The sequence below is a fragment of the Salmo salar genome, chromosome ssa12 (assembly GCF_905237065.1).
Source record: "Salmo salar chromosome ssa12, Ssal_v3.1, whole genome shotgun sequence".
Classification (NCBI taxonomy): domain Eukaryota; kingdom Metazoa; phylum Chordata; class Actinopteri; order Salmoniformes; family Salmonidae; genus Salmo; species Salmo salar.
The window spans coordinates 54,732,276-54,874,476 of record NC_059453.1 but is presented as its reverse complement, the minus strand read 5'-3'; the positions used below and the strand labels follow the sequence as shown (position 1 = coordinate 54,874,476).

The following is a 142,201-nucleotide window of genomic DNA, read 5'->3' as shown; positions in this document are numbered from 1 at the left end:
ACTCAATTGACCCCGTTTTGTCAGTCTTAATAGGAAAGTATTTATGACAATATTAATTGCACGTACAGACAATTACACTGTGGCAGAGCAATGAGCCAAACGGGGGGTTGACACCTCCAATGTTGACTCTGACGAGGAACCAGCGAAGAGGGCGGTGACTTAACCTATCAGATTCCTAGTAGAGCCACCTGGTGAGGATTTCTTAACTACTCTTCTTCCATAGTGTGCATTACATGCATCAGGAAGTAGATTAAAATAATGACTACTTTTTTTGCATTGTGCTCTGTAAGATGACGATGCAAGTGAAGCACTCCAGAAAAAGACAAATGAACCCAGACAAGCCCAGCTTCCAGTGGCACAGCTTCCACCAGCCCCTGGTGGTAAGATCCTGCATTAGGCTACTAGGTCATTAAATGTATAATCAGCAAGTTGACAGCAAGTTTGACACACAATCAAGTATGTGGGTGAAGAAAAGCGTACAGTTAATGCAAGTACAAGTCTTAAATTGTAGAGACGGCATGAAATCCTAACCTAATGACAGTTGATATGAGAAGAAATGACCTCACCCTTCTAATCTTGACATACTTGATTATTAGTCACATTACCAAAGTGTAACAGTTCTATTTTTTTCTTCTATTAGCAACTTCAAGAGCCAGTGTCTTTGAAAAGACCCTACAAGGCACGTAATGTTTTAAAAGTTTCAAGTCTGATTAAACGAGCCTACTTTCTCAAAGTTCTGTTCCAACCAGCTGTATGGGATGTACTGTGAATGTGGTAATGGTTTGACATCTGTGATATTCTCTGAAGTTGCAGATGCCGAGGACTTGAGGCCACCTCAAGCCAGAGTGACAGCAAGTGTCTGGTTGTAATTTGTTAGGGTAAACAATTGAATTGTATGAAGTGTTATAGCTTTACAGACATTTCAAAGACACTCAATAGAATACAATTACCATCAATTTTTTTCATAGTAGGTTATTTAAAGTATTATTACTACTTTGTGCATAATGTTAGAACTTTTCAAATACTTGTGGTGCTGTGAAATGGGTGAAACTTGTAGTGAAATCAGCATATTCTTCTGGAGTAAAACACAAGTGTGATGCCATGTTTGTAAATATCTGTATGTATTTGCCATTAAACTAAAAGCATTATTTAAAACCAAAAAAATGCTAAGAATATATTTTTGTTGGGATTCATTAACCTTCCCACTGAGTTCCTTACTGACATTTCTTCACTTTTGGTGCTGTGCCATTTTCAAAAGCATGCAAAGTATGTCTTCATTTTTTTCTTCTGTTTTCTCAGTTAGTCCAAGTGGCAGCCAGGAAGAAGGCCAAGACAGAGCATCCGATCAGGTTTCTTTAGCCATCAAGATATTGATCTCGAAATCATAAATGTGGACAGTTTAAATAACAGCATGAATTTTTACTTATATTTTAGACCAAGAGCTGCAATCCCTGCTTGATGAGCCTGTGGCTTCTGAGATGCCCACTGGATACATTGAAGGTATATTATGCTAGCTTTTATGTTACAAAATGTTGCTTCTCTTGTATTATCAACATCAATTCCAATATGTATGGCTGTCGGCAGCTATATGGTTATCAATACTACTAATATACAGTATCTCAGAAAAGTGAGTACACCCCTCACATTTTTGTAAATATTTGAGTATATTTTTTCATGTGACAACACTGAAGAAATGACACTTTGCTACAATGTAAAGTAGTGAGTGTACAGCTTGTATAACAGTGTAAATTTACTGTCCCCTCAAAATAACTCAACACACAGCCATTAATGTCTAAACCGCTGGCAACAAAAGTGAGTACACCACTAAGTGAAAATGTCCAAAATGGGCCTAATTAGCCATTTTCCCTCCCCGGTGTCATGTGACTCGTTAGTGTTACAAGGTCTCAGGTGTGAATGGGGAGCAGGTGTGTTAAATTTGGTGTCATCGCTCTCACACTCCCTCATACTGACTGGTCACTGGAAGTTCAACATGGCACCTCATGGCAACGAACTCTCTGAGGATCTGAAAAAAAGAATTGTTGCTCTACATAAAGATGGCCTGGGCTATAAGAAGATTGCCAAGACACTAACTAGCAAGGCTATATACAGAGTCAATGTGTGGAGGCACCGGTTAGTTGAGGTAATTGAGGTAATCTGTAGCTTGAGTTAAAGTGACTATGCATAGATAATTAACAGACAGTAGCAGCAGCGTAAAAGAGGGGTCTGGGTAGCCCTTTGATTAGCTGTTCAGGAGTCTTATGGCTTGGGGGTAGAAGCTGTTGAGAAGCCTTTTTGACCTAGACTTGGTGCTCTGGCACCACTTGCCATGTGGTAGCAAAGAGAACAGTCTATGACTAGGGTGGCTGGAGTCTTTGACAATTTTTAGGGCCTTCCTCTGACACCGCCTGTTATAGAGGTCCTGGATGGCAGGAAGCTTGGCCACAGTGATGTACTGGGCCGTATGCACTTCCCTCTGTAGTGCCTTGCGGTAGGAGGCGGAGCAGTTGCCATACCAGGCAGTGATGCAACCAGTCAGGATGCTCTCGATGGTGCAGCTGTAGAACATTTTGTGGACCAAAAATGTTCAGTCTCCTGAGGCAGAATAGGCTTTGTCATGCCCTCTTCACGACTGGCTTGGTGTGTTTGGACTATGATAGTTTGTTGGTGATGTGGACACCAAGGAACTTGAAACTCTCAACCTGCTCCACTACAGCCCAGTCGATGATAATGGGGGCGTGCTCGGTCCTCCTTTCCTGTAGTCCACAATAATCTCCTTTGTCTTGAGCACTTGCTAGATAAATACTGTATATTGGTAAAGCATTTACTATTATGAGCATTGTGCTGCACTTTCTACCCCATTCGTTACGTATGATGTTCGTGTGACTGTCTGGCTCAGTTAGCAAGCTAACATTATCAAACTGACCCTAACAAAAAAATCCTTCTTCAATCACAAAACTCCTTAGCTAGATGTAAAATATTGTTTTAGTTAGAACAATTCTGATGAAAATGGGGTAGATTTCACTGGGAAAAGTGCCCACTTTTTCCCCTTTTCTTGTCACTTCTGTCGTCTCACTCAAGTGGAGGTTTGTGATCTCTGATTGTCTCAATGTCAAGTTCTCGGCCACTGATGGGCATTGCGATTCTACAAGTAGAAACGACAGGTTCGTCGATACACAGCGGAGATGTATTTTGTTCTAGTAAGAGAAGGAACGGCCTCCTACTCAGCTAAGTACCTTTCAGCAGTCAGATTTCTCGGTGTGTATGTACCATTACTTGCATAATCCCAGTTCCATGAGAATATGAGTGAGATGTCTCATTATGGGATACGCCTGGCCTTGTCCACAGTTTGAAGTAACCAATCAAACAGCATATGTTGGAGAGTGACAGGTTGAGTGGTGAATAAGGTGAGCCCCTCTCCTTCATGAAGGGAGCCACTCGCCTGCTAACTGGTCATTCTCAAGCATGCCTCTCTTCCTTGCACTCTTGACAGCAGGGAAAAGCTTTGAGACATCTCACTCATATTCTCATAGAACCGGGTTTAGGCAAGGAACCCTAAATTATATTTCAAATACTCGTTTTGATGTCTCACTATGGGATATGGCCAACTCTAGCAACGCAGACATGCTCTCCAAAGCCAGGGTCAGTTCCAACAGCATGACCCCTCAGAGGCGACGTCTAGGTGGTAAAAAACCCTCATATAAGTATGAGGGGCGGCCCAACATGCCACCATGCAAATCTCTTGTAAAGACGCCCTCGCACAGTGCTCAAGAGGTAGTCAAACCACTGTTATAATGAATCCTCAAGCCCTCCGGTCGATGTAACCCCCCCTTGCTATTGTAAACCAATATAATAGCCTCCATTATCAGAAGGGATAGCCTTTAATGAGGAGCCCCCCTTTGCAGGGGTGGTTGGCACCCCAGATAGGAAGCTTGTGTCACTCTGCGCCATGCTCTTGTTCTATCCAAATAGATGCACAACTTGCATACTGAACATAAACGGTGGAGACGCCCTTCTTCCATAGAGAACGGCAGCATTTGGAAAACAATAAGGGTCTTTCTATAAACTAGGGTACCAGTGAGCATTTATTGTAGTGGACAACTTTTTGGAACTGTTACAAAGTCATCAATAATAATTCGCCTTTTTTTCATGTGAATACATAATCATGTAAAGGGGAAACATTCAAAATAATGAATGTGTAGAATCAAATGTAGCTTTTGACCCCTGACTTGTGCTGTGTAGCTCCACTCTAAGCTCGTACTGGGTGTCTGTTTCTTTGCGCTCCCCATCTTCTTAAACATCAGCACCAAGTTCGTGTAGCCAGAAGGCTTATGTTTCATTTACGGTGACTTTGTAAAATATTTAGACTTTGACTTTTTTCACAGTCTGTTACGTCACAGCCTTATTCTAAAATGGATTAAATAAATAAAACACCCTCAGCAATCTACACACAATAACCTATAATGACAAAGCGAAAACAGGTTTTTAGAAGTTTTATCAAATGTATTAAACCTAAAAAACGAAAAAAACGTATTTACATAAGTATTTCGACCCTTTGCGAGGAGACAAAAAATTGAGCTCAGGTTAATCCTGTTTCCGTTTATCATCCTTTTGATGTTTCTACATCTTGATCGGAGTCTACCTGTGTTAAATTCAATTGATTAGACATGATTTGGAAAGGCAAACACCTGTCTATATGAGGTCCCACAGTTGACTGTGAATGTCAGAGCAAAAACCAAGTCATGAGGTTGAAGGAATTGTGCGTAGAGCTCCGAGACAGGATTGTGTTGAGGCACGGATCTGGGGAAGGGTACCAAAGAACACAGCGGCCTCCATCATTTTTAAATGTTAGAAGTTTGGAACCACCACGACTCTTCCTAGAGCTGGCTGCCCGGCCAAACTGAGCAATCGGGGGAGAAGGGCCTTGGTCAGGGAATTGACCTATGTGGCGATGGGAGAACTTTCCAGAAGGACAACCATCTCTGCAGCACTCCACCAGACGGAAGCTTGGAGTTTGCCAAAAGCCACCTAAAGGACTCTCAGATTATGAGAAACAAGATTCTCTGGTCTGATGAAATCAAGATTGAACTCTTTGGCCTGAATGCCAAGCATCACGTCTGGAGGAAAGCTGGCACCATCCCTACGGTGAAGCATGGTGATGGCAGCATGGGTCTGAATACTTGTGTAAATGTGATATTTCAGTATTTTTATATTTTATACATTTGCAAAAATTACAAAAAACCTGTTTAAGCTTAATCATTATGGGGTAGTGTATGTAGATTGATGAAAAAACAACAATTTAATACATTTTACAATAAGGCTCTAACGTAACAAAATGTGGAAAAAGCCAAATATATACACTCCTTTCTTGAAACATCAACTTAACAATCTTTATATATATTATAGACATGTTTGCGCAGTGGGAAACCTATAGGCTTTCATTGTGTGACAGGTTCGTGATTCTGAAAGGACAGCAACCGTAATACCAGCACACTCATGTAGAAGTGTAAGGAGTTTGTAAAACACAAAGGGCAAGTGCTGTAATGGAGGGTATACGCAGGTATAAACCATATACCCATAAACTCTGACATAAAAAGCCAGTAGGTCCCAATCATCAGAATACAAAAACACAACCATTAAGTATTTCCCAATCAAAATGTACAACTATTACTTCCCATTGGAAAAAAAATATTCAGGTTTAGTACGCAAAGTAACCAGTGACCTAAAGTTTAAAGTGGAAATGACAGTGTTTCTAACTACTTTGCAGATATGAAACAAACAAACAAATATCAGTAAAAACATATAAATTCCCAGTTTATGCTACTAAACCAACATCATAAGAGTTTTTAAAAACAGGTTATATTTGACTCAACGTTCCATGATGTACACAAAGTCATTGTTGGCAGAATAGATTAATATTACTATAATTCCCCAATACATTTCTTGGTAGTCAAAAACATATTGCTATCAGGTTGTACATCACTGCTGACCTTGCTTGCTGCCTCCATCCATTCTGGATGCACTGTTTCAGTTTCAATGACTCAATATTCTGGACAAAAACGGACAAACGTAACTAAGGCTGGGAATGTCAATACAATCAGTCATAACGTGGCTAATAGGCTAGCGTAACTATTTATGTAGCAATCTAAAAACACAGAGCCTAAAGTTAGCTAGATAGAGAGCTGCTAGGAGGATGCCATTGGAGGAGTGGGTGAGTGACTGAATTTTTCCCCTCATATTGTTTTTCGGTGGCTATACACAGATAGATATGCAGGTGTAATTTAGTTAGCTAGTTAGCATATCTCTTGCGTTGGCAAATTCACTATGGCTATCTACTCAGATTTCAGAGCACCTCATCTGAGTGTACAAGAGTGCCGAGGAACTGAACACTTAACAATCACTGAATATGACCGTTATCATTAAACGTAGGCAAAAAAGTCATAGTTAGTCAAGAATGCTCTTGAAGACATTCAAACAGCCTAACTAGCTCTGCTATGGTGAGTAAAACAGTCAGATTGAGGTGTTCTCTCATTTATGTCTGGAAGTACAGTAGCTAGCTAGCAAGCTAGCCAACTTTAGCGAGTTAGCTTTGGTGCTTGGTTGGGACAAGCTGCAGAAGGACGAGGTGGCTACAATTCCCCATTGTTCATCAGTACAATTTTAATGTCCGACGAGCTGAATACGTTTGAGAGGGTTTATCTAATTATACTTTGTTATATTTGATCAATAGGACTCTGAAGTTCCCAAATGTAAGATAACTCCCGGTCTGTTTACATATTTGCAGAAATCCATTCAGGTGTATTTTGTGGCTTTTGGCAAATGCATTCTAATTTGAGTAGCGCTGTTGCAACTGCCTGTAAACACACCGTCCAGTTCAAAGTGAATGATGGCGGGCCCGTGTGGCAAATGGCTTGTTTGAATAAAGGCCTACCGTAGCTCTGATTGGCTATAGCGCACCGGTCTGTGTAGACTCCGACCACAGATGTATTTTGCAGACGACAAAACAGTGGTAGGCCTGATCACCGACAACGATGAGACAGCCTATAGGGAGGAGGTCAGAGACCTGGCTGGGTGGTGCCAAAATAACAACCTATCCCTCAACGTAATCAAGACAAAGGAGATGATTGTGGACTACAGGAAAAGGCGGACCGAACACGCCCCCATTATCATTGACAGGGCGATAGTGGAGCAGGTTGAGAGCTTCAAGTTCCTTGGTGTCCACATCACCAACAAACTAGAATGGTCAAAACACACCAAGACAGTTGTGAAGAGGCCACGACAAAACCTATTCCCTCAGGAGACTGAAAAGATTTGGCATGGGTCCTCAGATACTCAAAAGGTTCTACAGCTGAAACATCGAGAGCATCTTGACTGGTTGCATCACTGCCTGGTACAGCAACTGCTCAGGCTCCGACTGCAAGGCACTACAGAGGGTAGTGCGTACGGCCCAGTACATCACTGGGGCTAAGCTGCCTGCCATCCAGGACCTCTACACCAGCCGATATCAGAAGAAGGCCCTAAAAATGGTCAAAGACCCCAGCCACCCCAGTCATAGACTGTTCTCTCTGCTACTGCATGGCAAGCGTTACCAGAGCGCCAAGTCTAGAACCAATAGGCTTCTCAACATCTTTTACCCCCAAGTCATAAGACTCCTGAACAGGTAATTAAATGGCTACCCGGACTATTTGCATTGTGTTCCGCCAACCCCCAATAACCCCTCTTTTACACTGCTTCTACTCTCTGTGTATCATCTTTGCATAGTCACTTTAACTATACCTACATGAACATATTACCTCAATTAGCCCGACTAACCGGTGCCCTGCATATTGACTCTGTACCGGTACTACCTGTATATAGCCTCGCTACTCTTATTTTCACTGTCATTTTATTTTTTTATTTTTTTATTTAATTATCTATTGTTTACGTAATACCTATTTTTTACTTAAAATTGTCACTCTTGGTTAGGGCTTGTAAGTAAGCATTTCACTGTAAGGTATACAGTCGTGGCTAAAAGTTTTGAGAATGACACAAATCTTAATTTCCACAAAGTTTGCTGCTTCAGTGTCTTTAGATATTTTTGTCAGATGTTACTATGCAATACTGAAGTATAATTACAAGCATTTCATAAGTGTCAAAGGCTTTTATTGACAATTACATGAAGTTCATGCAAAGAGTCAATATTTGCAGTGTTGACCTTCCTTTTTCAAGACCTCTGCAATCCACCCTGGCATGCTGTCAATTTACTTCTGGGCCACATCCTGACTGATGGCAGCCCATTCTTGCATAATCAATGCTTGGAGTTTGTCAGAAATTGTGGGGTTTTGTTTGTCCACCCGCTTCTTGAGGATTGATCACAAGTTCTCAATGGGATTAAGGTCTGGGGAGTTTCCTCGCCATGGACCCAAAATATTGTTGTTTTGTTCCCCGAGCCACTTAGTTATCACTTTTGCCTTATGGCAAGGTGCTCCATCATGCTGGAAAATGAATTGTTCGTCACCAAACTGCTCCTGGATGGTTGGGAGAAGTTGCTCTCGGAGGATGTGTTGGTACCATTCTTTATTCATGGCTGTGTTCTTAGGCAAAATTGTGAGTGAGCCCACTCCCTCATACTGTTGGCATGACACAGGACTGATGGTAGCGCTCACCTTGTCTTCTCCGGACAAGCTTTTTTCCGGATGCCCCAAACAATCGGAAAGGGGATTCATCAGAGAAAATGACTTTACCCCAGTCCTCAGCAGTCCAATCCCTGTACCTTTTGCAGAATATCAGTCTGTCCCTGATGTTTTTCCTGGAGAGAAGTGGCTTCTTTGCTACCCTTCTTGACACCAGGCCATCCTCCAAAAGTCTTCGCCTCACTGTGCGTGCAGATGCACTCACACCTGCCTGCTGCCATTCCTGAGCAAGCTCTGTACTGGTGGTGCCCCGATCCCGCAGCTGATTCAACTTTAGGAGATGGTCCTGGCTCTTGCTGGACTTTCTTGGGTGCCCTGAAGCCTTCTTCACAACAATTGAACCGCTCTCCTTGAAGTTCTTGATGATCAGATAAATGGTTGATTTAGGTGCAATCTTACTGGCAGCAATATCCTTGCCTGTGAAGCCCTTTTTGTGCAAAACAATGATGACGGCACGTGTTTCCTTGCAGGTAACCATGATTGACAGAGGAAGAACAGTGATTCCAAGCACCACTCTCCTTTTGAAGCTTCCAGTCCATTCGAACTCAATCAACATGACAGAGTGATCTCTAGCCTTGTCCTCGTCAACACTCACACCTGTGTTAACGAGAGAATCACTGACATGATGTCAGCTGGTCCTTTTGTGGCAGGGCTAAAATACAGTGGAAATGTTTTTTGGGGATTCAGTTCATTTGCATGGCAAAGAGGGACTTTGCAATTAATTGCTATTCATCTGATCACTCTTCATAACATTCTGGAGTATATGCAAATTGCCATCATACAAACTGAGGCAACAGATTTTGTGAAAATTAATATTTGTGTCATTCTCAAAACTTTTGGCCACGACTGTACATACACGTGCTGTATTCGGCGCACTTGACAAATTAACATTTGATTTGATTTACTTGGTTTTATTTCCTGCACTGTCTATTAATTTTACAAACTCACTGATGCTTTCTCACTGTATATTGCTATAGCATTTTCACAGATGCCTTAGTATAGTGTAACAGTCAATAGATTGGACACACCTACTCATTCAAGGGTTTATCTTTATTTTTACTATATTCACCATTTTAGAATAATAGTGAAGACATCAAAACTATACATATGGAATCATGTAGTAAACCAAAAAAAGTGTTAAACAAATCAAAATATATTTTAGATTTTAGATTCCTCAAAGTAGCCACCCTTTGCCTTGATGACAGCTTTGCACACTCTTGGGATTTTCCCAACCAGCTTCACTTGGAATGCTTTTCCAACAGTCTTGAAGGAGTTCCCACATATAATGAGCACTTGTTGGCTGCTTTTCCTTCAATCTGCAGTCCAACTCATCCCAAACCATCTCAATTGGGTTGAGGTCGGGTGATTGTGGAGGCCAGGTCATCTGATGCAGCACTCCATCACTCTCCGTCTTGGTCAAATAGCCCTTACACAGCCTGAAGGTGTGTTGGGTCATTGTCCTGTTGAAAAAACAAATGATAATCCCACTAAGCGCAAACCAGATTGGATGGAGTATCGCTGCAGAATGCTGTGGTAGCCATGCTGGTTCTAAATAAATCAGACAGTGTCACCAGCAAAGCACCCCCACAACTTCACACCTCATTCTCCATGCTTTACGGTGGGAACCACACATGCGGAGATCATCCGTTTGCCTACACTGCGTCTCACAAAGATTCGGCGGTTGGATCCAAAAATCTCAAATTTGGACTCATCAGACCAAGTCTCTTCTTCTTATTAGTGTCCTTTTTTAGTGGTTTCGTTGCAGCAATTCAACCATGAAGGCCAGATTCACACTGTCTCTTCTGAACAGTTGATGTTGATATGTGTCTGTTACTTGAACTCTGAAGCATTTATTTGGGCTGCAATTTCTGAGGCTGGTAACTCTAATGAACTTATCCTCCGCAGCAGAGGTAACTCTCGGTCTTCCTTTCCTGTGACGCTCCTCATGAGAGCAAATTTCGTCATAGCGCTTGATGGTTTTTGCAACTGTACTTGAAGAAACTTTCAAAGTTCTTGACATTTTCCAGATTGACTGACCTTCATACCTTATGGACTGTCATTTGTCTTTGCTTATTTGAGCTGTTCTTACAATTATATGGACTTGGTATTTTACTAAATAGTGCTATCCTCTGTGTACCACCCCTACCTTGTCACAACACAACTGATTGGCTCAAATGCATTAAGAAGGAAAGAAATTCCACAAATTACCTTTTAACAAGGCACACCTGTTAATTGAAATGCATTCCAGGTAACTACCTTATGAAGCTGGTTGAGAGAATGCCAAGAGCGTGCAAAGTTGTCATCAAGGCAAAGGGTGGCTACTTTGAAGAATCTCAAATATAGAATACATTTTGATATGTTTATGTTTTTGTTACTGCATGATTCCATATGTGTTATTTCATAGTTTTGATGTCTTCACTATTATTCTACAATGTAGAAAATAGTACATTTAAAGAAAAATCCGTGAATGAGTAGGTGTGTCCTAACTTTTGGCTGGTACTGTACGTAATTCTCAAACATTTTAAGAATTTGTGAAAACATGAAAATTGCCATATCTAAGTGGTCGCTTTTCATAATAAAAAAAGTGTCACATTCTTCCTGTGTGTAATTTTGCTAAAATGCTGTTAGTTCCACTTTAAATGCATCAATGTATTACACACAAGTTTTATTCAAGGAGATGGCTAGCAATAGAAGGTGCTCTGCAATAAAAAACACAGTTCCACTCACAAGATGATCATTTGAAACTTAACCTTTTGTTGAAAGTTATTCCTGAAAAGGGAGAAGCTAAAAAAAAATTTCACTAACAGGGATGTAAACAAATTTGTGCACAACATTTTAGAGAAATAAGCTTTTTGTGTATGGAAAAATGTTGGGGTATTTTATTTCAGCTCATGAAACATGGGACCAACACTTTACATGTTGCATTTATATTTTTGTTCTGTATATTTGTTACCTTTTGTCTTTTATGACTGGTTTGTGGCGTTGTACTGAAGGCAAACTTAATGGCCCCACTTTCCATTCAACCAAAACCACAACATTTTGGGGCAGCAGGGTAGCCTAATGGTTAGAGCATTGGACTAGTAACCGAAAGGTTGCAAGTTTGAATCCCCGAGCTGACAAGGGACAAATCTGTTGTTCTGCCCCTGAACAAGGCAGTTAACCCAATGTTTCTAGGCTGTCATTGAAAATAAGAATTTGTTCTTAACTGACTTGTCTAGTTAAATAAAGGTTAAAAAAATGAGTCACACTCTGTTTTTATAAGTCCAGTTCCTCTGGGTTTTAGCTGGTTTGGGTTGGTAAGGCAGGGGTGTTCGGGGGTGTTGGAGAATGTTACAGGCTGATCTCTCTGCGGTGGAGAGGAGGACTGTTGTGTAGGTCATCCCCTGTCAGATTTGGAGAGCTTTTCTGGCTCTTAATGTCATATATCTAAATTGAATGATGCTGGGAAAGTGATGGCCCTTAACCCTGCTTTCCTTCTCTTCTCCTCAGTCGCTTAGACGTGGGAGGTATCAGATGGGCTGGCTGGGTACTTTACAGTTCAACCACAGCCTTTTCATTGTCAAAAAGCAACTTCTGCACACTGGTCTTGTGTTTGTGCCAAATGTTGCTGTGTGATAACCAGTTCTTGTTTACAACAAGTGAGGTTATCAGCTACACCTATCATGTCAGCAGCAATAATGAACACCTATTAAAATAGCCTGATTAGACAGTAAAATACAACTACATAGTAAACTAATAATGTAATTTAGGCTTTCAGACAAGAATATGCATATAATTGCTACTGACTTCTAATCTCCTGGAATTGCCTTTATTTCCAGAGAAACTGACTGATCAAATTGAGTCCAAAAAAACTGTCTATCTCTCGTTAAGTTTGTTTGGAGTCTGACCATGTATTTACGTACAGTATTTAACATAATTACCCAGTTCAAAAGCTTGCTCAAAGTAGTTGTATAACCCACCCCCACCCAAGAAACATACCAGTTTAGTTTATACACAGTGAGTGTACAAAACATTAAGAACACACTTTCCATGACAGACTTACCAGGTGAAAGCTATGATCCCTTATTGATGCCACTTGTTAAATCCACTTAATCAGTGTAGATAAAGGGGAGGTGAAAGGTTAAAGAAGGATTTTAAAGCCGTGAGATGATTCAGACACAGATAGTGTATGTGTGCCATTCAGAGGGTGAATGGGCAAGACAAAATGTTTAAGTTCCTTTGAACGGGGTATGGTAGTAGGTGCCAGGCGCACAGGTTTGTGTCAAGAACTGCAATGCTGCTGGGTTTTTCACGCTCAACTGTTTCCCGTGTGTATCAAGAATAGTCCACCACCCAAAGGACATCCAGCCAACTTGACACAACTGTGGGAACCATTGGAGTCATTATGGGCCAGCATCCCTGTGGAATGCTTTTGACACCTTTGTAGAGTCCATGCCCTGACAAATTAAGGCTGTTGTGAGGGATAAATTGAGGGGTGCAAGTCAATATTAGGAAGGTGTTCTTAATGTTTAGTATACTCAGTGTACACTTCCATACATCTTTTCAACCGGTACCGATGAACCCTCAGACAAGTCTTGTGAGGCCTGTCAAAGAACAAAACAACCGACATGTACATGTTTGTGAGATTCTCACCTACAGTGGGGGGGAAAATTATTTGATCCCCTGCTGATTTTGTATGTTTTCCCACTGATAAAGAAAGGATCTGTCTATAATTGTAATGGTAGGTTTATTTGAACAGTGAGAGACAGAACAACAACAACAAAAATGCAAAAAAACACATGTCAAAAATGTTATAAATTGACTTGCATTTTAATGAGGGAAATAAGTGTTTGACCCCCTCTCAATCAGAAAGATTTCTGGCTCCCAGGTGTCTTTTATACAGGTAACGAGCTGAGATTAGGAGCACACTCTTAAAAGGAGTGCTCCTAACCGCAGCTTGTTACCTGTAAAAAAGACACCTGTCCACAGAAGCAATCAATCAATCAGATTCCAAACTCTCCACCATGGCCAAGACCAAAGAGCTCTCCAAGGATGTCAGGGACAAGATTGTAGACCTACACAAGGCTGGAATGGGCTACAAGACCATCGCCAAGCAGCTTGGTGAGAAGGTGACAACAGTTGGTGCGATTATTCACAAATGGAAGAAACACAAAAGAACTGTCAATATCCCTCAGCCTGGGGCTCCATGCAAGATCTCACCTCGTGGGGTTGCAATGATCATGAGAACGGTGAGGAATCAGCCCAGAACTACACGGGAGGATCTTGTCAATGATCTCAAGGCAGCTGGGACCATAGTCACCAAGAAAACAATTGGTACCACACTACGCCGTGAAGGACTGAAATCCTGCAGCGCCCGCAAGGTCCCCCTGCTCAGGAATACATTTGAACATCTGAATGATTCAGAGGACAACTGGTGAAAGTGTTGTGGTCAGATGAGACCAAAATGGAGCTCTATGGCATCAACTCAACTCGCCGTGTTTGGAGGAGGAGGAATGCTGCCTATGACCCCAAGAACACCATCTCCACCGTCAAACATGGAGGTGGAAACATTATGCTTTGGGGGTGTTTTTCTGCTAAGGGGACAGGACAACTTCACCGCATCATTTGACGGGGCCATGTACTGTCAAATCTTGGGTGAGAAACTCCTTCCCTCAGCCAGGGCATTGAAAATGGGTCGTGGATGGGTATTCCAGCATGACAATGACCCAAAACACACGGCCAAGGCAACAAAGGAGTGGCTCAAGAAGAAGCACATTAAGGTCTCCTGACCTTAATCCCATAGAAAATCTGTGGAGGGAGCTGAAGGTTTGAGTTGCCAAACGTCAGCCTCGAAACCTTATTGACTTGGAGAAGATCTGCAAAGAGGAGTGGGACAAAATCCCTCCTGAGATGTGTGCAAACCTGGTGGCCAACTACAAGAAACGTCTGACCTCTGTGATTGCCAACAAGGGTTTGCCACCAAGTTCTAAGTCATGTTTTGCAGAGGGGTCAAATACTTATTTCCCTCATTAAAATGCAAATAATTTTATAAAATTTTTGACATGCGTTTTTCTGGATCTTTTTGTTGTTATTCTGTCTCTCGCTGTTCAAATAAACCTACCATTAAAATTATAGACTGATCATTTCTTTGTAAGTGGGCAAACGTACAAAATCAGCAGGGGATCAAATACCTTTTCCCCCCACTGTATTAGTGTGTAGCCCAAACTGTTCGGACGCTACAGAAGTTGACTTCGGACTAGTCACAAGATGCTCTACTGTCACTCTGCACCAAACACCTCAAACTGACACAAACTGACAAACTGGCATCCCCATGAATTCACCTGGGGAGATCTCACACAGAAAATTACCCTTTCCCAGAACTACTTTCAAATAACACCTGAGAACCATACCTTAGGACAATAATCTGGTAAATGTGATGTGAAGTCAAATACTGTAATATTTAAAACGTATTTTAATATATAACAGAGGAATTGAGTCACAATGACCTTTTGTTTTTTGCATCTGATAGAATATTTGTTTTAAAGTATACATTGTAGAAATACTTCTAAAGTAAGTTGTAGTATTGGCTTGTTCATTTGAAAATACTCAAAAAGTGTTTTCAAATATAAATACCTAGATACACATGCATTTCATTCAGGGCCCGGAATCACAAAACCTTCTTAAGAAGAAATGTAAAGGAAAAATCCACCCATAAACACTCTTTCCTTTAATTTACAGTGTTAAATAACAATAATATGTGAGAACAACAATTTTTGTGTGCAAGTGTTTATGTTTATTATAACGTTGGTAGCAACATGTTGACTACAAAAGTCAACTACAAAATCCACGATGCAATGCTGTCTATGGGCTGGCTATCTAACTAGTTAGCAAGCAAACTTAGCTAAACACAATAAAACCAACCACATTCTGGGTGATTCAGGAACAAGGAACACTCTCCTTCAAGTAGTGAATGGGAGTCCATTGGGCGCTAGCTCAAAAACCCAACATTAGCACGAATTTCGTCAAAAAGAAGTACAACATTACAAATCTTTTCCTAGATGTGAGGATAAAGATTGAATCCTACTACACCGGCTCTGACGCTTGTTGGATGTTGCAGGACTTGAAAACTATTACGGACTACGAAGGGAAACCCAGCAGTGAGCTGCCCAGTGACGCGAGCATACCAGATGAGCTAAATGCCTTTTATGCTCGCTTTGAGGCAAGCAACACTGAAGCATGCATGAGAGCACCAGCTGTTCCGGGACGACTGTGTGATAATACTCTCGGTAGCTGATGTGAGCAAGACCTTTAAACAGGTCAACATTCACAAAGCTGTGGGGCCAGACAGATTACCAGGATGTGTACTCAAAGCATGTGCAGACCAACTGGCAAGTGTCTTCACTGACATTTTCAACCTCTCCCTGACCAAGTCTGTAATACCTACATGTTTTAAGCAGACCACCATAGTCCCGGTGCCCAAGGAAGCAAAGGTAACCTGCCTAAATGATTACTGCCCCATAGCAGTCACGTCGGTAGCCATGAAGTGCTTTGAAAGGCTGGTCATGCCTCACATCAACAGCATTATAGTCCTGTACCCCTTCAAACATGCAACCTCCAGCTGCGTACCCCCTCTAGAACCAGGGTCAGTGCACTCTCAAATGTTGTTTGCCATCATTGTAAGCCTGCCACACACACACTATACGATACATTTCTGAAACATAAGAATAAGTGTGAGTTTTTGTTACAACCCAGCTCGTGGGAGGTGACAACGAGCTCTTATAGGACCAGCGCACAAATAATAATATACAAATAATCAATAATTTTGCTCTTATATAAAATATAAATATAATTTTGCTCTTATATAAAACTTTATTTGTTCATCAAAAATGGTGAATAACTCACCACAAGTTAATGAGAAGGGTATGCTTGAAAGGATGCACATAACTCCGCAATGTTGGGTTGTATTGGAGAGAATTTCAGTCTTAAATCATTTTCCACACACAGTCTGTGCCTGTATTTAGTGTTCATGCTAGTGAGGGCTGAGAATCCACTCTCACATAGATGCGTGATTGCAAAGGGCATCAGTGTCTTAACAGCACTATTTGCCAAGACAAGAAACTCTGAGCGCAGCCCAATCCAGAAATCTGTCAGTGGCTTCTCATTAAATTACATTTTCACAAAACCGCTTGTTGCAATTTCGATGAGGCTCGCTTGTTCAGATATCAGTAAGTGGACTGGAGGCAGGGCATGAAAGGGATAACAAATCCAGTTGTTTGTGTCATCCGTTTTGGGAAAGTACCTGCGTAATTGCGCACCCAACTCACTCAGGTGCTTCGCTATTTCACATTTGACATTGTCCGTAAGCTTCAGTTCATTTGCACACAAAAACTCATACAATGATGGAAAGACCTGTATGTTGTCCTTCTTGCGGATCAGTGTGACGCTAGCGCCACCTCACCAACATCCGGTGAAATTGCAGAGCGCGAAATTCAAAATATAAAATTTGTATTATTAAACGTTCATGAAAATACAAGTGTCTTACATCGTTTAAAACCTTAACTTCTTGTTAATCCATCCGCTTTGTCAGATTTCAAATTGGCTTTACGGCGAAAGCATACCATGCGATTATCTGAGGACAGCGCCCCGCGTACAAAAGCATTACAAACATTTTCCAAACAAGCAGAGGTGTCACGAAAGGTCAGAAATAGCGATAAAATAAATCACTTACCTTTGAAGATCTTCCTCTGCAATTCCAAGTGTCCCAGCTACATAACAAATGGTCGTTTTGTTCGATAAAGTCCTTCTTTATATCCCAAAAAGGTCAGTTTAGTTGGCGCGCATGATTCAGTAATCCACCGGTTTCCCTCGTTCAAAATGCATACAAATGAATCCCAAAAGTTACCAATAAACTTTGTCCAAACAAGTCAAACAACGTTTATAATGAATCCTCAGGTACCCTAATATGTAACTAAATTATAAAATTTAAGACGGAGAATAGTATGTTCATTACCGGAGATAAATAACGAGATAAATGCGTGCCATCATCCATGCACCACAATACTACAGCCAAAATGGGAGCCACCTAGAAAAACTACAAATTCTAGCTAATTTTTCCAAAAATAAGCCTGAAACTCTTTCTAAAGACTGTTGACATCTACTGGAACCCCTAGGAACTGAAATCTGGGAGGTATTCCATTGATTTTCCCATAGACAGCCATTTCAATGAGTGGTGAGCTCCAAAAAAAAAATTATCCGGATGGATTCTCCTCATGTTTTTGCCTGCCATATCAGTTCTGTTATACTCACAGACATTATTTTAACAGTTTTGGAAACTTTCGAGTGTTTGCTATCCAATACTATTATATGCATATCCTAGCTTCTGGGCCTGAGTAACAGGCAGTTTACTTTGGGAACCTCAGTCGTCCAAACTTCCGAATACTACCCCCTATTCCTAAGAAGCAGACAGAGAAGAACTCCAAATTCTTAATCATAGCCTCAATTTTGTCCTGCACATTGAATATAGTTGAATATAGAGAGTCCCTGTAATCCTAGAAGCAGATCATTCAGGTGAGAAAAAAACTTCACCCAGATAGGCCAGTTGTGTGAGAAACTCGTCATCATGAAAGTGGTCAAACAAGTGAAAATTATGGTCAGTAAAGAAAGCTTTAAGCTCGTCTCTCAATTCAAAAAAAATTGTTATACATTGCCCCTTGATAACTAGTGCACTTCTGTATGTTGTAAAAGCATTACATGGTTGCTGCCCATGTCATTGCATAGTGCAGAAAATACACAAGAGTTCAGGGGATTTGCTTTAACACAGTTTTAACCATTTTCACTGTAGTGTCCGAAACGTCTTTCAATCTGTCAGGCATTCGCTTGGAAGCAAGAGTCTCTCGATGGATGCTGCAGTGTACCCAAGTGACATCAGGAGCAATTGCTTGCACTCGTGTTACCACTACACTATGTCTCCCTGTCATGGCTTTTGCGTCATCAGTACAGATACCAACACATCTTGACCACCAAAGTCCATTTGATGTCACAAAGCTGTCTAGTACTTTAAAACTATCCTCTCATGTTGTCCTGGTTTCCAGAAGAGGATGTCTTCCTTAATTGACCCCCCATAAACATAACGGACATATACCAGGAGCTGTGCCAGGCCCGCCACGTCTGTTGACTCATCCAGCTGTAACGCATATAATTCACTGGCTTGTATGCGAAGCAGTAATTGTTTCAAAACATCTCCTGTCATATCACTGATGCGTTGTGAAACAGTGTTGTTTGATGAAGCCATTGTCTGTATAGTTGTTTTGTCCTTTTCCCCCAGCATTGTCCCAGCCATATCCGCGGAAGCAGGAAGACTTAAGTCCTCCAAATAGTATGGGGCTTGCCTGTCCTAGCCACTTGGTAGCTCACCATATAAGTCCGCTTCTAGTCCCTTTTTGTTAACGGTATCTGTTGCTTTTATACATGTCTTACTACCCGAAAGTTGTCTTTATTCTCACTCAAAAAACTCCTATGGCTTATTTTTCAAATTGTCATGTTTCCTTTTCTAAATGTCTGCGCAAGAGTGAAGGTTTCCCGTGAGAGAGTAACAGTTAATGTGATTGGATGTTAATTATTTGACTAGGCTACCTGTATTTGACAATGTGTTGTTATTTCACTGAACACTAGATGGAATCATTTTATTTTTGGCAGTGAAACGAGGCTACTCAGGCGAGAAAAAAACCTCATCCAAATGTAAAGCCCCGTTTGAAAATATAAACGTACTGTTTGAAGATGTGAAGAGAATTATTTAAAAATATATATTTTTTATATTTTTTATTTAAAATGTGAATCACATTTTTATTTGGCGTACCCCCGACTAAGCTAAGAATCCTGGGACTAAGCACCTCCCTCTGAAACTGGATCCTGGACTTCCTGACGGGCCGCCCCCAGGTGGTAAAGGTAGGCAACAACATGTCTGCCATGCTGATCCTCAACACTGGGGCCCCTCAGGGGTGCTTGCTCTGTCCCCCCACTGTTGTGCTGACAACACAACAATGGTAGGCCTGATTACCGAAAACAATGAGACAGCCTATAGGGAGGCGGTCAGAGACCTGGCAGTGTAGTGCCAGGACAACAACCTCTCCCTCAGTGTGAGCAAGACAAAGGAGCTGATCGTGGAAAAGGAAAAGGCAGGCCAAACAGCCCCCCATTAACATCGACAGGGCTGTAGTGGAGCGGGTCGAGAGTTTCAAGTTCCTTGGTGTCCACATCACAAACAAACAATCACGGTCCAAACACACCAAGATAGTCGTGAAGAGGGAATGGTGCACTTCACAAAATAGATGGCATCATGAGGTAGGAAAAGTATGTGGATATATTGAAGCAACATCTCAGGACATGAGTCAGGAAGTTACAGCTTGGTCGCAAATGGGTCTTCCAAATGGACAATGACTCCAAGCATACTTCCAAAGTTATGGAAAAATGGCTTAAGGACAACAAAGTCAAGGTATTGGAGTGGCCATCAAAAAGCCCTGACTTCAATCCTATAGAAAATGTTTTGGGTAGAACTGAAAAAGCGTGTGCGAGCAAGGAGGCCTACAAACCTGACTCAGTTACACCAGCTCTGTCAGGAGGAATGGGCCAAAATTCACCCAACTTATTGTGGGAAGCTTGTGGAAGCCTACCCGAAACGTATGACCCAAGTTAAACAATTTAAAGGCAATGCTACCAAATACTAATTAAGTGTATGTAAACTTCTAACCGACTGGGAATGTGATGAAAGAAATACAAGCTTAAATAAATAATTCTCTCCACTATTATTCTGACATTTCACATTCTTAAAATAAAGTAGTGATCTTAACTGACCTAAAACAGGCACTTTTTACTAGGATTAAATGTCAGGAATTGTGAAAAACTGAGTTTAAATGTATTTGGCTAAGGTGTTTGTAAACTTCTGACTTCAACTGTATATCTGGCAACGGCACCATTTAATACACCCTGGTCTAAAGAGGCAGATAAATAATAAAAATGTGCTAGACCCTCTATTAAATAAAACATTTCTTGAGGAAGGATCAAAGCAAAAATATGATCAATGACTCATTTGAGAGAATACATCCTCCCGAGTTTTGACATCAAAGTCCTCTTCTGGCTGTGCCTGGTTGAGATTATAACAGTTTGGCCCAGCATTGTCTGATTTTGGCCGGGGTAGGCCGTCATTGATAATAAGAATTTGTTCTTTAACTGACTTGCCTAGTTAAATAAAGGTTCTATTTGAAAAAACTTCCAATGTAGTGAGAGCGACTTGATCACATCCTGCCGGATTTCTGCGTGCTTGACCGCCAACAATTCAAATACACGAGAAAACATTCAAAATGAGTTAACCTTTCCTTTAAGAAGCTTCTTAAGTTTTTGCATAATACGTGTTTTGTGAGGTCTGCTCCAAAAGGGTACTTGCTATATTTCCATTATTTTGTATTATTAAAGTAATCGTACACCTTCATGACATTTGCATAGGATACAAGACATCAAAGCAATAACGAACAGATCAGAATCATCACAATAAATGGCAAAACCATTAATCAGTCCAATTGTATTGATGATTCCTTTAATATAATGTTCTTTCTGCATTAAGACACTAAGACCAGGATTCAATCTGATTGCTCATGTAGATATTGCCGCTTTTAAAGACAATGTTCCCGCTTTTGCAGAGATTGCACTCACAGTAAATGCTGCAGATGCCGGATCAATCAGGTATTACCTTTAAATGTCGACTCAAGCTAGCTATAACGCAGATCTAGTGCGGATCAGATCGAAATTCGGCCTAAAACATGAGGGTCTACCTGTATAAAGCAAGGAATAATGGACCAATATAAACAGACCACCCCTCAACTTCAATTTACTGCAATTGTACATAAGAGTCCAAATATTTAACAGGTCCGTGTCAATCTTAACAATCATTTTTTATTATTATTACTATGATTTTATACAGAATTAAAGTAGTACATATATGATCCTGGGGCTTACCATTATATAATACTAATACATACATGACCTTGGGACTTACCATTATCTAATACATACATGATCCTGTGGTTTACCATTATCTAATACATTGTGTTGAATGATCCCATTTCTCAGAAATAAAGCATAATCTGATGGTGAAACACAAGCAATATTGAAATATTTCAGAATTTAGGTAACATACTGAAAATCGAATTGCAGTTTCTATTTAAGTGTCTAAGCCTAATGCTAGTAAAAGTTTCTCAACACAGTCATCAATTATCAGAACTTAAAATGTATTCCCTTACTTCACAAACAGAAGTATACAAACTGACAGAGAAGGTTATTTAAGCAATAAGGCATGAGAACCATTGGATTATTGTGAATAAACCACTGCTAAGGTTGGCTTGCTAATCAAACTCATAGCCAAACGCTATGCCACACCAACGGACAATATGTTTCTTCTCTGCAATGAGGCTGGATCTGAGTACCTCCTTGACGATTTCTAGAACGCAAACGCATTCTAACCGTTCTGATTTGTCCCAGAAACTGATGGGTTGGGCCAGAGCCAGAACACTTGGGTAAAGCAGCGTTTTGATACTCTGATTGGTTAGAGATGATCCAATCAGTGATGATATTGTTTTGTACAACACCCCTCATGTTGACGGCTCTACAAACAACTTCAACTATGGCAATAAATGTTGATTTGATTTCTATTGCAACATTGTTGCACAGATTGGAGAGGCAGACAGCAAGGCTTATACAAACCCCCGCTTGTGAAAATCAAATGAAAGGCTAGAAGTAATAGGAAATGTTTTTTAGTGGAGATAAGTTTATGAATTGCCTGGCTGGGCTGTGGGACAGTGGATGCACAGTGATAATTAAAATGTTTAATAATTCAAATTAATAATCGTGAATAACGCATATCAACCAATCAGCATCCAATATCCAAATTACCCATTTTATAACATACACTTTCATTGGCATCAGCGCTAGGGTTAAACATTTTACAAATGTTCCACCCAGAGAATAAATTAATTTTCTTCCGGACAACCCGGTATTTCCCACCAAAACCGGAAGGGTCATTCAAAAGAATTATAATGCATATAAATAGGCCTGTGTCTGGATTTGATTAGAGCTTTGATCGAAAATTCAAGCCTGATGCTACCTGAGGCTGATGAGCCATACATGAAATACATTTTATGAGCCCTACAATAAAGACATTTAATGAGCCCAAGCCCAAAAGAGCCCAAATGATTGTGGCGTTATCCAATACATGATCTATATATGATCTAGGCTACTGCACATTACACACAACAGAACAGAACAATATAAAAGCCCATAGGTGTAGCTAGCTACATGCTCACTTGGGTAAATACAAGAAACTAGCTCCAGTAGGCTAATGTTTTTGAGTGTGAACTGTATTAATGTACTGCAGTGGTGGAAAAAGTACCCAATTGTCATACTTGAGAAAAAGTAAAGATACCTTAATGGAAAATGACTCAAGTGAAAGTCACCCAGTAAAATTCTACTTGATTAAAAGAGTCTAGGAGTATTTGGTTTTAAAACACTTAAGTATCAAAAATAAATGCACTTAACCCTTGTGTGGTTTTTGGATCTGAGGGACCCATTTTCATGTTGACTAACAGAAAAAATTATACAATTAATACTTTTTTCAACTTGAGACTCATTGGCCTTGACTCATTTTCTGTGAAGAACATGTAATATAACACATTTTCATTGAGTGCACACTGTGCACCTTCCTACACGTTTTTATTACATATGTGGTGTTCGGGTCCACTGGACCCAAGGGTAATAAAAGTGTGGAAAAGTGTGTGTATAGCTGAAAACAAGTCAAAATGAAACAAAAAGGTTTGCTGTGTGTCTTCACTCTGTCTTCCTCCTCCCTGGGCCTTCTGTTTCAACATAGCACCAATAACCTGTCTGTCTCCTGCTTTTCTCACACTCTTTACCCTTTGTAGTGTGTGAAACTACACAATATCTTGCGCGAACCTGCACAATGTTATTTCGATACTTTATTTCGATACATTGTAAAAAATTCAGTATTTTCCCACACTCTACCCCAGCCAGGTGCAAAATGTGTGGCTCCTTACCACAATCAATCAATTTGGCAAAAATAATCTCTGCTCAGAGGGCCTTAGAAAGAGAGAGAAGCTAGTGTGGAAGGAGCATCTTCCACTTTGGAAGATGAAGAATTTTCCCAAATATGAGGATCAGGAGGATAAGATTGACCCTTAGCCAGCCCCAGGACCAGCCCATCAGCAACCAGCTCATCAGCAGCCTGCACGAGGAGAAATATGGATGTCCAAAAATTGTGAAATTGAATAGTCTTCTGGCCCATGGAATGAGCCACCCGGCATGGCTGCCAATGTGATAAGAAGGATACCAGGGCCAACGCTGATGGTGGTTACTCATGTGCAGGACATAAAGTCTAATTTTGAACTGTTCATCCCAGACACCATCCAGAAAATCATTCTGGACTGCACTAATTTGGAGGGAAGGCGTGTTTTTGGAGAGAGATGGAAGGAGATTGACCAAACTCATTTAAATGCATACTTTGGGATTCTTATCCTTGCTGGTGTGTTCAGATCCAATGGGGAATCCACAGATTCCCTGTGGGATGCAGAAACTGGCAGAGAACCTTTCAGTGCAATAATGTCTCTGGAAAACTTCCACATTATTTCCAGGATTATCTGCATCGATAACCGAGACACCAGACCCGCTCGGCGGCAGAGAGACAAGCTAGCTGCAATCAGGTCAGTGTGGGACAAGTCGGTGGAACAGCCTCCCCTGTTTTACAACCCTGGGCTCGGAACTTGCAAGTGTATACGGGGAAGCCAGATGAAGGAGCCCCTGAGAAAAACCAAGGGATGCGGGTTGTCCTCGACAAGACACAGGGACTCGATGGCCACAACATCACATGAAATAACTTTTACTTCACACAACCCGGGGCAGGACCTCCTCAAGAGGAAGCTGATGATGGTAGGAACAGTATAAAAAAAACAAGTCAAAGTTCCCACTTCAGCTGTTGAATACACGGAACAGGCCTATCAATTCCTCTAAGTTTGTGTTCACGACCAGCACGTCCTTAGTGTCCCACGTGCCAAAGAAAGGCAAAAAATGTGGTCCTCATGAGTACGCTGCGTAAGGATGGGAGAATCTCTGGCCAGGAACATTAACAGAAATCATAAGGGATTTCAATGCTACAAAAGGAGGGGAGGACAACTTATACAAGCTGGTGACTGGCTACAGCTGCAAAAGAAGAACCCTACGCTGGCCACTTGTCATATTCTTCAACATCTTGGACATCTCGCCCTACAACGCGTTTGTCATCTGGATGGCGTTGAACCCAGATTTTAACAGAGGGAAGCTCCGGTGGAGACGGCTCTTTCTCGAGAAGCTGGTCAAGGCATTGGTAAGACCACAAATCCAGAGGAGGCAACATATCCCAAGGACCCCAGCTTCTGCAGCCATCGTGAGGAGGATTCAGGAGGAGGATGCTGGTGCCCAATCCGCCCAATCCACAGAACCAACAACTCCAATACCGGAAGTAAGTGTGAGTGATGTTGCATTTGTGTGTGTCTGACTCTCCTACCTTGGCCTGCTGTAACTATATATATGTGAGTGAGTGAGTGAGTGAGTGAGTGAGTGAGTGAGTGAGTGAGTGAGTGAGTGAGTGAGTGAGTGAGTGAGTGAGTGAGTGAGTGAGTGAGTGAGTGAGTGAGTGAGTGAGTAAGATGTTAGTAATATTCCTGAACTAAGTGTTTTCATCACTCTAGATTGCAGCCTGTAGCAACAAGAAGAAGCGTTGCGATGTGTGTGGACCCAAGAAGGACAGGAAGACACAGTACACATGCATCATGTGTAAGAAATACATTTTCAACACACACAGTAAAACTCTGTCTCTCATGTGATGTGTAGACCGTCCATAATTTGTGTTCAATGGGGCTCATTTATAATTTCCATAAAATACTGATTGTAAAATTTGTCCTTTCAATTTGTTCAGTTCAAAGCAATAAACATCAATAGTGATGAAAACCTTGTTTCATTTATATTTGTTCAAGATAAACATGATTTATTCCACCAATATCTTGATTATAATTGATTGTTGTTTACAAAAATCACATTTTATAAAAAAATTCAAAAATATCAGATGTAAATGGTAAAAAAAATTAACCACGTATAATATCTATATTGCTTGTAATTGATATGAGTCAACATCAAAGTATTAGGTATTTTTACGTAAATTGTTATGGCTGTATTGTTTTAAAAACCCAATAATGTTGTGGGTTCATCAGACCTGCGAACATTGGGTGAATAACAAAAACATAAACTCCACACAAGGGTAAAGTGAAGAGATATACTGAAACTGAAGAGCTATAGCTAGGTAATGACTTCCTTTTCCACGTGGAAAAAAAAGGTGGACCGAGATCTGCTACGTCAGCTAGCTAGCTTGGATTTTCTACAAGGAATCTGCCTCCCGAAAAAAGATTCTTCCAGGTGGGTGCTTATTTATGAAACCCTCTTAGGCCTCACTCCGCCCTATCTGAGATACCTACTGCAGCCCTCATCCTCCACATACAACACCCGTTCTCCCAGTCACATTCTGTTAAAGGTCCCTCAAGCACACATATCCCTGCATCGCTCCTCTTTTCAATTCGCTGCAACTAGCGACTGGAACGAGCTGCATAAAACACTCAAACTGGACAGTTTTATCAACATCTCTTCATTCAAAGACTCAATGATGGACACTCTTACTGACAGTTGTGGCTGCTTCACCTGATGTATTGTTATCTCTACCTTCTTGCCATTTCTGCTGTTGTCTTTGCCCAATAATGTTTGTACCATGTTTTGTGCTGCTGCCATGACATGTTGTTGTCAGGTTGTGTTACTACTATGCTGTGTTGTCATGTGTTGCTGCCATTCTATGTTGTTGTCTTAGGTCTCTCTTTATGTAGTGTTGTGGTGTCTCTCTTCTCGTAATGTGTGTTTTGTCCTATATTTTTATTTTATTTTTTATTTTTAATCCCAGCACCCGTCCCCGCAGGAGGCCTTTTGCCTTTTGGTCGGCCATCATTGTAAATAAGACTTTGTTCTTAACTGACTTGCCTAGTTAAATAATATAAAATTAAAATAAAAAGTGTCAAAATAAAAGTAAAAGGATGAATCATTTCAAATTCCTAATATTAAGCAAACCAGATTGCACTGAATGTCTTGTTTTATTTGGGGGGGGGGGGATAGCCAGGGGCACACTCCAACACTGAGTCCGCCAGATTAGAAGCAGTAGGGATGACCAGGGATGTTCTCTTGATAAGTGTATGAATTGGGTCATTTTCTGTCCTGTTAAGCATAAAAAATATAAATGAGTACTTTTGGGTGTCAGGGAAATTGTATGTAGTGAAGTAAAAGTAACATTTGTCAAAAATATAAATAGTAAAGTAAAGTACAGATACTCCAAAAAACGACTTAAGAACTAACTTAAGTACTTTACACCACTGCTGTACTGCATTGTATTATACTGTGTTAAATAGACTGGAATTACGCACATTGTTCAAACCATGATATCAAATCAAATCAAATGTATTTATATAGCCCTTCTTACATCAGCTGATATCTCAAAGTGCTGTACAGAAACCCAGCCTAAAACCCCAAACAGCAAGCAATGCAGGTGTAGATGCACGGTGGCTAGGAAAAACTCCCTAGAAAGGCCAAAACCTAGGAAGAAACCTAGAGAGGAACCAGGCTATGAGGGGTGGCCAGTCCTCTTCTGGCTGTGCCAGGTGGAGATTATAACAGAACATGGCCAAGATTTTCAAAAGTTCATAAATGACCAGCATGGTCAAATAATAATAATCACAGTTGTCGAGGGTGCAACACGTCAGCACCCGATAAAGCAGGGAGAGAACATTTGATTCTGGTGCTGCACATGCAGCCTACAAAGTTACAAGTATAGGCTAGTGGATCTGATTTTAATTTTGAAATATAGGACTAGAATTAGATGCAGAAGGATTTCACTTCTCTTCATGACGATTGAATGGTTATGGATCTAAATAAGTAACTGCTATAGCCTACCGCCATCGCATGTTCGCCCTTTTTTCAAACTACCCATGAGTTATATTGGCTGCTGTTTTTAACATTCAGCAAACAAGAGCTTGCGTCCCTCTTCGAATAGTCTATTGGTATAAGAAATGAAGAAAAAAATATGTGCAGCAAGCTATTCTAGTCTAGCTTTTCCTGCATTTGACTTCAAGAGCTAAAGAGTGGTTTTAAGGATAGAGGCCAGCGGAGCACAGGTGTGTGGGTATTGCGGAAGAGACAGAGGCTATACGTTTATTATGCATAACCCATAATTAATTAGCTAAATATAAGGCTAATACTGCATTGAATTTATTACCTGTCAGAGGTAGGCTAGGAAATCTATTTAAAGGGGTATATATCAATGTAGAACAGGATTATCTATTTTGGATGCAATTTGAATGGAATTGTTAGAGTAAGACTGTGAGAGAGCGCTTGCGTGTGTACTGATTTAAAGCAATGATAGAGTGACAGGTTGTTTTAAAACTCTGCAGGTGCAATTCAAAAAATATATAATCTTTACAATTAAAAAATAAGGTGTCCCCTAAAGCCAGATGGAGATGGGTAAATTAGATGCGGAATCGGTCTTATATATTACTCTAGCATAGACTATGCTGCAGCAAATGTAGGCCTACCTGTCACAAGACAAAAAGTTACCATGAGGAGATGATAGGTCTACATGCATTGGGAACTGCACTCCATACTAAGATGGGTTGTCTGTTCTCACCCTGAGTGTTGATAATTCATCATGCTGAGGCCGTAGAGAAGCCAGATTTAGACATCACATATCATTTAACAAGGGGCGTAACTTTCACTGTGGACGGGGGGACATGTCATCCCCCACATTCTGAAATGGCATTATTGTCCTCCCCAGTTTTATCATTGGAATGTGATACAAAACGAGACAACGGTGTGCTTTAGGACCATGTGGATGTCCCCGAGCGGTCGGGTAGGCTGTTTGGAGTGTTTATCAGACTGGATTAAAAAAAAAAGAATTTCTAAAACCAAAGTTGCGACACTGAATTTAACAGTTCCATTTCACACCACGCTGTTCATATGAATAATTTATTATAATTTACCGGTTTCTCACAGTTATTCATCCTGGGAAAAGGGAGTGGTTTTGGGATGTAAATCTCGGTAACTGGGCTCCCGCCATTCAACCCTAATCAGAGCATCATGGCATGAGAGACGGGTTGAAACCTTATCTTCAACGTTTGTGAACTGGACCTCCACTTAAGATGGCAATCAAACTGGATCCGGTTTTGACGGGGATTCCCCTGAGGGAAAGAGGCTAGCGCGAGGGATGACCGGGTAAAATTAACATATTTGGACCGCAGCCCTGGTATCACTTTGGCTCAAGAGCCCAACTCCTTTCAACAATGTCATGAGACTCGTTCAGTCACATGGGAACACTTCATTGAGTTTAATGTTGACTTGCACTGTTGTGCAAATGACTACTATCCTCACTGGGAGACATGTGCAGGTCAAAACACAGATGTCATTGTAATAAAGAAGGGGGTGCTTCCCCTCTAGAACTCTGTGGAACCATTTCATGTGTCTGAAGGTACAAATCCGCCTTCCTGGCGGGCCGGAGAGCAAATCAAGTGCACTATAGGCCTACCGCTGGCCAATCGGATTGCTCCGATTTCTCTGCAGTAATGTAGCAGGCATTAAAAAAAAGCTACAGCAAAGTTGATACTGTGAGATTTCCAAACTTTTAAAACCATGACTAGAGAGAGACTGTCAATGAATACTGTAAGGAGCTGCTGTTTTTATGAGCCAGTTCATGTTACGGAGGCGGAGGCTCAACACCTTTCTTTGGCGCTCCCTATTTTGATTTCTAGACAAACAAGCCTTTATCTGATCGTCCCTGTTTTCATTTTGCTCCGCTTTTTGGGTTGGTTCCTCTTTACGTTTGCTGTGTATTTTCTTTGGTTTTTGCTTCTTCTTGGGCTAATTTAGTGGGCGCTCATTGTGGGTGTATTTTAGGTCACAGTAGTCAACTTTCTGTGGACACCCTCATGTCCACAGTGTCTTTCCAAACCCCTCCAAAAACCTCACTTGTTTTGTTTGGTTGTTGTCAGTGACTGTAACTTCCCCTTTCTGTTTCAGCGACCATTTTTTATTTTCTTGCTGGGGAATTTAACACTTGCACTACAACCAATACTGGAGCTCTAATGAATGAGTAGGGAAGTGTATCGATAAGCTTGTTTTGTTATTATTAGCGGCTTTGGTCTCTTTTTAATATCAAGGAATATTTCACTTTCTCTGTTCATAGAAAAGGGAGAGCGGAGGGACGTTGAGAGGCGGACCCTCAGTCTGCAGCTCTCCCTCCACTGAGACTGACCATCAGATGCAGGCACCATCAGCCCAGTAAAATAAAAAGATGTATTACCTGGTGTGATCATGTTGCCTACCTCAAATATTGAAATATCATTTTTTTAAATGGTCTGAACAACAATTAATTGGCAAGGCAATTCAAGCAAAGACAATATGCAGTGATAATGTATTGGCCCTATAGCCTACTACACAAACCTTACTGCGACAGTACTGTTTTTAATAGGTTGATGTTGCATAGGCTTACATTTTTTAAGTTATGTTGAAAATAATCCAAGCAGTAGATCTCTGCTTGCATTTTGACAAAGTGATCTTGACTCAAAAGGTTGGTGACCACTGGTGTACAATAATTACTGACAAATTCCCTCAAACCTTTTTCACAATTAAAGGGGAAGTAGGCCGATATTGTCTAACTTTGATAGCGTAAGATTAGGTATCCTATAGTCTAAAACATTTCAAGCAATAATAAACAAGGATGTTTAAACCTCCGCTGTTGAAAATCAAATGATAGGCTAGAAGTAAAGGGAAATAATGTGTAGATGCTTTTTTTTACTGTGATATAAAGTTTATGAATTGCCTGGCTAAGCTGTGGGACAGCGGATGCACAATGATAATTAAAATGGAATTGGCATTTGTTGTGTATTATTGTGAATAACTAACTCTTATCAACCAATCAGCATCCAGTATCCAAATTACCCGTTTTATAACACAATTTCATTGGCATCATGGCATGAGAGACAGGTTGAAATCCTTATCTTCATTTGGTAGGGATAAAACAAGAGAATATCAGAAGTCAAATGAATCTAGTATGCTGCATGGCATGTAGGGAGTACACTCAAAACAAATAACTATGGGTGTTCTGTTTGTATTTAATCTGTTTGTATTTAATCTATTGATCCCCAAAAATACATCCTCTGTCCACTTGAGGTGATGACACCTTGTATTGCTTTGGCTCATGGGCCCAACTCCATTGAACAATGTCATGAGACTCTTTCAGTCACATGGAAAGACTTCCTTTAGTTTAATATTGACTTGCACTGTTGCGCTGATGGCTACTAGGTCAAAACTTGGAGGAATGTTTGGTCCATTCTATTTCATGGAAGATCAAAGCTGTGTGTGTGGTGTGCATGAAACTGTCCAAACAGTCTTTGAGAGGCAAGTTAACGTTGTGTGTAACAGATATATTCACTCAAACCTTTTTGACAGAAAAAAGGGAAGCATGCAGATATTGGAGAGCATAAGATTCTCTGTTAAATATTTCAAGCAATATAAACTTAATTTGTATAAAAATAGGTGCCTTTAGACATTTTTTTATATTTATATACATTAATGGAAAACTTTCACAAGAGGGAAATAGTTGCCAAATTTCCATGTCTTCTCTTGTTTGATGAATTGCGTGGTTGTTGATCTCTTACCGGAAGGTAAAACCAATCCTACAGAGAGAGAGAGAGAGAGAGAGTGAGAGATGTTACTCAGAGTAAAATTAATTGAGTTTAAATAAAAACATTATGGTTAACTGAACGTTGCAACACATTATCTTTTCCATTCAAAAAATGTAAACATGTACAGTACTTTAATTACATTTTACTCAGTAGAAATACAATTACTGAAAAATACTCAAAAGTACAAGTTCTCGGAAAATCTACTAAATTACAGCAACAAGGGTAGTTGTAATTAGTTACTTTACACCTCTGGTTATGGGCTATCATGTGACATTACCTAGATTTTAACCTTTTATTATAAGCAGTGTGTAGAAAAGAGAATTACAACAAAAAGGAAATTAAATGTCTGAGGTTGATGCTGGACCAATTGACGCAAAGAAAAGGGACAGTTGGTTGACAAAGCTTTAAATAAAAGTTAGAATCCAGGTCATGTGACATCATTGTCCTAAACACAGGTCCCTAGTCATAGTATTACACTGTTTCTCTCCGATCTCAATAGGGGTCCAGTCAATCCAAAATATGGGGCCACAATCCCAGATACCCTTCTTGAGTAATTGAGACACATAAATACCATTTGAAATGAAAGACTCAAAACAAAACCAAGGGTTCAAGATTGTATTTCCACATTTTTTTTCACATTTGTGTTTTTTCATCAGAAATAATTGCTTATGTGAAATCCATGTGTGTGTAAAACATAACTGTTCTCATTTTTTTTTATTAATAGATTTTAGATTGTTTAGCTGGAATGGAATGTTCGTATCCTGTGTATTTGACTGTGATAGTGGTAGTCTGCCCTATCTATCTTAAGATCATTGCACTTACTGTAGTCACTCTGGATAACAGCATATGCTAAATGACTAAAATCGAGAGGTTCTATCTGCGTTTGTGTCCAAATTTAGCTATTGACATTGCCTTGTTCTGTTTAATGTTCTCTATTTATATAATACTCTAAATACCCCAATTCATGTTGTTAAGTTCAAAATAAACATTTCTAGCACCATTCAAACCAATATGGGTTCAGAACTTTAAAGCCAATTATCTCAGAATCATCTTTTTGCAGATGGAACCGTATAGTCCCAAAATCTCAAAATGTAAAATGTAAATGTTTTACATACAGATCTCATTTTTCTGTATTGAATATTTGTTTTACACCCTTTTTATTAAGTATCATTTGTGGATTTATCAACATTTTTATATTTTGTTACATTTGACTGTGGCGGATAGCATTTAGCAAAAAACATTATTATTTGTCTCTCTGAAATGAAACCATCAAACAATAAAACCTAATTTACCAATATTTATGAAAATTGATATATAGCGTTTTGGAATGAAACTCTTCAGATCTTCTCTAATGACATCCATAAAACATTTTGCATTTCACTCTCACTGAAGAAGTGTGAAGGAAGGGTAGTGGCTCTTACCAGCTCTCTCACTCCTTGGCTTTACAATATTGTAGCTCAACGTCCTCGATGCTGCTGCATGCTCTGTGGAACATATTACACGGGTTAGGTTTCAGTGCAGACTAGTCAATGGCATTGTGAGGGTGAGGTATCATATTCATTATGTAAATATAGGCTACCTAAGTTGCAACAGACCATTTCTGCAGTTTTACCCTAATCAATTATCTGGAACAATACATTTATTGATCTGGACATAGGGATGGACACCAGGTTCACTAGGATAACACTGAACATACCAATAAATGCTGCTGTCTAACATTTCTATAGTCTATAATGTAGGTTTCCAGATAACTTTAGAGGAAATTATAAGTTGCAAATGATCTTGAGCCAAAACAATGAGTTCATCACCTGACAATTTCTGTAGCTGTAGCACACCAATGCCATAATGTTTGTGTTGAGGTTGTTGTTGCCTAGCAATAGTGCCGCGTTGATTAGTGTAAATAGTCTTCAAAGGACTCCACTGTTCATTACGTTTTCTGTTTTTACCACCATGACATTTAAGGATATAATTAAATAAATGTACCTCTGGTTTTCAATTATGCTGGTACTGTGGAGAAGGGCTTGGAGTCTCTGGAAGAAGAAAAATGTAATTCGATTTTCATTTAGGAATTAGAGAGGGAAGGGTTAGCATGGTTTTCCCCCACTGTTAGAGGTAGATGTAAACTACCACTGAACAAAAATATAAACGCAACATGTAAAGTGTTGGTCCCATGTTTCATGAGCTGAAATAAAAGATCCCAGAAATGTTCCATTCGCACATAAAGCTTATTTCTCTCACATTTTGTGCACAAATTTGTTTATATCCCTGTTATTGAGCATTTCTCCTTTGGCAAGATAGGTGATAGGTGTGGCATATCAGGAATATGATTCTGCACCTTGTGCTGGGGACAAAAAAAGACCACTCTAAATTGTGCAGTTTTGTCAAACAACACAATGCCACAGATGACTCACGTTTTGAGGGAGTGTGCAATTGGCAAGCTGACTGCAGGAATGTCCGCCAGAGCTGTTGCCAGATCATTTAATGTTAATTTTTCTACCATAAGCCGCCTCCAACGCTGTTTTAGAGAATTTGGCAGTACGTACAACCAGCCTCACAATTGCAGACCACGTGTATGGTGAAGTGTGGGCAATTAGTTTGCTGATGTCAACATTGTGAACAGAGAGCCCCATGGTGGCAGCGGGGTTATGGTATGAGCAGGCATAAGGTACGGACAACAAACACAATTGTATGTTATCAATGGCAGGGAATTCTTTGAAGACAGTGCAAAACGTGTCAATTACCACGTCATTTTGAAATACCAAAAGAATACCATCTGACACAGCATTACAGAATGAACTGTTACTGAAATCGATTCAGGCTGTTTTTAGTGTTTCATCAAATTTGCATTAAGCACTAACCCAGCAAAGATGTCCAGATTAACACAATGCGGTCTAAAATATTGGCCTCAAGCAGGCTGCCCACATTCGCCGATGTGCCTTTCCTCATCGACTCCACATTGGCCCCCAAGGCATTGCCCCAGTGTGTCTCAGTGTGGGCAGCCCATATCTTGTGAGGGCAGCCCTCACTTTGCTTGAAATAATCTCATCTTTTCCCAGCAAACAATGCCCACATTGGCACAATGTGGGCCCAATGAGGGTTAAAACATTAGACCCATGTAAACTGCCCATATTGTGCCAATGCACCTTTGCTCATCGGTTTCACATTGGCACCAAGGTAGTTGGCTCCAAGGGCAGCCCTCACTTGCCTGAAAATAAGCCCACCCTTACGAAGCAGGACGTGCAGGTCCTGGGCTGGTGTGGTTACACGTGGTCTGCGGTTGTGAGGTCGGTTGGATGTACTGCCAATGACGTTTGGTTTATGGTATGGGTAGGCATAAACTATGGACCATGAACACAAATGCATTTTATCGATGCCAGTTTGTATGCACAAAGATACAGTGATGAGATCCTGAGGCTCATTGTCTTGCCATTCATCCCCGACAACACCTCATGTTTTTGCATGATAATGCACGGCCCCATGTTGCAAAGGTCTGTACACAATTCCTGGAAGATGAAAATGTCCCAGTCCATGGCCTGCATACTCACCAGACATGTCACCCATTGAGCATGTTTGGGATGCTCTGGATTGACGTGTACGACAGAGTGTTCCAGTTCCCGCCAATATCCAACAATTTCGCACAGCTATTGAAGAGGAGTGGGACAACATTCCACAGGCCACACACAATCAGCTTTATGCGAAGGATATGTGTCGCGCTGCATGATGACAATGGTGGTCACACCAGATACTGACTGGTTTTCTTATCTACGCCCTTACTTTTTTTTTTAATATCTGTGACCAACAAATGCATATCTGTATTCCCATCATGTGAAATCCATATATTAGGGCCTAATGAATTGATTTCAATTGACTGATTTCCTTATATGAACTGTAACTCAGTAAAACCTTTTAAATTGTTGCATGTTGCGTTTATATTTTTGTTCAGTATAGTTATCTCACAGCTTGTTGGCACAGTGGGTGACAGCTTAGGTGGGCACTACCATTGCTTGTTCAGTGGGTGATCCATCTTACCTTCTTCTCACTGAGACAGAATAGGGTTATGATCAGGATTGGTCCGCCACACACTGCTGCAATGATAAAGGCTGTCTGGTAGGAGATGCTTGAATCGGAATGACCAGTTTTCCCATGCCGGAATTCCTTCACTGAGCCTTCACTGGACCTTTCTGAAATAGGAGCATCGTCCACATCTGTCCTCTCTGACACGATATCTGAGGGAGAATGAGGAAGAACATGAGCCATTGTTTGGAGACTGAATCTTTATTCAAAGCTCAAGGGCAATTATTTGATGGTACAAAGTGCAGTGGGGAATCATGAGTGCCTTCTAAACTAAAATGGTGTCATTTATATATCATCTTTACAATGCTTTTAATGATCTTCTGATTTCATCTCTTCAGTTTGTGTTGGAAAGAGAAGGGTTAGTACTGAAGAGAAAAAAATATCCAATCACAATTTTCTTTGGTGGTCTCTGCGTAGAAACAATATAGCTAGCTCAGCCAGACATTGGCTTGACCTTCAGAAGCTGGACAGAAGGCCTTTGCCTTCTAAACCCAGAGGTGCAACATCGCGAGCGAAACCAACCAAAGGCCGGGGTTTGGGCTTTGATAAGTCAATGATAGATGTGAAAAATGATGCTTAGTTGCACATTTTATCAATCTAAAGGCACAACCTAGATTCGAGTCAATGTCTTAAGTAGTTTGAAACATGTTATTACTCCAACCTCATGAAAGCGAAAAACTGACACGTTTTCATTTTCATGCAAAACAACTTCATATCGAAGGAGTGCCTTTGCACATGGCAGTTTGGTGAGAGACGACCTTAGTAGAAGTGTTTCTAGTACGCATGAGCTTTGCTAGCCAACATCACCATAACACTGTCTAGAAGTGTGATTGGAGATACTATTGTAGAAGCAGTTTTAGCTTCATACTGTACTGTCTTTGACTCAACTGTATTAGAGGAGAATCTTGGAGTGACAGTGGAGTGAACCAATCACATTTTGACTTGCAATGGGTGGGACAGTTTAAAAAAAGGGACGTGTCTAGGCCTTCTTAAAGGCTTAGACAGGTCACTACTGAGAGCGCAAGAGAAAATAATCTGTGGCGCAAGCAGCAGTTTTCTCATGCTAATACTAGTAACGTTAGTTAGCTTGTGTTGTAGTAGAGCGACAATGGCGACAGCAGCTGCAGCAGTTGTTATCAACTTCAAGGTGGATGTCACTCATTTGTTAGCAACACCCTTTTCAAGATTAACTTTCACACTCTTTCAAACTTCATTTGCAAATGATCATCATCTGGTGAGTGGCACAGTTTTTTTTTGTTGCAACTCAATTGCTATTAGTTATCTCTTTGAAAGCAATGAAACATTGCTGAACATGAACTTCCGATCACTGGTTAGGGAGTGAACAATACATGGAGAAAATCTGATGTGAAATGAAAATGGAGGGCCCTCCCTGAATGCTTGAAAAAAAACTAGTGACCCTCCCCTATACCCCAAATAATAATGAAAACAAAGTGAATAGCAGAGAACATTTTTACCTTTTACCCTCACTTTTTGGACAGACCAGAGCCTTAGATATGCAGTTTTAGAAACTGTTCTTCGTTCTCTAAGCATTTTATGGCAACACAGGAATGTTGACGTGCACAGGGCTGCGGGCCAGAAGGTTGTGGGTTCGCAGACCACCGTGAACAAGAGTAGAGGTGGAAAGATCTCCTTTATAGTAAAAGCATTGCATGAATCTATCATCGTATTTGCAGGTCTGAGAAAAAAAATGCCTTTTATAAAAATGTCATGCAATTCTAGGTCATTTTACATATTAGCTGACACACAAATTACAAAAATTACAGGCTAAGTATGGACAGATACAGGCCTGTGTCATGACTTCTACCGAAGTCGGTCCCTCTCTCCTTGTTCGGGCAGCGTTCGGCGGTCGACGTCACCGGCCTTCTAGCCATCGCCGATCCACTTCTCATTTTCCATTTGTTTTGTCCTTGTCTTACACACCTGGTTTCAATTCCCCAATTACTTGTTCATTATTTATTAACACTCTGTTCCCCCATGTTTGTTTGTGAGTGATTGTTTATCTGTTCATGAATGCGCACCTTAGGCTGGTTACGCTGGGTTATGTTAAACCCTTATTTGTATTTCGTGTTAGTTTGTGCCGTGTGCTTTTGGGTCGCCGTTTTGCTACCAACTATCTGCTCTCCTGCGCCTGACTTCGTTCAGCCCTTCACGCATACCATTACAGCTTGTGTGTTCATCTTATCATATTTCTCCAATGCCAAATCAGTGTGTCTTGTTTACAACGAAACTGCCCCTGTTTACAAATATTATATCTGAGACGTTATTAGGAATACGAGCATGGTACTTTCAAAAGTTAGGCCTGCTTTCCACCTCAGACAGAGTAGGTTCAAGTTTCAGCACCATAATGTAAGAATCTGGCTTATTGTGAGGTAAATAAATCTGATTGATACATAATGGGCAATAAATGCTGTATTTTGTTTTTCATCAAATCAATTATAGTAGTAGCAAGCTATCAAAGTTGACCTCTAGTCTTCTTTATCTTTGCGCTCTCCGTCTCAAACTGAACAGAACATAGGCTATAGGCTAGTCCGTCTGCAAGATGGTGCATATTTGGATAAATCCTATTTTCTGAAGAAACCTTTGACTTTCCTCCTGAACTGCCACTGTAGCCTTAAACAGCACAGCCATTGGTTAAGCAACACACAAAAACATTGTTGATCAGCAAGAGCAGAGCAGGCCGGGGCTAAGGTTTAGAATATCCATTGCGGTGTGTAATGCAGACTAATTATATTTACACCATTCCAGCAGCTATTTTAGAAATATGAACTTATCCGAGCATGCACTTCATAGCCTATATATAGGCTATGGATCATTTGATTGAGACCACAATTTTGAAATTGATATTGCGCGCCCAGCGGAGAATCAGAAATGAGGGGCGGTATCGGGCACACATCGTTATGTATATCCTATCAAGAAACTAGTTCTAAAACACTGAGAAATATTGAAATTTCATCAATTACAAATTACATGACCTCCCCTGGACTAGATTGAAAAAATACGAACTCCTCCCCTTGACTGAAATTGAAAAAGCATGACCCTCTCCCATTTTCCTCCAGGTAGTCATTCTGTAAATTTCAATCTGTCCCTTAGTGTGATGAACGTGATCAAATATATTTGCAATGGGAAGTAACAGGTCATTTTCATTTTGGAAAATAAATGGTTGTGTTTTTGTATTGTTATGATTTCATTGGGCCTAACATTATTTGATGCCGTGTGTGACTGCTGTCGCCTGTCTATCAGCCCTGTCTATGTGTTTGACCAAAATTGTCTCACCTTCAGCACCATGGAGTGCACAGGTAATAGGGTTGCTGTCCTTTCAGCACCACGAGCCTGTCACCTTTGATTTGATACCGTTGTTGTCGGTCTTGCTGATAGTGTGATAGTGCTTTTAAGCTACCATAGGTTGTGTAAACAGTGTGTTTTTTATTTTGCTGATTGCATTATTTTATGCTGTGTCACGTGTGACTATGCCGGTTATGTCTCTGTGTGTGCGGCAGCCCAAAGCGTGGCCAGGCATGTTTGATTCATTCATAATGGCATCAAAAATCATTACTCCTCCTTGGTCCGACTACAGAAGATATAATGACAGGCGCATTAAGTGATGCTATGTTTTCTGTGATTTCTTTAGATTTTTGCGTTTGATACAACATATTGGAAGATTATTGGTCCCACTGAAGGCGATATTTAAGAGGTATGGTATTTAAGAGTTTTCTAAATAAATTACATGGTGAAATGATAATAGCACAGCATTTGGTAGTATCAGGTAAGTATCAGGTTAACCATTCACCTACAAGTTCCTCGCCCCGTGGAAATCCCCATTGAAATCTGTCTGTTTAAGCTGGATATCAGTTTTTTGCATGGGCTGCATTTCAATCCACCGCATCCGCCCACATTGCCCTTCAGCATCTGCTGTGAAAGTTGGCCCGAGCTAGAGCTGTTCGTCAGACCATGAGAAATCCCAAAAATCAGTCTTCTCACAAAAACGTCTGTAGCCTTCGAACGGTTTGGTCCTACACACTAACCCGTCGGTGGAAAGTTGAAACTCCCATGAACACGATGGTGTTCTCCAGAAGGTTCTCTCATCTGAAGGTCCCCGGTACAAGATTTAAAAAATGAATGGAAGTACAATATACATGGAGACAGTTTAGTTCCTAAAATAAGGGGATAAATACATTTTTATATATATATATAGTTTCCTTGTCTTTTTTTATATCTCTCAAATTTAGGACAGACCCCCCTGCTTAGACAGGGCTTAGACTCTTGAGGGTTAATACCAGTGGAAACAGTGCAGTCAAATAAATTGCTAAGCAAATCTCTATGAAATTGAATGTGTGTAGTTTGAATCTGTAGGAGGACACAGAAAGTAGTTCAAACAGGGTGCTTTGCTTTACCTGTGCTGAAACCTTCCTTATAGGATGTCCTAGGATGGTTTGGCTCAGTCTTCGTGACTTGGTCGGGTGCCTCTGTAGTGGTGTGTAGTTTGTCTGGCTCCTCCACTGTCATCTTCAAACGTGGAGATGCTTCGGTTGTAGTGCTTTCAATCGGAGGGTTCGAGTCATGTAAATATCTCTCTGTGCCTGGGTATTTTTCTCTAGTGTCCTCTAGTTGAGGGGTCTCTGTTGAAACCCCATCCTGAAGTATTCCATAGTTCCTGGCGTCCAGCGACCTCTTGGCCAACACATAGGCAGTGCTCTCATCACTACTGGGGGTGATGCCAATCAACTTGTACAGGAAAGGGACTGGTGTGACCAGCTTGGCCCCAGCAACAGCGAAGGGACTGTGGGGTGAGCCTGCTGCTCCTCTCCCTGCTGGTCGGTCTGTGGAAGTCTCCCTTATCCTCTCAGTCTCGGGGTAGTAAAATGTCTCGTCATGGGAGCCAACGGTCCCCCGGAGAACCAGACTGGGAGGGGAAGACGGGGAAGGGTCGTTCGTGGCAGATGGGGTGTCAGCAACTACGTTGTAGAGTGCAGAATCTGACTCAGTTCCATTGGGTGAAGGTGGTCGAAAGTCCCAGTGTATATCCCCCTCTCTGCCCCCTCCAAGTGAACGTCCATCGGGGACAGTCTGCTGCAGCTCCCTGGGGAAGGGGGGTCTTACGGTACCAGAACTCACCAGGAACACCCGGGGCTCAGCGCCCTTGGTACCCAGGGATGGATGAGTCGGCCTGGGAGGCACAATCGAGGTGAATTGGGAGAGGGTGGGCTGTGGGGGACTGCTCCATACGCTGTGGGACACCGGGGAGACATCAGGGGTCACCGGACCCACTGTTGGACATGCACACTGGCGTTCAGGTTCAGATTCAGCTAGGGCAGAGGAGAGGGACATGTAACATGGGAATGGTGAGGATAAATATGTCTAAGAGAACAGTCTGAAAACAGCTTTGAGTAATCTTGGGTGGCAAAATGTTTTCTTCCGAAACAGCAAAGTAAACATACACAGAATCTCTTAATCATTTCTGCGAGCATTGCTGGCTTTTAAACATGAGACATTGTAGCGGTCTGTGTTTTAGAGATGTTCTGGTGTTAATTTAGGTATTGACTAGATTTTATATGGGATATAATGTTATTTTCCTCATAACATGCAAGCTAACACATCCAAATGAAAGATGATCCTTCATAAAATAAAATATACCACTACGGGGGACAAACAGCAATAACAATCAATAAAGTATGTGGTAGATATGGGAGACTGAAACCACCAGTAAAAATCTACAAAACGACTACCTACCTCATAGAATGGATATTAATAGATATTATAATTATTAGTTTATATTTCCTGCTACCTGCGGTGGGGGTGTGGAGGGCAGTGGTGGATTCTAGGTAATCCTCTGCGTACTCTTCTTCGCAGTTCCAGTCGACGGGCCCGTTGCTCTTGGTCATCAGGGTCATGTACATCTCAATGACCCCCCGGGCTTTCGTCAGAGCTTCTCTGGGCGAGGTGCTGTGCATTCTGACAAACTTCAATGGGGTGTTCTGTGACACGGATGACAGGAGAGCAGGAGAGAGGAGACGGAACCGGTCACATTCATTCCCTACCAACAATTCAAAACATCCTGAAACACTTTCAAGTGTTTTTTAATGGCACTTATTGAATAATACGTGATGCTTAATGAATGTTTCTAATTATGAAAACTCTGATCTCAGTGAAGGGAGTTGCCAGAGGAGCAGGCTATTGTAGATCATTATATACAGTATTCTCACAAAATGAAAGTGTCGTGTTTTGTAAAGATCTCTAAAACAAATTACTTTGCGGAAAGTAAAACTATTTCAAAATATTTGGTTTGATTGCAGGAAATCAACTAAGAATTTTTTCAATCAATCTCTCTGATTGGATCAAGCCATTTGTTTTGTATAGGGGTTAATTTAGTATTTGATCATGGATAAGACATTCACATTTAGCTAGCCAAAACTTCACAGTGAGGATGTTGGACAAGGGGTTCTCTTAATAAAGGAAAAATCAACCCCAAAATTATATTTTGGTATTTTTTTCCTTTGGTCGACTGTTGCATGTGAGCAGCAAAGATGATCCATTATACTGACAAGATAGTCGAGTGACCACTCTAATGGAAATACATTGACGGCAGGCGTGGGGAGGCGAGATTATGTGGGACCATTCTATCCAATGTTAGGGCAGATGAGCGTGTGAAAAACAGGCCCAACTCCTATATAAGGTAGTATTTTTTTAAGTTGCTGAAATGACACTTGCGTCCACTTATATCAGTGCATTCGATGCAACCTAAGCATTACATTTTGTTGTTGACCAAATTCAAAACTCATTGACCTCCATACAAAAATGCCTAAATTCATGGTTTTATTTTCTTGGACAGATTTTAGGTGGAGTAAACGCTCTCGCTTATCCTGTCAGCAGTCAAATTTTCAAGACAAAGGATTTTCAGGAAGCAAAGTGTCACTTGCCACCTCATCATGATGATGCATTTTGCATGATGCACCTCGGCACAATCCAAAACACCTTTGGAAGAGACTGTTCCTGGACTAGAGTAGCAAAGCTCATAAGTAAGTAGCACTCACCTCAATCTCCTCGTTAATTTCAGGTATGCAGTTTTGAGAGTAGAGGTCATATATGACCTTTTTCAGGAGTTTGACATAGCGCCCGTTGTCCGATTTCCTGACATACTTGAAGTGTGTGTTCAGAAGCTCCAGGATTTGTGGAAATGCTGCTTTGATGTAACAGACTTCACTCTGTGTTTCAAAGGAAAAAGAAACCTATCGTCACTGCATTTTTTAACACTGGTTTGTATTGAGCCTTGAAACTCCTTTCCAAAAGCAGACCAAGGTTAGGGCTTTTATTAATTTTTTACATTATATAGATGTGGAAATGGCTGGCAAAATGGCCTTTTTGATGTCACATCCAGGCCTGTACTTAATATATTTGTAGTCTTGGACCGAAAATATGCACCGTATTTGGAAAGTATTCAGACCCCTCCACATTTTGTTACATTACAGCCTTATTCTAAAACTGATTAAATCTTTATTTTCCCTCATCAATCTACACACAATACCCTATAATGACAAATCAAAAACAGATTTTTAGACATTTTTGCAAATGTATTACATTCTTTTAAGTGTTCAGACCCTTTACTCTGCACTTTGTTGAAGCATCTTTGGCAGCGATTACAGCCTTGAGTCTTCTTCGGCATGCCACTAAAAGATTGGCACACCTGCGTTGTCTTGGCTGTGTAGTTAGGGTCGATGTCCTGTTGGAAAGTGAACCTTCACCCCCAGCCTGAGGTCCTGAGCACTCTAGAGCAGGTTTTCATCAAGGATCTCTATGTACTTTGCTTCATTCATCTTTCCAAGCGAGCAGTCATGTGCCTTTTACTAAGGAGTGGCTTCCGTCTGGCCACTCTACCATTCTACCATAAAGGCCTGATTTAGTGGAGTGCTTCAGAGATGGTTGTCCTTCTGGAAGGTTCTCCAATCTCCACAGAGGAAATCTGGATCTCTGTCAGAGTGACCATCGGGTTCTTGGTCACATCCCTGACCAATGCCCTTCTCCCCTGATTGCTCAGTTTGTGTGTGTGGCCAAACAATTTATTTAATCCATTTTAGAATGAGGCAGTAACGTAACAAAATGTGGAAAAAGTTTCCGAATGCACTGTAGTTGTCCATTTTCAAAGTGGATATCCTGTTTTTACCTTATGTATGATGATGGGGTGGCTACGCCTATCTTGTTTATATACTTTATAAGGGCCTAAGGCCATTTGTAATATATTGATGCTGCATTTGGCCCAACATCAAGTTTGATGTTGGCAGTGCCATGCCCAGCCACCCACTGAAGTTAGAAGTGTCCAGGGGCAAGCCTTCTTATATCCATGGTCTGATTGGCCTGAGACTCACATATGCATCTCCACAGACACGTTTGAGTAAAAATCCCCCAGAAAAATCCCCCCAATGGTTTGAAGGGTTTATAGACTACAAAGGGATACATACCCTTACCTAGACTGAATTTGGAAGTCTTCCCAAAAAGGGCAACAAAAAAAAGGCTCAGAAACACCTGGTTTCAACATACTGTATGTGCCTCTTCATCCCTGCAGACAAGATTCTGAAGAAAAAAGTGTGAAGTTCCCCCCTTTGAAATGTCTTGCCACCCTACTCAATGGGTGTTAGGTGTATACACTGCAAGACCTTTGTCACAACTGAAAAACAGGCAAGAGATGAGCATATTGCAATGTTTAAAAAAATATTCTAGTGTGAAAGACAAGTTCCTGTTGGCCCCGCTGGTGTAAAATCAACTCTGTTTGCCCCCAATCCCTCTCAATAGCCAATCAACCCATTGCAAGATGCAATCCTACTGACAGTCAAAATCTTGACACGAGAACTTCAGAGACAACTGATCTTCACATATAGTACCAGTGTTTGGAGACACCTACTCATTCAATAGTTTTTCTTTATTTTTACTATTTTCTACATTGCAGAATAATAGTGAAGACATCAAAACTATGAAATAACACATGGAATCATGTAGGAAGCAAAAACGTGTTAAACAAATGAAAATATATTTTATATTTGAGATTCTTCAAAGTAGCCACCCTTTTCCTTGATGACAGCTTTGCACACCCTTAGCATTCTCTCAACCAGCTTCACCTGGAATGCTTTTCCAACAGTCTTGAAGGAGTTCCCATATATGCTGAGCGCTTGTTGGCTGCTTTTCCTTCACTCTGTGGTCCATCTCATACCAAACCATCTCAATTGGGTTGAGGTCAGGTGATTGTGGAGACCAGGTCATCTGATGTGGTACTCCATCACTCTCCTTATTTGTCATATAGCCCTTACACAGCCTGGAGGTGTGTTTTTTCATTGTCCTGTTGATAAACAAATGATAGTCCCTAAGCACAAACCAGATGGGATGACGTATCGCTGCAGAAGCCATGCTGGTTAAGTGTGCCTTGAATTCGAAATAAATCACAGACAGTGTCACCAGCAAAGCACCCCCACATTTTACATTTACATTTTAGTAATTTAGCAGACGCTCTTATCCAGAGTGATATACCGTAGTGAATGCATACATTTCATATTTTTTTTCCCCCGTACTGGTCCCCCGTGGGAATCAAACCCACAACCCTGGCGTTGCAAACACCATGCTCTACCAACTGAGCCACACGGGATCCATGCTCTACACCTTCTCCTCCATGCTTCACGGTGGGAACCACACATGTTGATATCATCCATTCACCTACTATGCATCTCGCAAAGACAAGGCGGTTGAAACCAAATATCTCAAATTTGGACTCATCAGACCAAAGGACAGATTTCTACCGATCGAATGTCCATTGCCTGTGTTTCTTGGCCCGAGCAAGTCTGTTTTTATTATTGGTGTCCTTTAGAAGTGGTTTCTTTGCTGCATTTCGACCATGAAGGCCTGATTCACGCAGTCTCCTCGAACAGTTGATGTTGAGATGTGTCTGTTACTTGAACTCTGTGAAGCATTTATTTGGGCTCAAATTTCTGAGGCTAGTAACTCTAATGAACTTATCCTCTGCAGCAGAGGTAACTCTGGGTCTTCCTTTCCTGTGGCGGTCCTCATGAGAGCCAGTTTCATCATAGCGCTTGATGTTTTTTGCGACTGCACTTGAAGAAGTTTTCAAAGTTCTTGAAATGTTCCAGATTGACTGACCTTCGTGTCTTAAAGTAATGATGGACTGTCGTTTCTCTTTGCTTATTTGAACTGTTCTTTTACCAAATAGGGGTGGCATACAGAAGATAGCCCTTTCTTGTCACAACACAAGTGATTGGCTAAAACACATTAACCTCTATGGGCTAGGTGGGACGCTTGCGTCCCACCTACTCAACAGCCAGTGTAATCCCGTGGCGCGTTATTCAAAGACCTTAGAAATGCAAAACCTTCAATTTTTCAAACATATGACTATTTTACACCATTTTAAAGATAAGACTCTCGTTAATCTAATCACACTGTCCGATTTCAAAAAGGCTTTACAACGAAAGCAAAACATTAGATTATGTCAGCAGAGTACCCAGCCAGAAATAATCAGACACCCATTTTTCAAGCTAGCATATAATGTCACATAAACCCAAACCACAGCTAAATGCAACACTAACCTTTGATGATCTTCATCAGATGACAACCCTAGGACATTATGTTATACAATACATGCATGTTTTGTTCAATCAAGTTCATATTTATATCAAAAAACAGCTTTTTACATTAGCATGTGACTAGCATGTGACTAGCATTCCCACCGAACACTGCCGGTGAATTTACTAAATTACTCACGATAAACGTTCACAAAAAGCATAACAATTATTTTAAGAATTATAGATACAGAACTCCTCTATGCACTCGATATGTCCGATTTTAAAATAGCTTTTCGGTGAAAGCACATTTTGCAATATTCTCAGTAGATAGCCCGGCATCACAGGGCTAGCTATTTAGACACCCAGTAAGTTTAGCACTCATCAAAGTCAGATTTACTATAAGAAAAATGTTATTACCTTTGCTGTCTTCATCAGAATGCACTCCCAGGACTTCTACTTCAATAACAAATGTTGGTTTGGTTCAAAATAATCCATCGTTATATCCAAACAGCGGCGTTTTGTTCGTGCGTTCAAGACACTATCCGAAAGGGTAAATAAGGGTGACGAGCATGGCGCAAATCGTGACAAAAAAATTATAAATATTCCATTACCGTACTTCGAAGCATGTCAACCGCTGTTTAAAATCAATTTTTATGCCATTTTTCTCATAAAAAAGCGATAATATTCCGACCGGGAATCTGCGTTTAGGTAAACAGACAAAAGAAAAGAAAGCATTCGGTCGACGCGGGCACGCGCCTATGCCCATAGTACTCTGAGTGGCCACTTGCCAAAAGCGAGAAAGTGTTTCAGCCAGAGCCTGCCTCGATATCATTCAGCTTTTTCCCGGGCTCTGAGAGCCTATGGGAGCCATAGGTTTTTGTCACTTTATTAGTAGGAATTAAAAAAAAAAAAATGTATGAAATGTATGCATTCACTACTGTAAGTCGCTCTGGATAAGAGCGTCTGCTAAATGACTAAAATGTAAAAAAATGTTATTGCAAAGATCCTCAGTCTTCAATAAAAAGAGCCCAGATGAAACACTACTTGTCAGACAGGCCACTTCCTGCATGGAATCTTCTCAGGTTTTGGCCTGCCATTTGAGTTCTGTTATACTCACAGACACCATTCAAACAGTTTTAGAAACTTTAGGGTGTTTTCTATCCAAAGCCATTAATTATATGCATATTCTACTTACTGGGCAGGAGTAGTAACCAGATTAAATCGGGTACGTTTTTTATCCGGCTGTGTCAATACTGCCCCCTAGCCCTAACAGGTTTTAAAAAGGAAAGAAATTCAACAAATTAACTTTTAGGCACACCTGTTAATTGAAATGCATGACTACCTCATGAAGCTGGTTGAGAGAATGCCAAGAGTGGCCAAAGTTGTGGGTGGCTACTATGAAGAATCTCACTTTTTTGGTAACTACATGATTCCATATGTGTTTTTCATAGTTGTGATGTCTTCACTATTATTCTACAATTTAGAAAATAGTGAAAATTAAGAAAAACCCTTGAATGAGTAGGTGTGTCCAAACTTTTGACTGGTACTGTATATAGATGCCGCCCAACAATACTTTTGGGAAAAGTTCAATTCATACAACCCTAAAGGCTTGAAGAGTTTCATAGACTACATAAGGATAAATACCCTTACCTAGATTGAATTTTGAAGTCTTCCAACAAGTGCAAAAAAATCCACCTCAGAAACACTGGCTTTTCACATATGTGACATTAATGAGGGTTGCCAAACTACACATTTAAATTTTGGAAAGATTAGACCTTTTTAACCCTTTCAAAAAGCCCCTATGACACCAATTGAACGCACTTCCTGCTCTGCTGGATCCCCTGCAGTTCATGTATCGCACAAAGAGAGGTGTGGACGACATCAAGCTGTTTTTAATGGATACCATCGACAGACATCTGGAGAGCAGGAGGGCCTTTGTTTCTGGACTTTTCATCTGCATTTAACACCATGCAGCCTTCCATCCTAGCCAGAAAACTTGACTCACAGTTCGATCTCGACCATGGCCTTATCTAATGGATTATGGCTTTTTTAACTGACAGGCCACGGAGAGTGTATATTAATGTCAGACACCCTACTCACGTGTACAGGTTCACCACAAGGGTGTGTATTGTCGCCCATCTTTTTTATTTTCTACACCAATGACTGTCAGAGTGCCTATGCCCACCGCCATCTTGTGAAGTTTGCCGATGACACATTCCTTCTCTAACTCCTCTCAGGGTCTGAGCAGGACCACAGCCCAGCCCTTCAGGACTTCATTAACTTGTGTGACATTGCGCTGCTGGAGTTGAATGTGTCCAAGATGAAGGAAATGGTTGTTGACTTCAGGAAAGGACGCCCCCCAGGATGGACCCAGTGATCATCCATGGTGAGGAGGTGGACATTGTGCACCAGTATAAATATCTTGATACCATCTTTGATAATAACCTGAAGTTTGAACAAAACACAGACGCCATCATCAAAAACGCCCATCAGAGACAATACTTCCTCAGAAACTGAACTCATTCAGTGTTCACAAATCTATATTGCAAACCTTCTACAGTTCTTTCATTAAGAGCGTGTTCTGTTTTTCTCTTTATAATGCTGGTTCACATCCCTCTCTGTCAAGAAAAGGACCGCCTCCAAGCCATTGTGAACACCTGCTCTAAGATCACTGTGGTGCCTCTCAGAAGTCTGGCCTCCTTCTTTGAGCGGCAGGCCAGGAGGAAGATGTATGACATCCTGGGGGACAGCACCCATGTCCTCAACCCGCAGTTCCAACTGCTCCCCCTTGGATGCCACCTGCACTGTCTGAAGTGCTCCACCAATAGGCATATGGCCTCATTTGTTCCAGAGGCAATCCACCTGGTTAACAGGACCAACAAGGAAGATCTAGCGACTATTCTAGAGATAGTTTAGCCCTGAAATGGATTAAGGACTGTGGCTACCATAACTTTGTAGTTTCTTAAAATGCACCATTAACTTTTAATTGATGCCTTAGTGTATATATGGATGAATACCCTTACTTAGATAGAATTTTGAAGTCTTCCAAAAAGGGCTGAAAAAGGCTCAAACACCTGGTTTCAACATATGTGCCTCATTTCATCCCTGTAGACAAGTATCTGAAGAAAAAAGTGGGAAATTCCCCCATTTGAAATGGCTTCCCACCTCACTCAACTGCAATACCTTTTTGATAACTGAAAAAGAGGCATGAGTTGAGCATATTCCAATGTTTAAATATATATATTCTGGTGTGAAAGACAAGTCCCTGTTGAACCCCCTGATGTAAAAATCTACTCTCAGTTTGCCCCCATCCCTCTCAGTGGTCGATCATCCCATTGCGAGACGTTGTCCAACTGACAGGCAATCTTTCCCCAATAACTTCAGAGACAACTGAACCTCACATATACTGCCCCTTAGATGCCACCCAACAATACAACAACAACAAAAAAGTTTAACATCTGTGCCGGTTCATGAGGGTCACTGAACCACATACAGTGCATTCGGAAAGTATTCAGACCCCTTCCCCTTTTCCACATGTTGTTACGTTACAACCTTAATCGAAAATTGAATATATATTAATTAGCATTCAAAAATTTGGGGTCACTTAGAAATGTCCTTGTTTTTGAAAGAAAAGCTAATTTTATGTCCATTAAAACAACATCAAATTGATCAGAAATTCAGTGAAGACGCTTAGTGGGACTCTCACAGGACAATGACCCAAAACACACCTCCACGATTTGTAAGGTTTGGGATGAGTTGGACCGCAGAGTGAAGGAAAAGCAGCCAACAAGTGCTCAGCATATGTGGGAACTCCTTCAAGACTGTTGGAAAAGCATTCCTCTGGTTGAGAGAATGCCAAAAGTGTGCAAAGCTATCAAAGCAAAGGGTGGCTACATTGATTTGTTCAATACTTTTTTGATTACTACATGATTCCGTATGTGTTATTTCATAGTTGAGTTTTGATGTCTTCACAATTATTCTGCAATGTAGAAAATAGTAAAAATTAACAAAAACTTGAATGAGTAGGTGTGTAAAATGTTTTGACTGGTACTGTATATATTTTTTGCAACATTTGCAAAGACATTGGCAACTTTGAAATTGGAGTCAACTTTGTTGTGAAGTATTTGGAGGTCACAGAGAGACAGATTGTCACGACTTCCGCCGAAGTTGGTGCCTCTCCTTGTTCCGTCGGCGTTCGGCGGTGGACGTCACCGGCTTTCTAGCCTCCACCGATCTACATTTCCTTTTCCATTTGTTTTGTCTGTATTGTACACACCTGGTTCCCATTTCGTTTTAATTATTTCCCTATTTAACCATAGTTTTGTACGTGTTTATTGTTGTCAGTTGTCTCTTTATGTGATTCTGGATTTTCGTTCTCCTTGTTGGAGGATTATTTTTGAGTAAAGTTACTATTATTACTCATCTCTGTGTCCTGCGCCTGACTCCGCCTTACCCACATCACCTAGACTCTGACACAGATTAACATCTTGATTCAAGGTTTAGCAGAGATCTGTATATAAAGTGACGCGATAGGGAAAAAATGTCAAACGACGCACAAAGCTGTTCTTCAAGTGGTCTGGGGCAGTTGGTAAATAATGAGCGTTTTCAAGAACAACTTCAGCATTTTACTGCAGTGGGCTAAATCAGCCTCACACAGTGTTTCTTGGTAGTCTTAAACAAATCTACTTTGAAACAAAAGTATGCACCTCATACACCTCATGCTTAATAAAATATTATACCTATACCATGTCAGATTAAGGGCTAAATCTTCGGCTGCCATTGAGGGGGCAATAGTGTCAAACGGACGTTAGTTTTCAATTTCTTCATGTAAAAATGGGCGCACTGGCATTTCCAGTCTTAACGCCAGTTTCGGCAAGTTATCTGTTTTATATCAGCTCGTATGCGCTCCGATGGGTAGGTTGTACATATTTGAGGTGTGTCCTTAAAAACATAATCCCGATGTGCTAATATTAGGCAGCGAAAATAGGAATGTTTAAGACCAACCAAAAGCGGGAACGCATTTGGTTATGGCATTGATTTTAACAGCGGAAGCGCAGCCTATCCAGCCATGACGCACACTGCCCATATCCGCATGGAACAAGAGAAGTGTAATGTGCTTTTGAAACATTAAAAACGACAGTTTTTTCCCATTTTTGGGGGGATTAAAAAACCAAGCATAGCCTCCCCTCTTCTCAAGGAAGGCTCCTTTTTTAACCTGTCCAATTCAATCGCGAAGTAGTTAAGACTGTCGATAAAGGGTTTGACTCCTGAAACCGCTTGGAAATAAATCTTAATCACCAAAGCTTTATTGAAATATCTAGTTTGAGATTGGTCAAACAGTGAGCTGATGTTCCTTTTATATCTATGCATTGTAGGCTGGCCCACATTATTTTAGCCACGCAGGTCCCGTTTTTGATGTGTGTAAAACGCTCCATAGTCTGGGTTGTTTAAATATTATATTCCCACAGGGAGAAATTATGGGGCCTTTAATTGTGACGTAGCCTATTTAAAACAAGTTATTGTTTGGTTTTGTTTAGAATTTATTAGATTTATTCATTCTTATTCCCATTCTTAGGGCTTATCAGTAACGCATTTAATCTTGCTTATTGACAATGCTTGGCATGTTCATGCTCAGCCATAATGCAATACATTAGGCCTCTTACTTAGAACAATGTAGTCTGAAAATGGGTTCAAGTTCACGTATTTAGCAAAGATAGGTCTACATTTTGTTATTTTGTTTCTGTAAGGCTTTTAACAAACTATAATGGACTAACAATGAAATTGGTTGTTTATTCCAAGGCAATGCATAAAAGTCCTGAAATACACAACATGAATCAACCACATATTTTGCCATGGAGCACATTCTGATTGGCCAAGCTTCAACACATGCATGATTTCATCATCAAAACCCAGCCATTCCGCAGCAACGCCAGCAAGTGCTCTGATAATTGTGATAGTGGAAATAGCATTGAACTTAGACTGAAGGTCTAAGGAGGAAATTCTTGATGCATGTAAAGCCTTTAAGTCTGAGAAATCTCCAGGGCTGGATGGTATATAAGTTGAGGTATACCAAACTCTTTTATGATATACTCAGAGGACCGTTATTAGCATGTTTTAACCACTCCAGCTGTTTGCAAATGGTAGATTATCCGACACTCAACAAGAAGGTCTGATGTCATTATTAGTGAAACAGGATATAATTGGGAAATATAAAGATCCAGTCCACTAAAACAATTGGAGACCCCTTACACTCCAATGTTGTGATGCAACAATTCTCATAGAATTAAAAAGGTATTGTCAGACATTATTCATTCTAATCAGACAGGTTTTTTACATGGACGATACAGTGGAGATAATATAAGGCAAGTACTGGAAACAATAGAACACTATGACAAATCTGGGAAATCAGGCCCACTACTCATAGCTGACTTTGAAAAGGCTTTTGATAAAGTATAACTGGAGTTTGTATATATGCCTGGAATATTTCAATTTTTGACAATCTCTTATAAAATGGGTTAAAATAAAAAAATAGTAAATAATGGCTCCTTCTCAGAAAGATTTAAACTGTCAAGAGGAGTAAAACAAGGTTGTCATCTATCAGCATATCTATTTAATTTGGGCATCGAAATGTTAGATATTAAAATAACCGGTGTTACTATGATGTTGGTAATGGCGCCGGATGGGAAGGCTGCCATCTCATCGACTTTTAACCAACCATGCAATTTTGTTATTTTTTCTGCGTTGTTCGTAAATTGTTTTGTACATAATGTTGCTGCTACCGTCTCTTATGACCAAAAAGAGCTTCTGGACATCAGAACTGTGATTGCTCACCTCAAACTGGAAAAAGAGTTCTTCTTCAATGAGTCAGACGGGAGGGATATAATACATACACCCGACCCAGATCCCTGTTATTCGCTGGAGAAGGAAACGCAGATTTAGCGGAAAGAGATCAGGGTGCCTTGTGAGGATCAGGCGATGAGTGGCTAATCTGCCCGTGCCTTCCATCCTGCTAGCTAACGTTCAATGGCTGGAAAATAAATGGGACGAACTGAAAGCACATTTATCATAACAACGAGACATTAAAAACTGTAATATCTTATGTTTCACAGAGTCGTGGCTGAACGACAACATTAACAACATACAGCTGGCGGGTTAAAGACTCTATTGGCAGGACAGAACAGCAGCCTCTGGTAAGATACAGGGCGGGCGCCTAGGCATTTATGTTTACATACCACCACAGACCGATGCTGGCACTAAAACCGCACTCAATGAGCTGTACACCGACGTCAGAAAACCATAAAATGCTCATCCAGAGGCGGCACTCATAGTGGCCGGGGACTTTAATGCAGCGAAACTTAAATCAGTTTTACCTAATTGCTATCAGCATATTAAATGTTGCCTATCAGAGGGTAAAAACATTCTAGACCGTGTACAAAGCTCTCCCTCGGCCTCCATTTGGCAAATCTGACCATAATTCTATCCTCCTGATTCCTGCTTACAAGAAAAAACTAAAGCAGGAAGCACCAGTGACTCGGTCTATAAAAAAGTGGTCAGATGAAGCAGATGCTAAATTTCAGGACGGTTTTGCGAGCACAGACTGGAATATGTCCCGGGATTCTTCCGATGGCATTGAGGAGTACACCACATCAGTCACTGGCCTTATCAATAAGTTCATTGAGGACTTCATCCCCACAATGACTGTAGGTACATACCCCAACCAGAAGCCATGGAATACAGACAACATTCGCACTGAGATAAAGGGTAAAGCAGCCACTTTCAGGGAGCGGGACTCTAACACGGAAGCTTATAAGAAATTCTGCTATGCCTTCCGACGAACCATCAAACAGGCAAAGTGTCAATTCAGGACTAAGATCAAATGGCAGTACACCGGCTCCGACACTCGTCGGATGTGGCAGGGCCTGCAAACTATTACAGACTACAAAGGTAAGTACAGCCGAGAGCTGCCCAGTGACACGAGCCTACCAGACGAGCTAAATAACTTCCATGCTCGCTTCGAGGCAAGTAACACTGAAACATGCATGAGAGCAACAGATGACTGTGTGATCACGCTCTCCGCAGCCATTGTGAGTAGACCTTTAAAGAGGTCAACATTACCAGGACGTGTACAACGAACATGCTCTGACCTACTGGCAAGTGTCTTCAATTATATTTTCAAACTCTCCCTGTCTGAGTCTGTAATATCAACATGTTTCAAGCAGACCACCATAGTCCCTGTGCCCAAGAACACTAACGTAACCTGCCTAAATCACTACCAACCCGTTGCACTCACGTATGTAGCCATGAAATGCTTTGAAAGGCTGGTCATGGCTCACATCAACACCATTATCCCAGAAATCCTAGACCCACTCCAATTTGTATACTGCACCAACAGATCCACAGATGATGCAGTCTCTATTGCACTCCACACTGCTCTTTCACACCTGGACAAAAGGAACACCTATGTGAGAATGATATTCATTGACTACAGCTCAGCGTTCAACACCATAGTGCCCTCAATGCTCATCATTAAGCTAAGGACCCTGGAACTAAACACCTCCCTCTGCAACTGGATCCTGGACTTCCTGACGGGCTGCCACCAGGTGGTAAGGGTAGGTAACAACACATCTGCCACGCTAATCCTCAACACGGGGGCCCCTCAGGTGTGCGTGCTCAGCCCCGTCCTGTACTCCATGTTCACTCTTAACTGCACGGCCAGGCACAACTCCAACACCATCATTAAGTTTGCTGATGACAGAACAGCGGTAGACCTGATCACCGACAACGATGAGACAGCCTATAGGGAGGAGGTCAGAGACCTGACCGTGTGGTGCAATGACAACAACCTCTCCCTCAATGTGATCAAGACAAAAGAGATGATTGTGGACTACAGGAAAAGGAGGACTGAGCACGCCCCCATTCTCATCGACAGGGCTGTAGTGGAGCAGCTTGAGAGCTTCAAGTTCCTTGGCATCCATATCACCAACAAACTAACATGGTCCAAGCTCACCAAGACAGTCATGAAGAGGGCACGACAAAGCCTATTCCCACTCAGGATACTGAAAAGATCTGGTATGGGTCCTCAGATCCTCAAAAGGTTTTACAGCTGCACCATCGAGAGCATCCTGACGGATTGCGTCACTGCCTGGTATGGCGACTGCTCGGCCTCAAGGCATTACAGAGGGTAGTGCGTACGGCCCAGTACATCACCAGGGCCCAGCTTCCTGCCATCCAGGACCTCTAAACCAGGCGGTGTCAGAGGAAGGCCCTAAAAATTGCCAAGGACTCCAGCCACCCTAGTCATAGACTGTTCTCTCTGCTACCGCACGGCAAGCGGTACCGGAGCGCAACGTTTAGATCCAAGAGGCTCCTAAATAGCTTCTACCCCCAAGCCGTAAGACCTCTGAACAGCTAATCAAATGGCTACACAGACTATTTGCATTCGGCTCATGTGATAAATATATTTTGATTTGATATCAGATCCAACAATAATATCAAGGGATTAGAAATCCAGGGTTTATAAGCAATGGTTACATTGTACGCTGATGATTAATGTTTTCTTATAAATCCACAACTTGGATCCCTCCACAGACTCTGGATCACTGGATTACAACCAAATTATGATAAGTGTACTATTTACGTATTTGATCACAAAAAAGTACGACTTTTACAGTACCGTGTAGTTCGCCAATAAAATGGTCTGATGGTGATGTGGATATACTCAGTATACATATCCCAAAATAAATAAATGATCTCACTCCAATAAATGTTAATAGGAAGTTAAAAATAGGTACGATATTGGTAACATGGAAAGGGAAATACCTGTCTATTTGTGGAAAAAACTCCCTGATTAACTCTTTAGTCATATCCCATTTTACCTATTTGCTCATGGTCTTGCAAACAGTTTTTTAAATGGTTTGAGAAAAATATTTTCCATTTTATTTGGAATGGCAAGTGAGACAAAATTGAAGGGCCTATTTATATAAGGAATTTGTATTCAGAGGGCAGAAATGATTAAATATTAAAGCGTTAGACCTCTCAGTAAAGGCTTCAGTCATACAAATGTTATACTTAAATCCAAACTGGTTCTCTAGGAAATTAGTAAGAATGTCTCACTGTCACGTCCTGACCAGTGAGAAGGGTCATTTTGCCATAGTAGAATGGTCAGGACGTGGCAGGGGGTTGTTTTGTGTGTTTTGGGGTTGGTTTGTTTCTAGGGGAATTTGTTCTAGTTTTCTGTTTCTATGTTTCATTTTCCATGTGTGGCCGAGTATGGTTTCCAATCAGAGGCAGGTGTCTTTCGTTGTCTCTGATTGGAAGCCATACTTAGGCAGCCTGTTTTTCTTTGGGTTTTGTGGGCGTTTATTTTCTGTTTAGTGATTGTACCTGACGGAACTGTTGAGCGTTTATTATTTGGTTGCTGAAGTGCATTTCATTAAAATCCAAAGATGAGCACTATACACGCTGCACCTTGGTCTAATCCTTTCGACGCTTGTGACACTCACCCTATGTTCATGAATGGTCTTTATCCTTTATTAAGAGTTCAACCTCTCACTTTCAGTTATTTTAAAAGGAAATCATCTCCCAAATATTGCTATTTTAAAACAAGCCATAGAAAGTTCATTTTAATCCACCAGAAAATACATAACAAATAATTCAATAAATATTGTGGTTAAACTCAAATATAATAATTGATAAAAAAACATAATACATTTTTTTTAAAGTATACTCTTCATAAATTACATAATAAATATGCCTGATGGGGTTATGTCACACATGCATTTAACAAAAGTATATGGAAATGTCTGCTCTACCTAAAATGACAAACAACTAATTGCAGCATTACCGCAAAAATGGAAGAGGAAAGTGGATGGGGGGAAAGTAAGGAACTTGCCTGTCAACCCTGCATTAAAGACCATTATTGGTTAAAGAGAATTGTGATAAATAAAAAGTATACCAGTTTCATTTAAGGAGCAAAAAATTGACAGCCGTGCCATATAAATTTCAAAATAGTTTGGAAGAGATTTTTGATGTACCGATTTCATGGCACATGGTTTATGAACTGATACGCAAAACTTCATTTTTTAAAATGTAAATTATTATACAAAATTTTTGCAACCAATTGAATGTTATTTATATGGGGGATACAACCTTCCCAGCTCTGCAGATTTTACGGCGAAGAGACAGAATCATTAGATGATTTGTTTTGGTACTGTCCATTTGTAGCTTGTTTTTGGTAACATCTCCAGAAATTGCTGAAGAATTGCAATATTTACCTGGAGCTAACCCTGCACCACTACTTGGTGATCTGAAAAGTCATAGTCAATCTATCAATACTATAATAATACTTTTAGCAAAAAGATTTATTTTCAATTTAAAATCTGTAGGAACAATGACAATAGAAAGTTTCAGAACATCACAGTTGAAAAATATATGTAAAAAATAAATCCAAAATCTATGGTGTTGAGAGATAGATGGGAGGGGTTGAATGGAGCTGAAGGTTGGGATTAATAACAACAAATAATAACAAGATAACTAATGTAAAACATACTGTGTCCATATAACATATATGGTTTAAGAACTTTTGTAAAAGACAACAGTTTGAAAGATATGACAAATATAAATGAAACCGGATGGACATCGGAAATAGATGTGAGAGGGTAGAGGAAGGACAGGGGTAAAAACAAACAAAATAGAACTATTGTAAAATAGACTGTGTCCATAAAATGTATACAGTATGTATAAACTGGAATTAGAGGCCTTTTTCACTAGTTTACTCCAATTAGTATCTTGTTTTTTAAAGAAAAGCGTCTATTAAAATAACATCGAATTGAACAAAAATACAGTGTAGACATTGTTAATGTTGGAAATTACTATTGTAGCTGGAAACGGCAGATTTTTTAATGGAATATCTACATATGCGTACAGAGGCCCATTATCAGCAACCATCACTCCTGTGTTCCAATGGCAGTTTTGTGTTAGCTAATCCAAGAAGGCCAGCATCCCTGAGTTGCTTCTTTACTGTTGACGTTGAGGCTGGTGTTGAGTCGTCTGGTATTATTTAATGAAGCTGCCAGTTGAGGACTTGTGAGGCATCTGTTTCTCAAACATTCTAATGTACTTGTCCTCTTGCTCAGTTGTGCACCAGTTTGCACTGTTCTGTGAATGGAGTAGTACACAGCGTTGTACGAGATCTTCGGTTTCTTGACAATTTATGCATGGAATAGCCTTAATTTCTCAGAAAAAGAATAGACTGACGAGTTTCAGAAGAAAGTCCTTTGTTTCTGGCCATTATGAGCCTGTAATCGAACCCACAAATGCTGATGCTCCAGATACTCAGCTAGTCTAAAGAAGGCCAGTTTTTTTGCTTCTTTAATCAGTACAACAGTTTTCAGCTGTGCTAACATAATTGCAAAAGGGTTTTCTAATGATCAATTAGCCTTTTAAAATGATAAACTTGGATTAGCTAACACAACGTGCCAATGGAACACAGGAGTGATGTTTGCTGATAATGGGCCTCTGTAGGCCTATGTAGATATTCCATAAAGAAATCTGCTGTTTCCAGCTACAATAGACATTTCCTATGTCTACACTGTACTTCTGATCAATTTTAATTGACCCAAAAATTTACTTTTCTTTCAAAAACAAGGACATTTCAAAGTGACCCCAAACTTTTGAACGGTAGCGTATATATTTGTAAAACAAATATATGGGGAATTGGAAGTGATGCAGACAATTCCATTGATGGAAGCTACAATCTATCTGCATTATTACAGCTGATCTACCCTCTGAACATTTTTTTAAATTACCAACATACCAACAGCTTCTCATGCAAGTATTATGGCCTGACTGTCAGATACAACACTTAACCACACACCTTCCTAAATATGTTTTACATGCTTTCCTCTCAGTCTAAACACTTCCTAACCCCCTGAGACCCCCCTAAAGACCTCCCCTGCATGTTCCCCTCCCCAGGGGACACAATATATATGGTAGTATATGGCCTGTCTGTAAGGTACATCACTTGCCCACACTGAAGTGATTGTTCCTCTCCCCAGGTGAGAAAACCTTTAATCAGACCTCCATTTGTCAGAGATCTTGTTAACCCATAAACCATAAACTGGGGCAAGTTAAACTGTTAAACTTTTAAACTGTTAACCAGCAAGTTAAAATGAGGGAAGGCATTACGACTCCGTGCTGCCACACAGCTCTCTCACTCTCTATTTACCTCCTGTAACTTGACACAGTTTATAGGTATTTTCAAGCCAATTCCAGGGCTCTATCATGGGATTAAATTTGTCTTCTAAATGCAATTAGACTATTGCATAACGGCCGAAAGGCGCAAGAGATGCAATGAACATGAATCTCCTTGACAGATGTGAGAGCATTAGTTTCAATCAGTTTGCCAGCCTGGCACATCTTGAAAGTGCAGGACTATCTTGACACTGACTGATTGTGATGTTGTTTATCTTTGGTATACCATTCTTTATCTGCACAAATCAAACTAATTTTGTTGTGAAAGATGTAATTGCAGTGTAGTAGGAAATACTCACCAAACTCTGGCGCTCAGTGAATACGTAGGTTATTGACCAGCCATTCTCCAACTGATTATCAATCTACGTGGCAAACAAAGATACAAACATTGAAATTTAAAACAGAAGCATAGAATTGGGTAGTTATGATTATCCAGGAGGAAAGTAGGAGTAGGCATGCAGCCATACAGTATTCACGTCTGCCACATATAGTTCTCATTAGTTATGTGTGTGGGTCACATAAGGTCAAAAAATAACCTTACAATAATAAAATAAGTCTAACTTGAGAGGAAATCTTAACATCAATACATTCAGGCATGACTTATTTGAGTGATTTTAATTAACTGTATCTCAAGTTGATATTTCGTTTGTAGAGTCTGTTGATATTACTGCATGATTTAGTTTTGTATGATGTGTCCTCACCAGGCAATTGAGGTTGAGGAGGTGACCCTTTGTCACAGAGTGCTGACATGGACCAGGGACGCCACCCCACGCCAAAGGGAAGCACATGAGGAGGAGGAAGCACAGATGCCTAGCCTACAATGGACATAACATTATTATTACATTATTACCATTATTACCGCTGCTACTACTACTACTTCGGCAACTACTTCTACTACTGCTTTTACAAACTACTACAGTACTACTATTATTACTAGATAGCACTACAACAACAACTTATATTTCCACTACTGCTACTGCTCGAGGATCTACATCTCAAAGTGTTGTTGCTCACCGTGAAACATATGGTCCCATAAAGGAGAGAAAAATAAAGGAATATTGATCAATAATGTTCAATAGTGAGTTCCAAAATTATAGGAACAATGGTGCCTTTCATCCACACTTGCTAACTTAATATCATATTACGTGAATACAATTCTCAGTCACATTATTTAAATATGTTTTCAAATTTGATATTCAATAAAATCATGCTGTTTTTCTTACATAGCATCTTATTGCCTGTCTATTTGAGAACATTTTTGAGTTTTTGATGACACGTTGAGAGCTGGGAAAGAGCTAGTCAATCTGCTACCAATTCCATACTGTTACAGAACACTGGTTATAAACATCTGGAAAAGCTAACTGCTAACAATAGATACTAGATCAAAATGTCATAATGCTTACTGCCCAAAATGGCCGATAGTACTGTTTTTTCACTTTATTACAGAACTGGGGCTCTACAGAGGGCCAGACAGAGAAACAAAGTATTTGATGTGGCAAATATAACTTTACAATATTACGGTTTACCTTGGTGTAAACAGAGGTGACCCGACACAAATAACATATACACACGTGCACAGGCATGTGCGCACACACACACATACTTCACTCTTACCAAGGAGATCCTCAAGGAACCATTACTAGTCAATGGATTCTTATTTGCACCTTTGGTTAGTTGAGGGGTTCTTGGAGGAACCTTTTTGCTGGCACGTGCGGAGCATTTAAAATGTATTTCACTAGTGGATTTGCCTGACAGGCTCAGAAACCAAGTCAAGGAAAGGGGGGTATCTAGCCAATTGTCCAACAATGTATTCAACTGAAATGTGTCTTCCCATTTAACCCAACCCCTCTGAATCAGAGAGGCGTGGGGGTGCTGCCTTAATCAACATCAACGGTGCCTAGGGAGCAGTGGCCTTGCTCAGGGGCAGAACGACAGATTTTTACCTTGTCAGCTCGGGGATTCGATCCAGCAACTTTCCGGTTACTGGCCCAATGCTCTAAGCACTATGCTACCTGCCACCCCACTGAAGTAAAGAAATGTAGCTAGTCTAAGGCTCAATCTCAATACCTCCCCTTAGCCCTTCCCATCCATTATGTGTTATCCCACAAGCCGTATGGATTGGGAATTGTGCCTCAATTCAACTTTGAGCGAGGCGTAGTCCAAGTGAAGCAAATCGAGTTTGTAATGACAGGTTTTTCTATCACTGAATAAAAATGTTTTCCTAGTTTACTATCAGTAGATAAATTGTATTTATATTAAACTATATATATTCTAGTGGTGACATTCTGTCAGAAGATTGGAGACGTAGCTTTCATAATGTTCTTTTTGGCCACCTGTGAGAGTAGTTATCATTCCTGTGTTCTGTTTTAATGTCATTAAAGGTTAAGATTGATCATGACCAGTTCTGCAGCCTTGTTTAAAGCTGACATACAGGTGTAGGATCTTCATTTGATCACACTTTTGTAACTGAGAAAAATGTTAGTCTCCACTGAAAATACAGATTAGCTTTGTGATTTATATAGATTCACTGAAAACCTGTACTAACATGGTTATATAAATAGTATTGCACTTTTCACGTAGCCTACTTATGTCCAGCTAATAGCCAAACCACCAATCAAGCAACATTATGGACTAAACGATTTTGCTACGACAGTACTGGTCAAATTAAGATCCTATATCTGTAAGTGTATGTGATTTTAAAGAGCCAAATAGCCTTCCATTGTTACAAGTCACCATTTTGTTACAATATAATATTGATAATATTTAAATATTGATTAATATTATTGATTATATAAATATATGAATGTATAATACATTATTATTAACAATAACAATGATACTTATGTAAATACCAGTAACAATATAATATTTAAAAGGTTCAAAATGGAACCCTAACCCTAACTTGAAATAACATTTTCAGAAAATAACATTGAAATGATAAGGTTCCCCACAGTGGCAATCGTTTTGAACCCCAAAAGGTTCCTGGAGGCTCCTTTTCTTGGTGGAGTGTACTTCAAGGTATTAGCAGTAATAGTCCTCCCAGCAGGGATCCAGCACTGTTTCAGGGAAAACTTTGGCACTTTCACATACTTTATGGAGATGGTTCTCCACATAATCATATCCAGATGGAATATATGGGCTTATTTCCTTTCCTTTCTTTCAAGGCAAAACACTGCATATTGTATCTAATTGATGAAGTATGTTTTGCAATGGTATAAGGTGGTATTTGGATTCCTAATAGTTTATCATAAGACTTTGTTACTTATGGTTCCGGTGGCATGCATTGAAATGTGTGGGTTTCTCGTAGCTTTCCTTTGCAAAATAACAATGAATTAACAGACTTATTTTAAGATAATTGTCAACAGTTAACATCTTAATATGGTGTGGGATGTTCACTGTATTGCAAGAATCAATTGCAGGTCTATTTCACTCCAGCATCAGGCATATTCTGTCTGTTCACAATTCACCTCTGGGAACATGGCAGCACTCAACACCCGACAACAGAAAGAGTTGGCCACTATTGTCTGAGAGATTGTTTGTGAGGAAATTACCTCTGCCCTCGACATGCAATTAAAACCCGTAAATTATTATCTTGCACTGCTCACTTCTAAAGTGGATACCTACTAAACCAAAGAGGAAAGTTTGGATACATCGGCCAATGTGAGAGAGGGGCGACAGTCACACTTTATTTGGATAGTCCAAATTCTTCATCTGTAAATGCTCTAGAGATGGTCATACTATCTGTTGATAAGCAACTGCGTGCTAAGGTTAGGTTTATAATAAGGGTTAGGATAAGGGTTAAGGTTAGGGTTAGAGCTACGGTTAGTAGATAGTTAGTTGAAATGTTACTCAGTCTGTATAGTTTGTGCCTTCAGAAAGTGCTCATACACCTTGACTTATTCCACATTTTGAAAAATGGTTTAAATAGATTGAGTGCAACATTGATTGAATAAATGTTTTTCTCTCACTCATACCGCATAATGAAAAAGTGAAAACATACAGAAATATGTCATTTGCATAAATATTCACACCCCTGAGTCAATACACGTTAGAAACACCTTTGGCAGCGATGACAGCTGTGAGTCTTTCTGGGTAAGTCTTTAAGAGCTTTGCACATCTGGATTGTACAATATTTACACACATTTTATTTATTTTTTATTCTTCAAGATCTGTCAAGTTGGTTGATGATCATTGCTAGACATCCATTTTCATGTCTGCCATAGAATTTGAAGCCTATTTAAGTTAAAACTGTAACTAGGCCACTCAGGAACATTCAATGTCGTCTTGGTAAGTAACTCCAGTGTTTATTTGGCCCTGTGTTTTAGGCTATTGTCCTGCTGAAAGGTGAATTTATCTCCCAGTGTCTGTTGGAAAGCAGACTGAACAAGGTTTTCTTCTAGGATTTTGCCTGTGCTTAGCTCTCTGCTGTTTATTTTTTTATCTTAAACAACTCCCTAGTCCTTTCTGATGACAAGCATACCCACAACATGATGTAGCCACCACCATGCTTGAAAATATGAAGACTGGTACTCAGTGATGTGTTGTGTTGGATTTGCCCCAAAATAGTTATTTTTAAATAATGTAGTTAATTTCCTGGCAACATTATTTGCAGTTTTAGTGCATTATTGCGAACAGGATGCATATTTTGGGATATTTTTATTCCACAGAGGCTTCCTTTTTTCACTCTGTAATTTAGGTTAGTATTGTGGAGTAACTACAATGTTGCTGATCCATCCTCAGTTATCTCCTATCACAGCCATTCATCTTCTGTAACCATTTTAAAATCACTATTGTCCTCATAGTGAAATCCCTGAGCAGTTTCCTTCCTCTCCAGCAACTGAGTTAGGAAGGGCGCCTGTATCTTTGTAGTGAATGGGTGTATTGACCCAAAGAAATACTCAATGCCAGTTTTTTTTACCCATCTACCAATAGGTGCCCTTCTTTGCAAACCATTGGAAAACCTCCCTGGTCTTTGTGTTTGAATCTGTGCTTGAAATTCACTGCTCGACTGAAGGACCTTACAGATGTGTGTCTGGGGTATAGAAATGGGGTAGTCATTTAAAACCTCTTGAGCATCTGATCCCGTTAGCGGGATCAAAATCCAGCGAAAAATCATATCGCCAATTAGCATTAAAAAATTATCATAATTTTTTACAAAAATTAAAAATATTTTTTTTTTTTTTTTATAGATACACCTCTCCTGAATCGACCCACGTCGTCCGATTTCAAAAAAGGTTTTACAGGAAAAGCAAATCATTAGATTATATTAGATGAGTCCATCGTAAAAAGCAGCTTCATAGCCATTTTCCGACCAACCACTTCCATCACATATTATCAATAAACAGCTAAATGTAGCACTAACCTTTTACAAACTTCATCAGATGGCACCCCTAGGACATCATGTTATACAATGCATGCATTCTTTTGTTCAATAAAGGTCATATTTATATATAAAAACAGCATTTTACATCTCTGTCTGACGTTGACTACCTAATTTCCCCTCAAAAGCGTCCCGGTAAACAATGCTACGTTTCAATAAATTGCTATACTATAACGATTTTTTAAATGTATATTGTCAATCTAACATTTATAGATGAATATCTCTTGAGAACACCCGTCATACCAGATTTTAAATTAACTTTACTGGGTAATCACACTTTGCGATAAAAGGAGATGCGATACTCAGAAAATCAGCTAATATACAGTGCTCGGCGCCATCTTGGATGCAACAGTATGAACCATCTCATCTTCAATAATATTGTCAATAATCGCCTACCTTTAGTTGTCTTCATCAGAAAGCATCCCAGGTCCACAACAGATGTATTTTCGGTCAAAAAGTCCATACTTCACGTTCCATTAGCCTGATGTTGGTAGCGCGTCCTATGGCTCTCTCCAAACGCAGCTCTGCACTTCATACTGAAAGCAATCCTCGCGCATGTAGGTTCGTTCAAACATGTCAAACGTTGTATAAAATAAATGTTCAGGGCCACTAACACCAAGAGAGCCAATAAGATTCGAGGGGGATGATTTCATTGCCTTTAAAACCGTTTCCAAAGGTGGGGGCAGACATGGCCGCCGGCGTCATAATGGTGATGGCCCATCCCCTGTGACCAATTTCAAACTCCTGTCATTCACTGAGTTTTGACTCTATAAGGCTCAAACCACTGTGAAAGGACTGGCGACATCTAGTGGAAGCAATAGGAAGTGCCAAAATATTCCTAAACCCCTGTGTTTTTCAATGGGATAGGTTAGAACTCAATACAACACATCAGGTATCCACTTCCTGTCAGAAAATGTCTCAGGGTTTTGCCTGCCAAATGAGTTCTGTTATACTCACAGACACCATTCAAACAGTTTTAGAAACTTTAGAGTGTTTTCTATCCATATATAATAAGTATATGCATGCCCTATCTTCTGAGTTTGATTAGTAGGCCGTTGAAAATGGGAACGATTTTTTTTCAAAATGCGCTGTGGCGCCCCCTATCCTAGGGTATCCTCAAGAGGTTAAAAATCATGTTAAACATTAATTGCACAAAGAGAGAGACCATGCAACTTATTCTGTGACTTGTTATGCACATTTTCACTCCTGAACTTATTTAGGCTTGCCATAACAAAAGGTTTGAATTCTTACTGACTCAAGACATTTCAGCTTTTCATGTTTATTTAATTTGTAAACATTTTGAAAATCATAATTCTACTTTGACATGGGGTATTGTGTGTAGATCAGTGACACAAATCTGTATTCAATTTAATATATACACAGTGAGGTTAAAGTGCAGGCTGTCAGCTTTAATTTGAGGGTATTTTCATCCATATTGGGTGAACTGTTTAGAAATTACAGTTCGAACTTGTTTCTTCATCCTTTGGCCAAAAGCATTGTCTTCCCGTAGGACATTGAGCGTAACGCAACGAAGTTCCGCACAGCAATAAAGGAGCCCTGGTGCAAATGTTTAAGCGCATGCTTTTCAAGCAACCCCCCCCCCTGTTGGAAAGCAGACTGAACAAGGTTTTCTTCTAGGATTTTGCCTGTGCTTAGCTCTCTGCTGTTTATTTTTTTATCTTAAAGAACTCCCTAGTCCTTTCTGATGACAAGCATACCCACAACATGATGTAGCCACCACCATGCTTGAAAATATGAAGACTGGTACTCAGTGATGTGTTGTGTTGGATTTGCCCCAAAATAGACTTGAAATTGCCTATCTGTGAAAAATGCCTCATGAATAATTTTATTAGTAGCTTCCATTATTATGGAAGGAATTCTAAACTTGCCAAAAATACAAAGAAAATAATTTTGACCAGATTCAGAAAAGTATGGATAACATTTTCAACACAGCATCATCCAAAATCTTCTCTTCATCCTGATTACAAAAACAAAAAATGTAAGTTCAACCTATCAATCAATCCTTCTATTGTTGTCACGCCTACTCCCGCTCTTCCCCCCTGGCGCTAGAGGGCGCCAGTCTCCCCAGCATTGCGCACTCCTGCCATCATCATTCCGCACACCTGCCTTCCCCCATCAAGCGCATCAGCGATTATTGGATTCACCAGGACTAAATCACCTCTGTATACTTCTGGCCCTTCTTTGGACACTGTGTAAACAAACCTCCAGACAAGCTTCAATGCCATACAACTCCTCTTAAATACAAGTAAAACTAAATGCATGCTCTTCAACCGATCGCTGCCCGCACTTGCCCGCCCATCCAGCATCACTACTCTGGACGGTTCTGACTTAGAATATGTGGACAACTACAAATACCTAGGTGTATGGTTAGAATGTAAACTCTCCTTCCAGACTCACATTAAGCATCTCCAATCCAAAATTAACTCTAGAATCAGCTTCCTATTTCGCAACAAAGCATCCTTCACTCATGCTGCCAAACATACCCTTGTAAAACTGATCATCCAACCGATCCTCGACTTTGGCGATGTCATTTACAAAATAGCCTCCAACACTCTACTCAACAAATTGGATGCAGTCTATCACAGTGCCATCTGTTTTGTCACCAAAGCCTCATATACTACCCACCATTGTGACCTGTACGCTCTCGGGTAGGGGGCAGTATTCGGAAGTTTGGATGACTGGGGTGCCCAAAGTAAACTGCCTGTTACCCAGTCCCAGAAGCTAGGATATGCACATAAGTAGCATTGGATAGACAACACTCTGAAGTTTCTAAAACTGTTAAAATATTGTCTGTGGGTATAACAGAACTGATTTGGCAGGCGAAACCCCGAGGACAATCCATCCAGGATTATTTTTTTTGAGGTCATTGGACTTTTCAATGGGAAAGTCTAATAATTAGGACCCAGATTGCAGTTCCTATGGCTTCCACTAGATGTCAACAGTCTTTAGAAATTGTTTCATGCTTGTTTTTTGAAAAATGAAGAAGTATTCAGATTCTTTCGAAGTATCCCTCAGAAAGACTTTTTTCTTTTTCTCCGATATTGAACACAGTATATTCCATCTTAAATTTATTGATTATTTACATATTAGGGTACCTGAGGTTGGATTAGAAACGTTGTTTGAATTGTTTGGACGAAGTTTACAGGTAACGTTTTAGATTCTTTTGTAGCCATCTTGGGCGAGTTGGAACAGGTGGATTTCTGAATCAAACGTGCCGAATAAACTGACATTTTGGGATATAAAGAAGGACTTTATCGAACAAAACTACCATTCATTGTGTAACTGGGACCCTTTGGATTGCAAAAAGATGAAGATCTTCAAAGGTAAGTGATTTATTTTATTGCTATTTTTGAGTTTTGTGACACCTGTGCAGGTTATGAATTTATGTTAATGCAGGAAGTGGGTGAAGCGCTGTCCTCAGACGATCAAATGCTGTGCTTTCGCCGTAAAGCCTTTTGTAAATCGGACAACATGGTTCGATTACCAAGATTCTAAGCTAAAGAATGGTGTATAACACTTGTATTTTCATGAATGTTTAATATTACTACTTTTGTATTTTGAATTTTGCGCTCTGCAATTTCACCGGATGTTGTCGAGGTGGGATGCTACCGTCCCGCCTGCCCCAAAGAGGTTTTAACTCAGCTCACTGTTCACCATAGCAGCACCCACCCGTAACACGCGCTCTAGCAGGTATATCTCACTAGTCACCGCCAAAGCCAATTCATCCTTTGGCCGCCTTTTCTTCCAGTTCTCTGTTGCCAATGACTGGAACGAACTGCAAAAAACACTGAAGCTGGAAACTCATATCTCCCTCACTAGCTTTAAGCACCAGCTGTCAGAGCAGCTCACAGATCACTGCACCTGTACATAGCCCATCTGTAAACAGCCCATCCAACTACCTCATCCCCATACTGTATTCATTTATTTATCTTGCTCCTTTGCACCCCAGTATCTCTACTTGCACATTCATCTTCTGCACATCAATCACTCCAATGTTTAATTGGTATATTGTAATTACTTCGCCACCATGACCTATTTATTGCCTAACCTCTCTTATCTTACCACATTTACACACACTACATATATACTTTTTTCTACTGTATTATTGACTGTATGTTTGTTTATTCCATGTGTAGCTCTGTTGTTGTATGTGTCGAACTTCTTTGCTTTATTCTTGGCCAGGTCGCAGTTGTAAATGAGAACTTGTTCTCAACTAGCCTACCTGGTTAAATAAAGGTGAAATAAAAAATAAATAAATAAAAATGACCTTCCCTATTTCTCTGGTTCCTCGCTCTGTTCCCTGCTTCTGCATTGATTGTCTTATGTCCTTGTATGCCCGTGTGCTGATGTTGTTCCTGTCTTGTTTTCTGTCTGTTCCTGATCAAATGTTTGACTTCCCATACCTGCTTCTCATCCCTGGCATTGGTCCTTACAATCGAACCGAGATACTAACAGGACAATTGAAAAATGTTGCATCACAAAGTGTGACTGTGTGAACATGATACCCTTCCATTGGGGTTACCACTTTTGCATATTGCAGAATCCACTGTGTCTGGGCAGTTTGAGCCAGGTTCCATACCACAGTGACAGGGAATTCCATTAAACGGTGCAGGAAGCGAGAGAGGGAGAGACAAAATATTATAATAGTCCCATTACTGTCACATCTGTCATCGGGAATGGACCAAGGCGCAGCGGGTTGCGTGCTCATCATTGTTATTTATTTAGTGAACATGAAAAAAACAAAGAAACACGACAGTACCAGTCTTGCAGGCGATACTAAAAGCAATGCAAAAACAACTACCCACCAAAACCCAAACCAAACACACACCTAATTATAGGACTCTCAATCAGAGGCAACTAGAAACACCAGCCTCCAATTGAGAGTCCAACACCCAAACCTAAACATAGAAAACTAAACTAGACAGAACGTAGAAATACATACAAAAACACAAATCCTCTGCCACATCCTGACCAAAACTAATACAATTACTCCCTCTGCTGGTCAGAATATGACAGTACCCCCCCCCCCCTAAAGGTGCAGACCCCGACTGCACCTAAAAGAAAAGACAAAAACCCCCAAACAACAAAAAATATCCCCCTAAACTAAAGGGAGGGAAGGGAGGGTGGCTGCCGTCAACGACGGCACTGTGCTACACCCCCCCTCCCCAACCCACCTATATAGGAGGCGGCTCAGGTGCGGGACGTGGACCTCGCTCCACCTTCGGCGTCGCCCACTTAGGTGGCGCCGATGGCTGCGCCGGGCAGACGGGCCACTCTGGCTGACCCGGGCAGACGGACCACTCTGGCTGGGCCGGAGGACAGGTGGGCCACTCGGGCTGGGCCGGAGGACAGGCGGGCCACTCGGGCTGGGCCGGAGGACAGACGGGCCACTCGGGCTGGGCCGGAGGACAGGCGGGCAGCTCTGGCGGCCGCAGATTGGCGAGGCTGGGCTGACACACTAGATGCCTGATGCGTGGGGCTGGTACAGGACTTGCCAGCCTGGAGACACGCACCTCAAGGCTAGTGCGTGTAGCGGGAAACATTGGACCATAGAGGCGCACTGGCGGTCTCGAGCGCAGGGTTGGCATCACCCCTTCAGGCTCGATGCCCACTCTCCCCTGGCACATGCAGGGCACTGGTACTGCGCGTCCCGGCCTGAAAATACCAGGCATCACCACAGCACCTACCCCAAAGCACAGGACCTGTCCAGTCTCTTTCTGTCCAAAAAGGGTACGGGGAGCTGGCCTGGGTCTCCAATCTCGCCCCGCCAAACAGCCCTTGTGCCCCCCCCCCAAGAAATTCTTGGGGCTGCCTCTCGGGCTCCCTTAACCGCCGTATTCCCAGTCTTCGCCAGAATTCCTCCGCTGCTTGGTCCTGGTATGGTGGGTAGTTCTGTCACATCTGTCGTCAGGAATGGACCAAGGCGCAGCGGAGGAATTCATCATTGTTATTTATTTAGTGAACATGAAAAAAACAAAGAAACACGACAGTACAACAGTCTTGCAGGCGATACTAAAAGCAATGCAAAAACAACTACCCACCAAAACCCAAACCAAACACACACCTAATTATAGGACTCTCAATCAGAGGCAACTAGAAACACCTGCCTCCAATTGAGAGTCCAACACCAAAACCTAAACATAGAAAACTAAACTAGACAGAACGTAGAAATACATACAAAAACACAAACCCTCTGCCACATCCTGACCAAAACTAATACAATTACTCCCTCTGCTGGTCAGGACGTGACAATTACCATTATAAAATGTAAGTCTAAAGCATTTCGCTAGGCTTTTAGACAAGCAAAGCCGCTATCGTCACTTCCTGTTGAATGTGGAACGAGGGAGAGATCAGTTTGATGTTTTGGACATTTTTGAAAGTACACTGCTCAAAAAAATAAAGGGAACACTTAAACAACACAATGTAACTCCAAGTCAATCACACTTCTGTGAAATCAAACTGTCCACTTAGGAAGCAACACTGATTGACAATAAATTTCACATGCTGTTGTGCAAATGGAATAGACAACAGATGGAAATTATAGGCAATTACAAGACACCCCCAATAAAGGAGTGGTTCTGCAGGTGGGGACCACAGACCACTTCTCAGTTCCTATGCTTCCTGGCTGATCTTTTGGTCACTTTCAAATGCTGGTGGTGCTTTCACTCTAGTGGTAGCATGAGACGGAGTCTACAACCCACACAAGTGGCTCAGGTAGTGCAGCTCATCCAGGATGGCACATCAATGCGAGCTGTGGCAAGAAGGTTTGCTGTGTCTGTCAGCGTAGTGTCCAGAGCATGGAGGCGCTACGAGGAGACAGACCAGTACATCAGGAGACGTGGAGGAGGCCGTAGGAGGGCAACAACCCAGCAGCAGGACCGCTACCTCCGCCTTTGTGCAAGGAGGAGCAGGAGAAGCACTGCCAGAGCCCTGCAAAATGACCTCCAGCAGGCCACAAATGTGCATGTGTCTGCTCAAACGGTCAGAAACAGACTCCATGATGGTGGTATGAGGGCCCGACGTCCACAGGTGGGGGTTGTGCTTACAGCCCAACACCGTGCAGGACGTTTGGCATTTGCCAGAGAACACCAAGATTGGCAAATTCGCCACTGGCGCCCTGTGCTCTTCACAGATGAAAGCAGGTTCACACTGAGCACGTGAGAGACGTGACAGAGTCTGGAGATGCCGTGGAGAACGTTCTGCTGCCTGCAACATCCTCCAGCATGACCGGTTTGGCGGTGGGTCAGTCATGGTGTGGGGTGGCATTTCTTTGGGGGGCCGCACAGCCCTCCATGTGCTCGCCAGAGGTAGCCTGACTGCCATTAGGTACCGAGATGAGATCCTCAGACCCCTTGTGAGACCATATGCTGGTGCGGTTGGCCCTGGGTTCCTCCTAATGCAAGACAATGCTAGACCTCAAGTGGCTGGACTGTGTCAGCAGTTCCTGCAAGAGGAAGGCATTGACGCTATGGACTGGCCCGCCCGTTCCCCAGACCTGAATCCAATTGAGCACATCTGGGACATCATGTCTCGCTCCATCCACCAACGCCACGTTGCACCACAGACTGTCCAGGAGTTGGCGGATGCTTTAGTCCAGGTCTGGGAGGAGATCCCTCAGGAGACCATCCGCCACCTCATCAGGAGCATGCCCAGTCGTTGTAGGGAGGTCATACAGGCTCGTGGAGGCCACACACACTGCTGAGCCTCATTTTGACTTGTTTTAAGGACATTACATCAAAGTTGGATCAGCCTGTAGTGTGGTTTTCCACTTTAATTTTGAGTGTGACTCCAAATCCAGACCTCCATGGGTTGATAAATTGGATTTCCATTGATTATTTTTGTTCGATTTTGTTGTCAGCACATTCAAGTATATAAAGAAAAAAGTATTTCATAAGATTATTTCTTTCATTCAGATCTAGGATGTGTTGTTTAACCTGTTAGGGCCTTGGGGCAGTATTGACACGGCCGGATAAAAAACGTACCCGATTTAATCTGGTTACTACTCCTGCCCAGTAACTAGAATATGCATATAATTATTGGCTTTGGATAGAAAACACCCTAAAGTTTCTAAAACTGTTTGAATGGTGTCTGTGAGTATAACATAACTCATATGGCACGCAAAGACCTGAGAAGATTCTGAACAGGAAGTGGCCTGTCTGACAAGTTGTTGTTCATCTTGGTTCTTTTTATTGAAGACTGAGGATCTTTGCTGTAACGTGACACTTCCTTGACTCCCATAGGCTCTCAGAGCCCGGGAAAAAGCTGAATGATATCGAGGCAGCCTCTGGCTGAAACACATTATCGCGTTTGGCAAGTGGCCGATCAGAGGACAATGGGCTTAGGCGCATGCACGAGTCGACCCCGTGCTTTATTTTCTTTCCTCTTTTTACCTAAACGCAGATTCCCGGTCGGAATATTATCGCTTTTTTACGAGAAAAATGGCATAAAAATAGATTTTAAACAGCGGTTGACATGCTTCGAAGTAGGGTAATGGAATATTTAGAATTTTTTTGTCACGAAATGCGCCATGCTCGTCACCCTTATTTACCCTTTCGGATAGTGTCTTGAACGCACGAACAAAACGCCGCTATTTGGATATAACAATGGATTATTTGGGACCAAACCAACATTTGTTATTGAAGTAGAAGTCCTGGGAGTGCATTCTGATGAAGAACAGCAAAGGTAATAACATTTTTCTTATAGTAAATCTGACTTTGGTGAGTGCTAAACTTGCTGGGTGTCTAAATAGCTAGCCCTGTGATGCCGGGCTATCTACTGAGAATATTGCAAAATGTGCTTTCACCGAAAAGCTATTTTAAAATCGGACATATCGAGTGCATAGGGGAGTTCTGTATCTATAATTCTTAAAATAATTGTTATTTTTTTTGTGAACGTTTATCGTGAGTAATTTAGTAAATTCACCGGCAGTGTTTGGTGGGAATGCTAGTCACATGCTAGTCACATGCTAATGTAAAAAGCTGTTTTTTGATATAAATATGAACTTGATTGAACAAAACATGCAATCGGACAGTGTGGTTAGATTAACGAGAGTCTTGTCTTTAAAATGGTGTAAAATAGTCATATGTTTGATAAATTGAAGTTTTTGCATTTTTGAGGTATTTGAATATCGCGCCACGGGATTCAAGCGAGCGTCCCACCTAGCCCATAGAGGTTAAGTGTTCCCTTTATTTTTTGGAGCAGTATATTTTGAAGAAGTTTGTTTACTAGCTAGCTACCTTTTGAGTTTTGATCCCGTGACGCGGTTCGCCTCAGTTGCTGGGACAGCTACTATCTTTCCCTTGATCTTGCCGACCAAGGACGTGTCTAAGGAGCTGCTAGCTAGCTGCCTATCAAGCTAACCTACATTGCTACAATGACAAAGACCAAAGCCGGCAGGTGTACTGTTGAGAACAGTGGTGTCTCTCTATCACAGGTGAAGGATCTTTTAAACAAATGAAATAGTTCTACAACAGTTGTTACAACAACAACAAAATAGCTTCAAGTGTTGTGGTGGAGTCAACTAATAAAATAATGGATGACCTGACCAGATAGTTTCAGGAACTGAAGAACAGTTCTACCCAGGGTCAGCTCGATGAGTTTAAACGGGAGAATGGCAAGAGGACAGCAATCTGTAAGTCATTGAGAGAGGACACCAGTTCTGTATGTGAATCCATGGTAACAATGACTGAGAACTCACATTATCTCGAGGGACCAGAGTGCTTAGGGACATTGCTTACATTGGCTATGACAGGCTCATTGTCCATCCTCCCTCCAAAAAGCCTGGATTGGGTAAGAGAGCCAGCCCAATGGGTTCGTAGCTTCATCTCCACAGCACACACACCAACTGATTAATGAATTGCTGAATGTATTTTTTTTTTATCTTGCTTTGTTTGCTCTTTTCTATATTACTTATATCTCTGATAAGCTACCCAGGAAAGGGCTAAAAATATCCCATAATAAAATATGTAGCCTTAGAAATAAAGTTCTCATGAAATCAATAACTTGCTAACATCAGATAACATTCATATATTAGCCATTTCTGAGCCTCACTTAGATAATTAATTTGATGATACAGCTTATGTGTAATGGCTTTTCAACCTCAGCGATATCGTGGAGAAATCTATCTAATAGAACTCAGAGGGTTTTCTTTTAATCAAAGCCTGTGTGTCCATGTATGCTGATGATTCAACCATATACGCATCAGCAACCACAGCTAATGAAGTCACTGAAACCCTTAACAAAGAGTTGCAGTCTGTTTTGGAATGGGTGGCCAGTAATAAACTGGTCCTGAACATCTCGAGAACTAAGAGCATGGCATTTGGTACAAATCATTCCCTAAGTTCTAGGACTTAGCTGAATCTGGTAATGAATGGTGTGGAAGTTGAGGAGACTAAATTACTTGGTGTTATATTAGATTGTAAACGGTCATTGTCAAAACAAATAGATCAAATGGTTGTAAAGATAGGGAGAGGTCTGTCCGTAGTAAAGAGACTCTCTGCTTTTTTGGCACCACACTCAATAAAGTTAATGTTTTAAATGTATGTAAATTTACCAGCAAGGCTAAGTCTCTTGTCTGTAATGTCTTGTTCAATATCTGTCAGACCCCAGTAAGACTAGCTGCCTCCATTGGCGTTGGCTAATGGGGATCCTAATAAAAAATAACATCGAAATAATAAATAAAGGAGGATATTACTCAGTCTATCAGAATGCTCATCTGTCATCTTCTCTGTGAAAATGTTAGCGAAAAATGCTTTTTAAGCATTCAGGCAGAATTCACATATTCAGTCACAGTAACAGACACCAGATTGTGGAAAATGTTTCAACTTTTCATGCAAATCTCTGAATCATCCCAGAGATGTAGTCATGCCATTGGAATAATCTTATTCCAGTCTGGTTTCAGCCATCTAAAATGTGACAACTTTAGTCTCAGCAGGTCCTATATGGTTGATATTACAACTACAGGCTTTTCTGTGTCCCAGGTTTTGTTTTTGTTTGATATACAATACCAGTCAAAAGTTTTTACACACCTACTCATTCAAGGGTTTTTCTTTATTTTCTACATTGTAGAATGATAGTGAATACATCTGTGATGGAGAAGTCCGTCACTGGCCGCGGGCAATATTTGGTAAACTAACTCACACACGCATCACCCCCTCCCTGCTCCGTTATCAGGTACGTTAGAAATGTGTGTCGACACACAAGTTAACTTTGCTATCTTAGTACCTTCATTACACACTTTATTCTTACCTCCTGTGAGTAACAGTTTGTTATGATATAAAGAATATACAGACAAGCGTTCATGTTTAATTTAAGCAACGTTTACTGTACTTAACAATGTTAAATTGAGCGCGCTCTTTGTTTGGTTCTGTTCCGCTCTCTCTGTCTCTGTAGCTTCCGGGTATGCTGGGATAAGGACCACGGCAATCATGCTAATGTAAAAAGCTGGTTTTTGATATAAATATGAACTTGATTGAACAAAACATGCATGTATTGTATAACATAATGTCCTAGGGTTGTCATCTGATGAAGATCATCAAAGGTTAGTACTGCAATTAGCTGTCTTCTGGGTTTATGTGACATTATATGCTAGCTTGAAAAATGGGTGTCTGATTATTTCTGGCTTGGTACTCTGCTGACATAATCTAATGTTTTGCTTTTGTTGTAAAGCCTTTTTGAAATCGGACAGTGTGGTTAGATTAACGAGAGTCTTGTCTTTAAATAGCTGTAAAATAGTCATATGTTTGAGAAATTGAAGTAATAGGATTTTTAAGGTTTTGAAAATCGCGCCACAGGCTTCAAGTGGCTGTTACGTAGGTGGGACGAATTCGTCCCGCCTAGCCCATAGAGGTTAATAAATCAAGAAGATGATTCACATCCCCGCTGCAGTTTGGTCTGATCATTTCGACGCATATGACATATTGGAAGACACCATGTCAGTAGAGATGAGATTTTGTAAATGTGTTATATTGTATCATGAGAAACGAATTGCAAAGGTGCAATGTATATAATTCATGATGTTTAGCTGAGTGGAAATGTAGGCTTTTATGGTAATTGCTTTATTAATTAGTGTTTGGTATGTTCTGATGGGAGGAGCCTCTCTTTCAGTTCAAGGGGGGACCAATTTGGTTTGAGCTGTTGATGGGGCAGCATTGATTATAGCTGTTTCATTAGGCATTCTTTTGGTGGCAGTACTGTTGTTTCTCTTCCGGATTCAGTACTTTTGCGGCTCCGCTATTTTTTTATTTGATAGAGGTTACTGTAGGTTTTTCAGTGTGGCCTTCTGGACTACTCTACGCGCCAAACTCAAAACTATGAATTAAAACATATGAAATCATGTAGTAACCAAAAAAGTGGTAAACCAATCAAAGTATATTTTATATTTGAGATTCTTCAAAGTAGCCACCCTTTGCCTTGATGACAGGTTTTCACAATCTTGGCATTCTCTCAACCAGCTTCATGAGGTAGTCACCTGGAATGCATTTCAGTTAACAGGTGTGCCTTGTTAAAAGTTAATTTGTGGAATTTCTTTCCTTCTTAATGCATTTGATCGGGACAATTTCAAGAACTTTGAAAACTTCTTCAAGTGCAGTCACAAAACCCATCAAGCACTATGATGACACTGGCTCTCATGAGGACCACTACAGGAAAGGAAGACCCAGAGATACCTCTGCTGCAGAGGATAAGTTCATTAGAGTTACCAGCCTCCGAAATTGAAGCCCAAATAAATGCATCAGAGTTCAAGTAACAGACACATATCAACATCAACTGTTCAGAGGAGACTGGATGATACAGGCCTTCATGGTCAAATTGCTGCAAAGAAATTGCTACTAAAGGACAACAATAAGAAGAAGAGACTTGCTTGGGATTAAGAAACAGGAGCAATTGACATTTGACAGGTGTTAATCTGTCCTTTGGTCTGATGAGTCCAAATTTGAGATTTTTGGTTCCAACCGCAGTGTCTTTGTAAGACACAGAATAGGTGAACGAATGATCTCTGCATGTGTGGTTCCCACCGTGAAGCATGGAGGAGGAGGTGTGATTGTGTGGTGCTTTGCTGGGACACTGTGATTTATTTTGAATCCAAGGCACACTTAATCAACAAGGCTGCCACAGCATTCTGCAGCGTTACACAATCCCATCTGGTTTGTGCTTATTGGGACTATCATTTTTTTTCAACAGGACAATGACCCAACACACCTCCAGGCTGTGTAAGGGCTATTTGACCAAGAAGGAGAGTGATGGAGTGCTGCATCAGATGGCCTGGCCTCCACAATCACCCAACCTCAACCCAATTCAGATGGTTTGGTATGAGTTGGACCACAGAGTGAAGGAAAAGCAGCCAACAAGTGCTCAGCATATGTTTGAACTCCTTCAAGACTGTTAGAAAAGCATTCCAGGTGAAGCTGCTTGAGAGAATGCCATGGGTGCGCAAAGCTGTCATCAAGACAATGGTTGGCTTGTTGGTTATACATGATTCCAAGTGTTACTTCATAGTTTTGATGTCTTCACTATTATTCTGCAATGTAGAACATAGTAAAATAAAGAAAAACCCTTGAATGAGTAGGTGTGTTCTAACTTTTGACTGGTGTATATATAGTAAGTGGACCCTAACATAACCATACATTTTACTGTTTTGCATTGACAAGGCACTTGGCCCAGAACATGACTTTGAACTTCAATGTATTTCAACATGAACATTTTTTATAATTAATGTTCAAAGTGCATAAGCACTAAATCTATCGTATTCCATGAAATACAGTTGTCCCGAATTTGTCCCACAGTATTGCATCATTACCATCACGCTGTGCTTTTTCAAAATTGTTCATATCAAGTCACACAAGAACTGGGAAGTGACAGTGAAGAATAAGGATATGACATATAATATATTATATTATATACCCTCCTCCAAGTAAAGTAACTTGGAATGTGTCAAATGGTTGTAAGTCATCTAGATTGTCCTCTATTTGGATGGATACATCTCATTATATTGTGGTTGGAGTTTATCTAATATAAGCGGATCATATTAACAAAGTAAACCTGGTAGTTTAATTCAAAAAATTAGCAAATTGTCATTAAAACACTGTCATTACCACCACAAATAGGGTCGGTAATGACAATTTCCAGGTTATTGCCATCAGAAAATAATGACTTTTTGTATAACTTTTGTATAAAATGGGTAAACCCCTGCTCAATATTGCTTATCGCATAATCTTTTACTGTTTTTATAACAATCGATCATATTGTAAATACCCATTTCCACAACGTTATTTTTAACAACATTATCCTGTCGTTATTGCCACACAGTCTTTACCACCACAATCTACAAATATTTCTGAATCAAAAATATATGTGCACATTAAATATCACACTCCTCTCATCATCAAGTGAAAAGCACTTATTCTCAACCGATCAACTTAAAAATGAGTAAGTACATAACCATTTCGACAGGTAATTGCATTGTTTATGGTACTGTAGCTTCAATGCAGGTATACAAACACAGGCAGCAAACAGCCATATTTATGCAATAAGGAATTCAAATAATTATTTCAAATTGTGGTAGTGCCAAATCCTATTGACAGATAAACCAAATAATCCCAAACCACATGTTGTTTGTGATTTAGTTGTAGACTAAAATTGAAGGTTTTATGATGTGATGGTAATAACATTTGCAGAAGTAAATGCCATCTATTGTTGAATAAAATGGTCACAGCCAATACCAGGTTATGGCTCCTGATAAAATGAGGAAAGTATTTATTTTGGAAAAATTATTTTTTAAGAAACATTTTATTTTAAATATGACATGCCAAAAGTGCCCGTAGTTGCAAAATCACCCATATACAATGACATCTTGAGTTCTGGGGATAGTGGAGCAGTTTTTAGGGACACTACAACTTGTTATCTACTATGTCCTTAAACCGGGCTCCACAACTGCAATTTACTCCCCCCCCCCCCGTACGGCCCCACATGTTCATCTATATAACAACGAAAGGTATGACTTTCTGGCGTTAAAATAGTTACACAAACTCAAGCTCAAAGAACCAACAAGAAGAGCTGAGTTACTTAGTCAAGAACTTACATTTTAAAAGATACTTATGTCTTCTTAGATGTTTTGAGTGTGGTACTGTGTGTTCTAGCTGCGCCACAGACGTTGTTTCATAAACCTGTGACGTGTCCCGGGCTCATTACATGAACAAAAAAATGCTTTTTATTGTCACTCCCCTAAAATCTACTGGCTAGACATCTGGGTATCACGTTACCGACTAAATACTTCACAGTAACAGTAACCACTCTGTGCATTGCCTGGGCTACTGCAGTAAATTACTCAGATTAATACAATTCAATAACTGTCTTCTCAAAATCTCACATGCGTCAATGGCTTAATAAAATAAAATTGTTATAGTAGGTACTTACTATTAGCAGCCCATCAGTTATTACCGTTAACAAAAAATCTTGGAATGATACCAGTACCCCAAAATGCCCAGGTTCCAGAGTAGGGGACATACCTTGGCTTTGTGGGCTGGTTTGTGTGTGTTCATCTGGCTGACCTAGGCAAGTAGAACAGAGTAGAGTCCACATTTAGAGTCATTGGAGCAGAGTTCCTGTCTTTGGTGAAGATGAGATTATTTCCCACTTGATGTGCATAATGATGAAGAGCAAGAGAAAGAAAGGAGTGACAATCCGAATGAGGGAATGATCAACGTCCGGATGTTGACTTACAAGAAGTCTAGGGTCCAATGGTCAACTTTGCTTAGCCATCGCTGTCTTCAATGACTGACTGAGCGAGTGTGGGTGGTGGTGTGTGAGTGACCGCCTATCCTCACTGGTACCTCATTGAAAGGCAGAGTCTTAAAACCCCTCCTCTTTCTCTCTTTCTTTCTCCCTCCCTCCCCCACCCCCACCCTCTCTCTCTATCTTGTTTCTCTGACTTGCTCTTTCATTTTCTGACTCACTCTTTTCCCCTCTCATTATCATCCTCACTCTCCATCTCTCACTCTAACAGCTTTAAATGTCCATCAATCTCTTTCTCAATCTCTCTAAAGTCCACATACTTTCCTCACGACATGGAGCGATACCCCTGTTGACCACTCATGAAACCCAATGCAGTCCTATTAGATGTTTATGTTAGTCTAACTCCTTGACACAGTATGACCTCTTGTTATTTGTCTTGTAACTTGCCCATAATCTTTTCAAGACACTGTATGTGAAGCTACTTCGAGCAGCTCTGGAAACACGAAGGGTCTTTTCTCGTTCAACTTTTGCAGAGATAACCAAAAAAACATTTCTCATGAAGTCTCACATGATCAGGGTGAATCCTCAAAGCAACAGTTGACCATGGTGAACATAGTGGTGGTATGCAGGGGTGGAAATGGAAACAAATCACTCTAGAAACCCTGGAATGTAAAATCCTTGAATTCAGTGCATTTTTACATGTCAAAATTATTTCACTCATTGAATTCAATTTCAAATACTGAGGGTCTGAAAAAGATTGGTTCATATTTAATTGCCCTTGCCCTCAGTTCAGAAAATCATTTAATTCAATCAGGGGATTGACTTAAAAAGTGAAGGAAATTACCTTGTACCTAGAGGTCACAGAGGTCAAAGACTAGTAACACAGGGTCATATAATTATCTTATCCTTCTGCTTGTAATACTGACAGTATGTTTTTTGTTAGTTCTAGGCTGAAACCAAAACCTGCAATTCATAGCGACGGGAAGTAGTGGTGTCGGAGATGCTGCAGCACCTCCTGGTAAATGTTATTAAAACTGCCAAAATTATATAATTAGACTTGATTGATGTCATATTGTACAATATGTTCGTCTCCCATCTTTTTGTAAACCGGAGCTATTGGTTACATTCAAGACAAGGTTGTTTTGATTGATCTCATTTGGTCAGTATCAAAGTAGCCTGTCATTTTGGTATTTTTTTGTGGTATTAAAACATATTCTGCTAATGTCACCAGTCTGTAAAATGAAGAACTGTATAGTTACATGAAATGCATTCATAAAAGGACACCATTTTGACCCCTTGGGCTGACCCAAATGTACGCTCTGTACATAACAGACTTTTTTGAAAACAGTCGTGAGTTAAATAACTTTCTAACCTGCAGTGACTAGGCTACTGGTATCCAATCTAGGCCTAAGCCTACTCATCATAGTAGGAATTGTATTTTAATGTTTGTCTGCAAATGCAATGATAGTTGCATGTGGTTTATTATTAAGGAGAATTCTTCAGTGCTGGTCATGTGTTTCAACCATAGCTCCGGGAAGATGTTTTGAGTAGGCGCAGGGGGTGAGCACCCCTTAACCTAACCCTTCCCACAGTTGTGGTGAAAACTCAGGACCAGAAATTATGAATACTAGCCCTAGGCTTTGGGTCAGCCAATGAATCTATACACATGTCCTAGACAAGACAAATGGTTCCTTGCCTTTTTCATTACATATTGACTTTCAACATGTCAATATATGGCCACTAAATCATGAGACGAGGCTGCTGGGGCAGAGTTTTCCCTAATCTTGTAGTTGGCCAACCTAACCAATTCCGGACCCAAGTTGTAGCATATGACATAATATATCAGATGTAAAAAATGGCTTTTTATGGGCTATGATGGGACCTGATAATTACTCTAAGAAAGGTACTCATATAGTATGGCATCACTATTGTGTTGATTGACAAAGCAAAAACAGGTTTTTAGAAAAGTTTTTGCAAATTTATAAAGATTTAAACAGAAATACATTATTTACATAAGTATTCAGACCTTTTGCTATAAGACTTGGAATTGAGCTCAGGTGCATCCTGTTTCCATTGATCATCCTTGAGATGTTTCTACAAATTGATTGGAGTCCACCTGCAGTAAATTAAATTATTGGACATATGGAAAGGCACACACCTGTCTATATAAGGTTCCACAGTTGACAGTGCATGTCAGATCAAAAACCAGGCCATGAAGTCGAAGGAATTGTCCGTTGAGCTCCGGGAAAGGATTGTGTCGAGGCACAGACCTAGGGAAGGGTACCAAAAAATGTCTGCAGCATTGAAGGTCCCCGAGAACACAGCGGCCTCCATCATTGTTAGATGGAAGAAGTTTGGAACCACCATGGATCTTCCTAGAGCTGGCTGCCCAGCCAAACTGATCAATCGGGGGAGAAGGGTCTTGATCAGGGAGGTGACCAAGAACCCAATGGTCACTCTGATAGAGCTCCAGAGTTCTTCTGTGGAGATGGGAGAATCTTCCAGAAGGACAAACATCTCTGCAGCACTCCACCAATCAGGGCTTAATGGTAGAGTGGACAGACGGAAGACACTGCTCAATAAAAGGCACATGACAGCCCTCTTGGAGTTTGCCAAACGGCACCTAAAGACTCTCAGAACATAAGAAACACGATTCCCTGGTCTGATGAAACAAAGATTGAACTCTTTGAACTGAATGCCAAGCTTGACGTCTGCAGGAAACCTGACACCATCCCTACGTAGAAGCATGGTGGTGGCAGCATCATGCTGTTGGGATGTTTTTCTCACGGCAGGGACTGGGAGACTAGTGAGGATCGAGGGAAAGATGAACGGAGCAAAGTACAAAGAGATGCTTAATGAAAACCTGCTCCAGAGCTCTCAGGACCTCAGACTGGGATGAAGGTTTACCTTCCAAGAGGACAACAACCCTAAGCCCACAGCCAAGACAAATTAGGAGTGGCTTCGGGACAAGTCTCTAAATGTCCTTGAGTGGCCCAGCCAGAGCTCGGACTTGAACCCGATCGAACATCTCTGGAGAGACCTGAAAATAGCTGTGCAGCGACGCTCCCCATCCAGCCTGACAGAGCTTGAGATGATCTGCAGAGAAGAATGGGAGAAACTCCCCCAATACAGGTGAGCCAAGCTTGTAGCATCATACCCAAGAAGACTTGAGGCTGTAATCGCTGCCAAAGGTGCTTCAAACAAAGTGCTGAGTAAAGGGTTTGAATACTTACATAAATGTTATATTTCAAAAATGTCAAAAAAATCTGTTTTTGCTTTGTCATTATGGGGTATCGTGTGTAGATTGATTAGGGAGAAATAAACAATTTAATACATTTTAGAATAAGTCTGTAACGTAACAGAATGTGGAAAAAGTCAAGGGGTCTGAATACTTCCGAATGCACTGTATGTATAATAGATTTACCTCAGTTCATGCACTAGGGGGAGAGAGAGCGACACGCAGCTGCATGTGAGCCTCCGCATTTTTCTGCATGTTTTAAAAAAAGATAGATTTACAGTTCGATAAAATGTTTACATTTTAATATACAGGATACTGTCCTCCACAACATAACCTTCACTTCAAATCAAAACTCCAAACCTACAACCTGCTTTTGGACAAAATTACCTGGAAGGATTCCTACCACCAAAGACTCCTATTCACATGCTATATTGCTACTGCTCTGGCAAACAAATTACAGAAACCTGAAAACACCATCCAACCTGGAACTGAGTGAGTAATGTTTTTATTTTGTATTTATTTCACCTTTATTTAACCAGGTAGGCAAGTAGAGAACAAGTTCTCATTTACAATTGTGACCTGGCCAAGATAAATTAAGCAGTTTGACACATACAACAACACAGAGTTACACATGGAGTAAAACAAACATATAGTCAATAATATAGTAGAAAAATAAGTCTATATACAAAGTGAGCAAATGAGGTGAGATAAGGGAGGTAAAGGCAAAAAAGGCCATGGTGGCGAAGTAAATACAATATAGCAAGTTAAACACTGGAATGGTAGATTTGCAGTGGAAGAAAGTGCAAAGTAGAAATAGAAATAATGGGGTGCAAAGGAGCAAAATAAATAAATAAATAAATACAGTAGGGGGAAGAGGTAGTTGTTTGGGCTAAATTATAGATGGGCTATGTACAGGTGCAGTAATCTGTGACCTGCTCTGACAGCTGGTGCTTAAAGCTATTGAGGGAGATAAGTGTTTCCAGTTTTAGAGATTTTTGTAGTTCGTTCCAGTCATTGGCAGCAGAGAACTGGAAGGAGAGGCGGCCGAAGGAGGAATTGGCTTTGGGGGTGACCAGAGAGATATACCTGCTGGAGCGCGTGCTACAGGTGGGTGCTGCTATGGTGACCAGTGAGCTGAGATAAGGGGGAACTTTACCTAGCAGGGTCTTGTAGATGACCTGGAGCCAGTGGGTTTGGCGACGAGTATGAAGCGAAGGCCAGCCAACGAGAGCATACAGGTCGGAGTGGTGGGTAGTATATGGGGCTTTGGTGACAAAACGGATGGCACTGTGATAGACTGCATCCAATTTATTGAGTAGGGTATTGGAGGCTATTTTGTAAATGACATCGCCGAAGTCGAGGATCGGTAGGATGGTCAGTTTTTGGCAGCATGAGTGAAAGATGCTTTGTTGCGAAATAGGAAGCCAATTCTAGATTGTGCAGGCATTGATCGGTTGAAGAGCATGCATTTAGTTTTACTTGTATTTAAGAGCAGTTGGAGGCCACGGAAGGAGAGTTGTATGGCATTGAAGCTCGTCTGGAGGGTAGTTAACACAGTGTCCAAAGAAGGGCCAGAAGTATACAGAATGGTGTCATCTGCGTAGAGGTGGATCAGAGACTCACTAGCAGCAAGACCGACGTCATTGATGTATACAGAGAAAAGAGTCGGCCCAAGAATTGAACCCTGTGGCACCCCCATAGAGACTGCCAGAGGCCCGGACAAATGGCCCTCCGATTTGACACACTGAACTCTATCAGAGAAGTAGTTGGTGAACCAGGCGAGGCAATCATTCGAGAAACCAAGGCTGTTGAGTCTGCCGATGAGGATATGGTGATTGACAGAGTTGAAAGCCTTGGCCAGGTCAATGAATACGGCTGCACAGTATTGTTTCTTATCGATGGCGGTTAAGATATCGTTTAGGACCTTGAGCGTGGCTGACGTGCACCAATGACCAGCTCTGAAACCAGATTGCATAGTGGAGAAGGTGTGGTGGGATTTGAAATGGTCGGTTTGTTGACTTGGCTTTCGAAGACTTTAGAGAGGCAGGGTAGGATAGATATAGGTCTGTAGCAGTTTGGGTCAAGAGTGTCCCCCCCTTTGAAGAGGGGGATGACCGCAGCTGCTTTCCAATCTTTGGGAATCTCAGACGACACGAAAGAGAGGTTGAACAGGCTAGTGATAGGGGTTGCAACAATTTCGGCAGATAATTTTAGAAAGAAAGGGTCCAGATTGTCTAGCCCGGCTGATTTGTAGGGGTCCAGATTTTGCAGCTCTTTCAAAACATCAGCTGACTGGATTTGGGAGAAGGAGAAATGGGGAAGGCTTGGGCGAGTTGCTGTGGGGGGGTGCAGAGCTGTTGACCGGGGTAGGGGTAGCCAGGTGGAAAGCATGGCCAGCCGTAGAAAAATGCTTATTGAAATTCTCAATTATAGTGGCTTTATCGGTGGTGATAGAGTTTCCTATCCTCAGTGCAGTGGGCAGCTGGGAGGAGGTGCTCTTATTCTCCAAGGACTTAACAGTGTCCCAGACCTTTTTTGAGTTTGTGTTGCAGGAAGCAAATTTCTGCTTGAAAAAGCTAGCCTTGGCATTTCTAACTGCCTGTGTATATTGGTTTCTAACTTCCCTGAAAAGTTGCATATCACGGGGGCTGTTCGATGCTAATGCAGAACGCCACAGGATGTTTTTGTGTTGGTTAAGGGCAGTCAAGTCTGGAGAGAACCAAGGGCTATATCTGTTCCTGGTTCTAAATGTCTTGAATGGAGCATGGTTATTTAAGATGGTGAGGAAGGCATGGTCAATTAGAAAGGCCTGCTTGCTGAAGTGTTTCAGAGAGCGTTTGACAGTGATGAGTGGAGGTCGTTTGACCGCTGACCCATTACGGATGCAGTGATCGCTGAGATCTTGGTTGAAAACAGCAGAGGTGTGTTTAGAGGGCAAGTTGGTTAGGATGATATCTCTGAGGATGCCCGTGTTTACGGCTTTGGGGTGGTACCTGGTAGGTTCATTGATAATTTGTGTGAGATTGAGGGCATCCACCTCTCTAAAAACAAGTCTCTCACCGTTGCCACCTGCTATAGACCACCCTCTGCCCCCAGGTCTATAGTAGGATGGCTCACATATGGTGTCCAGAGCACAGCTGGGGGCAGAGGGTGGTCTATAGCAGGTGGCAACGGTGAGAGACTTGTTTTTAGAGAGGTGGATTTTTAAAAGTAGAAGTTCAAATTGTTTGGGTACAGACCTGGATAGTAGGACAGAACTCTGTAGGCTAACTCTGCAGTAGATTGCAACACCGCCCCCTTTGGCCATTCTATCTTGTCTGAAAATTTTGTAGTTAGGGATGGAGATTTCAGAGGTTTTGGTGGTCTTCCTAAGCCAGGATTCAGACACAGCTAGGACATCCAGGTTGGCAGAGTGTGCTAAAGCAGTGAATAAAACAAACTTAGGGAAGAGGCTTCTAATGTTAACTTCTATGGGTTAGGTGGGACATGACCGTCCTGCGGGACACACTATTCAACAGCCAGTGAAATAGCATCGCGAAATAAAAAACAGCAAAAATCTCATCATTTCATTTTCTCAAACAATCAACTATTTTACACCAATTTAAAGATAAACTTCTCCTTAATCTAACCACATTGTCTGATTTCAAAAAGGCTTTACGGCGAAAGCATAAAATTACATTATGTTAGGACAGAAACTTCACAAGAAAAACCACAAAGCCATTTTCCAAGCAAGGACATGCATCACAAAAACCAAAAATACAACTAAAATATTCACTAACCTATGATGATCTTCATCAGATGGCACTCATAGGACTTCATGTTACACAATACATGAATGTTTTGCTCGATAAAGTTCATATTTATATCCAAAAACCCCATTTTATATTGGCGCGTGATGTTCAGAAAATGTTTTCCCACCAAAACCAACGGTGAATGTGCACATCAATTTACAAAAATACTCATCATAAACATTGATAAAATTTACAACAGTTATTGAAAGAGTTATAGATATACTTCTCCTTAATGCAACTGCTGTGTCAGATTTTAAAATAGCTTTACGGAGAAAGCACATTTTTCAATATTCTGAGTACATAGCTCAACCATCAAAGCAAGCTATACAGATACCCGCCAAGTTCTGGGGTCAACAAAACTCAGAATTAGTATTATAAATATTCTCTTACCTTTGCTGATCTTCATCAGAATGCACTACCAGGACTCCTACTTCCACAAGAAATGTTATTTTTGTTTGAAATACTCCATATTTATGTCCACATACGTCTGTTTTGTTCGTGCGTTCAGATCACTATCTAAAGGCATAACGCGCGAGCGCAGTACCAGAGACGAAAAGTCAAATAGTTCCATTACCGTTTGTAGAAACATGTGAAACGTTGTTTACAATCAATCTTTAGGGTCTTTTTAACATAAAACGTCGATAATATTCCAACCGGACAATAGCATATTCATTCAAGAAGAAAAAGAAGGAAGGGCGCGCTGGCGGGCTCGCGCATCACCAACTTCTGGCTAGCGTCTGTTGTGGATTTCAGATTTCAGGTAAATAATACTATTTTTTTAAATTGGTGAGGCGGGTTGCAGGAGAGTGTTTTGAAGTTGAGTTTTTAGAAAAAAATATATAAAAAGATATGCGAAGAAAAGATGTAAATATATATATACACGGGACACAACAAGACGAGGACAAAGGACTTCTGACTGCTATGCCATCTTGGAATAAGAGTGTAGTCTGAAGCTATTTTGAAAGCCAAAAATAAAAATACATTCCAGTGATATATTTTACTTTATAAGAATTGAATGCTAAGTTAAGGCTACCAAGCTTGCTAGGACAGAACAGATACAACTTCAATTAGCACTGAGGTGTGAAGTGAGAGGTGTCAAAGCTTTCGAGCCCAACAATGGCAGGAGAGTCTCACAGCCTACAGCCTACCCCACACAAATTGAAGCCCTCTCCCGCTTTTCAGAGACCATCCCCTTGCATTTTCGACAAGGAATCTGCCCCCAGAAAAAAGATTCTCCCAAGTGGGTGTGACACCTACTCCCATTGCCTGCTGCACTGCTGCTTGGATTCCACCTGGCGATCTGTTCACTGTCTGCCCTGGCCTGTCTCCCCTTGTCTGGTACAGATACCCACGACACACTCCCCCTCTCTCCCGAGCTTTCGCTTGCCTTCAGCATACGCACTGTTGGGGCGAGTGACTCTGAACATGCAATGGCTAGCCCCAAGTCATATTTGTTTCTTGTGCTTTATGCTATTTGCCTCATGACTCCTGTATGTTTTGTTGCCTATGAACATGCTTGTTTACCCAACCGTGGGACAGACTATGTTCCCACACTCAGGAGTCTTACTCTCTGTTGGTTACACAGACTCTTGGCCTCCCATCCTATTCTAACCACCTCTCGATGGCTTTGTATTCATTTTATCTGATGAAATTGCTGTACAATATGATCTTGTTGCCATCTAATATACAATCAAATGTCATAAATCAACACTGCAGAGCTCTCACTGTCCTCTGCTGTGCCCTGATTGTATTATTGTTGATGATATCTGGAAATGTGCATGTACACCCTGCCCCATCTACTGTTGCTGGCCACAATTCTGACTTGTGCTCTGATATCTGCTTCACTGATGTCTGCTCTCGTAACAGCCTTGGTTTTGTGCACGTTAACACTAGAAGCTTAATACCTAAAATGGATCAATTGAAAGTGTGGGTTCACAGCTCCAATCCAGATGTGTTGGTCATTACTGAGATGTGGTTAAGGAAGAGTATTTTGAACACTGATGTTAAACTTTCTGGTTATAACCTTTTTCGGCAAGATAGATCTTCCGAGGGTGGTGGAGTGGCAATCTTTACCAAGGAACACCTTCAGTACTCAGTTATCTCCACCAAGTCTGTCCCCAAACAATTTGATGTGCTGGTTTTAAGCATTAAACTTTCAAATAGCTCTTTGTTGACTGTTGCTGGGTGTTATCGTCCTCCATCCACACTGGCCAGTACCCTAACTGCCCTAAGCTCTCTCCTGGCCCCTTACACTAAGTCTGAATTTGTCCTGCTAGGTGACCTAAACTGGGACATGTTTAAACCACCTGACCAAGTTCTAAAGCAATGGGACTCCCTAAATCTTTCTCAGATTATTACCAATCCAACAAGGTATGACTCCACACAGAAAATGCTACTCTCCTTGACGTTATCCTCACAAATAATCCTGATAGGTATCAGTCTGGTGTTTTCTGTAATGACATTAGTGATCACTGTTTTACAGCCTATGTTCGTAATGGCTGCTCAGTGAAACGACCTGTCCTGATTTGTCATAGACGCCTGCTAAAAAACTGTAACGAGCAAGCCTTCCTTCATGGCCTGGCCTGCTATAGAATCTGCTTGATCCCCTCTGTCGAAGATGATTGGTACTTATTTTTTGGTATTTTCAGTGGTATTGTTAACAAACACGCCCCATAAAGAAAATAAGAATTAAGAACAGGTGCAGGCCCTGGTTCGACCGTGATCTTGTGGAGTTACTCCACCTCAAGAATTCCATTTTGCAAAAGACTCGGCACACACATACTCAGGCTGACTGGCTCTCATTCAGGCAAATGAGAAATAAGTGCACTCAGGCTATACGGAAGGCCAAAGTTAGTTACTTTTTTAAGGGGAAGTTCTCTCTCTTTGGGTCTAACCCCAAGAAGTTAATGTTGATGATGTGGTTTTTACTGACAAAGAGCACATGGCTGAGCTCTTTAATCACCACTTCATTAAATCAGGATTCCTTTTTGACTCAGCCATGCCTCCTTGACTGTCCAACATTTCCTCATCTGCCAACCCTTCAAATGTGACTAGCCCTGATGCTCCTCCCTCTTTTTCCCCTGCCCCGCTACAAAGTTTCTTGCTGCAGGTGGTCACTGAGTTCGAGGTGCTAAAGGAGCTCCTTAAACTTAACCCCAAACAACCATCTGGGTTAGATGGTTTAGAACCTTTCTTCTTTAACGTTGCTGCCCCTATCATCGCAAAGCCTCTCTCTGACCCCTTTTAACCTCTCTCTTCTCTGGAGAGTTTCCCATTGCTTGGACGGCAGCCACAGTGGATCCTTTATTTAACCTCTTGACGGTCGCCTAGGATAGGGGGCGCTACAGCGATTTTTGAAAAAAATTCGTGCCCATTTTAAACGGCCTGCTACTCAAACTCAGAAGCTAGGATATGCATATAATTAATACTTGTGGATAGAAAGCACCCTAAAGTTTCTAAAACTGTTTGAATGGTGTCTGTGAGTATAACAAAACTCATATGGCAGTCAAAACCCAGAGACCGATCGTAACAGGATGTGGAATTCTGAATTGCGGACTCAACTTCATCACTTTGCCTATAAATCATACCGTAAGCAATGGTTCATTGAGCACTTCCTATGGCTTCCACTAGATGTCCCCAGTCTTTACAAAGTGGTTTGAGTCTCCTACTGTGAAAACTGACTGAATGAGACGCTGTGGAAAGTGGTCACATGAGGAGGGCCATCACCATTATGACGCCAGCGCCCCTGGCTACCCTCCCCTTTCGAAACTTTTTGAAAGACAATGCAATCGTCCCCCTTGAATCTTATTGGAGCTCTGGTTGAAAAAGGCCCTACAGATTTATGTTATACAACGTTTGACATGTTTGAACGAACCTAAATAAAAAAAAAAGCATTTTATTGAAAGAGGAGTCCCGCGGCCGACGGAAGTTTTGGAGCAGCCTTCAGAACGCACTAACAAGAACAAGCTATTGGGACGTAAAGGATTAACTTTTTCGAACGAAAATACATTTGTTGTGGACCTGGGATTCCTGGAAGTGCTTTCTGATGAAGATAATCAAAGGTAAGGGATTATTGACAATAGTATACAAGAGTAGATTTGATATGCGATTGTTCCAAGATGGCGCTGACCTGTAACGGTAGCCTAATTTTCTGAGTATCGCATCCCCTTTTATCGCAAAGTGTGATTACCCAGTAAAGTTATTTATAAATCTGGCATTACAGGTGCTTTCAAGAGATATTCATCTATAAATCTTAGAATGACAATATTACATTTTAAAAATGTTTTCGAATAGTAATTTATTAAATTGTAGCGCTGTTTCACCGGATGCATTTGAGGGAAAATAGTTAGTCAACGTCACGCGCCGATGTAAAATGCTGTTTTTATATATAAATATGAACTTTATCGAACAAAAGAATGCATGTATTATGTAACATGATGTCCTAGGAGTGTCATCTGATGAAGATTGTCAAAGGTTAGTGCTGCATTTAGCTGTTTTTTGGTTATTTGTGATGCATGTGGTTGGTCGGAAAATGGCTATGTGGCTACTTTTACGATATACTCCTCTAACATAATCTAATGTTTTGCTTTTTCTGTAAAGCCTTTTTGAAATCAGACAACGTGGTTCGATTCAGGAGAGCTGTATCTATAAAACGATATAACATAGTCCTATATTTGAAAAAAAAAGAAAATATTACATTTTGTTAAGCTAATGGCGATAGGATTTTTCGCTGGATGTCCGTCCTGAGCCCGACCAGGGGTTAAAGGGGGAGATTGAGCTGATCTTAACTGTTATTGGCCAATTTCTATTTTGCCATGTTTATCAAAAGTGTTGGAAAAACTTGTCAATAATCAACTGACTGGATTCTTGATGTCTATAATATTCTCTCTGGTGTGCAATATGGTTTCCGCTCAGGTGTGTCACTGCGACCTTAAAGGTCCTCAATGATGTCACCTTTGCCCTTGATTCTAAGCAATGTTGTGCTGCTATTTTTATTGACTTGGCCAAAGCTTTTGATAGGGTAGACCATTCCGTTCTTGTGGGCTGGCTAAGGAGTATTGGTGTCTTTGAGGGGTCTTTGGCCTGGTTTGCTAACTACCTCTCTCAAAGAGTGCAGTGTATAAAGTCAAAACGTATGCCGTCTCACCCACTGCCTGTCACCAAGGCCCCATGTTCGTCTCAATTTACTTTAACAACATAGCTCAGGCAGTAGGAAGCTCTCTCATCCATTTATATGCAGGTGATACAGTCTTATGCTCAGCTGGCCCCTCCCCAGATTTTGTGTTAAACGCTCTACAACAAAGCTTCCTTAGTGTTGAACAAGCTTTCTCTGCCCTTAACCTTGTTCTGAACACCTCCAAAACTAAGGTAATGTGGTTTGGTAAGAAGAAGCCCCTCTCCACCACAGTTGGGATTACTACCTCTGAGGGTTTAGAGCTTGAGGTAGTCACCTCATGCAAGTACTTGGGAGTATGGCTAGACGATACACTGTTCTTCTCTCAGCACATATCAAAGCCAAGGTTAAATCCAGACTTGGTTTCCTCTATCGTAATTGCTCCTCTTTCACCCCAGCAGCCAGACTAATCCTGATTCAGATGACCATCCTACCCATGCTAGATTACCGAGACGTAATTTTTAGATCGGCAGCTAAGTGTGCTCTCGAGCGGCTAGATGTACTTTACCATTCGACCATCAGATTTGCCACCAATGCTCCTTATAGGACACCACTGCACTCTATACTCCTCTGTAAACTGGTCATCTCTGTATAGGCGTCGCAAGACCCACTGGTTGATGCTTATTTTTAAAACCCTCTTAGGCCTCACTCCCCCCTATCTGAGTTACTGTACCTACTGCAGCCCTCATCCTCCACATACAGTGGCTTTCGAAAGTATTCTGTTTTGTTGCCTTGCAACCTGGAATTAAAATAGATTTTGGGGGGGGTTGTATCATTTGAATTACACAACATGCCAACCACTTTGAAGATGCAAAATATTTTTTCTTGTGAAACAAACAAGAAATAATACAAAAATAACAGAAAACTTGAGCGTGCATAAGTATTCCCCCCCCCTCCCCCAAGTCAATATTTTGTAGATCCACCTTTCACAGCAATTACAACCGCAAGTCTCTTGGGGTATGAAACTATAAGCTTGGCACATCTAGCCACTGGGAATGTTACCCATTCTTCAAGGCAAAACTGTTCCAGCTCCTTCAAGTTGGATGGGTTCCGCTGGTGTACAGAAATCTTTAAATCATACCACAGATTCTCAATTGGATTGAGGTCTGGGCTTTGACTAGGCCATTCCAAGACATTTAAATGTTTCCCCTTAAACCACTTGAGTGTTGCTTTAGCAGCATGCTTAGGGTTATTATCCTGCTGGAAGGTGAACCTCCGTCCCAGTCTCAAATCTCTTGAAGACTGAAACAGGTTTCCCTCAAGAATTTCCCTGTATTGAGAGCCATCCATCATTCCTTCAATTCTGACCAGTTTCCCAGTCCCTGCCGATGAAAAACATCCCCACAGCAGGATGCTGCCACCAACATGCTTTACTGTGGGGATGGCGTTCTCGGGGTGATGAGAGGTGTTGGGTTTGCGCCAGACATAGCATTTTCCTTGATGGCCAACAAGCTACATTTTAGTCTCATCTGACCAGAGTACCTCTTCCATATGTTTTGGGGGTCTCCCACATGCCTTTTGGTAAACACCAAACATGCTTGCTTTTTTCTTTAACCTGTTAGGGCTAGGGGGCAGTATTGACACGGCTGGATAAAAAACATACCCGATTTAATCTGGTTACCACTCCTACCCAGTAACTAGAATATACATATACTTATTACATATGGATAGAAAACACCCTAAAGTTTCTAAAACTGTTTGAATGGTGTCTGTGAGTATAACAGAACTCATATGGCAGGTCAAAACCTGAGAGATTCCTTTACAGGAAGTGGCCTGTCTGACCATTTCTTGAACTTCTTTTCCATCTCTATCTTTTACTAAGGATCTCTGCTCTAACGTGACACTTCCCACGTCGTCCATAGGCGCTCAGAGCCCGGGAAAAAAACAGAATGTCGTCATTCCAGCCCCAGGCTGAAACACATTATCGCCTTTCTCAAGTGGCCGATCAAGGGACTCTGGGCTTATGCGCGTGACCCGACCGCCCCCGCCTTTGTGATTTTTTCCTCTGTTTGCCGAAAAGGAGATTCCCTGTCGGAATATTATCGCTTTTCTACGAGAAAAATGGCATAAAAATTGATTTTAAACAGCGGTTGACATGCTTCAAAGTACGGTAATGGAATATTTCGAATTTTTTTGTCACGAATTGCGCCATGCGCGCGACACTTCTTTACCATTTCGGATAGTGTCTGGAACGCACGAACAAAACGCCGCTATTCGGATATAACGATGGATTATTTTGGACCAAACTAACATTTGTTATTGAAGTAGCAGTCCTGGGTGTGCATTCTGACGAAGACAACAAAAGGTAATCAAACTTTTATAATAGTAAATATGATTATGGTGAGTGCTAAACTTGCCCGGTGTCTAAATAGCGAGCCCGTGATGCCTGGGCTATGTACTTAGAATATTGCAAAATGTGCTTTCACCAAAAAGCTATTTTAAAATCGGACATATCGAGTGCATAGAGGAGGTCTGTATCTATAATTCTTAAAATAATTGTTATGCTTTTTGTGAACGTTTATCGTGGGTAATTTAGTAAAATGTTAGCGAATTCCCCGGAAGTATGCTAGTTCTGAACGTCACATGCTAATGTAAAAAGCTGGTTTTTGATATAAATATGAACTTGATTGAACAAAACATGCATGTATTGTATAACATAATGTCCTAGGGTTGTCATCTGATGAAGATCATCAAAGGTGAGTGCTGCATTTAGCTGTCTTCTGGGTTTTGGTGACATTATATGCTGGCTTGAAAAATGGGTGTCTGATTATTTCTGGCTTGGTACTCTGCTGACATAATCTAATGTTTTGCTTTCGTTGTAAAGCCTTTTTGAAATCGGACAGTGTGGTTAGATTAACGAGAGTCTTGTCTTTAAATAGCTGTAAAATAGTCATATGTTTGAGAAATTGAAGTAATAGGATTTTTAAGGTTTTGAAAATCGCGCCACAGGCTGCAAGTGGCTGTTACGTAGGTGGGACGAATTCAAGCGTCCCACCTAGCCCATAGAGGTTAAAACCTCTTACATCTAGACGTTCCGCTAGCGGAACACCTGCTCCAATATCCAATGATAGGCGTGGCGCGAATTACAAATTCCTCAAAAATACAAAAAAATTCAATTTTTCAATTTACACCTAGGACATTATGTTATCCTGTTAGGGCTAGGGGGCAGTATTGACACGGCTGGATAAAAAAACATACCCGATTTAATCTGGTTACCACTCCTACCCAGTAACTAGAATATGCATATACTTATTACATATGGATAGAAAACACCCTAAATTTTCTAAAACTGTTTGAATGGTGTCTGTGAGTTTAACAGAACTCATTTGGCAGGCAAAACCCTGAGACATTTTCTGACAGGAAGTGGATACCTGATGTGTTGTATTACATTTAAACCTATCCCATTGAAAAACACAGGGGCTGAGGAATATTTTGGCACTTCCTATTGCTTCCACTAGATGTCACCAGCCTTTACAAAGTGTTTTGAGTCTTCTGGAGGGAGATCTGACCGAACAAGAGCCATGGAACGATGATGGCCCATTAGACACATGGCGCGCGAGTTCATGTTGGGTACCCTCGTTCCAATACGTTATAAAAGAGTATGCATTCGTCCACCTTGAATATTATTAATGTTCTGGTTAAAAAAGGCCCTAATGATTTATGCTATACAACGTTTGACATGTTTAAACGAACGTAAATATATTTTTTCCCCTCGTTCATGACGAGAAGTCCGGCTGGCTTAGATCATGTGCTAACAAGACGGAGATTTTTGGACATAAATGATGAGCTTTTTTGAACAAAACTACATTCGTTATGGACCTGTGATACCTGGAAGTGACATCTGATGAAGAGAATCAAAGGTAATGGATTATTTACATAGTATTTTCGATTTTAGATCTCCCCAACATGACGTCTAGTCTGTATCGCAACGCGTATTTTTCTGGGCGCAGTGCTCAGATTATTGCAAAGTGTGATTTCCCAGTAAGGTTATTTTTAAATCTGGCAAGTTGATTGTGTTCAAGAGATGTAAATCTATAATTCTTTAAATAACAATATAATATTTTACCAATGTTTTCTAATTTTAATTATTTAATTTGTGACGCTGACTTGACTGCCGGTTATTGGAGGGAAACGATTTCCTCAACATCAATGCCATAGTAAAACGCTGTTTTTGGATATAAATATGAACTTGATAGAACTAAAAATGCATGCATTGTCTAACATAATGTCCTAGGAGTGTCATCTGATGGAGATTGTAAAAGGTTAGTGCATCATTTTAGCTGGTTTTATGGTTTTGGTGACCCTGTCTTTGAATTGACAAAACATTACACACAACTCTTGTAAATGTACTGTCCTAACATACTCTAAATTTATGCTTTCGCCGTAAAACCTTTTTGAAATCGTAAAACGTGGTTAGATTAAGGAGATGTTTATCTTTCAAAGGGTGTAAAATAGTTGTATGTTTGAAAAATTTGAATTTTGACATTTATTTGGATTCAAATTTGCCGCTCTTGAAATGCACCTGCTGTTGATGGAGTGCACCACGGGTGGCACACTAGCGTCCCACCTAGCCCATAGAGGTTAAACAATACATGCATGTTTTGTTCAATCAAGTTCATATTTATATCAAAAAACAGCTTTTTACATTAGCATGTGACGTTCAGAACTAGCATACCCCCCCGCAAACTTCCGGGGAATTTACTAACAATTTACTAAATTACTCACGATAAACGTTCACAAAAAGCATAACAATTATTTTAAGAATTATAGATACAGAACTCCTCTATGCACTCTATGTCCGATTTTAAAATAGCTTTTTGGTGAAAGCACATTTTGCAATATTCTAAGTACATAGCCCAGCCATCACGGGCTAGCTATTTAGACACCCAGCAAGTTTAGCCTTCACCAAAATCAGATTTACTCTTACAAAAGTTTGATTACCTTTTGTTGTCTTCGTCAGAATGCACTCCCAGGACTGCTACTTCAATAACAAATGTTGGTTTGGTCCAAAATAATCCATCGTTATATCCGAATAGCGGTGTTTTGTTCGTGCGTTCCAGAAACTATCCGAAATGGTAAATCAGGGTCGGCGCATGACGCATTTCGTGACAAAAAAATTCTAAATATTCCATTACCGTACTTCGAAGCATGTCAACCGCTGTTTAAAATACATTTTTATGCAATTCATCTCGTAAAAAAGCGATAATATTCAGACCTGGAATCTCCTTTTCGGCAAACAGAGGAAAAAACACAAAGACGGGGGCGGCCAGTGCACGCGCCTAAGCCCACAGTCCCTTGATCGGCCACTTGAAAAAGGCGATAATGTGTTTCAGCCTGGGGCTGGAATGACGACATTCAGGTTTTTCCCGGGCTCTGAGAGCCTATTGGAGCCGTGGGAAGTGTCACGTTACCGCAGAGATCCTTTGTAATTGAATGAGATGTCAAAGAAAGACAATAAATGGTCAGACAGGCCACTTCCTGTAAAGGAATCCCTCAGGTTTTGACCTGCCATTTGAGTTCTGTTATACTCACAGACACCATTCAAACAGTTTTAGAAACTTTGGAGTGTTTTCTATCCAAAGCCAATAATTATATGCATATTCTCGTTACTGGGCAGGAGTAGTAACCAGATTAAATCGGGTACGTTTTTTATCCAGCCGTGAAAATACTGCCCCCTAGCCATAACAGGTTAAGCAATGGCTTTTTTCTGCCCACTCTTCCATAAAGCCCAGCTCTGTGGAGTGTACGGCTTAAAGTGGTCCTATGGACGGATACTGCAATCTCCGCTGTGGAGCTTTGCAGCTCCTTCAGGGTTATCTTTGGTCTCTTTAATGCCTCTCTGATTAATTCCCTCATTGTCTGAGCTGTGAGATTTGGTGGGCAGCCTTCTCTTGGCAGGTTTGTTGTGGTGCCATATTCTTTCCATTTTTTAATAATGGATTTAATGGTGCTCCGTGGGATGTTCAAAGTTTCTGATATGTTTTTAGAACTCAACCCTGATCTGTACTTCTCCACAACTTTGTCCCTGGCCTTTTTGGAGAGCTCATTGGTCTTTATTGTGTTGCTTGCTTGGTGGTGCCCTTTGCTTAGTGGTGTTGCAGGATCTGGGGACTTTCAGAACAAGTGTATATATACTGAGATCATGTGACACTTAGATTGCACACAGGTGGACTTTATTTAACTAACTTTTTGCAATGCAATAAAATAGGAAAAACAGCACTATTTTGCAAGGCACTGTACAACACCCGTTCTGCCAGTCACATTGTGTTAAAGGTCCCCAAAGCACACATATCCCTGTGTCGCTCCTCTTTTCAGTTCGCTGCAGCTAGCGACTGGAACGAGCTTTCACAAACACTCAAACTGGACAGTTTTATCTCCATCCCTTCGTTCAAAGACTCAATCATAGACACTCTTACTGACAATTGTGGCTGCTTTGCGTGATGTATTGTTCTTGCCCTTTGTGCTCTTGTCTGTGCCCAATAATGTTTGTACCATGTTTTGCGCTTCTACCATGGTGTGCTGCTGCCATGCTGTGTTGCTACCATGTTGTTGTCATGTTGTTTTGTGTTGCCACCATGCTGTGTTGTCATGTGTTGCTGCCATTGTATGCTGTTGTCTTAAGTCTCTCTTTATTTTGTGTTGCGGTGTCTCTCTTGTCGTGATGTGTGTTTTGTCCTATATTTATATATATATATTTTTTAATCCCCTGTCACCGCAGGAGGCCTTTTGCCTTTTGGTAGGCCATCATTGTAAATAAGAATTTGTTCTTAAATGACTTGCCTAGTTAAATAAAGGTTAAATATATTATTTTTAAATATACAGGTGAATGATTGGGGCAATTACATGAACCTGTAATTAGAAAACTAGCTCCCGGTGAGCTCACTTCAATTACCACCAAAATGGTTAGACCCCTCCAGAGAGAAAATTGAGTGTTATCTTAAACGAACAATATATAGTATTGTAGGCGATCCAACCAAATTAATATAGAAAAGTAGTTATAGATCTTTAATTCTCATTGAAAGCAAGTCTGATAAGGGGTAGAGCCGTTCCATGTACGCTATTTCTATGTTTCCCGTCCTAAAGTTTCAGTTTTTGCGTCATTTTACATCGGCATCAAACAGCTAAAAAGTATATAATTTTTAGTTATTCAAAATATATTTCCCAGCGGTTTAGATAGTACAATGATGTGTTTTGTCACATAAACTGAAATGAGGCGGACATTGTAGAATTTCAGCAACCAGGCAATGGCAGTGCTATGTCTGCATATTGTGCCTTTTTAACTTTCATTTCAGCCTTATCATAATGTAGATCTATATTTATTTAGAAAATCCCTGAAAACAACTAAATGCTTATCTTTAATTACTTCCGATATGGGAGATGTTGGTTCTGCGTGTCGGGCGGATGGGGCACCAACATCCTTCTCCCGAATCCTCCTCACGATGGCTGCAGAAGCTGGAGTCCTTGGGATATGTTGCCTCATGTGGATTTGAGGTCTGACCAATGCCTTGACCAGCTCCTCGAGAAAGATCCGTCTCCTCTGGAGCTTCCCTCTGTTCCAATCTGGGTTCAACGACATCCAGATTACAAACGTGTTGTACGCAGAGATGTTGAAGAATATCACAAGTGCCAGCGTAGGGTTCTTCTTTTGCAGCTGTAGCCAGTCACCAGCTTGTCTAAATTGTCCAATCGTTCTTTTGTGGCAATTTTCATAAAATAATTAATGAAAATGAAAACATGAAAAGAGTAACACAAACATAAAGATGAACACAAACTTAAAAGGACGTGGCCGTGCATTATCCACCATTGTCTATTTGAGCAATTTTAAAAGTAAATGTTTCAGCCCACACTTTTACGCAGAAGATGAATTGTTCAATATTTTCTTTTATACGGACTGCTGGTACTGTTTTGATGATCCTGGCCACAGATTCTACCATCCCTATGAAGCGTACTCATGAGTACCACATTTTTGCCTATCTTTGGCACGTAGGACTCTAGGGACGTGTCGGCCGTGTACACGAACTTAGAGGAATTGATAGGCCTGTTCCGTGTATTCAACAGCTGAGGTGGGAGCTCTGCCTTGTTTTTTCATACTGTTCCTACCATCGTCAGCATCCTCTTGAGGAGCTCCTGTCCCAGCTTATGCGAGGTAAAAAAAGTTAGCGCATGTGATGTGGTGGCCTCAGAGTCCCTGTGTCATGTCCAGGACAACCCACATCCTTTGTTTTTTTTGTAATATATTTTTATTTCACCTTTATTTAACCAAGTAGGCCAGTTGAGAACAAGTTCTCATTTACAACTGTGACCTGGCCAAGATAAAGCAAAGCAGTGCGACACAAACAACAACTCAGAGTTACACATGGAATAAACAAACGTACAGTCAATAGCACAATAGAAAAGGATGGAAAAGGGACTCCTCCATCTGGCTTCCCCGTATACACTTGCAAGTTCCACGCATTTGAGGAAGCAGCATCACAGTCAGCCCAGATCCTGATTCCATATTTTGTGGGTTTTGACGGTATGTACTACCTGAAGGGGCAGCGACCCTTAAATGGCGTAAGCTGCTCATCAACCGTAACATTGAGCCCAGGGTTGTAAAACAGGGAAGCTGGTCCACTGACCTGATTGCAGTTAGCTTGTCTCTCTGCCGCCGAGTTGGTCTGGGGTCTTGGTTATCGAAGGGGATAATCCTGGAAATAATGTTTCCAGAGACATTGTTGCAATGAAAAGTTCTCTGCCAATTTCTGCATCCCACAGGGATTCTATGGATTCCTCATTGGATCTGAACACAGCAGCAAGGATAAGAATCCCATAGTATGCATTTAAATGAGTTTGGTCCATCTCCTTCCATCTCTCTTCAAAAACATGCCTTCCTTCCAAATCAGTCCAGTCCAAAATTATTTTCTGGATGGTGTCTGGGATGACCAGTTCAAAATAAGACTTTATGTCTTGCTCATGAGTAGCCATCCACTGCGTCGGCCCTGATTGCATCCTTATCACATTGGCTGCCATAAGTGGTGGCTAATTCCTTGGGCAAGAAGACTATTACACTTCAGGCTGCTGATGAGCTGGTTGCTGATGGGCTGATGCTGGTTGAGGATCAATCTCACCCTCTTCTTCCAACTCACTGTCAGACTCCGAATTGACAGAGACATGATCCTCATATTCAGAAAATTCTTAATCTTCTAAAGTCCTTCCACACTAGCTTCTCTCTGCAAAAATAGGCCCTCTGAGCAGAGATTGTTTTGGCCATACTGATTGATTGTGGTAACGAGCCACCCATGCAAAGCTATTTATTTGTTGTGTCCCTACCCTAATTTGCACCTGGCTGGGGTAGAGTGTGGGAAAATAAGATTTTTTTACAATGTATGAAAATAATGTATCGAAATAGTGTATTGTGATAACATTGAAAAGTTCTGGCAATATATTGTGCAGTTTCACACACTACAAAGGGTAAGGAGTGCGAGAATAGCAGGAGACAGGCAGACAAGCAGGGAGACAGACAGGTTATTGGTGCTATGTTGAAACAGCAGTCCCAGGGATGAGGAAGACCGAGTGATAGCACACAGCAAACCTTTAGGTTTCATTTTTACTTGTTTTCACCTACGCAAACACTTTCCCACACATGGGGAAACTGGACCCGAACATCATATAAATGTGTATGGGGGAGCACAGTGTGCACTCAATGAAAATGTGTTATTCTACATGTTCTTCACAGAAAATGAGCCAAGGCCAATAAGTCTCAGGTTGAAAAAATAATTAATTGTATAACTTTTCCTTCAGTAAACATTGGAAATGGGTCCCACAGACCCGAACACCACACAAGGGTTAAGCAATTAACATTCCATCATGGTAATGGTCATGTACAAAAATGCTGGGCAAGCCATTATTTTGGCTATTATTTTGGCTGTCATGGCTATGCCCCCAAAGGATTACAATTCTCCCATCCACAGGGATGAGTGTTCACAGAATGGTTTGATGAGCATAAAAACAATGTAAACCATTTGCCATGGTCATTTCAGTTACCAATTGAACACATATGGGAGATTCTGGAGTGGTGCCTGAGACAGCATTTTACATCAACAAAACAACAAATTATGGAATTTCTTGTGGAAGAATGGTGTCGCATCCTTTCAATAACGTTCCAGACACTTGCACGATCTATACCGAGGTGCATTGATGCTGTTCTGGCTCGTGGTGGCCCAACGCCCTATTAAAATAATTTATGTTGGGGTTTCCTTTATTTTGGCAGTTACCTGTCTGTTTGGACAATACCCTAATAAAATATAGTGATGTAAGAAGATTGTCAACTTCATATAATTACATTACAGTACATTTGTTCTTATAGTTGTTAGTAGTAATATCTCCAACATTAGCAGAATTTTTTTGAACAACTTCTATTGCTACAATTTTTTTTTGCTAAAGTATATTCAAGGAACGTTATTGAAAACATCATGTCATAGTGTCACACAATAACTTCGTGACCATTGTAGGAATATTCCCTGCTTGTTGTTATGGGTGTTTTAAATTACATATCCATCAACATCAACAGAATGTTCCTGTCATGTTTCCTCAGAACCACTTCCATTGGTCCCACATTTTGTTGCGGCAGTATGTTCTAAAAACATTAACGGAACATTATGTTATTACATTCCCTGGCAACCTAATGAGAACCTTAGGGGAATGTTCTGTGGTAGTTTTTACAAATGCTGTGAACAATATTTTTGTTAACTTTATTTCATTTCTTAGAAAAAAAAATGTGGTGATAAAAAACAAACATTTGTGGGACCTTATCATCCTATTGTTAGCTCAAACCATAACTAGAACTCAATGGGAACGTTAGATCATGTTCTGGGAATGTTCCCGGTTTGCTGGGCTGTTTGTTTTTATCAATACACATCATTGGTTGTTAGGCCTATACAGGATCTTAATTTGACCACCCTGTTGCAGGAGAAATGTTCCTGCATCGCAGGAAATGAAAACGTGTATTCTATTCAGGGTTTAGAATTGCTTCTAAAGTTCAAAATTTCCACTTTAACATTTCTGACTTGATTTGCCCTAATAAAAATGTATCAACACATACAAAATGGCCATGAATTATAATCCACATAGTAATTTACATTTCATGTTGCTGTAGGATTATTTTCCTGCTGTGAGAAATTGGTCAAGATAAGATCCTGTACCTGGGTAGCTGTCTCAGATGACATCTCAATTCATGTTAGTGGAACGTTCCAGTAATGTTTTCTCAGAACCAGTTTAATTGAATCCAGACATGATCTCTGAAGAATGTATAGGGAACTTTAATGGAATAATCATGTCATAACGTCACAATATAACTTCAGGAGAGCATAGTGGGAATTTTCCCTGTGTTGTTATGGGTGTTTTTAATTACATCTCCATCAGCATTAGTAGAACATTCCCATAAGGTTTTCTGAGAGCCATTGCTATTACATTTTGTTGCGGCAGTATGCTTTAAAAACATGACTGGTACATTGTATTATTACATTACCTGGAAACGTAATGAGAAATTGAGTGGTTGAAAAATTCAGAACAAATTTTATTTTATTTTAATGTTTTTGGAATGTTATCATCCTAATGTTAAATAAAACACTAACTACAACTTAATGGGAATATTGGGTAATGTTCTGGGAATGTTCCCATTTTGCTGTGTTTGTGCTCCAAGGAAAATAAGGTAGGAAGGATCGGTAATGGAAAGGAAGAAAAAAATGGAATGGTGGAAAGAAGTTAGACTGACAAATATGCACCCAGGCCACACAGCATGGAGCTACTGACCACTTAGTCAGTAGAGCCAGAGAGTATGTCAGTGGTCAAAGTCTCCATGACACATCTTCAACCAGAAATACATTCTTACTTTGGGAAAGAGCTTAGATCTCATGGATTGCACAGGAGGAGGGAGCGGGGATTCATCGAAGAATGTACTGATTGGGAAATGTTCCGGTGTTTTCGCAGTTCGGATATTTCTTAGCTTTCCAGCACTCACTTCTCTCACTCCCTCAGTAGGGAGGAGGTCATAGGGTCATAGAGATTTCTATTTCTAAATAACACAGCAACTATTTGAAGGAGTGGGATGTACAAATTCCTGTAAAAAATAGTGAACTGCAGGGGAAAGTACACTAACCATATTAACATCTGAAAAATGTTGGTCAGGATACTGCACTTGCATTTGTGTCTGAAGAAATTTCTCTGAACATACCATGAATGTTCCAAAAAGACTGCAACAACAGGAGTTCTATTTCTAATACTTGTTTCGATGTGTCACTTATGGACAGTGCTTAATTTGTAAATCGGGAGGTGCCGAAATAAGTGAAAGACAAAACAGTACAGATAATGAACTGGTAAAAACAGTGTGAATGTGAGGTTGGAAGCCCAAAAGGGCCAATATGAAAATCACACCACAAATATAACGAAAAAAGGTTGTTCAATTAGTTAAAGTATATTAATTATAATTGTACACAATATACTCAGTAAACAAGAAAAAACATGTTTGATTATGTGTGCGTGTGCATGTGAGTGTGAGAGTTAGGCAATATGGAGGGGATTATTAGGTAGTTTGGTTCAGTTAGAGCTATACTGTACCACTATTGTTCCACCTCATTTTGTCCTCATGCAGGCCCTGTGTGTGTTTGCCAAAGTATTCTACATCTGTGGAAAATAGCACTGTAATTCACTTTTAAAGACAATTTGTTTTATTCTGTGCATGCGTTATTTTGTGAAAGTAATTAACATTAAATAAACATTTACAGCTCCTTGTCTGAGTGGTCTCTCAGATTAACACAAAAAAGGAATGTCATATTTACTAAGTTTATATGCACAAAAGAATATTGCCATATTAATGGAATGTTTAAATGTGAGATGGTTTACATGCTCACCATCAGTAAAGACACTGAGTGTTTCTCAAAATGCATACTGCCGTGCAACGAGCACGCAAATTGGAGCACAGGAGGGTCAGAGTCCAAATCAAAGTATGGGATACATTGCATGGAGTGCATTTTCTTGAAATCAATGGGGGCCAATATTTGAGCTGAAGCGAGAGAAAATACACTCCTACTTCGGAATGAAATGTTGCCTATTCACATCTCATATGTATGTTGCTTGACTACAACATTTTATCTTCATACGTTCATAAACACATACTGTGTTAGTTTTGGCACGGTTACCTGCCTACAATACAAACTGTAGTGTGCGTAGGTCGAAAGCCCATAGTAAGTCTAACTGGGGAGCTACTACTGTTAGATATCCGCAAAGAATTGTTAGCTAGCTACCAATGAATAACATCTACCTTGGATAACATTGTTTTCAGGTCATTTTTTCCTGTTAAACTATCTGCTTAGCTACATTATTACGATTCACATACTGTATTCAGAATTTTTTCCCCTAAATTTTGTTACATAACAGCCTTGGATTAAATACATATTTTCCTCATCAATCTACACACAGTACCCCATAATGACAAAGCAAAAAAAAGTTTTTTAGAAATGTTAGCAAATGTATTAAAAATAAAAACATAAATACCTTATTTACCTAAGTATTCTGACCCTTTGATATTAGACTGTAAATTCAGCTTGGATGCGTCCTGTTTCCATTGATCATCCTTGAGATGTTTCTACAACTTGATTGGAGTCCACCTGTGGTAAATTAATTTGACTGGACATGACTTGGAAAGGCACACACCTGTGTATATAACATCCTACAGTTGACAGTGAACGTCAGAGCAAAAATCAGTCAATGAGTTCTAAATAATTGTCTGTAAAGCATTGAGACAGGATTATGTCGATGATCTGGGGAAGGGTACCAAAACACGTCTGCAGCATTGAAGGTCTTCAAGAATACAGTGGCCTCCATCATTCTTAAATGGAAGAAGTTTGGAACGACCAACACTCTCCTAGAGCTGGTTGCCTGGCCAAACTGAGCAACCGGGGGAGAAGGGCATTGTTCAGGGCGGTGACCAAGAACCTGATGGTCACTCTGACAGAGCTCCAGAGTTCCTCTGTGAAGATGGGAGAACCTTCCAGAAGGACAACCATCTCTGTAGCACTCCACCAATCATGCCTTTATGGTAGAGTGGCCAGACGGAAGCCACTCTTCAGTAAAATATTCTCTGGTCTGATGAAACCAAGATTGAACTCTTTGGCATTAATGCCAAGCGTCATGTCTGGAGGCAACATGCCACCATCCTTACGATGAAGTATGGTGGTGGCAGCATCATGCTGAGGGGATGTTTTTCTGTGGCAGAGACTGAGAGACTAGTCAGGATTGAGGAAAGATGAACAGAGCAAAGTACGGATAGATTGTTGATGAAAACCTGCCCCAGAGTGCTCAGGACCTCAGACTGGGGTGAAGGTTCACCTTCCAACAGGACAACAACCATAAGCACACAACCAAGACAATGCAGGAGTGGCTCCGGGAGAAGTTTCTGAATGTCCTTGAGTGGCCCAGCCAGAGTCCTGATCGTACATCTCTGGAGAGACTTAGAAATAGCTGTGCGCTCCCCATCCAATCTGACAGAGCTTGAGAGGATACGCAGAGGAGAATGGGAGAAACTCCCCAAATACAGGTGTGCCAAGCTTGTAGCATCATTCCCAAGAAGACTGAAAGCTGTAATCACTGTCAAATGTGCTTTAACAAAGTACTAAGTAAAGTTCTGAATACTTACTCTATGTAAATGTGATATTTCATTTTTTTTTAGCTTTGCAAAAAAAAAAAAAGCTTTGTCATTTTGGCTACTGTGTGTAGATTGATGAGGGAAATAAACAAAAAAGTGCTACATAAACACTAGACATTTTGGTTTTCCCCTGTTGAGCAACACCAGTCCTGCCAGCTCTCCAGTGGAATGTGAATGGTGTTGGTTTCTCCATGCCACCGCTGGAAGCCCACTGGTCTCTGCCAGTTTTCACTCCTCTTAAACATCCAAGACTGGGCTCCTACTGGAACTTCAGCCTGGGAGAGGAAGGAAAAGGCTGAGAGAAAGACTTCCCAGCAAACCAAAATTGGTTCTGTGAAAGTTCCCAGAACATTCATTAGGTTGCAGCAAATGTTCTCATGACACAAAAACTGTCCTTTTGTGCTCATGATTTTTTTAAAATTACGCTTGACGTTGAAAGAAGATACATGTGCATATGTACTGACATATCGCCATTGTTTGGATGATAATTTAAGGATTGGGCTATTATTTGGGCTGTCATGGCTATGCCTCAATAGGATGACAATGCCCCCATCCACAGGGCATGAATGGTCACTGAATGGTTTCATGAGCATGAAAACGATGTAAACCATATGCCATGGCCATTTCAGTCACCAGATCTCAACCCAATTGAACCCTTATGGGAGATTCTGGAGTGGCACCCGAGACAGCATTTTACATCACCATCAACAAAACACCAAATTTCTGAATTTCTTGTGGAAGATTGGTGTTGCATCTAGACGTTCCGCTAGCAGAACCCCGTTCAGCCAGTGGAACCCCTAGCCAACAGCCAATGGCATCGCATGGCGCGAAATACAAACCAATTAAAATACCACAATTCAATTTTCTCAAACAATCAACTATTTTACACCATTTTAAAGATAAGACTCTCGTTAATCTAACCACATTTCAAAAAGGCTTTACAGCGAAAGCAAAACATTAGATTATGTCAGGAGAGTACCCAGCCAAAAAAAGTCACACAGCCATTTTCAAAGCAAGCATATATGTCACAAAAACCCAAACCACAGCTAAATGGAGCACTAACCTTTGATGATCTTCATCAGACGACACTCCTAGGACATTATGTTATACAATACATGCATGTTTTGTTCAATCAAGTTCATATTTATATCAAAAACCAGATTTTACATTAGCAAGTGATGTTCAGAACTAGCATACCCACCGAAAACCTCCAGTGAATTTACTAAATTACTCATGATAAATGTTGACAAAATACATAACAATTATTTTAAGAATTATAGATACAGAACTCCTTTATGCAATCGCTATGTCCGATTTTAAAATAGCTTTTCGGCGAAAGCACATTTTGCAATATTCTGAGTACATAGCTCGGCCATCAAGGCTAGCTATTCAGACCCGCCAACGTCGGGGCAGCCTAAACTCAGATTTACTATTAGAAAAATTGGATTACCTTTGCTGTTCTTTGTCAGAATGCACTCCCAGGACATCTACTTCAACAACAAATGTTGTTTTGGTTCCAAATAATCCATAGTTATATCCAAATACCTCCGTTTTGTTCGTGCGTTCAGGTCACTATCCAAAGTGTAACGCGCGAGTGCATTTCGTGACCAAAAAATGCAAAATATTCCATTACCGTACTTAGAAGCATGTCAAACGCTGTTTAAAATCAATTTTTATGCTATTTTTCTCGTAAAATAGCGATAATATTCCAACCGGGCAATGTTGTATTCATTCAAAGAGAGAAAGAAAAACATGGCGAGTTCTCGTGACCGCGCATCTCCAGTCTCACTGTCCCCAGGCTGACCACTTACAAACTCTGCTCCTATACTTTGCCCAGAGACAGCAGACACCCCATTCCACTTTCTGGCGGCTTTAGAGAGCCAATGGAAGCCTTAGAAAGTGTCACGTTACAGCACAGATGCTGTAATGTTGATAGAGATGCAACAGAAGGACAACAAATTGTCATACAGGGCACTTCCTGTGTGGAATCTTCTCAGGTTTTGGCCTGCCATATGAGTTCTGTTATACTCACAGATACCATTTAAACAGTTTTAGAAACGTTAGAGTGTTTTCTATCCAAATCTACTAATTATATGCATATTCTAGTTTCTGGGCAGGAGTAGTAACCAGATTAAATCGGGTACGTTTTTTATCCGGCCGTGAAAATACTGCCCCATATCCCAAAGAAGTTATTCAAGCGCTTCAAATAAACTGACATTTTTGGGATATAAAGAAGGACTTTATCGAACAAAACAACCATTCATTGTGTAGCTGGGACCCTTGGGATTGCAAACAGAGGACGATCTTCAAAGGTAAGTGATTTATTTTATCGCTATTTGGGATTTTGTGATGCCTGTGCTGGCTTGAAAAAGTATTTTGATGTGGGGCGCTGTCCTCAGATAATTGCATGGTATGCTTACTCCGTAAAGCCTTTTTGAAATCTGACAACACGGTTGGATTAACAAGAAGTTAAGCTTTTAAATGAAGTAAGACACTTGTATGTTCATGAATGTTTAATTTTATAATTTGAATTTGGCGTGCTCCAGCTTCACCGGATGTTATCGATTTTGATCCCGATAGCGGGATCCGTGCGCTAAGACACTTTATGTTGGTGTTTCCTTTATTTTGTCAGTTACCTGCATGTTTTGACAATACCCTAATAAAATATAATGATGTAAGACAACTTAATTGAATAATATTACATTACACATCAATATTAGCAGAACATTGCTGCGATGTTTTCAGAACTACTTCCATTATCATTGAAATATGTTTTTAAAACAATTCTGGATCATCATGTCATAACCTTACACAAAGACTTCAAGAGTCTTGCAGGAATGTTTCTTGTTTGTTCTTACTGTATAGTTGTTAGGAGTAATATCTCCATCAACATCAGCTGAATGTTTTGTGTATTCAGGGAACTTTATTGGAACCATCATGTCATAATGTCACACTATAACTTTGTGACCATTGTAGGAATATTCCCTGCTTATTGTTATGGATGTTTTAAACCACATATCCATCAACATCAACAGAATGTTCCTGTAATGTTTCCTTAGAACCACCTCCATTGGTCCCACATTTTGTTGCGGCAGTACGTTCTAAGAACATTACTGGAACATTGTGTTATTACATTCCCTGGCAACCTAATGAGAACCTTAGGAGAATGTTTTGTGGTAGTTTTTACAAATGGTGTGAACAATATTTGAGTGAACTTTATTTAATTTCATACATTTTCTTAGAAAACAAAATGTGGTGATCAAAAACATTTTTGTGGGACGTTATTATCCTACTGTTAGCACAACCCATAACTAGAAGTCAATGGGAATGTTAAATCATGTTCTAGGAATGTTCCCGGTTTGCTGGGCTGTTTGTTTTTAGAAATACACAACATTGGTTGTTAGGCCTATACAGGATCTTCATTTGACCACTCTGTTGCAGGATAAATGCATCACAGCGTCACGGGAAATGAAATCTTGCATTCTCTTCTAGGTTTAAAAATGCTTCTAAAGTTGATCATTTCTACTTTAGCATTTCTGAGTTAATTTTATTTCTGACTTGATTTGCCCTAATAAAAATATATTAACCCATACAAAAATGGCTATGTAACACCCTGATCTGTTTCACCTGTCTTTGTGCTTGTCTCCACCTGCCTCCAGGTTTTGCCTATCTTCCCTATTGTCCCCAGTGTATTTATACTTGTGTTCTCTGTTTGTCTGTTGCCAGTTCATTTTGTTCGTCAAGCCTACCAGCGTTTTTCCCCTTGCTCCTGTCTTTTTCTAGGTCCTGTTTTCTAGATCTCCCGTTTTTTTACCATTTCTGTCTGCCCTGACCCTGAGCCTGCCTGCCGTTCTGTACCTTGTCACACCACCCTGGACTATTGACCTCTGCCTGCCCTGACCCCAAAATGTTCTGTACCTTTTGGACTCTGACCTGGATTACTGACCTCTGCCTGCCCTTGACCTGTTGTTTTGCCTACCCCTGTTCTAGTAATACACTTTTGTTACTTCGACACTGTCTGCATCTGGGACTTCTCCTGAGCCTTGACAGTAGAAAGTGGCCATGACTGACCCAGCAGACTCAAACCATCTCCCCAACGCCATCTACTCCCAAGGCGCCACTATTGGAAGGCAGGAGGAACTGCTTCGGGTCTTATGGAAGGGTTCCAGACCTTGTCCGAATGCCATGACCGAGCGTTGAACACATTGCTGTAGCAATTCCGCGGATTGTCTGTTAGGCAGCCTACCACGATGGTAACTTCCCAGCCCCTCAGTAACCTGGCTGTTAGCAGCACCGCCTCCCTGGTTTCCCGGGAACCCCGCTTTCCTCCCCCGGAACGCTTCGTTGGAGATTCGGGCACCTGTTGAGAGTTTCTCGCTCAGTGTTCCCTCATCATCGAGCTGCAGCCCTCCTCCTTCCCTCGGACAGCTCTAAGATAGTGTACCTCAACACGCTGATGTCCGGGAGGGCTCTCACCTGGGCTACGGTAGAATGGGAACAACAGTTGGCCGTATGCTTCAATCTGGAGGAGTTCGTGGCGGAGGTGAAGAAAGTTTTCGATGCTCCTTTGTGCCGGGAGTTAGTCCAGCTTCAGCAAGACCCCCGCAGTGTGGAAAACTATGCGGTGGATTCCCACACGTTGGTAGCTGAGAGTGCCTGGAACCCAGAAGGGCTGTTTGACATGTTCCTGCACGGAATATCAGAGGAAGTAAAGGACGAGCTTGCAGCCTAGGACCTACCGACGGATCTCGACTCGCTCATCGCCCTGACCTACATAAGGGAAGCATGTGGTAGCAACCTTATGATTGATGAGGATTTTCATAGGGCAAATGGATGGTCCCTTACTGGACATCCGCGGGTGCTATTAAAATAGGCCAGCGGCCTCAGGTCGCCCCCCAAGGCCCGGTCTTCTGGGAAGTCAAAAAATAACATTTCCAGAACACTCGGTTTCCGAGATAATATTATTTAAAAAAAAAAAATTGTTCAGGAATGTTCCACCAGATGGCGACTGACTGTATATGGCAAATGCACATTTCATAACCAAATAGACATGGCTGTTTCTCATAAACGACACAGACTTCAAAGACAAACTTGGTGAGCACAGGGGTGGCCAAATGTACTTTTAGCCCAGAAACAACACTCTTTGATTTAATGCACATTTTGTGGGATTAAAGGTTGAAAACAGCGCTAATTTGACCGCTTCACGTCAAAGTACATAAACCTACGGTGTAAGGAAAAATAGAACTGCCCATTTATGTATCGTAGTTTCCAACAATCGTACAACATCCATTTCATGATGAAAAAACAAAAGTTTTTTTTTACTTTATTAAAGTCATAAATCCAATTGAGGTGTGTTAAGGCGAATCCGTTAACCTGTTGGGGATAAGGAGCAGTATTTGCACGGCCGGATAAAAAACGTACCCGATTTAATCTGGTTACTACTCCTGCCCAGTAACTAGAATATGCATATAATTGTTTGATTTCGATAGAAAACACCCTAAAGTTTCTAAAACTGTTTGAATGGTGTCTGTGAGTATAACAGAACTCATTTGGCAGGCCAAAACCTGAGAAGATTCCAAACAGGAAGCGCCTTCTCTGACCATTTCTTGGCCTTCTTGATCATCTCTATCCAAAACAGGGGATCTCTGCTGTAACGTGACATTTTCTAACGCTCCCATAGGCTCTCAGAAGGTGCCAGAACGTTGAATGATGACTCTCCAGTCTCTGGCTGAAAAACAGTAGCGCATTTGGTAAGTGGTCGATCTGAGAACAATGAGACCGGTGCGCGCGTGCACGAGACGACTCCATGTTTACATTTTCAGTCTTTGAATGAAAACAGGGTTTCCCAGTTGGAATATTATCGTTTTTTTTACGAGAAAAATCGCATAAAAATTGATTTTAAACAGCTTTTGACATGCTTCGAAGTACGGTAATGGAATATTTTGAAATTTTTTGTCACGAAACGCGCCGGGTGCGTCACCCTTCTTTACCCTTTGGATAGTGTCTTGAACGCACAAACAAAATACCGCTATTTGGATATAACTATGGATTATTTGGAACCAAACCAACATTTGTTATTGAAGTAGAAGCCCTGGGAGTGCATTCTGACGAAGAACAGCAAAGGTAATCCAATTTTTCTTATAGTAAATCTGAGTTTGGTGAGTACCAAACTTGGTGGGTGTCAAAATAGCTAGACTGTGATGGCCGGACTATCTACTCAGAATATTGCAAAATGTGCTTTCACCGAAAAGCTATTTTAAAATCGGACATAGCGATTGCATAAAGGAGTTCTGTATCTATAATTCTTAAAATAATTGTTATGTTTTTTTTGTTAATGTTTATCGTAAGTAATTTAGTAAATTCACCAGAAGTGTTCGGTGGGAATGCTAGTCACATGCTAATGTAAAAAGCTGGTTTTTGATATGAATATGAACTTGATTGAACAAAACATGCATGTATTGTTTAAAACCTGTTGGGGCTCGGGGGCAGTATTGAGACATTTTGAAAAAAATATGTGCCCATTTTTAACTGCCTCCTACACCAACTCAGAAGCTAGGATATGCATATTATTAACACATTCGGATAGAAAACACTCTGAATTTTCTAAAACAGTTTGAATGGTGTCTGTAAGTATAACAAAACTCATATTGCAGGCAAAAACCTGTGAAAAATAGATCAAATTTTTTTTTGAATTTTGTGACTGTACTATTTAGTGTCATTGTTTTATAGATACCATAGTGAGAAAGGATTCATTTCGCAACACCTACGGCTTCCACTAGATGTCAACGATCTTTATAAAGTTGTTTGAAGCGTCTATGATAAACAGAGAGCAAATTAGAATCCAAGGAAGTTGACATGTCATCACTTCATTTTTTTGCGCCTGCGCATAAATCTGAGAAGCGTGAGTTTGTCATCATTGTTTATCTAGACATAGGATAGGTTGTGTGAAAATATTACTGATGTTTAACGTTAAAAATGGACCAAAAGATTAATGCTAAACAACATTTGACATGTTTGAACGAAAATAAATAGATTATTTACTAGGTTTTTTTAGCTTTTCGGCGTGATTTTACACTCCCCCCACCACGTTTTGAGGGAGCATAATGAACGCTAAGTACTTGGTGTTATTTGGACATAAATTATGAACTTTGTCAAAAGAAACCACATTTGTTCCGGACCTGGGATGCCTTCCGGACCTGGGATGCCTGCCTTCTGATGGAGATAATCAAAGGTAAGGGGATATTTACAATGTTATTATCGATTTTAGATGATGCTAACTGTATAGCATAGCTTAGTGTTCTTAGCATAACACCCCGTTTATTGCAAAATGTGATTTCCCAGTAAAGTTATTTTGAGATCTGGCCATTCGGTAGCAATTACGAGATGATAATATATTATTCTTTGAATGACAATATTATAATTTACCAATGTTTTCGAATAGTAATTTTGTTATGTTCACCGGAAGCATTTCAGAGAAGAAAAAATCTGAATTTCACGCTACTGTAAAATGCTGTTTTTGGATATAAATATGAACTTGATGGAACAAAAAATGCATGTATTGTATAACATAATGTCCTAGGAGTGTCATCTGATGGAGATTGACAAAGGTTAGTACATAATTCTAGCTGGTTTCTGCTTTTGGTGACGCCTGACCTTGAATTGAAAATGGATGTTTGTACTTTTGTGGCTATGTACTGTCCTAACATAATCTAACTTTATGCTTTTTCCGTAAAGCCTCTTTGAAAATCGAACAATGTGGTTAGATTAAGGAGATGTTTATCTTTTAAATTGTGTAAAATAGTTGATTGTTTGAGAAATTGAAATTATTAGATTTTTGATGTTTTGAATTTCCAGCCTTGTTAGCAATCCCGACTCGGGGTGCATTGCTAACCTGTAGCCCCAACAGGATAACATAATGTCCTAGGAGTGTCATCTGATGAAGATCATCAAAGGTTAGTGCTGCATTTAGCTGTGGTTTTGGTTTTTGTGACATTATATGCTAGCTTGAAAAATGGGTGTCTGATTATTTCTGGCTGGGTACTCTGCTGACATAATCTAATGTTTTGTTTTCGTTGTAAAGCCTTTTTGAAATCGGACAGTGTGGTTAGATTAACGAGAGTCTTGTCTTTAAAATGGTGTAAAATAGTCATATGTTTGAGAAATTGAAGTAATAGTATTTCTAAGGTATTTGAATATCGCGCCACGGGATTCCACTGGCTGTTGAGTAGCCAGCCCAGAGAGGTTATGGCGGGTTTTGGAGCTCTACGTGATTTCTGTTATTTTCTGTACTCACACACACACACACACACACACACACACACACACACACACACACACACACACACACACACACAGCCAAGATGGAGTGACACCGTGTGGGGCTTACAGACACACAGAGCCTACAATAGTTATCGGAGTTGGAACCATCAAAGAACAGTCAGACCTAGAGCTCTGACACTCTATAAACCTGTTCTAGATCTTAAGTCGGTAGAGTACGGTGAGTTATGTGGCTCTAGAACAGGTATTCCCAAACTGGGGTATGCGTAATGCAAATAAAAATGTGATTCCCATTTTAAAAAATAATAATATTAATAAAACTTTTTTTTTTTTTTTTTTTAATATCATCACATTTTCAAACAGTCCATTTATATTTTCCAACGGGGCGAGTATTTTTTCTCACATGAGTAGCCTCGTTTCACTGCCAAAAATATAATTAAACCATCTAGTGTTCAGCAAAATAGCAACACGATGTCAAATACAGGTAGCCTAGTCAAATAATTAACATCCAATCACATTAACCGTTACTCCCTCACAAGAATTCCAGTAATGGTCTGTATGTAGCCAAACATTGCTGCTGCTCATGTTGGTATCTGTACTGATGACGCAAAGTCCATGACAAGGAGACATAGTGGAGTGGTAACGCGCATGCAAGCAGTTGCTCCCGACGCCACTTGGGTACACTGCAACATCCACTAACTTTGATAAAGCAAGGCACTTGAACTCTCGTGTATTTTCTGCACTATGCAATGATATGGGCAGCAAGCATGTAACGCTTTTACAACATACAGAAGTGCGCTGGTTATCAAGGGGTAAAGTATTGACACGTTTTTTTTAAATTGAGAGACGAGCTTAAAGTTTTCTTTACTGACCATCATTTCTCATACGACTGGCCTATCTGGGTGATGTTTTTTCTCGACTGAATGATCTGAATCTATGATTAAGAAGTTGAAGCTCTTCTCTGTCTGCATTAACATGGACAACACACAGGTCTTTCCATCATTGTATGATTCTTTGTGTGCAAATGAACTGATGCTTACAGACAATGTCAAATGTGATATAGCGAAGCACCTGAGTGAGTTGGTTGTGCAACGGATGACACAAACACAAACAACTGGATTCGTTATCCCTATCCCGTTATCCCCCTGCCTCCAGTCCACTTACCGATATCTGAACAAGAGAGCCTCATCGAAATTGCAACCAGCGGTTCTGTGAAAATGTATTATTTAAATCAGAAGCCACTGCCAGATTTCTGGATAGGGCTGCATCCAGAGTATCCTGCCTTGGCAAATCCCGCTGTTAAGACACTGATGCCCTTTGCAACCACGTACCTATTTGAGAGTGGATTCTCGGCCCTCACCAGCATGAAAACTAAATCCAGGCACAGACTGTGTGGAAAATGATTTACGACTGAGACTCTCTCCAATACAACCCAACATTGCAGAGTTATGTGCATCCTTTCAAGCACACCCATCTCTTGTGGTGAGATATTCACAATTTTCGATGAACAAATAAGGTTCTATATGTAAAATGGTTAAATAAAGAGCAAAATTATTGATTATTATTATTATTATTTGTGCCCTGGTTTTATAAGAGCTCTTTGTCACTTCCCACGATCTGGGTTGTGACACAAACTCACACTCATTCTTATGTTTAATAAATGTATCGTGTAGTGTGTGCGTGGCAGGCTTACAATGATGGCAAAAAAACAACATTTGAGATTGCGCTGACCCTGGTGCTAGAGGGGATATGCAGCTGGAGGTTGAATGTTTGAAGCGGTACGGGACTATAAAAAGTTTGGGAACCACTGCTCTAGAAGGTTTTCAGGCCGAGAAACAGCCTCGTCCATTTGCAATATCTTCAATATATTTTTAAAGTTGCAAAAATTATGACATTTATAAAAGTCCCATAATCACAAGACTAGGTGCATTGAAACCGCCTCGGCCCATAGAGACGGACCCTACCATTTGCTGTCTGATAGCTGTTTCAGGGACCCCATAGCAACGCCTGAAGAAAGTGCATTTTCAGTACTATTTAAGATCCATAAGACTCCTTGACAGGTAATCAAATGGCTACCAGGACTATTTGCATTGTGTGCCCCCCCCAACCCCCCCAACCCCTCTTTTTATGCTACTCTCTGTTTATCATATAAGCATAGTCACTTTAACTATACATTCACGTACGTACTACCTCAATTGGGCCGACCAACCAGTGCTCCCGCACATTGGCTAACTGGGCTATATGCATTGTGTCCACCCACCAACCCCTCTTTTACGCTACTGCTATTCATATATGCATAGTCACTTTAACCATATCTACATGTACATACTACCTCAATCAGCCTGACTAACCGGTGTCTGTATGTAGCCTCGCTACTTCTATAGCCTCGCTACTGTATATAGCCTGTCTTTTTACTGTTGTTTTATTTCTTTACTTACCTATTGGTCACCTAACACCTTTTTTGCACTATAGGTTAGAGCCTGTAAGTAAGCATTTCACTGTAAGGTCAACACCTGTTGTATTCGGCACACGTGACAAATAAACGTTGATTTGATTTGATCCCTGCTCGGGCTCCGAATGACCTATCGAGCCGAAACTCAGGATTTGGGGTTGCCTAAACTAGACCTACAAATAATGTCAGAACTGGACACGCAGCTGGAACTTAACTTTGTGTTTAAATTTTTTTCATGGTTGGCTTCTAAACGAGTTGGACAAAGTGGGTTTGGTGTCAGTATGCATCAGTTTGGTGTCAGTATGATGTCTTATTGACTGATGGATGGCTGACTGTCCATTTCCAATAAGTTTAAACAGTAATTTACCATCACCAAATGGACAGGCTGAAATCAACACTGAAAGTGTTGGCAAATGGCATTGCCGTAGTCTCTAGGCCGTGCCGAGATCAATGAGGTGCCCCACTTGACCGTGGCTCGCTCGGTTTGACCGCAGCGACTGTGAAAAAAGTAGGCCCAGAAAGAAGTCTGAAAAGCAGTTATTTAGACATGCTTTTAACGTATTACAGCCTCTGGGTCACACAGAGACACACCGTTATTGATGGGGTCATCGGGGGGAGGTTGGGGTGGATAAGCCATAGAGTTGTTCTAGCTGTGCTCGCAAGTTCATGTAGTTTGACACATCCGAGTTTCTCCCTAAGGATAACATGGTTTTACAGATTATGCTCTAACTCTGCTTCTGTGCAGGCAATTTCAAAATTCCTTTTGCCACATGTTCAGGGTCACCTGTAGCTCTACAGATATCAATATGAACAGTTTGAATGATCCCCTTCATATCCTAAAGGGGAAGTATAAACTTTACCATCAAATAGGGCTGAAATCAACAAATGGGCAGGCTAAAATCATCGCTGAAAGGGAACAAATGGCATCACCATAGTTCTCTAGGCCGTAGCTTGCTCGGTCTGACCACAGCGAGCGTGCAAAAAAGTAGGCCCAAAATGAAGCCTGACCTAAATTTGTGGTGCTTTTGGGTGACAGCGGCAGAACAGTTGAGGCTAGAAACATAATTCAACCACAGGATTTTTCCTAAGGTCCTCCCGGTCTGTGCAAGCCTACCCTTGACTGTGTGGAATTAACCTTTAACCTCTTGGCGTTCCCCTAGGATAGGGGGCCCTACAGCGATTTTTGAAAAAAATTTGTGCCCATTTTAAACGGCCTACTACTCAAACTCAGAAGCTAAGATATGCATATAATTAATACTTGTGGATAGAAAACACCCTAAAGTTTCTAAAACTGTTTGAATGGTGTCTGTGAGTATAACAGAACTCATATGGCAGTCAAAACCCCGAGACAGATCGAAACAGGAAGTGGAATTCTGAATTGCGAACTCAACTTCATCACGTTGCCTATTAATCACACCGTGAGCTATGGTTCATTGAGCACTTCCTATTGCTTCCACTAGATGTCCCCAGTCTTTACAAAGTGATTTGAGTCTCCTACTGTGAATACTGACAGAATGACACGCTGTGGAACGTGGTCACATGGAGAGGGCCATCACCATTATGACGCCGGCGCCCCTGGTTACCCTCCCCTTTCGAAACGTTTTGAAACACAATGCAATCGTCCCCCTCGAATCTTATTGGAGCTCTCGTTGAAAAAGGCACTACAGATTTATGTTATACAATGTTTGACATGTTCTGAACGAACCTAAATAAGAAAAAAATGCATTTTGTTGAAAGAGTAGCCCCGCGCACGTCGGAACTTTTGGTTCAGCCTTCAGAACGCGCTAACAACAACAAGCTAATGGAACATAAAGGATGAACTTTTTCGAACGAAAATACATTTGTTGTGGACCTGGGATTCCTGGAAGTGCCTAAGGATGAAGATAATCAAAGGTAAGGGATTATTGACAATAGTATACAAGACTAGATTTGATATGCGATTGTTCCAAGATGGCTAGCCTATTGCTATTGCTAGCCTATTGTTCTGAGTATCGCATCCCCTTTTATCGCAAAGTGTGATTACCCAGTAAAGTTATTTTTAAATCTGGCATTACAGGTGCTTTCAAGAGATATTCATCTATAAATCTTAGAATGACAATATTACATTTTAAAAATGTTTTCGAATAGTAATTTAGTAAATTGTAGCGCTGTTTCATTGGATGTATTTGAGGGAAAATAGTCAACGTTACGCACCGATGTAAAATGCTGTTTTTATATATAATATGAACTTTATCGAACAAAAGAATGCATGTATTGTGTAACATGATGTCCTAGGTGTGTCATCTGATGAAGATTGTCAAAGGTTAGTGCTGCATTTAGCTGATTTTTGGTTATTTGTGATGCATGTGGTTGGTCGGAAAATGGCTATGTGGCTACTTTTACGATATACTCCTCTAACATAATCTAATGTTTTGCTTTTGCTGTAAAGCCTTTTTGAAATCGGACAACGTGGTTCGATTCAGGAGAGGTGTATCTATAAAACGATATAATTTGGAGAAAAAAAAATGATTTTTTTTTTTTATTACATTTTGTTATGCTAATGGCGATATGATTTTTCGCTGGATGTCCGTCCCGTATGGCCGCACAGGGGTTAACAGTGAAAACAGGCTGTTTTATTCTAACAGTTGACACAGTTGATACATTTTCCTCTCCCCTTTTTCCTCTACCAATTTTCATGCCATCTTGCTGTGGGAAAACCAGTTGAAATCTCTCCGGGGTACTCATCGACTCTTGGGCCGATGAGAGCTTTACGGACGCTACCCTGGTGTCCGAGCTGGGCATCCCCAATCAGCCCCTCTCCATTCCCATGGACGTTAGAGCACTGGAAGGGCGTTCTATCGGCCAGGTCACCCATAATATCACCCCATCAACCTACGTGTGTCAGGGAACCACAGCGAGATGATCCAATTCCTGCGTATTAAGTCTCCTCAGGTTCCCGTGGTATTGGGATTCTCTTGGATCCAGTGACAAAATCCCCTTATTGATTGATCTGCTGGTGCCATCATGGGCTGGAGCCCGTTCTGCCACGCTCATTGCCTGTAGTCAGTGCAGCCTGTCCTGGAACGTCTTCTAGGGGGCTCGGAAGTTACCATGAACCTCTCCTCCATTCCCGCAGAGTACCAGGACCTCCGGGAGGTGTTCAGTAAAGCTAGGGCCACTTCGCTTCTGTCGCACCAACCCTATGACTGTGGTATCGACCTTCTCCCAGGCACCACTCCGCCCTGGGGAGGACTGCACTTTCTGTCGGGTCTGGAGACCAAGGCTATGGAGACCTACACTACCATTCAAAAGATTGGGGTCACTTAGAAATGTCCTTGTTTTTGAAAGAAAAGCAACCTTTTTGTCCATTAACATAACATCAAATTGTTCAGAAATACAGTGTAGATATTGTTAACCTGTTTGTGGATAGGGGCAGTATTTTCTCGGCCGGATAAAAAACGTACCCGATTTAATCTGGTTATTACTCCTGCCCAGAAACTAGAATATGCATATAATGATTTGGATAGAAAACACCCTAAAGTTTCTAAAACTGTTTGAATAGTGTCTGTGAGTATAACAGAACTCATATGGCAGGCCAAAACCTGAGAAGATTCTATATGGGAAGTGCCCTGTCTGACCATTTCTTGGCCTTCTGTAGCCTCTTTATCGAAAATAGAGGGTCTCTGTTAAATCGTGACATTTTCTAAGGCTCCCATAGGCTCTCAGAAGGCGCCAGAACGGGGAATGATAACTCTGCAGTCCCTGGGCGAAAAACAGTAGGGGTTTTGGAAAGTGGTCGTTCTGAGAACAATGACACTGGTGCGAGCGTGCATGTGAAGACTCCATTTTCTATTTTCAGTGTTTGAACGAAAACAAGGTCTCCCAGTTGGAACATTATCGCTATTTTACAAGAAAAATCGCAAAAAATGTATTTTAAACAGCGTTTGACATGCTTCGAAGTACGGTAATGGAATATTTAGAATTTTTTTGTCACGATATGCGCCGGCGCGTTACCCTTTGGATAGTGTCTTGAACACAAGAACAAAATGCAGCTATTTGGATATAACTATGGATTATTTGGAACCAAAACAACATTGGGTGTTGAAGTAGAAGTCCTGGGAGTGCATTCTGATGAAGAACAGCAAAGGTAATCCAATTTTTCTTATAGTAAATCTGAGTTTGGTGAGTGCCAAACTTGGTGGGTGTCAAAATAGCTAGCCATGATGGCCGGGCTATCTACTCAGAATATTGCAAAATGTGCTTTCACCGAAAAGCTATTTTAAAATCGGACACCGCGATTGCATAAAGGAGTTCTTTATCTATAATTCTTAAAATAATTGTTATGTTTTTTGTGAACGTTTATTGTGAGTAATTTAGTAAATTCACTGGAAGTTTTCGGTGGGTATGCTAGTTCTGAACGTCACATGCTAATGTAAAAAGCTGGTTTTGATATAAATATGAACTTGATTGAACAAAACATGCATGTATTGTATAACATAATGTCCTAGGAGTGTCATCTGAAGAAGATCATCAAAGGTTAGTGCTGCATTTAGCTGTGGTTTTGTTTTTTGTGACATTATATGCTTGAAAAATGGGTGTGTGATCATTTCTGGCTGGGTACTCTCCTGACATAATCTAATGTTTTGCTTTCGTTGTAAAGCCTTTTTAAAATCAGACAATGTGGTTAGATAAAGGAGAGTCTTGTCTTTAAAATGGTGTAAAATAGTCATATGTTTGGAAAATGGATGTTTTTGGTTTTTTGAGGTGTTTGTAATTCGTGCCACGCTCTATCATTGGATATAGGCGAAGCGTTCCGCTAGCGGAACATCTAGATGTATTTAATGTTGTAAATGACAATTGTAGCTGGAAACGGCAGATTTTTTATGGAATATTTGCTTAGGTTTACAGAGGCCCAGTATCAGCAACCATCACTCCTGTGTTCCAATGGCACAATGTGTTAGCTAATCCAAGTTTATCATTTTAAAAGGCTAACTGATCATTAGAAAACCCTTTTGCAATTATGTTAGCACAGCTGAAACCTGTTGATCTGATTAAAGAAGCAATAAAACTGGCCTTCTTTAGACTAGTTGAGTATATGGAGCATCAGCATTTTTGGGTTCGATTACAGGCTCAAAATGGCCAGAAACAAATAACTTTCTCCTGAAATTCATCTGTCTATTCTTGTTCTGAGAAATGATGGCTATTCCATGCAAGAAATTGCCAAGAAACTGAAGAGGTCGTACAATGCTGTGTACTACTCCCTTCACAGAACAGAGCAAACTGGCTCTAACCAGAATAGAAAGAGGAGTGGGATGCCCCGGTGCACAACTGAGCAAGAGGACAAGTACGTTAGAGTGTCTAGTTTGAGAAACAGATGCCCCACAGGTCCTCAACTGGCAGCTTCTTTAACCTCACTAGGGTAGGGGGCACTATCTTCACCTCCGGATGAAAAGCGTGCCCAAAGTAAACTGCCAGCTACTCAGGTCCAGAAGCTAGGATATGCATATAATTGGTCGATTTGGATAGAAAACACTCTAAAGTTTCCAAAACTGTTAAAATAATGTCTATGAGTATAACAGAACTGATATGGCAGGTGAAAACCTGAGAACAATCCATCCAGGAAGTGGGATTTTTTGTTGTTGTTGTAGTTTTCTATTGAATGCCATTACAGTATCCATTGACTTAGGACTCAAATTGCACTTCCTATGACTTCCACTAGATGTCAACAGTCTTTAGAAATTGTTTCAGGCTTGTATTCTGAAAAATTAGGGAGTAAGACCACTTTGAATGAGTGGACACTGCAGTGTCCCAGAGGTTTTTCATGCGCCGACTGAGAGCACGCCTTTCTTGATTTCCTTTTATATTGACGAAGCTATTGTCCGGTTGAAATGTTATTGATTATTATCACTAAGAACAACCTGAGGATTGATAATAAACATCGTTTGACATGTTTCTACAAACTTTACTGATACTTTTCGGATTTTTCGTCTGTCTGTTGTGACTACCTTTGAGCCTGTGGATTACTGAACAAAATGCGCAAACAAAAATGAGGATTTTGGATATAAAGAGGGACTTTATCGAACAAACCGAACATTTATTGAGTAAATGGGAGTTTTGTGAGCGCAACCATATGAAGATCATCAAAGGTAAGTGATTAATTTTATCACTATTTATGACTTGTGTAACTCCTCTACTTGGCTGGTAACTGTTTGTAATGATTATGGTATGCTTTCACCATAAAGCCTTTTTGAAATTTGACACCGTGGTTGGATTAAACTCTTACATCTAGATGTTCCGCTAGCGGAACACCGCTCCAATATCCAATGATAGGGCGTGGCGCGAATTACAGACACGTCAGAAATCCAAAAACTTCAATTTTTCAAACATATGATTATTTTACACCATTTTAAAGACAAGACTCTCCTTTATCTAACCACATTGTCCGATTTCAAAAAGGCTTTACAACGAAAGCAAAACATTAGATTATGTCAGGAGAGTACCCAGCCAGAAATAATCACAAATACTTCTTCTAGTTTACACCCAATGTTGTTTTGGTTCCAAATAATCCATAGTTATATCCAAATAGCGACGTTTTGTTCTTGCATTCAAGACACTATCCGAAGGGTGACGCGCCGGTGCATATCGTGACAAATTACAAATATTCCATTACCGTACTTCGAAGCATGTCAAACGCTGTTTAAAATCAATTTTTATGCGATTTTTCTCGTAAAATAGCGAAAATATTCCGACCGGGAGACGTCATTTTCGTTCAAAGACTGAAAATGTAAAATGGACTCTTCATGTGCACGCGTGCGCCCGTTTCATTGTTCTCAGATCGACCACTATCCAAATGCGCTACTGTTTTTCAGCCAGGGACTGCAGAGTCATCATTCCCCGTTCTGGCGCCTTCTGAGAGCCTATGGGAGCCTTAGAAAATGTCACGTTACAGCAGAGATCCTCTATTTTCCATAAAGAGGCTATAGAAGGCCAAGAAATGGTCAGAGAGGGTACTTCCTGTATGCAATCTTCTCAGGTGGTGTTTTGCGGGTACTATTTAACTTCTTTTGGATTATTGGGACGCTAGCGTCCCACCTCGACAACATCCGGTGAAATTGCGGAGCGCGAAATTTAAAAAACAAAAGTACTAATATTAAACATTCATGAAAATACAAGTGTTATACACCATTCTTTAGCTTAGAATCTTGGTAATCGAAACACTTTGTCCGATTTACAATTGGCTTTACGGCGAAAGCATAGCATCTGATTGTCTGAGGACAGCGCCTCACCCACTTCCTGCATTAACATGAATTCATAACCTGCACAGGTGTCACAAAACTCAAAAATAGGGATAAAATAAATCACTTACCTTTGAAGATCTTCATCTTTTTGCCATTCAAAGGGTGCCAGTTACACACTGAATGGTCATTTTGCTCGATAAAGTCCTACTTTATTTCCCAAAAATGTCAGTTTATTTGATGCGTTTGATTCAGAAATCCACCTGTTCCAACTCACCCAACATGCCTACAAAGGAATCTAAAAAGTTACCTGGAAACTTCGTCCAAACAATTCAAACAATGTTTCTAATCCAACCTCAGGTACCCTAATATGTAAATAATCGATACAATTTATGATGAAAAATAACTCATTCAGGCGCGCCAAAAGACTAGAGTCCTTCGGAGGGATACTTCGAAATAAACACGAATACTTCTTCATTTTTAAAAAAACAAGCATGAAACAATTTCTAAAAACTGGTGTGATCTATTGGAAGCCATAGGAACTGCAATCTGGGTCCTAATTATTAGACTTTCCCATAGAAAAGCATTGAAAAGTCCAATGACCTCAACAACAAAAAGATTCCTGGATGGATTGTCCTCGGGGTTTCGCCTGCTAAATCAGTTCTGTTATATTCACAGACATTGACATTATTTTAACAGTTTTAGAAACTTTAGAGTGTTTTCTATCCAATACTACCATGCAGATGCATATCCTAGCTTCTGGGCCTGATTAACAGCCAGTTTACTTTGGACACCTCAGTCATCCAAACTTCCGAATACTGCACCCTAGCCTTAAAAAGTTAATGAAGCTGCCAGTTGAGAACTAGTGAGGTACTGGCTGGAGGGGGCGGAACATCCGTTCATTGTGTGGAATGACCACAAGAACCTGGAATATCTCCGCACCGCCAAGTGGCTCAATTCCAGGCAAGCTAGGTGGGCCCTGCTTTTCACCCTGTTCAACTTCTCCTGCTCATACCATCCGGGATCCAAGAATGTCAAGCCAGATGCGCTGTCACGCCGCTATAGCCCCGCATCTACACCGCTGGAACCCGAGACCATCCTTCCCACCTCGTGCCTGGCGAGAGAACTCAGCTGGGGAATAGGGAAGCAGGTTTGTGAGGTGCAGCATTCCCAGCCGAACACCAGGGGGGTCACAGATAATTGGATATTTGTTCCTGATACTGTCCGCTCCTCGATCCTGGAGTGGGTCCACTCTACCAAGCTTGCCTGCCACCCGGTCTTCCATCGGACCCTGATCTTCATGCGACAATGCTTTTAATTGCCTACCATGGTTCCTGACGACTCCACGTTTGTCGCCGCATGCACGATCTGTGCGCAGAACAAGACTCCCTGGCAATCTCCGGCTGGTGACCTTCAACCTCTGCCTGTTCCTCACTGTCCCTGGTCTCACATATCCCTGGACATTGTCACGGGTCTCCCCCCGTCTGATGGTAACACCGCCATCCTGACAGTAGTGGACCGGCCCAGCTCATGGTGCAGAATTTTTTCCGGATTCATGGACTCCCAGTGGACATGGTCTCTGACCGGGGTTCTCATTCCGGTTCTGGAAGACATTCTGCACACTCTTTGGGTCGTCGGCCAGCCTGTCCTCTGGGTTCCACCCCCAGACCAACAGCCAGTCGGAGCGAGCCAACCAAGATCTGGAGACAGCTTTTCGCTGCCTAGTCTCCGCAAACCCCACCACCTGGAGCCATCAACTATTGTGGGTCGAATACGCCCGCAACACCCTTCCTTGCTCTGCCACAGGTCTCTTGCCCTTTGAGTGTTCCCTGGGTTATCAGCCCCCACTCTTCCCTGAGAAAGAGGACGAGTTCGGCGTACCCTCGGTCCAGATGTTTGTCCGCCGCTGTTGTCATACATGGAAGAGTGCCCGGTCGGCTCTTCTCAAGTCCACCTCCAAGTATCGATGACAAGTGGACCTCTACCGGACTCCGACTCCCAGGTATCGTCTCGGGCAGAGGGTATGGCTGTCCGTCTGAGATCTGCCCCTCTGGGTGGTGTCCCGCAAACTTTGCCCCCCAGTTTATTTTCCTTTCCCCATCTCCAAGATCATAAGCCTCTCTGCTGTTCGTCTTCTGTTGCCCCGTACCCTCCGTATACATCCCACTTTTCATGGGTCTAAGATCAAACATATTTCTCACAGCCCTTTGTCTTCTGTTTCCAGGCCCACCTCTCTCCCCCGTCTCATCGATGGCCAACCGACGTACACGGTGAGGCGTCTCCTGAAGGTTCGACCTCGGGAAAGGGAATTCCAGTACGTGGTTGACTGGGAGGGTTATGTCCTGGAGGAGAGGTGCTGGGTCCCGGCTAGGGACATCCTGGACACAGGCCTCATTGCTGATTTCCAATGCCGGCTCCCCGGTCAACCAGGTATGCACCCAGGTAGGACGCCTGGTGGCACATGTAGAGGGGAGGATGCTGTCACACACTGATATGTTACACCTGTCTTTCTGCTTGTCTCGACCCCCTCCAGGTGTCACCTATCTTCCCTATTATCCCCAGTGTATTTGTACCTGTGTTTTCTGTTTGTCTGTTGCCAGTTCATTTTGTTTGTCAAGCCTACCAGCATTTTCCCCTTTCTCCTGTCTTTTTCTAGTTCCTGTTTTCCCGGTTTTAACAATTTCTGCACCTTGTCATCCCACCCTGGATTATTGACCTCTGCCTGCCCTTGGCCTGTCGTTTTGCCTGCCCCTGTTCTAGTAATACACTTTTGTTACTTCAACAGTGTCTGCATCTGGGTCTTCTACTGAAACGTGATACATGAATTATAATCCACATAGAAATTCACATTTCATGTTGCTGCATTATTATTTTCCAGCTGTGAGAAATTGGTAAAAATTAAGATCCTGTACCTGGGTAGCTGTCTCGGATGACATCTCCATTCATGTTAGTGGAACATTCCAGTAATGTTTTCTCAGAACCAATTTAATTGAATCCAGACATGATCGCTGAAAAATGTTTAGGAAACATTAATGGAATAATCATGTCATAACGTCACAATTGTCACGTCCTGACCAGTAAAAGGGGTTGTTTGTTATTGTAGTTTGGTCAGGGCGTGTTTGTTTTATGTGTTTCGGGGTTTTTTGGTTAATGTCTATGTTGGTATATTTCTATGTTTGTTCTAGTTTTCTATTTCTATGTTTAGTTTACTTGATTGACCTTCAATTGGAGGCAGCTGTTCCTCGTTGCCTCTAATTGAAGGTCCTATTTAGTAGGGGTGTTTTTCTATGGGTTTTTGTGGGTAGTTGTTCCGTATGTAAGCTGTGTGCCTTACAGGACTGTTCTCGTCGTTGTTTTTGTTTAAGTGTTTATTTTGGTTTTCTTCACAATAAAGAAGATGAGTATTCACATTCCCGCTGCACCTTGGTCCCATCTTTACGACGAACGTGACAGAACTACCCACCACCAACGGACCAAGCAGCGGGTCCAGGAGGAGCAAGGATCCTGGGCCAGGGAAAGAAGGGAGCAGCACCAGGAGTGGAGCAAGCAGCATGCTCGGGAGGAGATGGCATCCTGGTCGCTGGAGGTATTAGAGGCAAGAATAGACTGGACGTGGGAACAGCTACTGGACCATTGCTACTGCCTGCCTGGGAAGCAGGTGGAGGTGGAGAGGCAGCCCCAAGAAAACATTTTTGGGGGGCACACGGGAAGATTGGCTAGGTCAGGCGGTAGACGTAAGCCAACTCCCCGTGCTTATTATGGGGAGCAGCGGATCATGAGAGCGCCGGTCTATGTGGAAGTGCGTACGATCTCGCCGATGCGATTCCAGCCCCTCGCAAGTGCCGTGCTAGAGTGGGCATCCAGCCAGGCAGGAGTATGCCTGCACAGTACATCTGGCCACCAGTACATCTCCTAGGCCCAGGCTACCCTGCGCCTGCTCTACGCACGGCAGCCATCAGGCCTCTGCACAGCCCAGTTCGCCCTGTGCCAGCACTCCACCCGTGCAGGGCTACTGTGACTACCCAGCCAGGACGGGTGGTGCAGGCTGTGCACTCCAGACCTCCGGTGCTTGTTCATGGCTCGGTGTACCCTGTTCCTGCTCCTCGCACTAGCCCTGAGGTGCGTGCCTCTAGTCAGGCGCCTCCAAAGCCAGCAGCACGCACCAGGCCTCCAGTGCGTCAGCCCAGTCCAGTACGTCCTGTTCCTGCTCCCCGCACTAGCCTTGAGGTGCGTGTTTCCAGTCTGGTTCCTCCAAAGCCAGCCCCACGCACCAGGCGTGTAGTGTGCCTGTCCAGTCCAGAGCTTCCGGAGACAGTTCCCCATCCAGAGCTTCCGGCGACAGTTCCCCATCCAGAGCTTCTGGCGACATTTCCCCGTCCAGAGCTTCCGGCGACAGTTCCCCGTCCAGAGCTTCCGGCGACAGTTCCCCGTCTAGAGCTTCCGGCGACAGTTCCCCGTCCAGAGCTTCCGGCGACGTCCTATAGTCCGGAGCCTGCAAAGACGGCCCACAGTCCGGAAACCTGCAGAGACGGCCCACAGTCCGGAGCCTGCAGAGACGGCCCACAGTCCGGAGCCTGCAGAGACGGCCCACAGTCCGGAGCCTGCAGAGACGGCCCACAGTCCGGAGCCTGCAGAGACGGCCCACAGTCCGGAGCCTGCAGAGACGGCCCACAGTCCGGAGCCTGCAGAGACGGCCTGCAGTCCGGAACCGGCGCAGCCGGAGTCGCCCTACAGTCCGGAACCGGCGCAGCCAGAGTCGCCCTCCAGTCCGGAGCTCCCTGAGTCGCCCTCCAGTCCGGAGCTCCCAGAGTCGCCCTCCAGTCCGGAGCTCCCAGAGTCGCCCTCCAGTCCGAGGTCTCCAGCGACGCGCCTCAGCCCAAGGTCTCCAGCGACGCGCTTTAGCCCTGAGCCTTCAGCGGGGTTGGACAGGTTAGGTTGGGTTTATTTTTGTTTTGGGGTTTATTTTATTATTATTTTTTGTTTGAGGTGCATCCGGGGTCTGCACCTTTGGGGGGGGGTACTGTCACGTCCTGACCAGTAAAGAGGTTATTTGTTATTGTAGTTTGGTCAGGACATGGCAGGGGGTGTTTGTTTTATGTGTTTCGTTTTTTTTTGGTTAATGTTCTATGTTGTATATTTCTATGTTTGTTCTGGTTTTTCTATTTCTGTGTTTAGTTTATTGGGTTGACCTTCAATTGGAGGCAGCTGTTCCTCGTTGCCTCTAACTGAAGGTCCTATTTAGTAGGGGTGTGTTTTTGTGGGTAGTTGTTCCAAGTGTAGCTGTGTGCCTCACAGGACTGTTTCTTCATCGTTGTTTTTGTTCAAGTGTTTTGTTTTGTTTCTTTAATAAAGAAGAAGATGAGTATACACATTCCCGCTGCGCCTTGGTCCCATCTTTACGACGAACGTGACAACAATATAACTTTAGGAGAGCATTTTGGGATTTTCCCCTGTGTGTTTTAATGGTTGATTTTAATTACATCTCCATCAACATTAGTAGATCGTTTCCATAATGTTTTCTGAGAACCATTTCTATTGCAATTGTGTTATTACATTACCTGGAAACGTAATGAGAACTTTTGTGGAATGTTCTGTGGTGGTTGATACAGATGTGCAAAACATTTTAGTGAAAGTTAGGAGAAAATTCAGAGGATATTTATTTTATTTTTTGTACCAAAAAAATCACATTGAATGTTTTATTATTTTAATGTGTTTGGGATGTTATCATCCTAATCTTTGGTAATGTTCTGTGAATGTTCCCAGTTTGCTGTGTTAGTACTCCAAGGAATATAAGGTAGGAAGGAAGGGTAAAGGAGAGGAAGAAAATGTAAGGAATGGTGGAAAGAAGTTATAGACTGACAAAGATGCACCCAGGCCACACAGCATGGAGCTACAGTACTGAACTCTTAGTCAGAGAGTATGTCAGTGGTCATAGTCTCCATGCAAAATATTCACCCAGAAATACATCCTTACTTTGGGAAAGAGCTTAGATCTCATGGATTGAACAGGAGGAGGGGGCGGGGAATCATCGAAGAATGTACTGACTGGGAAAGATTCCAGTGTTTTTGCAGTTTGGGTACTCCTCAGCTTTCCAGCACCAAATTCTCTCACTCCCTTAGTAGGGAGGTGGTCATAGGGTCATAGAGATTTGAAACTGGTTCTATTTCTAAATAACACAAAAACTATTTAAAGGAGTGGGATGTACAAATTCCTTAAAAAGATGTGAACTGCAGGGAAAGTACACTAACCATATTAATAACATCTGAAAAATGTTGGTCAGAATACTGCACGACTATACTGCACCTGCATACGCTAATTCGGTGAGTGAGTTTATAGGGAAGTGCATAGGAGATGTACCCACTGTGACTATTAAAACCTACCCTAACCAGGAACCGTGGATTGATGGCGGCATTTGTGCAAAACTGAAAGCATGAACCACCACATTTACCATGGAAAGATGACCAGGAAAATGGCTGAATATTAACACTGTAGTTATTCCCTCCGCAAGTTAATCAACCAAGCAAAATGTCAGTATACTGACAAAGTGGAGTCGCAATACAACGGCTCAGACACAAGACGTATGTGGCAGTGTCTACAGACAATCACGGACTACAAAAAGAAAATCAGCCAAGTCACGGACACCGACGTCTTGCTTCCAGACAAACTAAAAACATTCTTTGCCTGCTTTGAGGATAAAACAGTGTCACCGACGCGGCCTGCTACCAAGGACTGTGGGCTCTCCTTCTCCGTGGCCGACGTGAGTAAGACATTTAAACGTGGTAACCCTTGCAAGGCTGCCGGCCCCAAACAACATCCCTAGCCACCTCCACAGAGTATGCGCAGACCAGCTGGCTGGTGTGTTTACGGACATATTCAATCCCAGTCTGCTGTCCCCACATGCTTCAAGATGGCCACCATTGTTCCTGTATCCAAGAAGGCAAAGGTAACTGAAGTGAATGACTATCGCCCCATAGCACTCACTTCTGTCATCATGAAGTGCTTTGAGAGACTAGTCAAGGATCATATCACCTCCACCTTACCAGTCACCCTAGACCCACTGCAATTTGCATACCACCCAATAGGTCCACAGACGTCCATTGCCATCACACTGCACACTGCCCTATCCCATCTGGAGAAGAGGAATACCTATGTAAGAATGCTGTTCATTGACTACAGCTCAGCATTCAACACCATAGTACCCTCCAAGCTCATCATTAAGCTTGAAGCCCTGGGTTTCAACCCCGCCCTGTGCGATTGGGTCCTGGACTTCCTGACAGGCAGCATCTCCACTTCTCTGATCCTCAACATTGGGGCCACACAAGGGTGCGTAGTCAGCCCCCTCCTGTCCTCTCTATTCACCCGTGATTGCGTAGCCATGCAACGACCAACAACGACGAGACAGCCTTTAGGGAGGAGGTGAGGGCATTCGGAGCGTGGTGTCAAGAAAACAGCCTCTCATTTAACGTCAACAAAACAAAGGAGATGATTGTGGACTACAGGAAACAGCAGAGGGGAGCACCCCCCTATTCACATCGAAGTGGAGAAGGTGGAAAGTTTTAAGTTCCTCAGCGTACACATCACAGACAAACTGAAATGCTACACCCACACAGACAATGTGGTGAAGAAGGCGCAACAGCACCTCTTCAACCTCAGGAGGCTGAAGAAATTTGACTTGTTACCTAAAACCCTCACAAACTTTTACAGATGCATAATTGAGAGCATCCTGTCGGGCTGTATCACCGCCTGGTACGGCAACTGGTACGGCAACTGCACCGCCCACAACCGCAGGGCACTCCAGATGGTGGTGAGGTCTGCACAACGCATCACTGGGGACAAACTACCTGCCCTCCAGGACACCTACAGCACCCGATGTCACAGGAAGGCCAAAAAGATCATCAATAACAACAACCACCCGAGCCACTGCCTGTTCACCCTGCTACAATCCAGAAGGCGAGGTCAGTACAGGTACATCAAAGTTGGGACCGAGAGACTGAAAAATTGCTTCTATCTCAAGGCCATCAGACTGTTAAACATCCATCACTAACACAGAGAGGCTGCTGCCTACATACAGACTTGAAATCATTGGCCACTTTAACAAATGGAATACGAGTCACTTTATTAATGCCACTTTAATAATGATGTTTAGGTATCTTGCATTACTCACCCCATATGTACTGTATTTTATACCATCTATTGCATCTTTCCTATGACGGTCGGTCATTGCTCATCCATATATTTACCTGTATATATTCTTAATCCATCCCTTTACTTAGATTTGTGTGTATTAGGTAGTTGTTGTGGAATTGATAGATTACTTGTTAGATATTGCTGCACTGTCGGAACTAGAAGCACATGCATTTTGCTACACTCGCAATAACATCTGCTAATCATGTGTATGTGACCAATACAATTTGATTTGATTAGTGTCTGAAGAAATTTTATAGAGTTATATTTTTAATATTTGTTTTGATGTGTCACTTATGGGCAGTGCTAAATTTGTAAATCAGGAGGTGTCGGGAATAAGTGAAAGAAAATAAATGAAAGACAAAACAGTACATATAAAAAACTGGTATAAACTGTGTGCAGGTGAGGTTAGAAGCCCAAAAGATGCTTTAAAAACTATACCACAAATAATTATATTAATTATAATTGTATAGGATATGCTCAGTAAACAAGAAAAAACATGTTTGATTATGTGTGCATGTAGTGGCGGATTTAGGCATAGGCGACATGGGCAGTTGCCCAGGGCTGCATTTTGTCGGGGGCGGCATGGGGAGCAATCACAAAATAAATAAAAAATAAAATAAAAAGAAATATATATATTCCGAATGGTGACATTTGCATGATCAGTTTTCTATCGCTCATTTGCACGTCACGTCAATGATATCATGTCACCGTGTAGGACTGTGGGTCAATTAACCTTGTCGGAGTGGGTGCCCTGATTCTAGTTTGTGAGCTAGGTAGGCTACTGCCTGGGAAGGTCTCCCACTCGGAAGTATGAGATGGGGAGGGGGCGGGGGTAGGTTGACCTCAGGTCTCCCCACTGAAGCCCGAGGTAGGGGGAGAAGAGAAATCTATTAAATAGCGCACCTCTAACTTTGTACAGTACTAATGCAATTTAGTTTGTGTGTTTCTTGTGTGAAGTGCAATAGTGTAATAATCAGGTACTCTTCTTCATAAGTGTGTTATTCTATTTGTGTGATATAGGATTTGTGCAATTTAGTTTTATTTGTGTATTGTTAGGGTAATAGTGTAATAATTCAATAAAAACTACAATTTGTTTCTATTTAGCTTTCTTACTTTTTGATATTTATGAGTCTTTAATTTTGTATTTATATTTATATAGTTTAAAATGTTATGACTATTTATTTGTGTTGTTCCAAATGTCTGAATAAAAATTAGTTAGTGCAGAATGGTGCTTTTTTGGAGGGGGGCACGCTGAAGGTGGGGGGGGGGGGTTCGCCCAGGGAGCCATACAAGCTGGAATCGTCAGTGTGTGCATGTGTTTGTGAGTGTGAGAGTTAGGCTATATGGAAGGGATTATTAGGTAGTTTGGTTCAGTTAGTGCTATTCTGTACCACTATTGTTCCACCTCATTTTGTCCTCATGTGTTTACCAAAGTGTGCTACATCTGTGGAAAATAGCATTGTAATTCTCTTTAAAGGACAAGTCATTTTATTCTGTGCACGTTTTATTTTGTGAAAGTAATTAACATTTAAATAAACATTTACAGCTGCTTGTCTGAGTGGTCTCTCAGATTAACACAAAAAAGGAATGTCATATTTACTAAGTTTAGATGCACAAAATAATACTGACATGTTAATGGAATGTTTACATGTGACATGGTTTACATGCTCACAATCAGTAAAGACATTGGGTGTTTCTCAAAATGAATACTACCATGCAACGAGCACGCAAATTGGAGCAAGTGAGGGTCGGAGTACGAATCCAAATCAAAGTATGTGAAACTGATCACAGAGGGCACTTCTCGAATGCGTACTCCTTTTGTACATATTTTGAAGCATGCATCGATGCAAGCTTCAAAAGAAAATATGCAAAGAAATGTGACGCAACCACGTAAAAATGACACACATTTTCTTGAAATCAATGGCAGCCAGTATTTGAGCAGAAGCGAGAGAAAATACACTCCTACTTTGGAATAAAATGTTGCCTATTCACATCTTAAATGTTGACTGACTACAATATTTTATCTTGATTCGTTAATAAATACATACTGTGTTAATTTTGGCATGGTTACCTACCTACAATACAAACCGTAGTGTTGTCGTAAGGCCATTGTAAGTTTGACTGGCTAGCTACTACTCCCACAGTTGACAGTGAACGTCGGAGCAAAAACCAAGCCATGAGTTCGAGGGAATTGTCCGTAGAGCTCCGAGACAGGATTGTGTTGAGGCACAGATCTGGGGAAGGGTACCAACACATTTCTGCAGCATTGAAGGTCCCCAAGAACACAGTGGCCTCCATCATTTTTAAATGGAAGAAGTTTGGAACCACCAACGCTCTTCCTAGAGCTGGCTGCCCGGCCAAACTGAGCAATATGAAGAGAAGGGCATTGGTCAGGCAGGTGACTAAGAAACCGATGGTCACTCTGACAGAGCTCCAGAGTTCCATTGTGGAGGTGGGAGAACCTTCCAGAAGGACAACCATTTCTGCAGCACTCCACCAAACAGTCCTTTATGGTAGAGTGGTCAGATGGAAGTCTTCCTCAGTAAAAGGCATGACAGTCTGCTGTCATGACGTTGTATTAGTTAATGTGACGACTGTTGCTCATCGAATGATTAACGGTTTATAATTGCGTGATTAAATGAATTAAGCAATGAATCAAGCAATTATTAACTCATCAACCTGGGGCACCATGGGAACAGTATTTTGATTGAGTTTCTATTTCCCAAATTAACTCAAAGGATATCAGAATATCGATTTTACAACAGTCGCTAAATTAATCAATTTCCTCTACAGTCTCATTCTGAACGTCGCATAATCCGGGAATCTGCACGGACCCGGGCTTCACCAATGAGTTTACCACACCAATCTTAGTTGATTATTTATTTACTAGCAAGCTAAAATGATGATAAAAATACACATACACAAAACACAGTCTAGCTATTGATTAGGACTTAGTATAACGGGCCAACACACTATGGCGCGTGTTACCCAAAATGGGGATTTAAAAGAGAGAGAAACCAAGAAAGTACACGAGAGAAATATACATTTGGGTTAATTTGTCAGCCATGCTTATTTAAACCTAGCCTTGCCCCGAACTGCCGCTCTTATGGGTCAGAATATAATGATGTAATTACGTGTTGCAGGTCTCAGGTGGGAAGCTCCGCATGGGTCGTTTAGGCTTCTCAATGACGCACTTCTCCGGTGCAACTCTCTGGTTGTCCTCACGATGTCAGTGTCCTTCTTGGCTTAGTGGTCTGATCCCTCGCGGTCTTCTGAGGACAGACAGCTCTGTAGCTCAGAGCTCACAGCTTCGAACTCGAACGGTGTAGATACCACGATTCAATGAAGAGTGGAGGCTGGGTGGTTAGGCTTGAATTCACCCGCTTAGACACAGCTACTCGTCCGTAGCTCGTGTAGAAAAAGATTTCTTTGTCTTCAACCTTGTGTTTCGTTTTGGGGTTCGTTGACTTTGTTAGACCTTCGCTGCAGCTTGGGGTCAATTAGTCTGATATGTTAATTCTTCACTCTCCTGTCTTATAGTCTCGGGTCAGAAGTGGGTGTAACCGCCTTTAGGGCAATTCTCTGGGCGGACCAAGTAAAGGGGCAAGGCCTAGATTTGACTAAAATCCTATTTTAGACACTACCTTCACATCTCATCTTTACCAAAAACATTCTCTTTGATTTGGATATTTTCCACACAACGTACAATGTATAAACATCAGGCATATACTGGGAAAACTCTTAAAGGTACAATGTTTTCATAATAACGTCATCTCTTAACCTTTAATAACAATTCAAAAGTTACATACATTTTCATATTCCACCTCTCGTCATGACCACCGTTGTGGCTGACGGAAACCATTGTTCCAAAGTCCCTTTATTGCATGTTTAATGTTCTGAGGCCAGAATTCCATTGTGAGGACAAAGGAATTTCTCTGTGGCCTAAGGTTTATTATGGCGTGAGAGGTCATAAAACCCCCACATCTTCAGACCCCTAGATCTCTCCTCCTCTGTTGGGGTTTTGGGAGATAATCTGTAGGGTGGTGGTCTCCTGTACCCTGACCTGATCAGGACAGTCATGACACTGCTTAGAGTTTTCCAAAAGGCCCCTAAAGGACTCTAAGACCATGAGAAACAAGATTCTTTGGTCTGATGAAACCAAGATTGAACTCTTTGGCCTGAATGTCAAGCATCATGTCTGGAGGAAACCTGGCACCATCCCTACGATGAAGTAAGGTGGTGGCAGCATCATGCTATGGGGATGTTTTTCAGTAGCAGGGACTGAGACTATTCAGGATAGAGGGAAAGATTAACAGCAAAGTATAGAGAGATCCTTGATTAAAAATCTGCTCCAGAGTGCTCAGGACCTCAGACTGGAGCGAAGATTCACCTTCCAACAGGACAACAACCCGAAGCACACAGCCAAGACAATGCAGGAGTGGCGTCTGGACAAGTCTCTGAATGTACTTGAGTGGCCCAGCCAGAGCCCGGACTTGAACCTGATCGTACATCTCTGGAGAGACCTGAAAATGGCTGTGCACTAACGCTGACAGTGTTGGTCCAACCTGAGCTTGAGTGGATCTGCAGAGGACAATGGGAGAAACTCCCCAAATACAGGAGTGTCAAGCTTGTAGATTCATACCCAAGAAAACTCAAGGCTGTAATCACATTCAAAGGTGCTTCAACAAAGTACTGAGTAAAGGGTCTGAATACTTATGTAAATGTGATATTTTACTGCTGCTCTTTATTTGTTATTTTTATTTCTTACTTTGTTTAGGTATTTTCTTAAAACTGTATTGTTGGTTAAGGGCTTGTCAGTAAGCATTTCACTGTAAGGTGAAATGTAACCTGTTGTATTCGGCGCATGTGACAAATACAAATTGATTTGATTTGACGTATTTCAGTTTTTTTTATATTTCTTTGTTTTTGCTTTGTCATTATGGGGTATTGTGTTTAGATTGGTGAGTGGGGAAAAAACTATGTAAATAATTTTAGAATAAGGCTGTAACGTAACAAAATGTGGAAAAAGTCAAGTGGTCTGAATACCTTCCGAATGCACTGTAGCTAGCTGATAGTTTTGAAGCAAAACGTTTGGTTTGTGCATATCTTGTTTCATCTCTTGCCATTGTCCTGGCTAGATGAAGGAAGGGTCAGTGAAGGGGTAACTCCCTACTAAGTCAATAGTGCTAACTGGCTAGCTAGCCAGGAAAGTATTCAGACCCCTTGACTTTTTACACATTTTGTTCTGTTACAGCCTTATTCTAAAATATATATATTTTTAATACATCAATCTACACACAATACCCCATAATGTCAAAGCAAAAACAGGTTTTTGCAAATGTATTTTTTGCTGATAATCGCCTCGCAGCATTGTCACTGGATTGTTCTATCCAAACGGTACCATCCCTTCCTCTCTTTGGTGGCGGAGCGGGCACCTGCTCAATGCGTACTATTCTGGCTTTTTTGCGCTTAAGCCTCGGAGCTGTAGGTTCGGGCTGAGGTTCAGAATCAGAAGAATAATCATCTAAGATGTCATGATTAATTTTTCCCCCTGCCACCGGGGTTGTTTTCATTCAGATCTTGTAGCAGCGCTAACGCAGCATGTGCATCCATTCATCTTGGTCTTCTTGCCATTGTAAATTATGCATGCTGTCAATATGCAGTCCAAGTAGGCCAAAGTATATTGATAAATCTGCTTGGATCTGGTAGACTGAAATTTGTTGGACATACCATTTTGAGATTATAATTAGAATAAAATAATATCATAGAATGGCCCGCCCTGTTTTTCATGCATAATTGGTGATTACATAATTATGGATTGTTCGCTTCCCCTTGCTCATCAACTCACCAATTCCCATCCTTTCTCCCCCATCATACTTTACTTAATTTATTTAATCTGTTGTTATATGTGTGAAATTTGTTTCGTTATAGTTTAGGTTCAGTTTTGAGGCAATTATCGGGGTAATTATCAATTGGGAACTAAACCCTCTAATGTTGGGAGAATGAGCAGAGCAGGCCGTACTGTCGAGAGAAGTAGGGGGAACGGGGGAAAACCATTCAAATAAGACATGCCCTCCTAAAACTGGTTAAAACTCCAGTTCTGTTTGTGATATAAGCCGCATCTAACCCTCAGCCTTACTCTTCAGTAGATCAAAACAACCCGATGCAATGTGATTTATCTTTGTCATATCTATCTGTTTGTCTACCATTTCTGACATTGTCGAGGATTGTGCTGCCAAGAGCAACATCTATTTTCCGCTTAGGGAAATAATAATGTTAAAATGTAATTTGAATGTTATTTTTTTCTACTGAAGCATTATTTTTCAGTAATATTTTGCGGAGCCAGCAAGACAAGCACGTAATATGCCATTTAGAATAAAGTTGATCCTGTATGGTTTTGGCCCCCTCATAATTTCCATTGTTCTCCCAAGTGTTGTTTCTTCAATGTTAAGCTGAACGAAAACACCAAATGCTTGAAATACTTCTGGAGGTAAAAACTTCGATGGTAAGATGCAGAGTCCTAGAATAAGGAATTGACATACTCAATTCAAAAGTTTGTAGTAGCAAAAACTACTAGTGTGCCGGGTTCAAAAGGCATACACTGCTGAAAAGGAAAACTATACCTAAAGTTTTAATGTATTTTTTTAGCAGCAGAGGTCAGAGCAAATGGACACGCTTCGGCAACAACCTTCATCAGCCTCCATTTGCTCTGAACTCTCCTGCCAAAAAATACATTACAACTTAAAGTATATTTCAGTGAGTGCAAGTTTTTCCTTTTCTCTAAAATGGAAAGTCCTAACATCAGTGGAAGCTCCTCAGAGGAGGAAGGGTAGGACCATCCTCCTTAGTGATAAAATAAATAATAAGTAAAACATTTACAAAAAAAACAATTTTTATATAAAAGTATACTCAATAAAATCCTGTCACAAAACAATTGTTTAAAACATACTATTTTGCAATGAAGGTCTACAGTATCATAGTCGCACACCTCAAGTAGCCTACCCCATCGGTCTATATGTTTTGATAATGTTTGTATTACAACTAAAGTGGCCAAATAACTTTAAAATTAAGCGCGTTAATCCTCGTTACAAGTGGTTTAGAGCCTAACTGGCATAATTGCATTTGCTGTCACTTTTGTTAAATGTGTTTTCCCGTTAATTTAACATTGTACTTATAGCCTACTGCCATGTGTGCATTGCTGTTCTTATGATGTGAAGAAATAGCCTAATAGGTTATTAATATCTAATGTTAAATGTTCTGATCTGTTGTATCAGCCACATTGGGTAAAAAAAAATGTTGACGCTAGTGGTTGTCCCAGACTATGTTTGGAATATTTATTTCTCGCACAGAATAGAATAGGTCTAGTTTTGTACTACGGGGGATAGTAGATTGACATAGGCTACTGCTTTTGTTGTTCGTTAGGCCTACTGATCTTGTTGGCAGCCGAAAAATAAATGTGGATCATTCCAATATCTTGTAATTGGATATGGACGCACGCAGTTGCGTCCCCGATGTGACTGTCTTAACTTGTAGCCTGTAAGAAAGACCCGATCACGTGATGGAGAGCCATGTGAATGACAGGTGCTTAGGAGCTGGCAGCAGTCAGGGAGAATGGCACAAAGCAGCACTCCGGGCCAAGTGCACAAGGGCCACTGGCTGCAAAAGGCCTGAATTTTTTTTAGGGTGCATTACGGCCACAAACGGTATGCCACTGTGAAATCCGAGACATTATCAAGTGCTTGTCAAATTGTGATTGAGAGACTAATGATGTGTGTACAGCCTGCGCAAAAAGCTCATGCCTTTCAAGCAACTTTTTTCAACTCATCATTGGAGTCGCATCATGCAGCCTTAAGCCTTAAAGTGTATAAAAAAATCTAAACATACAGCCCAATGTTTGTAGAACAACTAAAGTTACATTAATAACTCTAATTAAGCATATAGAAGTACCTATTTCTTTGTTAACCATTCCACACAGAATAGCCACGTGCACACTCCCTCAAATCGTTTGTATTCTTCATACTATAAAATAATATAAAATAGTGCCATGGAATTCTAAGCAAATATTGTCTGCTAAATGACCTAGTGTAGCCCATAGCCATTTGGCTGGACTACTCAGTTTGCTATTCTGTTCTTCTGAAATACATTTTTTTCCCATGTCAATAAATCCACCTGTCTAAAGAATGGATTTATTGTGAAGGTGCACTGCAGTGAAGGAGCGCTGCAGTGCAGAAAATGTGGTGAGTAGAGAGAAATAAAATAGTTGAATAGTTTTTTCACTTTCAGTTTCCCTTACTTAGCTAGCAAATGCAGGTAGCTAGTTCAACCTACTCAAACACCCTGCTCAAACAGAGGGATGCTATGTTAGCTAGCTGGCTATGACTATCCAACGCAACACTAGATCTCTTCCAAGTCAAGGTAAGCTTTTGGTTTTACAAATGTATTGCCACCGGGCCCGCCGGTGTGTAAGTGCTAAACTGCTTACGTTACATTGTAACGTTACTGCATGATTATAGCAGGTTTACTAATGCATTAGTTCTATTAGCTATGCTGACTATGACGCTATTTTAGCTAATATGGTGACTACAATGTCAGCTCTGTGTAGCAGTTATGATACGGTTTGGCTTGAAAAGGTTTTTTCACTTGGTCACATACA

At 41.2% G+C, this 142,201-nt stretch overlaps 1 protein-coding gene across 4 annotated transcripts; it reads right to left on the bottom strand.

Moving 5' to 3' along the window:
* Window positions 1-21,573: 21,573 nt before the first annotated feature.
* On the bottom strand, window positions 21,574-80,609 carry LOC106565101 (uncharacterized). Of its 4 annotated transcripts, none has more exons than XM_014131825.2 (11): window positions 80,525-80,609; window positions 80,311-80,352; window positions 60,108-60,221; window positions 59,706-59,768; window positions 42,631-42,801; window positions 41,385-41,574; window positions 39,994-40,905; window positions 35,537-35,733; window positions 33,491-33,537; window positions 32,929-32,991; window positions 21,574-31,498 (listed from the first exon to the last, which is right to left on the bottom strand). In XM_014131825.2, the coding sequence occupies exons 2-10, from the start codon at window positions 80,341-80,343 to the stop codon at window positions 32,937-32,939; spliced, it is 1,782 nt and encodes a 593-aa protein (XP_013987300.1). In that variant the 5' UTR covers window positions 80,344-80,352; window positions 80,525-80,609; the 3' UTR covers window positions 21,574-31,498; window positions 32,929-32,936. The 4 variants fall into 4 exon arrangements, with proteins under 4 accessions (XP_013987300.1, XP_045547468.1, XP_045547467.1 ...); XM_045691512.1 differs by having other exon boundaries at window positions 80,219-80,352; window positions 80,525-80,530; XM_045691511.1 differs by lacking the exon at window positions 80,525-80,609 and having other exon boundaries at window positions 21,574-26,993; window positions 31,481-31,498; window positions 80,219-80,415.
* Between the last annotated feature and the right edge of the window lie 61,592 nt (window positions 80,610-142,201).

Coding starts and splice junctions, on each gene's coding strand:
- LOC106565101 (XM_045691510.1), bottom strand. CDS start 80,383: ATGTGGACTCTACTCTGTTCTACTTGCCTAGGTCAGCCAGATGAACAC. Junction 60,222..80,218: donor TAACTGATGGGCTGCTAATA/GTAAGTACCTAC, acceptor TGTCCATTGTAG/GCTAGGCATCTGTGCTTCCT. Junction 41,575..42,630: donor AAATTAACGAGGAGATTGAG/GTGAGTGCTACT, acceptor TCCGTGTCACAG/AACACCCCATTGAAGTTTGT.